The sequence below is a fragment of the Amphiprion ocellaris genome, chromosome 8 (genome assembly GCF_022539595.1).
Source record: "Amphiprion ocellaris isolate individual 3 ecotype Okinawa chromosome 8, ASM2253959v1, whole genome shotgun sequence".
Lineage (NCBI taxonomy): Eukaryota > Metazoa > Chordata > Actinopteri > Pomacentridae > Amphiprion > Amphiprion ocellaris.
Window position 1 is genome coordinate 15,269,929 of NC_072773.1, and position 144,179 is coordinate 15,414,107.

General features: G+C 42.1%; 1 protein-coding gene and 1 long non-coding RNA gene across 2 annotated transcripts; one reads left to right on the forward strand and one right to left on the reverse strand.

Moving 5' to 3' along the window:
• Window positions 1–13,771: 13,771 nt before the first annotated feature.
• On the reverse strand, window positions 13,772–90,856 carry LOC111588494 (plexin-B1-like). The gene is made up of 39 exons (XM_023298913.3): window positions 90,589–90,856; window positions 57,359–57,461; window positions 54,935–55,805; window positions 54,059–54,301; window positions 52,610–52,792; window positions 49,726–49,854; window positions 46,948–47,048; window positions 46,690–46,822; window positions 46,344–46,500; window positions 45,660–45,768; window positions 45,026–45,134; window positions 43,936–44,694; window positions 40,940–41,038; window positions 39,765–39,887; window positions 39,007–39,100; window positions 38,670–38,839; window positions 37,284–37,435; window positions 37,076–37,181; window positions 35,858–35,994; window positions 35,534–35,707; window positions 34,374–34,608; window positions 32,583–32,825; window positions 32,202–32,378; window positions 31,873–32,021; window positions 31,365–31,465; window positions 31,060–31,277; window positions 30,501–30,679; window positions 30,321–30,387; window positions 29,738–29,884; window positions 29,218–29,392; window positions 27,843–27,946; window positions 27,552–27,636; window positions 25,413–25,585; window positions 22,384–22,544; window positions 20,833–20,980; window positions 20,393–20,457; window positions 19,440–19,515; window positions 19,139–19,213; window positions 13,772–18,111 (listed from the first exon to the last, which is right to left on the reverse strand). Exons 3-39 carry the CDS (start codon window positions 55,793–55,795, stop codon window positions 18,007–18,009), a joined length of 6,522 nt encoding a protein of 2,173 aa, XP_023154681.2. The 5' UTR covers window positions 55,796–55,805; window positions 57,359–57,461; window positions 90,589–90,856; the 3' UTR covers window positions 13,772–18,006.
• Window positions 90,857–93,183: 2,327 nt separating this feature from the next.
• LOC129349426 (uncharacterized) lies at window positions 93,184–93,751 on the forward strand. The gene is made up of 2 exons (XR_008602427.1): window positions 93,184–93,408; window positions 93,523–93,751. It is a non-coding gene; the product is annotated as an uncharacterized LOC129349426 (long non-coding RNA).
• Window positions 93,752–144,179: the final 50,428 nt, after the last annotated feature.

The window sequence follows — 144,179 nt, forward strand, 5'->3', positions numbered from 1 at the left end:
AGCTGCAACATTACGGTCTGACAATCCAACACCATCACAGTTTTCATCTGGAAGGATTTACTTCTAAGTTCTAATTCAAGTTTCAGTTGGAGCACATTGCATTCACAAAGAAAAACGGCGATACCTTCATAGCAACATTTAATAAACCTAAAGCTTCCCTGTTGGCACATTGGTAGAGTTTGTTACTGAGCATCTGAACCTTAAATCCAGTGAGAGGATCATCTTCAGTCGAGGCCAGTCAGAGAACTTCAAGACCTTCCATCAGCTGGACCAGATGTGGCATCATCTCCCTCTGAACATCTGGATGACAGGAGAAAAGACAGAAATCAAACACAGATAACAGAAATACAATTAATGCACTTTCATCATTTTATAAAAGCAGCATGAACTTTATTAAAACTTGACATCAGTAATGAAAGTAAATGTTTTTATCTCGTGTTGATGCTAAATTTAAAGTCAATTTTAATGACAGTTTATCCTGAGAGGAGTGAGAATGGAGCTTTTCTTTCCTTTTTACAATATTCCCTCAAAATATTCAGTTTATTATTGGCTTTAGAAGCATTTTTCTTTACTTATTTATTTTTAGATACCTCGGATTGATGCACTTTGCTGGTTTGCAGATAATTTCATGTACAATGACAATAAAGATCTTCTAACATATTTTGCTGAAACAAGAACTGAAACCTTCTCAACCATCTCTCAGGCTGCAAAATTCCAACTGCTACAAAGAATTATCTGATGTACTTATTATTATTATTATAATCTTTACTGAACCCGCCCTGGAATTAATAAAAATCTGTATATGGATTTGATTTTCTCTGATGGGACCACTATGGAAGCTGTAGTAATTATTAACTATCCTTTGAAGGGAAAGATTGGGTCTTCATTCAGGTGGATAAAAAAAAAATGCTCTCCCTTAAAAAAAACTGCGTACAATAAAGTAAATCTCTTCTGCACTGCACACATACTACACTTTTGTATAACTCTGGATGTCAGAGTAAAGGCAGACAGATCCACTGATCAGCCACAACATTCTGACCAGACAGCTGAAGAGAACAACATCCATCATCTTGTTCTAATGCAACGTTCTGCTGGGAAACCTTGACGTTCATGTGGATGTTTGACATGTACCATCACCTAAACACTGCAGGACAAACAACCCCCTAGTCTCCATGGCAACAGCAGTCCTTGATGCCAGCTGCCACCCTCAGCAGGACAAACTAAAACTTCTCAGGAGTGGTCCGAGGAACACGACAGAGCTAAGCTGTTCACCTGGGTTCCACACTCCCCACATCCAGATCTGATTGAGCATCTGTGGGATGGTCCAGGATCAGCCTGGTCTAGGTAGGACCCACCCTGCAACCCACAGGATCCACAGAATCCACAGGACATCCCCAGAGGTTCTGATGAACCACTGGGTCAGAGGAGTTTTAGCAGCATAAAGGGACCAACACAGTATTAGTCAGGTGGTCAGAATGTTATACTGTTATATTGTCATGTTGATTATATGATCAGTAAATGTTATCATCAATTATAACGTCCACAATGATCAGGAAAAAATACAACTATCAGTTCATTCAGAAACTGTGGGGTTAAACCTAAAAACACAGACCTCAACAGCAGTTTGTTTCAAAGCAGAACACCAACTGGTTTTCACTAAAGAAGCTTTCAGAGCAACAATTAAATGACAGTTTTGTTCTCATTAAGTTCACAGAGTCAGAGTCAGCCAAAATAATGTATACACACATCGGGAAAAGAAAAACTTTTATAAATATTTCATTTGTATAAGTACTTCTACACATATAGATACTGCTTTCGTAGTTTGATCAAAGTACGATAACTGTGTGTCCTGTTCTACGATGTTTTCCCAACAGATGGAACTACCCTCATGAATGGAGCATCAACAAGTGACGTCTACAACACAACAGAAATGTCTGGAAGCCAGTGGCCACCACTTTGAGCACCTCTTGTAATTGTAGAGGCCAAAGATAACTTTTATTAATCTCATGATGTCAGAATACATTTGGTATTGAAATATTTACGCAAGTTTTTCTTTTCCTGATGTGTGTAAACATTATTTTGACTGACTCTGTATAATGGGTTTCTGACAGGTCACCAGGCAACATCTTTTTATAATAATGACAAACATACCTGCATTCTACAGGAGTGATTTTCCTCATGTGCAGGTAAAGATGTGTGAGGAGCTTAGAGATGACAGAAGCAGGAGTCATCCTCACTAATTCAGCTTCCACCTAGAAACAGAAAGACCACAAACACACTGATATACTCTCAAACGTTCAACCTCACAGCCTCAAAATATCTGTTTAGGAAGTGTTGTGTTTCTAAATTCTGCTGAAAGCATTGACAGACATTCTCTTACAAGGTTGTGTAAAAAGCAGCCAGTCCTCTGAGCTACTGAGAAATCTTCCTGAAAAAAGTTTCTACGTGTAAATCAGCTCAACAGAAACTAAAGCCTCAGTCAGAGATAACAGGTATCGCAAATTATAAACAACTTTCTTTGTTAACTCAGACTTTCTGCTTCAACCTCACATAAAAAGGGGAGTTTAGCTCATCAGATGACTGAAAATGAACGGCTTGTGCAGTTCTAGATCCAAAAGTAGGATGTTTCAACTCATGTTTTACTACAAATACATGCAATAATAAATAAATACAGTGGCTTGTTGTTAGTTTATTCACTATTAAAGTCACTTTATATACTGGATTGAACTTGAGCAGTGGAAGAGAGAAGGAATTTAATGAAATTATGGAGATTCAGAGAGGTAATGTTGCGGAATGTTAAGCTTAGCGCGGTTTAATTCAAATCAGCTGAATGTTAAACTTCAGTGCAGCTGAACGGGTTCCAGTTAACTTTAAAGAAAAATAACTTTTTTAAAAGCTAAAATACACAGCAGAGAAATACAAGTTGAGAAGTTCATTCTAATAATGAGGAAAGGTGCGACAGCAACTAACACAGGTGTTCAGCGGTAAGTTACCTGTGTTGATTAGTCCGCTAGCTAACTTAGCCGCTTAGCTAGCTAACGCGTCCGGACCAACTGCTCAAACACGACAAAACACAACTCTTCACAAGTCGCTGACTTAACGTACAACAAAACAACGCTACTGGTTAGAATAATTCATCTTCTTACCGTGTTTTACTCCAAAAACAAGGTCAACAGCAGCCAGAGATGCTACCAGACGTTCCGACCATAGACATATATAGAAGACTAGATCCGCTAGCGAGCTGTCTTCTATATTATCTATGGTCTGACCAATTACTGCTTTCTGGCTCTCAGTCAGTCTGACCAATCACTGCTCTCTGGCTCCGCCCTCTGAGAATCTTGTTGTCGTTTGGCTCCACACTTGAGTTAGGTAAAGTTGGCAAGATATTCACAGATTCGGACTTCCGGCATCAATAATTCATGAGTTGTAAAATCATAAAAAATGCCTCTTTCCCATCGTTGTAAGCTAGACAATGTGCTACAAGACCAGTTTTATCAAAACTCGCTGTCTTTCAAGCTACAGAAATAACATTGTTGTCTATGTGCAGCTGGCTGTGCAACGAGTGAACAGGGACCGTCTGCAAATAGCAAAACCGCTGCAACAGCGAAGAGAGGCACTACACAAATATTACATTACTTAACTTTTATAAAATGTAGTGTCACCAAATTTACTGCAGCCTTCATTTGTCTCCTGCTGGTCATACTACAACTCTTGGTTTGACACTAAATAAAAAAATCCAAATTTTAAGGAATTTTTATTATTTTATTATTATTTAATTAGTCATAAAATTCAATAACTTCACTCTTGTTTACTGTAGTGTCACCAAAATCACTGGAGCCATCAGTTGTCTCCTGTTAATCATACTGCAACACTTGGTTTGACATAAAATTTTTAAAAATTAATTTGAAGGAATTTTTTATTAGTAATAAAATTCAATAACTTCACTCTTATGCATTGTAGTGTCACCAAAATCACTGGAGCCATCAGTTGGCTTCTGCTGGTCATACTACAACACTTGGTTTGATATTAAATGAAAAAAATCTGAATTTTAAGGAATTTTTGTAGTAAATAAAATTCAATCACTTTACTCTTAAACACTGCAGAAAAAATAAACTCCATCCAACCATCAAAAGGTCCTACTGATCATACCTTCAGGTTTTTTCTGCCAAGCATTGTCCGTGTAGTCAGACTGAATGGAAAATGTTTAACAGATGTTCGGAATTGGTAATTTATGCAAGATGGCGCCCCTGCTCACACTGCCTGTATGACTCAGCAATGGTGTTCCAAGCATCTAATCTACCTGACATTCAGCATAAGGAGGAATGGCCACCATACTCCCCTGACCTCAACCCAATTGAGAACTGTTGGGGAATAATGAACAGTCGCATTTTTATTAGTTCACCACTGACCACCATGAAAATTCAACTCTATTGCTGTGAGGTAGTGGGGGAAGATAGAATCATCCACACTCAGAAACCTTGCACATTCCACGCCTGAAAGACTGAAAGCCGTGATCAAAGTGAAAGGGGGAAACACTGCTAATGTTACGCGGGGGGAGCTGGGGAACCCAAGCGCAGACTCACAGAAACTGACAGACAAAATGAATAACTGAAAGAGATTTATTTTTACAAAACAACTAATCAATACGGGAACACAGAACTGAACTGGGGGGGGGGAGAACCAAACCAAAACTAATAAACTCTAACAACTAACTCCATGAATAAAAACGGAAATCTACAAACTGAACCGACTTAACAAAACTAAGCGAAAGAGGGATACTCACAAAATGGGGAAACTGATAACCGAGGGGAAAACAGACTAAACCAAACTACGAACAAACACTATGAATTTGAGAACTGAAGATCACTAAACTAGAACAAACAAAACTAAGCAAAGGAGGGGTACTTACAACATGGGGGAACTGAATAGAAGGGGTAGGGAAGCTGGCTCAAGAAATCTGGGGTGAAACGGAGACGAGACTAAAGCTGCTGGCTGGGGATCAAAACAGGGATAGCGGGAATCCTAAAAGAGGAACTGAGTCCAGGGTGAGGGAAATCCAATGGTGGTGAAAACAGAGTCCAAAAGTCGAGTGCAAAAACAGAGTCCAAAAACAGAGGGCATGTGGGTCGATGATCCGGCAGGGAGTGAATGAACGGGCAGAGCTTAAATAGGTGGAGGTGAGGTGGAGAACAGGTGAATGGTGTGAACTGATTGCTGCAGCTGGAACTCATTGAAGCAATCAGCAAGACAGAATGCAGGCAGGTGAAGCAGGTGAAGCAGGAGGGTGAGAGACAGGGAGAGAGAGAGACACATGAGGGAGAAGTGACAGACAGACAGAGGGAGCCAAAGAGAGACAGGTCAACACAGAAACAAATCATGACAGGGGAGAAAGGAGGAAAAAGAGGAAAAAGGGAAAGAAGGGCAGGGGCTAGAGCCGGATCCTAACAGTACCCCCCCCTCTACGTGCGCCTCCTGGCGCACGAAAAACCGAACAAGGAGCTGGTCACTGAAGAGGAGGGGGTCCAGAAACAAAATCCAAGAAGCACAGGGCGGGCGGAGGGGGTCTGGACGGAGGGACAGAAACAAAAATCCAAGAGGAGTCGGGTGGGTGGAGGGGGAACAGGACGGAGGGACAGAGACGGAAGTCCAAGAGGAGTTGGGTGGGCGGAGGGGGTCAGGACGGAGGGACAAAACAAAGTGTCCAGATCAGTCTGGGGCAGCACTGAGGCTGCAAAACAAAGTTCAAAAACAAAAACAGACCAGAGAATAGTTCAAAGGCTGGTCAAACACAAAACAAAAAATTCAAAGGCTGAAGGACGGCCCGGGTGCTGGACGGGCAGACGAGGCCGTTCTGGAGGACGGCCCGGGTGCTGGACGGGCAGACGAGGCCGTTCTGGAGGACGGCCCGGGTGCTGGGCGGGCAGACGAGGCCGTTCCGGAGGACGGCCCGGGTGCCACTCTGGAGGCCGGCGACGAAGGCGGCGAAGCCACTCGGGAGGCCGGCGACGGAGGCGGCGAAGCCACTCGGGAGGCGGCGAAGCCACTCGGGAGGCCGGCGAAGCCACTCGGGAGGCCGGCGACGGAGGAGGCGAAGCCACTCGGGAGGCCAGCGACGGAGCCACTCGGGAGGCCGGCGACAGAGGCGACGGAGCCACTCTGGAGGCCGGCAACGGAGCCACTCTGGAGGCCAGCGACGGAGGCGACGGAGCCACTCTGGAGGCCGGCGACGGAGCCACTCTGGAGGCCGGCGGCGGAGCCACTCTGGAGGCCGGCGGCGGAGCCACTCTGGAGGCCGGCGGCGGAGCCACTCTGGAGGCCGACGGCGGAGCCACTCTGGAGGCCGACGGCGGAGCCACTCTGGAGGCCGACGGCGGAGCCACTCTGGAGGCCGACGGCGGAGCCACTCTGGAGGCCGACGGCGGAGCCACTCTGGAGGCCGACGGCGGAGCCACTCTGGAGGCCGGCGACGGCGCCACTCTGGAGGCCGGCGACGGAGGACATGGAACCAATCTGGAGGCCGGCGACGGAGGACATGGAACCAATCTGGAGGCCGGCGACGGAGGACACGGAACCACTCTGGAGGCCGGCGACGGAGGACACGGAACCACTCTGGAGGCCGGCGACGGAGGACACGGAACCACTCTGGAGGCCGGCGACGGAGGACACGGAACCACTCTGGAGGCCGGCGATGAAACCACTCTGTAATCCGGCGACAGAGGAGGCGAAACCAGTCTGGAGGCCGGCGACGAAGGACACGGAACCACTCTGGAGGCCGGCAACGAAACCACTCTGGAGGCCGACGACGGAGGAGGCGGAACCCCTCGGGAGGCCAGCGGCGGACGAGACGGGGACCCTCGGGAGGCTGGCAGCGGCGGACAAGACGGGGACCCTCGGGAGGCCGGCAGCGGCGGACGAGACGGGGACCCTCGGGAGGCCGGCAGCGGCGGACGAGACGGGGACCCTCGGGAGGCCGGCAGCGGCGGACAAGACGGGGACCCTCGGGAGGCCGGCAGCGGCGGGGACCCTTGGGAGGCCGGCAGCGGCGGACGAGACGGGGACCCTCGGGAGGCCGGCAGCGGCGGACGAGACGGGGACCCTCGGGAGGCCGGCAGCGGCGGACAAGACGGGGACCCTCGGGAGGCCGGCAGCGGCGGGGACCCTTGGGAGGCCGGCAGCGGCGGACGAGACGGGGACCCTCGGGAGGCCGGCAGCGGCGGACGAGACGGGGACCCTCGGGAGGCCGGCAGCGGCGGACAAGACGGGGACCCTCGGGAGGCCGGCAGCGGCGGGGACCCTTGGGAGGCCGGCAGCGGCGGACGAGACGGGGACCCTCGGGAGGCCGGCAGCGGCGGACGAGACCGGGACCCTCGGGAGGCCGGCAGCGGCGGACAAGACGGGAACCCTCGGGAGGCCGGCAGCGGCGGGGACCCTCGGGAGGCCGGCAGCGGCGGACGAGACGAAGGCGGAACCCCTCTGGAGGCCGGGCTGGGGACCGACGAAGGCGGGACCCCTCTGGAGGCCGGGCTGGGGACCGACGAAGGCAGGACCCCTCCGGAGGCTCGGGAGCAGGGGTGGCCACTGCAGACGGAGACTCGGGAGCAGGGGTGGCCACTGCAGACGGAGACTCGGGAGCGGGGGTGGCCACTGCTGACGGAGACTCAGGAACAGGGGTGGCCACTGCAGATGAAGACTCAGAAGCAGGGGGTTTATCAATGGACACTGGCACAGACTTTTGGCCGGAGGGTTGGTCAGCAGACTGAGGCTGAACAGTCTCTTGACTGGAGGATCCGTTGGCTGACATGGGCTCAACAGTCTCTGGGCCGGGGATGCTGTCAGCTGACACGGGCTCAACAGTCTCTCGGCCCGGGGATTGGTCAGCTGACCCTGGCTCAACAGTCTCTCGGCCAGGGGATTGGTCAGCTGACCCGGGCTCTACAGTCTCTCGGCCAGGGGATTGGTCAGCTGACCCGGGCTGTTTTGAGACAGAGTCGACAGCGTCGACCCGCTCGGGAACTGAGGCGGAGTCGACAGCGTCGACCCGCTCGGGAACTGAGGCGGCGTCGACAGCGTCGACCCGCTCGAGAACTGAGGCGGCGTCGACAGCGTCGACCCGCTCGGGAACTGAGGCGGCGTCGACAGCGTCGACCCGCTCGGGAACTGAGGCGGCGTCGACAGCGTCGACCCGCTCGGGAACTGAGGCAGCGTCGACAGCGTCGACCCGCTCGGGAACTTAGGCGGAGGCGGCGTCGACAGCGTCGACCCGCTCGGGAACTGAGGCGGAGGCGGCGTCGACAGCGTCGACCCGCTCGGGAACTGAGGCGGAGGCGGCGTCGACAGCGTCGACCCGCTCGGGAACTGAGGCGGAGGCGGCGTCGACAGCGTCGACCCGCTCGGGAACTGAGGCGGAGGCGGCGTCGACAGCGTCGACCCGCTCGGGAACTGAGGCGGCGTCGACCCGCTCGGGAACTGAGGCGGAGGCGGCGTCGACAGCGTCGACCCGCTCGGAGACGGAGGCGAGTGAGGCGGCGTCGACAGCGTCGACCCCCTCGGAGACGGAGGCGAGTGAGGCGGCGTCGACAGCGTCGACCCCCTCGGAGACGGAGGCGAGTGAGGCGGCGTCGACAGCGTCGACCCCCTCGGAGACGGAGGCGAGTGAGGCGGCGTCGACAGCGTCGACCCCCTCGGAGACGGAGGCGAGTGAGGCGGCGTCGACAGCGTCGACCCCCTCGGAGACGGAGGCGAGTGAGGCGGCGTCGACAGCGTCGACCCCCTCGGAAACTGAGGCGAGTGAGGCGGCGTCGACAGCGTCGACCCCCTCGGAGACGGAGGCGAGTGAGGCGGCGTCGACAGCGTCGACCCCCTCGGAGACGGAGGCGAGTGAGGCGGCGTCGACAGCGTCGACCCCCTCGGAGACGGAGGCGAGTGAGGCGGCGTCGACAGCGTCGACCCCCTCGGAGACGGAGGCGAGTGAGGCGGCATCGACAGCGTCGACCCCCTCGGAGACGGGTGAGGCGGCGTCGTCGACCCCCTCGGAGACGGGTGAGGCGGCGTCGTCGACCCCCTCGGAGACGGGTGAGGCGGCGTCGTCGACCCCCTCGGAGACGGGTGAGGCGGCGTCGTCGACCCCCTCGGAGACGGAAATGGGTGAGGCGGCGTCGTCGACCCCCTCGGAGACGGAGACGGGTGAGGCGGCGTCGTCGACCCCCTCGGAGACGGAGACGGGTGAGGCGGCGTCGTCGACCCCCTCGGAGACGGAGACGGGTGAGGCGGCGTCGTCGACCCCCTCGGAAACGGCCAGAATGAAGCTCGGCGGAGGGACCTCAGCGACGCTCGGCGGCGGGACCTCAGCGACGCTTGGGAGCGGCGAGGTCGGTGCACCGGGGAGCGGCGAGGTCTGGCGTCCTCTAGAGCCACGCTTCCTGCGGCGAGGCTTCCTCACAGGTGGCTCAACTGACGGCTGGGGGGCAGGATCTGGGAGCTTGCTGGGTGGTGAGGAAGATGTGCTAACTGGCGGACTAGCTGACAGACTGGCAGACTGAATGCAGGTAGGGTGTGTGACTAAGGTAGGAAGGGTTACGAAAGGCAAGGGAGTGTTCAGAAACTCAAGAACATAGTCCGGCAGATGGCTCATTAACCATGGCATCTGGCAGGCCGCCCTACGACCCAAAGATACCAATTCCTGCTTGAATTCCTGACATTGAGCCTTCCTCCACTCCCCCCACAACTCGAGCAGGAGGTCGAAATACACACTGTATTCCTTACAAGTAAAGAAAATGTCTAGGGGGGAGCTCAAGCACCAGGACCGAACAGGACTGAGCGACTCACCCTGGCCGGTTACAGCCACCCTGCTCAGCGGGGAGGTAGGTGACGGGTCAGAGCCAGTCTGTGAGTCTGCTGGGTTCATTTCTGGCCGGATCATACTGTTACGCGGGGGGAGCTGGGGAACCCAAGCGCAGACTCACAGAAACTGACAGACAAAATGAATAACTGAAAGAGATTTATTTTTACAAAACAACTAATCAATACGGGAACACAGAACTGAACTGGGGGGGGGGGAGAACCAAACCAAAACTAATAAACTCTAACAACTAACTCCATGAATAAAAACGGAAATCTACAAACTGAACCGACTTAACAAAACTAAGCTAAAGAGGGATACTCACAAAATGGGGAAACTGATAACCGAGGGGAAAACAGACTAAACCAAACTACGAACAAACACTATGAATTTGAGAACTGAAGATCACTAAACTAGAACAAACAAAACTAAGCAAAGGAGGGGTACTTACAACATGGGGGAACTGAATAGAAGGGGTAGGGAAGCTGGCTCAAGAAATCTGGGGTGAAACGGAGACGAGACTAAAGCTGCTGGCTGGGGATCAAAACAGGGATAGCGGGAATCCTAAAAGAGGAACTGAGTCCAGGGTGAGGGAAATCCAATGGTGGTGAAAACAGAGTCCAAAAGTCGAGTGCAAAAACAGAGTCCAAAAACAGAGGGCATGTGGGTCGATGATCCGGCAGGGAGTGAATGAACGGGCAGAGCTTAAATAGGTGGAGGTGAGGTGGAGAACAGGTGAATGGTGTGAACTGATTGCTGCAGCTGGAACTCATTGAAGCAATCAGCAAGACAGAATGCAGGCAGGTGAAGCAGGTGAAGCAGGAGGGTGAGAGACAGGGAGAGAGAGAGACACATGAGGGAGAAGTGACAGACAGACAGAGGGAGCCAAAGAGAGACAGGTCAACACAGAAACAAATCATGACAGGGGAGAAAGGAGGAAAAAGAGGAAAAAGGGAAAGAAGGGCAGGGGCTAGAGCCGGATCCTAACAGCTAATTGAATAAATTGATTATATTGCATATTCAGTCTTCGAGCTTTGCTTTTCTAGGGAGAACGGACTTTTGGGATATGGTATACATTTGCTCAGTGGTGCAAATACATTCACACAATAATTCAATGTAATAGAACAGCCTACACCAAAGAGGCTGCGGCTTCTATTTTTTCTTTCTTTTTTCTTGAATTCATTTAATGTAGGGTGTTGACCCTGACCCTGTTTGAGACAAAATTTCCCTGACATAGTACAAAATCTGACCAAAGTAAAGCTGATACAGGGGCTATAGTTCTGTCCAGTCAGGCTTGGAATATATTTTAAAATGATGCTATAACATTTTTTTAAAAACACACAATGTGGTAGCCCTGCCTGACTTGTTACCTTTTAAACTTGACAGTCTGCTCATGTTCTCTGCAGTCTTCTGGGGGAGTATTCTCTTGGCCGATCACTGGTCTGGGATGAGATCCAAGGGTGTTGGAGCCGGTGTTGTTTCGGCCCTTTACCTGTGGAACAACCTTCCTAAAGCTCCACCACAAAGGTTGTTTTTATTTTTTGGCTTTTGGAACTGCTAGCTGTTCTATTGCATTGCATTGGTGCGAGCGTGTTTTCAGTACATCCTCCAGTGTCCTCCTGTTACTGTGTAATGTTGGTCCAGTCTTAAGCTGAAAAGCCTGTGCTGGCTGTTACTATTTTCCATTTTCACAGAGCTGTAATAAGAGACTTCCCACAGGAGCAGGAAGCATGAGTGTGTGTGTGTGTATGTGTGTGTGTGTGTGTGTGTGTGTGTGTGTGTGTGTGTGTGTGTGCGTGCGTGCGTGCGTGCGTGTGTGTGTGTGTCTGTGTTGAGAGACATCAAAACGGCACCTGCACGGATCTAGATCACTGGGTTAGTAGTGGATAAATACCAGGTGATAAAAGAGGTTCTACATCTCAGCATATTTTTGTGCATATTTTCCCCAGTGTTTAAGGAACAGCCTCTTGCTACATGTTCATGTGTTTACACATTTCTTTATACTGCACATGCAAACACAGTCAACGAGCCTATCTGACCTCTAATTCTGCCCACCATAAAAATGAAACGTGACCTGCATTCACTTGCTGTGAAGCTGCTGCTAATTTAAGACCTACACACAGATCCTGCTTGTCCTCGGTTTAACACATCAACACATGCACATTAAACAAGTTCAAGGGAAGGTTTCATCACCCTCCAGTTACAAGATAAAATAAATCACGTACAAACATTACCTGATACACATGCATTTGAATGTTTAGCTAACATTATTAGGTTTTAGTGATAGTCACTTACGGATTACTGGTATCGCTGGACAAAACGCGGTATGGGAATGGAGCTGTTTGGGATGTCAACACATAACCATAACCTTATTCTGAAGCCCAGACACGTTGCAACATTGCTCTCTGTGTTTGTGACAGGTGCTCACACATCAGATTTACAGGCCACTGAGAACCATGATGTCTACATATGGAGTTTCAAGCACGGCTTGTTGTTGACAAGAAGCAGTCAGTGTGCTAGTTGACACTAAGTAGTGCACAAATTAGTATGCAGAAACAGGGATTACCTTTGCAAACTGTGCTGTGGAGATCCATCTTTTTATAGGTCCTTTTTTATGTAAGCACTTTTAATACAAAACAGACATCAGCAGACCCCTGTGTGACCATGTAAATGTCAAAAATTATGAAAACTGTTATCACCTCTTAATAATTGTAGTATTTACTAGACTTATTGTAATAAAAATACAGGCCCCTACAGTAGAAAGTTAATGCAACAAAGGTTGATGTATTTTTTTTTTAGTTATTTTTTGAAGCTTTTTAGCCTTTATTGTAGTAGAAAGTGGAGCGAGAGAGGAAACATGGGGAGAAGAGTGGATTAAGGACAGACAGCAAATGGCCGTGGGTCAGACTCCAACCCATGACCGCTGCTTCCAGAACTACAGCCTGTTTATAGGTCGCCCACTCAAACAGTTGAGCTGCTACAGTGCCCTGATACATCTTTCATTACTGAGATTCTAATATTTTATTTATTTAATGCTTTGTTTCAGTGAATGTGAGTGTGCTTATTTGTCTCTATAAAGCCCTGTGATAGACTGGTGACCTGTCCAGTGTGTCCCCTTTAATTTAGTGCTCTGATTCTTTATCATGCTGGAATATTCCTCTTCTGCCGAACTTCTGAAGACTGGGAGTCAGCTTGTCAGTCAGTACTTTGGTGTATCTGAAGGCATTCATAGTGCCATCTAAAATGCCACCGCCTTAAAAACCTTTTGCACCTTTGCAGCTCCATATCATCACACTTGCATCTCTGCCCTTCACTGTTAGGACTGTCATAACCAGTTTCACGGCAGACATGCTTATCCTAGTGCTTGTTGTTATACAGAATTGTTCATACTGTCTTCTAACTCTGAAGCAGTTTTTAGAGCCATATTGTGTAAGTAGTGCACAGTCTATGGTATAGTTTTAGGAGGACGATGACTGCGGCTCTGATTAGAGGTACTATAACTCGTTGTGTATCTCCTGTTTACAGCTGTAACTCCATTTTGACAAATTTGTGGTTGTTCAACGAATTTCCTGTTTTCATCTTTGTGAAATTTCACAATGAGATGTAGACATTTGATAATCGCATTGCTTTATTCAGGAGAATCATTAAGAGAGACGAAGAGACACTTATTTGATCAATAGTGCTACAGGAACGGACGAGAGGTAATGAATTCTAAAGTTTGGTCACAGTGCCAAATGGTGTTTGATATGGTGTCAAGAGTACAGCACATGGAATATGTGAGGTCTTAGCAGTTCTTCCAGTTTCAGGGGTATCATTTCTTTTAATCCAAATTTGCTGCTTTCTGATCCGTTACTGAGTACAACTGTTAATGTAAAAAATAAACAAATAAATAAATGTATGCATAGGTAATATTGCAAAGTAACGTGAGACATCTGTTGTCTGGACCACTTTATTGCATCACATTAAGCTGTTGTTAGGTTCATCCTATCAGTTAGTTTAAGAACGCTAAAGTCAGGATTACTTAGGAACAGTATGTATCTACAGTAAAAACATCAGAACTGAGCTTTGCATACACAAATAAGCCACAAGCAACACTTATGTGCATGGCAAAGAATAATAGTGCTTTTTTTTTAAATGTACAAGGTAATTGTTTGCTTGAAGAAACACCATAAGGTACAAGAATGAAAGGATCTTGCTTTTCTTTACAAACAATAATGACTGGGAGGGGTAAAACATTATCATTTTATCTGCCTGAAAGGAATAACCAACAACATATGCAGTAAAATAAATAAACAATAAATTAAAAATTAAAAAAAACAACTAATAAAAGACTTTCACATGTGGCATCGCAAAGCAACAGACAGATTCGTTTGATAATCCTACTTTCTGATTTTATGTCTTGAGAGACAAGGGACAATGTGTAAAAGAAAAAAAAAGCTTTGCTCTACAACAACACTGCTAAAAATTGGCATCTACTTTGACGCCAAAAAAATGCAAATTAAAGCTTAAAATCAGGGCACAGCTGTTTTGTCAGTGTGAAATGTTAGTGTGAAGAAACTGTTCCATCCAACATCGAGTGGAGGCAGCACTGTCCTCTATTTCCCTCTGGTTTAGTAAAGTTACAGACACAAAATTTACAGGTGGAGCTGAATCCACAGAAAAATGTAACAAAGTGTCATCATAGGACCACGGAGAAAACAATTCACTTGTTCCGTGAAAGAATTGCAACTGCAACAAAAGACTGTATAGTAGGCAATGGCCCAAAAACTGCAGATATATGGAAGATGAAACCTGACTAAAAGAAAAACGAATAAAAAAATAAACTGGGCAGAAGAAACTAAAATGCATCTATAGTGCACATATATGAGAAGTGCGTATCTGATTTACAGTGACCTCAGGATTTACAGTCTTTCAACACTTCTGTTTTTCTGCAACCTATGAAGCTTGGACAAATAAACCACACTTAAAGCCATCTGATGGAAGGAAACAGAAACTAACTCCAGAAGTGTCAGCAAATAATAAAATAAATATTGAGCATTTCATTTATTAGATAATCCAAGAAACATTTACCAACCGAATCCTTCTGTACCTTATGTTTTTTTTTTTTTCATTTTTGTGCATTCATTACCAACAGGTCAGGCTTGATCTTTCATGGATTCAGTGTAGTTAAACTTTTGTAGAAGATTTTACTTTCATTCTTTTAACAAGGACGGATAAGTTATCTGTATGTATCGCTGCTAAAATGTCTTGGGTAATACATACAAAATCCACATCAACATTTGCAAAACACTACCAAAGAAATGAACCATCACAATTGCAGTAGACCACAAAACAAAGCGCTGGTCTTCAGTTCAAACAACATTAGGCAGCCACTGTTAAGTGGTGGTGTGACGCTTAAAAAAATGAAAACTAATCCAGGGAAAAGTCTGTGTAAAGCAAATTCAAAGATATGTTTCCAAACCTATAAATGTCAGAAAGTGATTGTTGAAGACTGCAGATGTTGTAGTACTGAAATGTGGAGTCAGACAGTTAAGGAGTTTGTACTCATTTTTGTTTTCATGATCTGTTGGGCGCACCAGAAATCACACTATAATTTCCATTAGCATCAGTGGTCCACTGTAATGCTACCGAATTCTGCAGGAGTGGCAACCCCTAGTGTGATTTATATGTTGTAGAATAGCATCAGTTGAAGGGTTGATCAAAAAGATTGTTTGTGGTGTGTGTGTGCATGAAATGGTCACATGCATGCAACATGTGTAAGCGGTATCGAAACAAGCACTGTTAGGAGTCAGGATCATGTGACACTATGTTATCAACAGCGGGACCTGTGTTACACGTGTTTTTGTGACCACTGGAAGGTGCACATTTGCGATTGCAAACTGTAGTAGAGAAGATAAGTCAAATTCTGTGTCAGTCAGCAGTCGGGGATGAGAGTTAGAGAGATGGGTCTGCTGCTACCACTGAAAGAACAAACCACAGTTCTGTAATAATTTGTCCCCAATGATCGAACTGTCAAGGCAGCATTCTGTTGTGTCTTTCAATGTCTGAGGGAGAACATCTGGAGCAAATGCCCTAAACTGTTGCACTATGTTATGTGGATACTCCAAAGCCATGTACGCCTGTTTACAGCACTGCGATTATGAGTTTTTTGGGCTTTATTTGGCCCCAACAACACAATCTTGGTGTCCTACGAGTTATGTTCCCTAGTTTTGGCTACCTGTGACTTCTTCTTCCTGCCCCAAAATGAAATTCAAGTTGAAGCATCATCGTTTAAGAGATATCGCAGATGGTGCTTGATGTGTTCATATAACGGGACTTCCAGGGAGCGTTTACAAGCATTGCAGAGCTGCTGGAAGTACCGTTGCACAGGGAGATGACAGCCACATTTAAATCATGTTTTATAGGCACGGTCTCTGAACTTTTTGATCAACCCTTGGATGTCAAGGAACTAGATGTAGATCAGAGTTGCACTGAAGGACACAGGAGGGTGCAAATGTAATGTCAGTGTGGACTAAGTTACCAACTGCAATTATAACTCAGGCACACAAGGCAGTTTAAACTCATGGGTGGGCTTGTTCTGCTGACAATGGCACCAGATGTCGGAGGTATGGGAGGATGAAGGGAGATTCGGATCGGCATCGTTCAGCAGTAACGGTCGATTATCTGTGAATCCCTGTTTGTAAAACTATCCGGCCCAAAATGGTCCGACAGAGACAAATTTGGGGGTGATGTTCAGCTCTCCATCAACATGGCTCTTCACAAAAACAACACACCTCTTCGTTATCCTATCATGTTTAGGAATTTTAAATATACAAGAGCTGTTGAGCTGAGCTGTTGTAGATGCATTTACCAGATGAGGACATAATAGCAAGCAAACTGTAAGCTGTGGTAGGTGTCGTCATGATTAAGCAGGAGAGCCTGTCACCCAGGAAATGCGGATGATTTCTTTCCTTTTTTTTTTATTTTTTGGCTTAAGCATTTTAGAATTACCAAACCATTGGTTGATAGTTTTTGATAGGATTCCTAAATAGATTTGACTGCACCGGAGTGACAGCTGCAAAAATATTCTCTGATTCCCAGGTATGTCTGTGTCCTCTGAATGAGTTTCTGGATCTGTGGCTCAAACATGTAAGACTGTTCAAGACCAGTAAAGGTGATAAATGAAGCATCTACTTTCTGGACCATAGTGGTATTTGACATGTGAGAGAGGCTGCACCTTTCCTACAACTGGACATGGTTTCGGTGAATTCAGTGAACACATCTTAAGTGTTTCAGAACATACTGTTTTTTTGTTTTTTTTTTCTGAGCCTTAATTTTATATCATCCTATCTTTATCACAGCTTTACATGTAGTTTGACCAAACATGACAGATCGTCCAATCCCAACTAACTGAACTCAAAAATAGAGTAAGACTTGGATGAATGATTTAAGGAAGCTAAAAGCAAAATGGAAACATCCTTCAGATTCAATAAGCGGTGACTCAAGCCACTGACAGCGTCACCCTGTTTGTTCTTCATGTAAGACTTTGACATAACATGGTTGAAAACTCCACAGCTGTCGATGTGAACGGTCAAGTCTTCCTTTTCCCTTTTACCTCTGTGCACTGTTTTCATCCTCCAGCACAGTTAGATTTTCCATTCCTAACTAACAAGCATACCTTTAAACTTGGGGCGGGAATGTTCTGTGAAGCTCATCGAGAAAAATGTCCATCAAGAAAGAGAAAAAAAAGTTCTCTCTTCATATTGTGTCTCCATTTAGGTGAATTAAACAACGTGAGGCATCCTCAAGAGATGTCAAACTTCAGAGGAAGTTCCTTTGTTTTGATGTGTCTTACTTCACATTTTCTCCATTTTTTCCCCCTCACAGTGCTGTCTTTTTACTCCCAGTGTGAGGACCTGTGGAAACTTTAAGGGAGTCTTACTGTACCCCCTTGATACAGCACAAGAAACAGTGATCCTTTTAACATAATCTCTCCCCTCACTAAAAATCAGTCTGTCAGAATGACACTAATCTCACAGTATGTGTCCCAATATTCCTTTGTCATCCTTTATGTTTTGAAAAAAAAAAAAAGCTTCTTTTTTTCTTTTCTCAAGGAGACGTCAAAGAGAGGTTTTTTCAACAATATCTTCTCTTGAAGTTTAAAAGAAAAGTCCATTCCAGCCTCGGGGTCATAGGTCTGTCACCTTGTTTTCTACAGCAGCAGCGATCTGTTGAAGCCTGTAACCAAGCTGCATCTTCTGAGCTGTGGAGTCTTCTTCCAGGGCTGTGATAATCTGAACAAAAAACAAAACATGGAAACAGTTGGATGAAAATAGTTACATATCAACCTGCTACTATGAGTTATAGGTTATATTAAAAAAAAAGAGCACTATTAGTGATAATAGTACCTTCAGTGTGTGGAAGCCATTGAACAACGCTATCAGACTTGATCCATGTTTACAGCTTTACTGCTTATTGGATGTGGGGACATTTATATTCTAACAGCAGTGTTACCCCAAATTATGTTAGATTTGCAACATTCATTGGTTAGTCTGCCTCCCTAAAAAGGCTTTTTTCATGTAACATTAGAAGTGGAAGCATATTTTTGAACTAACTCATCTGGTGCTCTATTACCCAGACTAGTTAGCTCTACATTATTATTTATATCTATATATTTATACACTACCAATCAAAAGTCTGGGGTCCCCCACGCAATTTCATGTTTTCCATGAAAACTCACACTCTTTTTCATGTGCAAACATATTTGCACAAGGGTTTTCTAACCATCAGTTAGCCTTTCAACATGATTAGCCAACACATTGTACCATTAGAACACAGGAGTGATGGTTGCTGGAAATGTTCCTCTGTACCTCTATGTAGATATTCCATTAAAAATTTGCCATTTCCTGCTAGAATAGTCATTTACCACATTAACAATGTCTAGACTGGATTTCTGATTCGTTTAATATTATCTTCATTGAAAAAAAGCTTCTCTTTTAAAAATAAAGACATTTCTAAGTGACCCCAAACTTTTCAATGGCAGTGTATATATTTGAAATCTAAACCTAACTCATGGGGCAAATGGTAGCTTAGTTAGAAACATAGCTACAGCTACAGACTGCATAAAAAGATGGACAACATGACAATTTCTCAGAAGTGAAGCTCAGTGAATTGGTATAACTCTACTAATTGATATTATGAAGAATCTAAGGGACCAATGATATGTACATGTAGACAGTAATAAAAAAAATCTCAAACACTGACAACATACTTAAAAACCCTAACCCAACAGTCATGTTTGTGTGCTTTAGTGTTACTCACCTGATCATAGTATTTGTTGATGTACTTGTACAGCTCATGCAAAGCCACAAGGCAGTTAACCTCAGCAGCGTAATTCTGTTTGGGAGAGTAAAAATAAAGAGGCGTCGAAACGTCAGTGGGAGGAAGCTGTTAAAAACTGCATTGGCTGCCTTTCATATTTTATTTAAAACTCCACATCCAGCTTGTTATGCACTCATCCAGATGGAAACTTCCTGAAATGATTCACGTGTTCAACGCTTGCCAAAAAAAAAAAAAAAAGAAGTTATTTATGCAAAATGGGAAAACAAGAGCGGTAACGTACACGGGAGAGTTCTGCTAGAGCTGAGTTCATTTCCTGGTCACTGGCAGAGATGGTTTGTCGGATGTCTGCGTAGTACCTGGAGAGAGGGATAGAAAAGAAAGAAAGAAAGAACTGCATGGATTCACTTTCTAATATTTTGCATTATTTTATTGTTTTCTAAAGATCGGAGCTAAAATGTTGTCAAGTTAAAAGTAACAGTTAGCCAAATGTTAAAGCAGTGTCATGTCATAATTACATAATGCTTTCTTATGCGTATGCGTTGGTGTTTTTGCACAGAGACAGTGCAAAAACTACAACTACAACACTAACACAGAGTATTGTCATCTTATAAAGCTGACAAGGTAGACACGCTATCAAACATTTCTACGTCACACCCAGCATCCAACTGAGCAACATTACAGGCTGACAGCTTGTGTCGACTAAAAGAGGCCCAACCGTACAGTTATAGGCCCTAAAACCAAAAAGCAATGAGCTGAAACACACTGGAATGAGTGAGTATACTTCTGAGATATTCATAGATGATAATCTAAAACAGGCTCCGCTGATTCATTTCAGTTTCAATTCACAGGGTGAAAAGCAGTCAGAATCTGGAGCACAACAGTGGGGAAAACATGTATAGGACAAATGTTTTCTGCAGTGTGTATCCATTTAGCTAAGACTAATAATCCTTAAAAAAACACGCATATTTTGGGCCCAGAAAGTCTTATCTAGAGATACTTCAATAGATCACCAGTGTAATCTGCAGGCTTTAATGTGCAGCAGACAGTAGTAAGTGTAGCAGTCTGCTCCCAGACCATCCATGCATGGAAGCCTCGCAGGCTTAGTCTACCCTCTGTCTGGCTCTGACAGATTGTCCTCGGCCTCACTCTCTCCTTCCTCCCCTCCCTCCTCCATCTTCTAGAGTGTGTTTTTATGCCTGGGGTCAGTGGGGCGACTGGCTGCCATATTCTTACCTCTCCACCATCTGTTTGTAGCGCGGGATGTCTCTGGCATACAGCAACTTGTTGATGGGAGAGTCCTAAGTAAGGATGACAAACAAAGAAACATGTTCTGAATATTATATAAAACAGATAATACAAGGATAATATATACTTCTGTTGATTTTATTAGGTACTGGGCATAATCACAGCATGAGGTCCCATTGCAGTCAGTGATATTTAATATTAAATCTTGTAATACTCATTGCTACATGCCATATGTTATTTACTGATGAATTAACATACAATAAGTAAACTCACTTTTCAAAGGTCCCTTAACCTTCCATGTATGGAGTTATGATGTCCATGTGCTGTATATAGTAGTGCTAGCATAGTGTTTTTGGGTTTGTTTATTTTCGTAGTATAGAAGAATAGTGTTGTATAATCTTGGCAGAGCCGTGGTGTGGACAGCTCACCCGTCCCAGTTTGTGGTCAGCGATGGTGCAGGAATCCATAAAGGTCTGGGCAATGACGGAAAGCACAGCGTCTACATGGTCCGAGGTCTGCACATCGAAGATGAACTGTGGGTTCTTTAGGATATTGATCCAGAACCGCAGTGGTAAACTGGTAAGACAAAAATATTGATGCATATGTAAGTAGTGATCCAGTGATTCCAATGTCTATTAAGAGAGCAGAACAAATAACCTTTTTATCAGATTACGAGCACTAGCAGTTATTTAATGGTGATTTTACACCAAACTGCAACATCCAAGACTGAAAAATTAAGCAGCATGGAAAACCTAAAAACTACAATTCAACAAACACTTGTGGCTGGTTCCAAAATTGAGTCAATTGACATGTTAAAATGTCTAACTTTACTGCAAAAACTATGTTTACAAACTGCTACAAAACACAATTTTGATCTCTATAGCTAATTACAATATTCTTAATTTCATTAAAACTGTACAGGGGGTGAATTTTTATAATGTTTAAATTGTATTAAGACTAACATGCTCTATAATTAGGGGCATACCTGCTTTGAGTGACACCTAGTTATTGCCACAGGACAGTTCATGGCCCAGAAGCCTTTACATGGTCCACCTCAGCTCCACTAATACTCCCCATCTTTATATATTGTTGGATTAACCAAGAAGTCAAGCACTACCAAGATAGTGATGGCCGGAGCCACCACTGAGCTTCAAATGTGCTGTTCAGGAAACCTATGGATGACGTAGAAGAGGGTTTGTCCATCTTTGTATATAATCTGCTTCCAACAAACTGCGGTGCATTTGCCCTTTTGGTTCAGTTTATTTGGAAGAGTTGAACTCCAGTGTGAACTGCACAACTGCTTCCAAGTTGGCAGGTAAAGTTTGTTTATGATGTGAAAGCCAGCCACACGATTTTATGACAGTAACATGAACTATTAAATTCATGTGAAACAAATGTCCATGAAGTTGTATGGGCCATGTACAGTTAATTTAATCTTTACATCTATGCATGGTTATTTGGTAACCATGGAAATGCATCCTGTATGGAAGTACACGAGTGAGTCGACTTTCATTGGTACAATAACTCATTGTGAAAGTAACTGGACTGGAACTGAAAGCAATTTAAATGTGTACTTTTATATATTTCTCTGTATCAACTAAATGAATTAGAGTACAATTAAGCGTAGTTAAATGACCACCTCACAAAAGGTCCCTTAAGCTCCATATTTGTGGGAACCATGCTGTTGAAACATTGAAAGTAAAAAAAAAAAAAAACTGGTAAAACCCTGGTATTTCTAAAGGGTCTTTAAATCAAGTTCTGTTAAATAACATGCAGCCAACTGTTGTCCATATGTTCCTGTGTGGACAGCCTCTACTGATGCAAGATGTTCTAAAACCTTTGGATGAAATTCCCCTTGAAGCACGTTTATAACTTTTCTCATATGGCAGCCCACCAGAAATTGGCCCATGACCCATTTCTGGCGTCCAGCCCTGTCTCCTAACATCCAAACCTTTTGTAAGCTTCTGCTGCTCAGTTACCTGTTGGTTTTCCAGATGTGGATGGTCTCGGGATCCGTAATGTTGTGCTGTAGAGCCTGCTCATCCAGCAAGTCAAAAAAGTATTTGACAGCTAGAGGAACGGGACGACTGGTGCTGAGGATTGCAGTGAATAAATCATCTACAAACTTCTGCAGAGTGCCCTGAGAAGGAGCAGAGAATGTGACAGAGATAAATAAACCATGAAACAAAGATCAGATTCTTTTATTAAAGGGCCACTCCACTGATTTAACACATAAAGCTCAGTTTTACATGCCTGGAAAAGAAGTTGCAACTGAAGAGCCTTATAATACAGTCTGTTATTTCAACTCGCTCCATTCATTGTCTCCCTGAGGAGCCGTGTAATGCATTCTGACATGTATACACTGTGTTTGGACAGACAAGCTGAGATCTAGGCTACTTCATGCAAATCAGGTCCATGCAGCTGCCTCTCAATGTCTTTGCAAACTCCTGAAAACTTCCAAACTACCATTTATCCTAAAATGGAGACAAATGTAACATCTGTATGGCTTATTTCTCACCGCCAATGTTTTCAGAAACACACTTTGATTAACTATAAGAAGACATTTCTATCATGTTGGCCCAATATAGGCAACCTATGAGTGAAGAGTTGAACAAATCAGGTGCAGACAGTATTTACAGTTTACACAGTGTAGAATTTTATAGCCTGTGATGGTTTCCTGTTGAGGTTAGCACCTGTCTATCACCTGTTGTGACACTGCTGAGTTTTATGCCCATCAAGCATCCAGTGCTGGGAACAGTGCAAATTCTCACATCCATAAACACCACTGTGGAAGAATAACCCTAGTTTGCAGACAGAGATTTCCTCTCAAATCTTGTCATCTATGACATCATACATTTGTCTTTGATGACACTGCCAAGCAACAGGGGTTCTGATCACAGGCAGCCAAAAATCAGGCTGACCCCAGAAATGGGCACTGTTTAATCCATCTGCTTCAAATTCCACACAGCACTTTCTTGAGTATCCAATAACACACCCACCAAGTTTGAAGTGGACCAGATGTACGGTTGTTGAGAACACACACAAATACATCCATCCATCCATCCATCCATTCATCCATCCATCATCCATACACCGCTTAATCCTCATTAGGGTGGCGGGGGGGCTGGAGCCCATCCCAGCCGACTCGGGCAAAGGCAGGGGACACCCTGGACAGGTCCACACAAATACAGATTCCTTGAATTGTCATAAAAATGAAAACTGAATTATCCATTAATAGACAAGGTCCAATGACAAACACAATGCATTATGGGAGGTGTACCATCCAGTGTTTTTGAAGCTTGGATCACACTAAAGGCTGAAGTCACAATATCTTGCCTTTGCTGTAAACACCAATCTTTATACTTTTTGCTTCCCACAAAGGGAGGAAAGAGCATTAACAAACTATTTTCACCATTCGGCAACAAGACAGTGGAACACGTGAAGAACTGATGTTTTATTCTAAAATTCACTTTACATATTACTTCCCAGCCCACTGTATTATTTCAATGTGTTCATTGTACCTTTAAAAAGTAAAAGATTGCTACATAATATATTAGGTCAACATATATTATGAAGATTAGTATTTGATATGCATTAAATAATGCAGACTCATGCTGGATCACAACTGACAAAGGTTGCTTTTTGAAAGTGTAAGCTCAAAATAGGACACATCTAAGGTCAACAGTGCATGTTTGCAAATGAATGTAAAAGATAAAACGAAAGCTGAACACTGGTCCGGCCTTTTCAAGATGAAAAGATCTGAGGTCAGAAAGACCTTTTCCTTTTTCCTCAAGGACACATAACTAACCAGGTGAAACATGTTTAACTAAATAACCAAATCAGTCTTATCATTGCAAAGGTCATTCCATGCAAGAACTAGAAAAGTACTCAGAAAGTGCAATACTTTGCCAAGGCTGCTCATTCCCCCATATGGCAATGTCAGAAATGCAGCATTTTTATTTAAAAATGCTGCATTTGTTTATTAGTCATTGATGATCAGAAATCACGGCAACATAGAATGTGGCCATTTAATATAGATGTACCCACAAACAAAATGACCTTGTGCTGAGCACAGGCGTGTGTTATGCATGTGAACGTTATGTACAGATACCGAATCACGTGACCTAAATATGTAGCAGGTGGTGGGAATTGATGGGATTCAGAAACACCCCCACAATTTAATCAATTGTTTCTTGTATGATTTCTGATGAATAAGTCCTGATAACTCTGGAGCGGTCGATTTGTAGTAGAATCACAATCATGCGATTGCCAGCAGGCAGCTGATGTAATGTTCACTTGTAGTCATAGTTACAGTGACGCTGTGTCGCTATGTCGGAATGATACAGAAATCCGTGGATCCACACTATAAGCCGTATCACTGCCAAAATCTAATCAGTTGGTCCTTCTGTCATTTATGACCTTCCTGGAAAATTTCATCTAAATCCGTTAGCCCGTTTCTGAGTAATGTTGCAAACAGACAGACAAACAGACGGACAATCCAACGCTGATCTTCACATAACTACATGCGTTCCTTGAGGGAGTAACAATACCATAGTGAATAAAACCTTCAGGGAAACACAGCAGTTAAAGTACTGAGTACTGGTGGTATTTTCTGTGTATGATCTTATCCTGCAAATGTTGGTGACTCAGTGTTTCCCACCGTGACAGTGTCAGGATTCCCCTCATGTGTAATTTATCTTGAATCTGTAATGAATCACCTTGATTCACATTCTCAGTCTTTGCTGCTGGCTCCCCTCATGTTTGTGTATCTACTGTGGAGGATCCACAACAAAACAGCTCAACGCGTTGATCCCAGTTGTTTACTTTGCTGCCTGGAGGCAACACAAAGCTGAGTCCTGATGATGTGTAAAACATTTTTTTGGGATAATTTCCTGAAAAAAGATGCGTGCGTCATCTGATGTGTGCTAAATTTTAGTAAGCAAAACTTTTGGGGCTCTAACTAGGTGAGCAGCACGTTAATGGACATCGGTCAGATCGAGTGTTTTACCTTCATGGAGAGCAGGCGTGTGAGGTAGATCTCAGGGATAGCTTTGGCTCTCTCCCCGCCCCTCTCCCTCACACTGCCTCTCCTGTGCTTGGGCAGCTCCGACTCCTCACTGGCCTTTACCAGATGCCAGAGCCTCACACCTCCTTCCTCCCCATCATCTAGCATCGGGGTCTCTGGTAGGAGACAGTAGGGGGAATGTCAGTGTTTGCAACTGTATGACACTATGGTTGTTTCTTCACTACAACAATAATTACTCTTTTTCCATAATTATCACAAGAGTTTTAACTCAAAATGATCCAAAAACACCCTTACACTGAGAGGTAATGCTTGTTTCTTCTCACAGACTCGCAGCTTCACTCTTACACATGTATAGATAGTCAAACAGTGACCTCCTGTGGCTAGCTAGACTCTGCTCAGCTTCTCACTGACATGCAGGAGCGTCTACACTGATCAACACCAGCATATGCAGTTATTGCATGTGAACATTGTTGTCTATCCGCACATAACAGCAACTTGATATGACAATAGAAGATACTACATCAAAAATGCTAAATAGAAAAAAAAAGTTATCTCACTATTAAATTTTGTCTAACCCTATGATTTAATATCAGGCTTAATATATTGTTGGTTGTGTTAATCTGAAATCAGGCAATACTGCATCATTTTAAAATAGAGATTTTGCACTTTTTGCAGGGAGGAGCAAGTGAATGTAAAGCTGATCTCTTAAAAATAAAAAAAACAAATAAAAATAATTTAAAAAATAAAATAAAGAATAAAATAAAAGAACAAAAAAACAAAAACAACAAACTGAAACACCAACTCTTAAGTGTTTTGCATGGATTTTTAAGACAGCCATTTCTTCAGCTCCTCATATTCATGTTTCCTTGTTAGGTGTTACAAAGTGCACTATGAAAACACAAACAAACAAACAAAACAAAACAAACAAAAAAAAAGATTTGCAGTTTTTAACTGTAGTTAAAAAATAAATATTGAATTTTTACAAATTTCTTCCCATTCTGTTGTGAAATAACAGCTAGTGAATTTAAAAAAAAAAAAAAAAAGTATTTATTCATGTTGAGCCAAATCTGTAAATAATGTTCACAAAAACAAGAAAAGCGCTCAGAGAGTGCTGTACTCCGCCAAGGCTGGTTAGTCCTCAGTTTGAGTATTCACAAATCACAGCAACATGGAATCTGGCCATTTAATATAGATTTACCCACAAACTATATAAATAAATAAAAACTACCTTGCAGTGAGCACAGGTGTGTGTTATGAGGTTATGTACGGATACCAAATTGCATGACCAAAATATGCAGTGGGCGGCAGGAATTGATGCAGGCAGGTGACATAGTGTTCACTTGTTGTCATAGTGACGCCATGTTGCTATCTCATAATGATACAGAAATCTTGAACAAATCCATGAATCCAGACTATAAGCCGCATCACTGCCAAAATCTAATCAGGTGGTCCTTGTGTCTTTTCTGACCTTTCCTGAAAATTTCATTCAAATCCGTCCATTTCTGAATAATGTTGGTAACAGACAAACAGATTCACAGATTTTTACAAACTGGGATTTGTTCTCTTATGTTTAACTGTAAAATTACACAGTTTTAACGTATTTAAAGCAACAACAACAAAAAAAAAGAATTATTTTTCAGATACTGGAAATAAACTGTATTAATAAACTGTAATAATTTTTACGGTTTTTGGATGTTGCATTATTTCAAATTTTTTCAGTATTTAATTGTTTTTTTCTGGTACCATTCCTGACATATTTAACAGTTTTTGTACAATGTTTTTATTTATTTATTATTATTTTTTACAGTGTGCACTCTCCTATATCAGATCATGAGGTAAAAATAACACCCGCACAGTGACAGTTCATCCTGCACTCACCAAAAAATCCACTGACAATTGATAAAAAGTTGATTTGGATAAGCCATGCTGAATGTCTGAGAAACTATGTGGGGTACCCCTTTGTCTTTTAAACTTTTTTGATTGGCAAATCAGGCAAATTTGCATTATGGAAAATCAGGAAACAGAATTTTCTTTTCATATCTTTCTGAATTGGAAGAACATATCTGTCTAAACCCCTTGTGTGGACAAGATCCACTCACTCAAAGTTATTCAAAGACTCACTTTCTCCAGGCATGTAATCGTGGCTGTCATGGAGGTGATGTTTGTTGTTTCTTGGAACCAGAGCCACCGTTGCTCCATCAGGGACCTGCATTAAACAGTCGAATCACAACTTTAGCACTGCAGGAAAAACTGCTTCAAAGACTTTATATATTTTGACTGAAGACAAATTTGGCAGGCAGTTGGTGGTTTACTCTACACAGGTGTGTGTGTGTGTGTGTGTGTGTGTGTGTGTGTGTGTGTGTGTGTGTGTGTGTGTGTGTGTGTTTTGGTATTATTGTGACTTGCACTGACCTTGTAGTGTTGCAGGGTGTTGAGGCGCTTCCATGAACCTTGTACCACTGATGTCAAGTCCTCATCTGACAGGATTAGGTGACCTGCAACACCTGCACGCCACTCTGGAGGGAAAAATGTTCATGTAACTTCATGCTTTTGCTTTTTTTTTTAAGATTTATGACTGAAGACTTTCAATAATACGACAAAACAGACATATATGACACGTGTTATTACTCACTGCTGAGGCTTTATTGAAGAATAAAGCCTACAAGACACAGTTTAAGGTTTTTTTGCTATTTGGGTGAACGTTTTCTACAGCAGGGTTTAAGCAAAAAAACGGTGACAAACTTTAAGATTTCCCTGGTGATACTTCAGAATAACAATGCAAGGGTGTAAGGAGGTGATGATTCAATATAGTGGTACATTTCTGTCATTCAAAGCAAATAAGCAGTGCATAGCACCCAGGCTCCACAGAAACAAAGACAGTTTAGGACAAAAGTTTTCAGAGGGTTCTATAATGACTATCAGGAGGAAAAATTAGTGACACAAGAGTAGGGCTTTACACCATTTATTTTTAGGGGCAATGGTGTCAATATCGGCTCTATGAATTCTTTTTTGAAAAAGAATTTAGGACAATAGCATTTTAACTACCATAAATCCAGTATTGAATCTGCTTATGTAATATGAGTCCTTTAAACAGTAAACCTATTTATATTTATCTGTTTATGCAGTAAAATGCCAGCCTATTGACGGTGGCACAACTTCTGCTGCTGAATTCACTGAATAGATATGAACACAATTTTTTTTCTTAGCTTTTTGTATTTTTGGAGGCACCCAGTTAGCTCAGCTGGCTGAGCGGGCAACCCATAAACAAGGGCTATAGTAACTGACACAGCAGTCATGGGTTCGAATCCAGCCCATGGCCATCTACTGCATGTCATTCCCCATTCTTCTGCCCATGTTTCCTGTCTCTCTTTCTACTGTTCTATAGATAATAAAGGCTAAATATAAAAACATGTATTATGGCCTTTATTATATTGTATAGGGACTCAAACCCATGACTGCTGTGTCGGGATTTTAGCCCTTGTTTATGGGTCGCCCACTCAACCTGTTGAGCTACAGGGGCCTCCATGAATGCACTTTCAGCTGAGAGATTAAACTTGTCCATAACTGGACTGGGACTTCATCCTCTGCCACACCATGAATTGCAAGTTAAAAAAGTATTTATTTTTTTTATTCTTGTAAGCAGAGTCCTGTAACTTTTTGATCCGCCCTTGTATTGTTATGTTTAAAGATCTGCAGTCTGTGATGACCTGCTCCATCTGACTAACTGTTGACTTCTCAGTTCAAATGTGAAGAATAAAAGTGACCCTTTAAAATATATTAGACCTACCAAGATTTAAGGAGTCTATGTGTGGCCTCTGGGAAAAGGACGTTCCTTTCCAGGTTTGTTCCAGAAGTTTCTCCTTCACTTGGGTGATGGTGTCACAGTCCAGCACCTTGGCAGGTACAGTCTGCGTAGTGGTGCCTCCACTTGCAGCAGTAGCCGGCATCACAACATTTAGAGTCTGGACAGATGCAAAGGAAACATAGCTATTGATAGCGATCTTGTACTGTGATACACCACCATGTAGGATTTCAATTTGTGTGGTGGTGTTGAGCTGCATGAGGTTGTCAACATTGGTTGGAGTAAAAGCAGTATCGTTTAGTCAATCAAATTAGGATTTAGGAAGAAAAGAAAACAACAAAAAATTGCAATTATCACTGTAATATATCACAAAGTAGCCATGCATTTGCACTCATTCCAGTTAAATAGCATCCATTTATTTTGATTATATATTCCAAAACCAAATGGTAGACATTGACCTCTGCCCCCAGGACTAACACTGCTAACAACATGTGTGTGTTCTAACCAGTGTGCGGTACTCCACGTCCTCTCTTAACAGCCGGTTGTCATTCAGAGTGTACTTGGCTTTTCCTGTCACAGCGTCCACAGGTCCCTTGTCCACCTGGTGCTTTATGGCTCTGAACAGCATGTAGAAAGACTCCCCCGCTGATTCCTGGACCAACACAAAGAATTCATTAATGGAACAGCCTCCATTATTTTTGACCACCTGCCCCTAATAACAATCAAAATTTCATTCACACTGTCTTGAATGAAGATTTCCTGTGAAACATGCTTTGAATGGAAAGTCTGTCTGACTTAACTAATAGAGTTACACACCCTGGTCTTTGGCTGGTGATGGGTGGGGGCCCTGTTGCTAGGCAAATTTAACAAAGGCAAGCTTATGACAATAAGTATGAAAGTCAAAATTCTGTGCCATATCTGTGTGTAAACATCAGATGCAGACAGTGTTGTGAAAACATACACTAATGACAGTTCAAGAGGAGCGCAGAGGAGCAGGAGTTACACTTTGCATTTGTATGGGTGGTTTGTTGAGTAGCCAGTCAAATCACTCGCTGAGCAGGAGTGAAGTTAAACACTGCACCACATACCCTCAGAAAGGTGAAGAGACAGATGGACATCCAGTTTGTCAGGAGCTTCTCAACCACTGATTCAGTTCTGTTAAAAAAAAAAAAAAAAAAAAGTGAACACAAACAATCTACAGTTAAAAAAAAACAATAAAAACCCCATCTATTTTTCACTTTCAATAACAACTGGGCAAACTCCCTCACCTCCTCAGCATCAGTTTGGGATTCTTTGCCACATATTGTTCCACTAGATCATTGAGCAGCGTCTTCAGGATGTCTGTGAAGTACTCCAGTTTACCATGCAGGGCTACAGTCAGCAGGGAGGCTACATAGGCCCGGTCCCTTGGAGAAAATGTCCGCTGGACTTCAAGAGTGTGGATAAACTGGAGAGGCAACAGTAATAAGTAGTGACACAAGGTTGCTTAGTGCAGTTTCTACGCAACAATAGAAAATGTACCGACAAATTACCCCTTTGATGCACAAGATTGATCAAAAGTGACCCATATTCATCGGAATATGGGTATCTTTTGACCCATATTGTGCATCAAAGGGTTAAATAAATATTCCAGTTTGCTTGAGGATGTGAAACCAGAAGTAAGGCTGGAGAATTGAAAGTGGTGAGAATATTGATTTGCGGTTCTTGATCTTTCACAGTAACAAACTGTTCCCGAGATGGTGTTTACCATCTTTCTAATTCATCCACAGATAACTACACTCTTAACACAAATCCTTTATTCAATCTGCTATCAGAGAGTTGGCTGACCTTTGTGAGAAACAGTTTGCTGTTGAGCAGATTGGACAGCTGAACCAGCCCTTGTTCCACCGTCTGCCTTCGAATCTCCGGAACGTCCAGGTCTCGTCTCAGTGGCGACTCCTGGTGGCCCGGGAAGAAAATGCGCTCGGCATACGCCCGGTAATCCAGGAAAGGAATCCCTGAACCCACCAAATCACTGGACATGTCCATCATCTCTGTCATCAGGTCTAAAAGCAGAAAACAGGTCTTAGTGTGAGTATTTTTCTCATTTTTAAGGTGATGTAGTTCAGTTTGAAACAGAAAGTGGACTGTACCTGTGAACTCCTTCTTACAGCGGTCTCTCACACTAGTCTCCAGGTTCTCCAGCTGGATCTGCACCTTCTTATAGTCCCTCATGGCCTGTTTGCTCTTTCTCCTGACAAACAGCATCAATGCATGGATCATATTTATGTACAGAAATAAAGCAGTACTACATGAATAAAAGTAGAATAGTACAGATATTGACGGGGAGGAATGGCAGGTAGAACTGAAAACCATGCAAATTTGAACTGATTTGATTGAAACAGACAGAGAGGTAGTGCCAGAGGACAGTTTTTCCTCAGAATAGAGGTTTTCAGAGTGGCTTCATTTGCTCAGCACAACTAAGAATGAAATGAATCAATAAAACCCAACCTGAGTAGATACTCCTACACTGCGTAATGACACCAGAAGAAAAAGAACAACTTAACATTGCATGCACACATCATAGGTGTGCCCTGGTACTTAAACACATACCAGTACACATCTGACAATAAAGTAAATGAGTCATCTTGAATTGTTCACCTGTATATGAGCACGATGATGAGCACAATTAGAGCCACTATGGAGGCTCCCACCCCGACTCCCACCTGAGCCTCGAGAGGAAACGTAGACTGAGCCTGGCTGTCGTACTGCACTCTGCCCAGGGAGAAATTCAGATTCCCCATTTTCACCTGGGAAGGGCAATTACATTAAAATGAAGACTTCTGCACAATAAAAAGGGGGTTACAAGTATCACAACTGAATTTAAGATAAAGGTGAACAAATCTTGAATTCCTGTCATCCTAACTGCAGTTGGATCACAAAGACATAGACTGAATTTGAATTCCTGGTTCCCTGTGCCACCTACTCACAGTGAACTCAGGCAGACTGTCCATGCCATCCTGCTTCTTGCTAGCTGGGACTGAGGGCTGCTGGGATGGTGGTTCGCAGTACAAGTGGTTGTGTGTCAGGGTCTTTACCGAGCATAAGCCCTCCCCTATCCGGGCCTCCACCTCCTGCTTGTAGATGGCGAGATCCAGGCTTTCACCCTAGAAGGGAAGACATACAGCATGACTCTTCTCAGTTTTACTGCAACATTTGGATACATATATTATTATAATTTCTATGGTGGTGCAAACAGCACTATTACTATGACTGTAATTTTCTTTCATAAGAGTGGAGCAACTTTAGAAACCATCCTGAGCAGAAAGAGGAAGGTCAGGTTGGATTATTGAAACTGTACTGGTACCCACCTCAACAGAGATGATGCTTCCAGGTTTGTGGTGGTACGGCTTACTGGGGTCGTTCTGGTTCAGTGGGTAGAGCTTTGGGTTGGGCTCATAGCTGAAGGCTTCATTACCCACAGTGCTGAAGTCAAAATGGAGGCTGTCCAGGAGGAAGTGAACTTTCACCCTGGCCCTCCTGGCTTCTGGACCCACGGCTGGGGTCGGACACAAGATGAGGGAGGAGCTGTTCACTGTGCAGCGGGATTCATACTGGAGGAGAGTACAGGGACAGTGAAATTAATGGGGTTGCAGCTTTTTTCAAGAGACCTAAGCTAGCAAGTTACTGTAAGATGAAGTTGCTTTCAAAACATACAGTACTCAGCGAAATTCTAAGGCGCTGTAGATGGTAGGATTCTTATGTATCAGGGGAGCCCCCAAGTTAATACTTCTGCATGACAACAATCCCAAACATCAAGCCAGATTCATGAACAACTACAGTACCTTCAGCTACAAGACACAGAAGGAGTCTTGCAACAGATGGTTTAGGCTTCACAGACCCGAATCTCAACATCATGATCTCAGTCTGACACAACATGAGGAGACAAAAGACCCTGAGACAGACTACATCCACTGAACTTTGGCAAGTTCAGAAACCTACCTGTATGCTTCAAGCATCATAAAAGACTGTGAGCAAGTATACAGCAGTATCAAATAAGTCTGATCTAGTGTACTCTCACTTTACATTTAGTTGCTAAAAAAATACCCGCACAGTGCTGTATGTGTTCACCTGAGGCTCTGCAATTAGAGAGCGAATCCTCTCTTCTTTTGAATCACATTGACAGTAGAAAATACAATAAATATAAATAGCCAGATTTCTAAAAATGCAAATAATGCAAACATTTTGGCAATTTCTACCAACATGATATGATAAATCTTTGATTTTTGATTAATTTAATGTTGTATAGAGTGTTAAGGTATTCCAGTGAAATCCTGTTTAAACATGCATTTCAAACCTGAACAAGATGAACAAATCAGCAGGCTGAGTTTACAGACAATTTTTAGGTGGGTGAAACCTTTGTTCTTTTCAAGACGAGGCCCGATCTTCTGTTGTCGAGATAAATTTTGTGTCTGTTCTCATCTTTTCTCCATAACTGTACTTCCGATCCGATTGATGGATGTATTGCTGGAGACCCGTGGAAGTGTAAACTTTAAAGCTGACTGGATAAACAGTGGCAGTTTTTGAGGAACTTTTAAGACTCCTCAGTGTAACTTTTGGCTACATGTGGGTGGAGCCCCTGTTGCCAGGCAACACCATCAAAGGTGCACACTGTCTATTGGAAAATATTTAAAAGTAAAATGTCTAACCACACAGCTAATGTCAGCATTTTTTTATTATTATATTAAATACAGTAAACATATGCTGACGACATTAACCCTACATAATTCAGCGTGCATTAAAAAGCTGCAGTGTTGTGGGACCGTAAACTGCTACCCTACTTTCCTAACTTCATCTAATTCCTGAATATCACTTCAAATGCAAGATATGAAATAGCTTGTAAATATCTAAAGTATTTTCCACAACAACTCAGTGGTTTTTATGACATTATATATATATATTTTTTAATTTCCAGGAGTTTTTCAGGACTGGAGAATATCCCTAAAAAACTGCCAGGTTTTCCAGGACACATAGGAACCTTGAATTAAGTATATTACAAAGAATTGTAGAAGAAACATATAATCACCATAAATTTTTTGTATTTTTAAAAAAAAAATGCAAACAAAAATATCTATTTTCCAGTAAAATGCCGAAAAACATACCTGTTTGACATGACAGAGTGTCCCTTCAGGGCAGTCCGCCTCTGGAACAATCCTCCTCCATCTCTTTAGAGGACCCTGGTGATCCAGCCCTCTGTTCAGGCTGCCTTTTCTCTTCCTGTTGATGCTCCTTCTCCTCCTGGGAGGGAGTGTGTCAGGAGGACTGAGGGTGACCCTCATTTTTGGCTCTTGGACCACATCCAGGTTCTGACCAGAAACTCGGATGATTCTGCCTCCACTGTAGGGAAAAGCGATGAGAAATGCCATGATCGGTGTCATTTCTAGTTAATTTACTGACTCTGCACAAAACTGTATAAGTCCGCATTTTTAGATGATAGTAGTCTCCTACTATGATTCAAGCATGTTGCAATACAGCCTACAATTCAATGCAATACATACACTACCGTTCAGAAGTGTGGGGTCACCTAGAAATGTCCTCATTTTTGAGAGAAAAGCATTTATTTTTCAATGAAGATAACATTAAATTAATCAGAACTACAGTCTAGACATTGTTAAAGTGGTAAATAACTATTCTAGCTGGAAACAGCTGATTTTTAATGGAATATCTACATAGAGGTACAGAGGAACATTTCCAGCAACCATCACTCCTGTGTTCTAATGCTACATTGTGTTAGCTAATGGTGTTGAAAGGCTAATTGATGATTAGAAAACCATTGTGCAAGTATGTCAGCACATGAATAAAAGTGTGAGTTTTCATGGAAAACATGAAATTGTCTGGGTGACTCCAAACTTTTGAACGGTAGTATATGTGCATTTTGGGTGTCTGTAATCAAGAGAACCACTATGTAAAAATTTTATTCCAGATTTCAGAGCAATAAAAGTCCACATTTAAAATGTTAAGCAAACACAAACAGGCAAATATTTTACTTCCAGTGTAAAAAGTAAAAATATTAATTTCGCTTAAGAGTGGCCCCTGTCAGTGTTCAATGATTACATATCATATCATATTGTATGGAATATTACCTGTGTGTTTCTCTGAGCAGCATGTTCAAATGACTATATTTACTGTTGTGTTGTTTAAACAGGCATATTATTTGTAAGGCCTTTCCATTTTTTTGCTGTACATTCTTTAAATGTAATTTAATATTTAACTTTAGCCCAATACTTGAGTAAATGTATGCAGTTTCGCTACACCAGTGCACCTGAGAAAGCTTTTGGATGGCGCAGCCTTTGTGATGTTGGGGTTGGGGGTGTAATGATACACCAAACCCCGCAGGTGGCGCTCTGCCCCACCAAACCGCACAGTGATGCCGTGATCTCCCGTTCTGTTGCTGCCTCTGGTCAGACAGCTGATCTGATCCTCCTGGATGTTCAGCCTGTACAGAGGACCACATTTGACATCTTAACCCTCTTTCTGGACATTTATCCCACAATCAGTCACAGAAATCAAAAAGCATTGTTGGTGTGCATGAACGAATTTTTTATTTATTTATTTTTTAATTCCACAGTCAGTTAGAGACACTTACACCATGCAAGGTACTCCACCGATTAGGACGCTGACTTCACTTGGATGTCCAGTCCTCAGTCTACGGCCTCTGATGGTGAGAGCTGAGCCTCCTGCCTTCGGTCCTCTTTGGGGGAAGATGCTGCTGAGTATGGGATTCTGCAGATGGAGAGAGATAAAGAATGAGACAAAGAAAAAAAAAACATCAAATCAATAATCTGATACTGAGCTGGTGATTTATTGGGATGATAAAAAAAGAAACACTGGGGCATTCTGGGAATCAGTCGAAGGCTGCCTCACGGGCAGCCGGTGTAACAATTAATCTGCTTGTCACTCGAGCCAATTAATTAAGGCTGTCAACAAACCGTCCGTCCTTTTACTGCTATGTAAACAAGCAGACAAGTTGTTACCTCATTGCATTTTGCAGTGGTTCAATCGCATGTCACAAGTCGTGCTTTCAAGAGAAACGTAATTAACAAAAGCCACGTGGGAGTTGCTTTCTCCAGAAATCTTTTGTGAGAATGTCCTTATTTTTCTTGGATAAACAGCACCATTTGTGGATGATTCTTCCTGATGTTGTGTTTGATCCCTCACAGATCAGACTTGTATCACATTCCTCAAATGAGGCCCTTCAGCATTTGTTTCAAACAGTACCAAGGGATTCCCCTCTCAGCGAGGTCTTGGTCCGTTTGTTCTGGTCCCCACCCAAGAGCGATTACTGTGTTCTCATATATGCAGCGAACTCAGGGGGGGAAACACGCCAGAATTCAAAATAGCTGCTGCCTTTGAACTGGGTGTGAAAATGCCCAGGAGATGCCTTTGTTTTTTAAAATGCTTGTTTAATTGCTTCTGCATCGTTGCACAGTGTTGCAATAGTTTCTGCATATAACCACTGTGTTTATGGGTTACATTTGATTTAATGTCATGTACACAAGTTACCCAGTTTCCCTAAGTGGGGCAGATGATTAGAGACAGATTCGTCCACTGAGAGAGACCGGTTCTAAACTATTTTTTAACATATGTATGATGATGATTTCTGATAGCACAAGTATTTCTGACAGACAGGTGGGAAAGAAGCCTCAGAAAGTCTAAAGAAGTTTAACATTTTACTGAAGCTTGTTTGTGCCGTGGGGTTTAATTGTCCCCTCTGCGTGGCTGAAGTGTAGCAGCATTTCAAGTTACCTGTTAACCTAGTTTCTTCTCGAGTGAATGCAAACATACTGACTCCTGCTGTGTTTACCTGGAAGCTGAAGATCTGAGCTGACAGTCCGAGTCCTCCCCCCCTCACTTTGACTGAGGCCTGGCCGCTCCTCTCCTCTCCACTGCTCGTAGTCTCACACACTATCCTACACGTTACAGTCACCAGATTGCTACAGTTAGAAAAAAACGGGGAAAGAGCATATAGTGCATTTTGCAGCAGTGTATGCTGAGGTGCACCCTTGACTTGCCTTGAGGAGACTTCATATCTGCTGTGGATGACACTGCAGGGGACACCTGCCACCGTGACTGAGCTCTGGATGTCTTCAGCTCTCTGGCCGAGGTTAGAGCCAGAAATAGTCACAACTGTCCCCCCTTCCACGGGACCAGACACTGGGTCCAACTGAAACACAAGAAGAAGAAAAAAAGAGCAAGATGGATATCCTTTGTGATGACAATATACACACAGGCAGTCAGAGAGCACCAAGCCGATATATGCCCCAACAGTGAGACATAAAAAAGGGTGTCCAGTAGGGAGGTGAAGATAGTCTGCTCAGTGGACCATCGTTTAGACTTTGCCTGGATGCCCAGGGTAGAATGTTTATTTGTTATAAACTTCAATTTCAAATCATTTAAGTAATAAAAATATATTTAGCATTCTCAGTACTTTCACTACTGTACTTGAGGACAAATTTAAGGTTCTAGTACCCCTATTTATATCAGATTATACTAAAATCTAGAATTAAATATTGAATTTTACTTTACTTAACTAAATTTATTTAACATCTTAACTTCTTTTGTAGATTAGAATTTTACATACAAGTCATTATGAATCTAATGAGTAATTTAGATGATTATAGCATCCGACAGCACCAAAAAATAATATAAGCTACTTTCCCTTTCTCCCTTGCCACCCCTCTGTCTGTACACTACTAAACGAGAAAATAATGGTTTGATATTTTATATCAGAGGCAGATTAAAGATAAATAATCTCCACTGAAAAATGCACTGATCAGCGGTTATCTCAAAGTGTGAATTTTTGCATTTTGATTGTGCAAGCATGACTTTGCGACGTAACTAGCTTGAAAGTCACTCATGGTGAAGTATGAAACTCATTCAATTTATGTGATATGAAAATTCAAAACCTCAAAGCTCAGTTTTATTTAGTGAGGGGAAGGAAAATATGTGATTTTTGAAGTCATTGTGTCAGGTTTTTTTTGTAAAATGAATCAATAACACAAATAATAATAGTAATAAAACGAGACAAACATTATTATCCAAGTTGAGTATTTTTATGTCATAAAATAAGACTGGCGGGGAATCTTTGGAAATCCATATAGAGCAAATAACTAAGAAAATTAGACAAAACAGTTCCTGATGAGTGTGAAGATCAGTCAGTCTGAGCTGTCACACACAGAGCTGCTGCACACTGTCAGATGGGGATGACAGCAGACCACAAAATCTGTCCCACACAAGAAGAGAATCCACATTGCAGTGCAAACAAACACAATTTGCTTTTGCCAGAATGTGACTTTTCACCAGAAATGGCCACAAAAAAAATAACAACACAGCCCTTTCTGTCCCGTTCTCTTTTGTTTCCGCTCTCGAAGCAAAGAAAGAAGGTAAAGGAATCTTACAAAGTGAATGACCGGGGCAGGGCATGTGTGTTTGATCTCATCAGTGCAGGAGTCTTGATACACACAGCGAGAGCTGGCAGCACCGCCGCACCAAACGCAGCCATACTTGGGGTCGGCAGTACGACACCGGCTGCAGTCTGACCGTCCCACCGAACAATTGAACAGAGTCACTGAAGGGAGAAAGGCAAGACAGTGATGAACGGACAGTATTCTACGGAATACACACACCCACTGCTGTACGTAAACAGATTCTGTAAGACACAAATACTGTAATCTGCAGCACAGACATGCACATAAAGAGTCACATTAGCAACAACAGAGTATTAATCATACCCACCATACAGATCCTCGGCACTGTCAATGAGGAAGTTGTTTTTCCTGCGCACGTTAATCGTGGCTGGGTATTCCTCCACCGAGACAGAATATGCATACTGAAACAAGAGGAGCAGTTAGCAGTCAAAACAGCAGAAGCACTACATGTGTATGAGCCGATGTCATGCAAAGCCATGTGCAAAGCAGTTGCAGTATGTGTCAAATTATCTGGTTATGAGAGCTAATAAAACACATTCATGCAAACACAAAAGGAGACAATCAACAGACAGCAGTTTATTGATTATTGTTCACACAAACCGCTGCTAGTTTATTGGTGCACTGTGGGGATGGATGTGTTTTTCTTGATTAAGACGGATTTGCCGACATTCTTAAATAGCATGATTGAGAAAATCGGAGTAGTTTTAATTAACGTGCTGTGGCACAACAGTGACTCAGATTAGGTATTGGAAGCTTATTAAAGATTTGCTGGCACTGTCGGAGTGACACATTTCCAACCAGTTTTATTGGTGGAATAAGATCTGGGTGGTTAGTGTGGGACTGACAGACACAGAAAGGAGTGCCATCGACAGAAACTTGAGCGATCCATTTAAAGTCAGAGAACAGTGACATACTCATTATCCTTCCTTTTCCTTTTTTAGGCAATTGTACATACCTAGAAAAAAGTAAGCATACCTAGAATGATGGGTAAAACTCACCAATTTGTCTGTGAGTATTTACCATCCTTGACATTATTTCCAGAACTTCAAAGCGATCGTTTCTGACCTTGTGTGGTTGACAGGTGATGAAGAAGACTGATGACTGCGTAGCATCCAGCTCCACGGAGGCATCCACCACCACTGACCGATTCTCAACGTCCAATACACACTCATAGTCCAAATCCTTATCCTGAATGTTCACACAACATACATACACAGACACATACAGCGCATTAAAAAAATACATACACACCTTTTTAGCGATGCCATTTTTTTTCTCCTGATTTTCAGGGGTGATACTGATACCAATTATTAGAAAGGAAATCGCTAAATGATATTTGGAGCTATATACATTTGCAGTAAAACTGAAAATTGTGTATCAGTGTGTACATTAGTGTCAAAATTTAGTACAAAGGTACAATCTCCAACACCATATTCATTTTGTTGATATGCCTTTGTATATTTTCGTTGTATGTATCCAATTGTAATTCAAAGAATGTGTGTGTGTGTGTCTGTCAGTTATTCAAATATCTCGACAACCCTACATTTAATCCACTTCAGACTTGGCGGGTATATTGCTAGCGACCTAAGCAAGTGCAATGTTGAGTTTGAAGTGGATCAGATGGGACCCTCACCATGGATGGTGGAGCTCCTGCTGCTAGGCAACATCATCAAAGGCAAATGTATGATGTCACAGATCAAATGCAAGATTCTAGAAAGAATCTCTGTTTGCAAACTCTGTGTGCGTGTCTGTCTGTACCACATCTGCCTGGAGACATCAGAGTTTAACCGCTGACAGCAGGCACTAGTGATTAACTGAAAGAAAACTTTTCAACATTTATCCTTCGGTGTTGATTGGTTGTGCCTACATATTCAAATGATATTGTGGGCAGGACATTGCTTAAGTGGTGACCACAAACTAACAGAGACAACTGCACCAGAGCCAAAATAACACATTTTAAATTAATTTATCTGACCAGGAATTAGCTTAATAACAATAACAATAATTAGAAAAATGCTGTATATGGTATTCAATATGAATGTCAGTATAAAGGCTTCAACAAATGACTTGCTTCTGGGTAAAAGTCAAACAAATCTCAGCTAATGCTTCGCAACAGTGAAATTACGGATTAACTACACATAAATTCATATTCAACAGTAATATAAATGACCTGTTTCGATAAAGCCAAAATGTATCCCCACTGAGGAAAAAGCTGCTGTCCCTTTGGATGGCTACATTACCTGAAAGAGGTTTAGGTGTTGTCCCACCAGAGTGATCTTCCTCTCCACATTGACAGGGAGGAGAGAAGAGTCCTGAACTTTCTCCACACATGGGCATTCCTGACAACACATTATTGAACAACATGGACAATATCAAGCATACAAAAATGCTAGCATAGACCTACAGCTGCATCCTGTTCTAAATCTAAATCTCCAACACTATGCACATGCTTGCTCTATGAACAATAAATAAATATTCTGACAATTTCACGTGTTTGCTCTATGCTGTTGACACAGACTTCTCTTGTCTGAGATAAACTTCCAGTGAACATTTGACTTCAAAGTTTGCTTCTGCTGTTGCACAATTAAGCCCAGCTCAACCACACAGGTTTAACTACAAAGCAAGTTCAACACAGCCAGGTTTTCGTTGCACTAGTCAGCTTGACATAACCTAAAACCCCAATCAGAGATAATGGATATCATGACAGTAGTTATCAACTTTCTTTGTTAACTAGGCTTCCTTCTTCAGAGTCTGTGTGCATTCCCACAAAAGAGGGCGTGTGTCGATTACTTCAACTGGTCTTGTGCAGAAAGACCGATGGCATATTGCTGTTGTAGTGAGGAGGAACAGGTTGTTTTAATGGAGAGCTACAACGAATTTAAAAGTTTAACACATTATTATAAAGCACTATAACTGCAAATGATAGGAATGCTGGCAGAAAACTGTTAATGGTGTAAGTTAATGTATTTTCCCACTTAGTATTCTCTTAATGTAGCCGCTTATATCTAACGTGACGGCTGCACATTAGAGCTCTTAACCTTTAAACTTCATACATCTAAATATGATCCTCACAAATTGCATTTAAGTCTGACATTGTCTCATAATGCAGAATATGTGGAAATCGCTTTAGTTTTTGCCCATCCCAGACCAAAATTAATGTTGTCAAATGAATTATCTCTGTGATCAATACCAATAAGCTGATCATTTTAGATGGACTTGGCTACAAATCAGGATCAAGTACAAAAAACATATTTTGCATTTTCTATAAATGTCCAGGGCTGATCGAGGCTTATTTAACTGACTGGAAACAACTTTTTTTGAATGCCCCATCCTTTGTTTATGTCCACAAGCTAAAATGGGGCACCAGACAGGACAAGGTTTCTCAAGGTTTTTAATCAGATATGGTTGCTTTTGGTTTTACCAATGACCCCAGTGTCATTGATTAGCCTTGCTGCACGCTGGACTTACTAATGCCCATCGGTTTCACAGGTCTCATACTGCAAAGCATGGACTTGGTATTAGCCAATACTAAATATTAAAAGAGTTGGTTTGAATCAGATGCAAAAACAACTTGCATTTTCTGCATCAAAAGCTGAATATATATGGGTTTTTATGGCAACATGGGACATATAGTTTGCCTCCTGTAACTGCATAGCTTCATTCAGTGGTGTCACTGAAGTACAACTCCATAGGTTTACAGATGAGATTCTGTACCGCTCAGAGAAAATATGGTCACAGAAAGAACTGGTGAAAGGGTTGCACTTCTTATAACCATATTAACAATATCAAGCAGGTTTAAAGAAACCATTTTCATAATGTTGGAAAGTCCAGCTTTAGACTCACTATACCTCGCAGACTCATGAATCTTGCTTCATAATACACTCCTCAGGTCTTACGAAAGATGCCTGAAGGGGTTCAGGTTCTTCCACACTGATTTTGAAAACCAAAATATGACACAAAGTACTATGCAACAGGACAGCATTTTCCTCGCTTCCACTAAACTAAGATTTCCTCATCTGATTGTTGCCACAGAAACTGAGATGTTCCACATACTCTTAATCATAGTGTTTTCTGTGTTTGAGAAATACTTTGTTATACTGAATTCATCTTTTACTTAGATGCTATCAAGGAAAGGGGAATCCTAGTGCAAAAATGCCCAATGCCCAAATATCTCCATCTTATACCTAAAACGCAAACAAAAGGTGAAACGTCAAAAAAATAATAAAAATTAACAGCCAGGACAAGTACAAATTCCAGCAATGAAACCTAAGACATACAAATAAAACACAAAGAAGGAATTGACTACTAAAAGTATGATCAAATATAGCAATGCACCTATTCCTTAGCTCGTAGGACAAGTCCTGGGTTAGAAAAAGATTATTATTATATGTTGCTTGCACTAAATGAGGTGAACAGCAATGATATGGATAGGGTGGACAGGGTGATGAAAAATAGCTCAGTGTTTTTGGAAAATACTTTTTTTTTGTTGGGAGTGAAATGAGAGAAACAACATGTTTTTGCATCTGTCTGCTAAGTGTCAGCTTAGCAGAAACATTGGAAGTAGGGCACACAGCTGAACTGACGCTCTTGAGCATGTTAACCCATCAACATACACTACTGGTCAAAAGTTTGGGGTCACTTAGAAATGTCTTTATTTTTTTGAAAGAAAAGCAGTTTTTTTCAGTGAAGGTAACATTAAATTAATCGGACATATAGTATAAACATTGTTAATGTGGTAAATGACTATTCCAGCTGGAAACAGCTGATTTTCACTGGAATATCTACATAGGGGAACAGAGGCCCATTTCCAGCAACCATCACTCCTGTGTTCTAATGGTACGTTGTGTGTTAGCTAATCGTGTTGAAAGGCTAATTGATGATTAAAAAACCCTTGTGCAATTATGTTAGTACATGAATGAAAGTGTGAGTTTTCATGGAAAACATGAAATTGTCTGGGTGACCCCAAACTTTTGAACAGTAGTGTATGCTGGTAGGTGTGTATTTTGCTATGTTTGCACAGAGCCACAATCGCTGTTTTGTCCTTTAGGCTTTATAGAAAGCAGAGCTAATTGTCTTCTAACTGTAGGCTAGAATGGTATCAACCTTCGGCGTTTTCTCTCAACAAGAAAGAAAAGAAGCACATTTTCCAAAATAGCTCACTATTAATTTGAGCAGTTTCTTGTGGTGACTGGAGCAACATTAGTGCGCTATTTCCACATATGGCTTCTACACTCACCCACAAGTAAGAGTCAGTCGAAGAGTCAGACTGGGAGTTTTTTGCTGATTCAGAGTTGAGTTCAATAACTGTTTCAGGTGACTGTGTGAAGATGAACGACTGAACAGTGGCTGAACTTGTTACTGTTTCCACCTTGCCCTCTGAGTTCTCCCACCTATTCTGCCAGGAAGGTGAGTCTTTCTCCTCAGAGGTGGCCCTGGGAATGGGTTCCTTGTTGTTACTGATTGGAAGGTCTATTAAGAGCGGCAGTTCTTTGGAAGTAGTTGAGCTTATTTCAGAGGAAGAGCCCACTGCTTCACCAGATGGCTCTAAAAACCTCAGAAGAGAGTTTACCTGGCCACTCGTGCTGCTGGGCAATGTAATGTGGGGAGTTCCTTCAGTGATATTTAAGGTGGCCTCATCCTTTGAAAGGCCTCTTGTAGTGCCACCAGTTCCCTTTGTTATTCCCTCCACATCAGAGAGGCCTGTGGTGGTGACATCAGTGTGTATGGTGGTGGCCTGGGTGGAGATCCTGACAAAGGGGTGAGTTGTGGTGAGGGTAATTGGTGTGGTGGGTTCAGCTTTAGGGGTGGTGGGTGGTGTCACTGTGGTGGTAGTTGAGGGGACAGCTGTTGTTGTGGGGGCAGATGTCTCTGTGGGTGGTGGCTGTGTTGTTGTAGTGGTTGCTGTCGTTGTTGTTGTTGTAGCAGTCAGGACAGCAGGAGGTGAAGGGGTCGGTTTTCTGGGGGGTGGTGGGATGGTGGGTGTTTGCGGTTTGAACTTGATGAAGGAGTAGGACAAGTGAACAAATGAGGAAAAGAGAGGACAAGAAAAAAGCATGGGGAAGACAAAATTAGGATAAAACAGAAGGGTATGTAGAAATATGAAGAAATAACTTATGAGTAACATAAAAAAACATGGTAAAAAAACTGTACAAATATGGGAATAAAAGAAAAACACAACAAACAGATTGTACATGCATGACTAATGTGTGCAGCATGTGCACTGCACAAAACAGTATGATAAATGCTCAGCATTACAAATCTAGTCCATTTAACTTTGAATTTCAGCATTTCTCAACACAGTTCAAAACATTCCTTTTCAGACTCACGTTTTGATTGTAGATGGTGACTCCTTGGCTGCAGGTGTGTTTATGTGTGCAGACGTGCTGGTGAATACACCAGTTACACCCCCAGCGACTGCTAACACACCCTTGGCATCTAGCAGAGCGCACAGCAGGACAGGACAAGAAATCACGATGAAAAAATTTGTGACAATGGAAACGTTTAAAAAGCCCTTATCGCAACTCTGACAATAATCCTCAATTCTCACATACAGTACACCGACACTGCATTATCCATACTGTGATATTCATTTCACTCGCACCACAAAGTCACGTTCAGTAGCATCCACTCAATATTCATATATGCTGAACAACAGCAGAAAATAACCAACGTCAGGGACATTTTCCCCATACAGTATTACATGTGTTTGGAATATCTTGTACTTATCAGAACAACTATATGTATGGCACAATATCTAAGCAGTCTGAGTCAGACATCTAATGTGCAAACAGATATTGTGTCAGAAGTTACAAGCTGAAATACAATCTAGTAGATCTGCTAACACATATATATTTCTCTTGATTAGATTTGATAAAGTGATGAGCAACAATGTGTGTGTGTGTGTGTGTGTGTGTGTGTGTGTGTGTGTGTGTGTGTGTGTGTGTGTGTGTGTGTACTCACGGCCTGCGTCCAGACAGCTGTTGGACCAAACTGCAGTTGTAGAAGGTGAATTCTGTCTCTGCTACCGTCACGTTTATGAATCGTAGCGACAGGGTCACCATCACAAACTCTGGATCAGAGCAAACTAGTTGTCAGGATAGGCACTACCGCTCAAACGTTTGGGGTCACCCTAACAATTTCACGTTTTCCATGAAAACTCACACTTTTATTTATGTGTTAACATGATTGCACAAGGGTTTTCTAATCATCAATTAGCCTTTCAACACCATTAGCTAACACAATGTACCATTAGTACACAGGAGTGATGGTTGCTGGAAATGTTCCTCTGTACCCCTATGGAGATATTCCATTAAAAATCAGCTGTTTCCAGCTAGAATAGTCATTTAGCACATTAACAATGTCTAGACTGTATTTCTGATTAATTTTATGTTATCTTCATTGACGAAAACTGATTTTCTTTAAAAAAAAAAGTAAATTTCTAAGTGACCCCAAACTTTTGAACGGCAGTGTATGTCAACTTTAAATTATCTGATCATTATCTGTGTTGTTCTTTTTAGCTGCTTTGGTATTCTTTGAACTCCAGTGGAAGTATAAATTGTGATAGTCACTGTTGCAAGTTTTTTTTTGCATCTTTGAATGTACTGAGAAAATTGGACCTATCAGGTACAATTTCTGAAAACTCACCGTCTCCATGGCCAATGGGGGGCAGATTACTGGCATCAGGGGTGGAGCATATAACACCAGTGGTAGTGAGCAAGGCAGGAGTTTCTGTGTCCTGGAAGAAGCAGGAGTAGGCCTCTCCTTGTTTCAGACTGGGGAGGCCCTCTACTGATACTGCGATCTGAATGGAAAAAAGAGAGGCATGAGACAGAAAAGACAAAGGAGCATACAGTTCGTCAACTCAAGACTTTTGTTGAACTGAAATTGTAATGTGTGAGCTGGATGGAATCATAAAATGCTACTGCTGGCATGCAGCAAAATATTCTAGTGCACTGCTGTTATTCGCTGCCCACTCTCTCCCCTGTATTACATCAGTTTTCTCCCCGCGGCTGATGTTGTAGAGGCTGAGGTGCTGGATGCCGAGGCACTGCTGTGTCTGGTTGAAACTCCACAACCACTGACCCTGCACAGACCCTCGCTGGCACTCCCACCGCTGGCCACAACTGAAACACCAAAAGAAATGTTAGAGGTAAGAAAACCAAGGAAAGAGGGAGCATGGAGCAGTAAAGAAGCCTTTTCTTTTTCTTTTTTTTTTTTTTTTTACAAACAAAAATGCACATTGACTCACCGTCCCTCAAGGACACACCAACCACAGTAAGGGTCTTTGGCAGACAGACATGACTGACAGTCCAAGTGGTCTCCACATTCTGCCACGGGACGCTTCTCTACCTGAAAATGACACATAAGTGAGGATTAGTATCAAAAGATGTGAAATAGTTTGGCGCCCGAAGTACTACTGTCTAATAGTATGTAATGAAGCATAAATTAATGCGATATGAAGTCAAGAAAGGGGCGCTGTATCACTATGTTTTATTCTGGGATCACACGGGCTAAATTCTCTCCTTACAAAATGCAGCTATGTTTGCTCAGTGCACTCAGACAATGTGTTCGTCAATAACTTTGTGGTCGAAGAAATATGACTCCTTCATGAAGGCACTAGGCCTCACAAAAGACTTTTAACTCACCCCAGAGTGCCTTGGATTTCGTTTGATTGCCAACCACAATGTCATAACTTAGACTTACACACTGACTGAGTACACTGAGGGAGCATTGCTTTAACAATACTGTGCAGAACACACTGTCAAGAGCATGTTAAGAGCATTTGAAATCTATCCTACACTTATGTGAGATTTCTATGTGATTTTTTTTCAGCCACTAAAGATGGCATTATGGTCCACTGGATTACATGTCTTGCCTCTTTCTGTATGGGAGCTTAACACCAATTTAGTCCTGCTGTGTAATGATGCTGGTTATCAAGCAGGAAATCAGTCGCTCTTTGACTTTGGCCATGAACTTCAGTATGCACCAGGGTGGTTTGCAGCTAAGAGTAAAGCGGCTGGGATGAGACAGCACCTCAAGTCTGAGGCCGTGGATCTCTGTCAAAGCCCAGCGGATTGCTCTCTGTGGGTTGGAGGTGAGTTTCTGTGTTTAAGTGTCTATTCACAGTATTGTTGCTCACTAGAGACATGAAAATGGAGCGTGAAGTAGACATACAGATTGCTGCAGTGTCAGCAGTAATACAGGCATCGTACTGGCACTTATCCAGGTTGTTATCTCCTGACTAGATCCTCGCTTGTGTTGTGTCTACACTCAGATATACGTCGCTTTAGATAAAAGCATCAACACAATGAAATTGTAGAATTGCAGAGTTGTACTGGACTTCTGGGATGAAGACTGAGCTGAGCCTGAAGGTGAAACTCTTCATTTACCATCCATCCATCCATTATCTATACACAACGGGGGGGGGGGGGGAGCTATCACAGTGCTACATATACAGGCAAACAATCACACTCACATTCACATCTAAGGACAGTTCAGAGTTACCAATTAACCTAAACATGTTTTTGAAATGTGGGAAGAAGCCGGAGTACCAGGAGAAAGCCCCCGCAGTGAACAGGGGATCATCTAGCTGCAAGGCGAAAGTGCTAACCACCAAGCCACTGTACAGCCCCTTTCATTTACGAGTCGATCTATATTCCAACCCTCACCTATGGCCATGACCTCTGGGTAATGATTGAAAAAATGACATGGCAGATATATGTGGCTGAAATAAGTTTCCTTTGTGGTGTGCATGGGCTCAGCCTTTAAGATGGGGTGAGAAGCCTGGACATCTAGAGGGAGCTCGGAGTGAGTCGCTGTTCCTTTATGTAAAAGCTAGTTAGGGCAACTGATTAGGATGCCTTCTCACCACTGTCCTTTCTGCACCAAGTGAGATGCTGTGTAGACCCTGAACTCAGGAGGAATTAATTAATTCTCATGTGGCCTGTGAATGCCATGGGATCCTCGAGAAAGAGCTGGAGTACCTTACTTGAGAGGGACACCTCTAAAGCTCTGTTTAGTCTGGTATCACCACAACACAACACTGGATAAGTGGAAGAAAATGGACGGATGGACTTAAAAATCCAGGAATCTATGCATGTGTGCTCTTTGCATATCTCAACAAACATACATCTGTTACACTTCAAACTTTCAGGTTGTAATTCTGGGGTCCCAGTGGAGTGCAGCGAAGCAAATCAGATAAATGCTGGGCATTTTTTGGGTCTTTTTAGGGTCCTCAGTCTGGTTTTGGCTGCCTGTGGGTGGAGCTCCTGTTGTCAGGCAACATAATCGAAGGCAACTGTATGATGTTACATGATGATGTTACATTGTGAAAGTGGGCTCTACATCAGTATTTCTTACTCAGACAAGCCAAACTTCAATTTGCTTTTGAGACATTACTACTTTTGACCGATGCAGTGCACTTAATTATCTTTAAAGACCGTTAGATATATATGTTAAATGTAACTTGAGACTGCAGCTCTACACTCAGATGTTGGTGTTCAGCAGTCCAGGACTGACAGAAGCTATTCAGTGTCTAGACTCCCAGTTTCCCATATGCATCTATCAGCATCTACAGCTTCCCACACACACACTCTGTAGGGAGTGTGCCAACACAATGGAGGCCACTTTCTCTGATCAATACCATTGTTGTGTCCGACCCACACCTCCTGCTGAGTGTTGTACCTATCACAGTGGGGCTAGTGCCCTTTGACCTTAACAGCCAGCTGGCCTCTCTGTTTTCTTTAAAACTCTTTGCCTCTCATTCTTTTATACTCTTTTTTCGGTGAGAGAGACACAGCTTGAGGAAGTATAAAAGCCTGAAAAACTCTGACAAACGATAAATTGTCTAACAATGAATGACAAGCCATGTTCAGTCTCATGTATGGAGACATCTGTGTGAGTGGTTGAATGGGGAGACTCCCCAAAAAGGCTGCGGCTGTTTATGCATCTGTTGAGTATTTTGAGCATAAAGCACATGAAACCTACAACTTTTCAAAAATGTGCAAGTGGGTTTTTGTATGCTTACAGCAGTTTTGGTCATGATGTAGATGTGGGCTCCATTCTGATCCAGTAAAAGGTCACTGTTAATGGGTGAGTTGGGATGGATCGTTGTGTTCGCATAAACCTCCACCATGCCATCTTGGCCAAGATAGACCTGGACAAAAACACCAGAAAAACAGAAAATACTTCAGCAATTTTGCAATATATGAAAAATATCGCTACCATTTGATTTACATTTCCAGGACAGGATGGATAGGCATGTTTAAAAGTGATATATTTCTTACAGTGCAAATCTAAAATGAAAGGCTGACAAAAAAGAGAATAACGGAAAAGGAGTACCTTCTTCAGCTTACAACTCATGCACAAATCAAATCACACTTGCACAGGATCGCAGCAGAAGTGGCCATGAATCAGATTACTGCACAGTCAAATCTAATATGAAGCGCAGAATGACACCTCTGGCTTAAGTGATTCCCAGGCCTTCAAACTCTCATGTTACCTCATTTTAATGAGATCACTGCAAACAGAATGGAGAATCACTTGTCTGCCCCATTAAGAGGATGCACTCAACACATAATGGCATGGGAAGCTGCTCTGTAATGCTTGGGGATATTTATGCAGTGTGTTGTTTTGCATGTCACGTTTAGTATTTTCTAAAATCTATCTTAACACTTACATGCCTACATGAACACTGAAAGTGTTACTATTATTATTCCTCCTGTTCATGCTGCACTGAAGAGATCCTTTAGTGATTTCATCATGAGAGAAAAAAGCCAAAATCCACAGCCCTGGTTGTTTGTATGATACATTGAAATCTTGTGCTACAGCTAAATTTAAAATAGGATCTCTTAACTGCCAGATAAAAACTGCTCAGTAGGACAAATGGACATCCAAGTGCTGCTTTAAGGCAATCCTAAAAAAAAAATATGGATATACTCCTTTGAAGATGCCTTCTTGCTTGCTTTTATTTAATCCATATAATAATAACCCCTGTTTAATAAGTGTGTGGGAGGTTAAGATAGGACAGATATGCCGTTAATTTGTAGTGCATAGATTAAATCCTTGAAGGTTTATCCTAATCCTAAAGGAGTACTTCCTCATTTTGGGATTCATTCACTTTGTTGCCAAGAGTTAAATAAAACTGTACGACTACTTATATCCATCTAATGGCTGTGTGCGAACTTTGTCGCTCGAGCCAGGAGGTGATTAGCTAAGCCAACATTTTCTTCTTTAAAAGTGAAGATCAGTAAATATCATTTCTGAACTTAAGCAAACAATAGTGTAGTAATAATAAAGGTCAGACTTGGTCAAAGATCACTTTTCAAAGTTCTCTGAATTGACCACATTTTTTTTTCCCTCCATCTTGTCTCAGTCTCAGACAAAGAAGTTTCAGGATTTAATTCATGCCTCCTTTACATGCACTCCAAGTGAATGTGGGAGACAGGAGGAGAGGCTGTGGCTGTCTAGGACCAGATGTCAACACAATCTACTACAATAAAGTTGTGCTACCTAAACCTCAAAGTGCGGTTTAAACTCATGGCAGTATTTAAATTCTGCTGTGCAACACTTAGTGAGACTGCCGGGACCGCATCAAACTTTGATCAGCACTTAAAACTGAAGCATGAAACAAGTTAAGTTGAGCATGATACTAGTAAATAAAGAAGGTGTTCAGAAATCTCTGGCTCCACAGTTAATGTACCAACATGAGAGTGGCATCAATCTTCTCATCCAAGTCTTGGCAACTCTATCGATGCTATAAGGATCTTGCTGACTAAATCTGCAAAGATTAAGTTAGTGACACCAATTTTAGACCAGCTATTCTATACATACTACTACGATATTAAATTTGAAATGGGTCAGCAATTGTCAATTTGCCTGTACCTGAAACACACACACACACACACACACACACACACACACACACACACACACACACACACACACACACACACACACACACACACACACACATAGATTCCTGTATCTGGATGCTGTGGAATTTGTCCTGCTGTGATACAATAATCCCGTTACAATAGCTTACTTCACATGGCTACATGGAGTGCTGCTTTGATCTGCTACCTAATAGTACCAAGTCTGGCTCTATGTCTCACGCTCTCTCTTTCACACAGACACACAGCAAAGCAGAACTACTAGACAAATACCTCACAGCAGAGTTATGTCTACAATCCTCTTATCTTGATCCCTTCATTTAACTATCTCATCTATGCAGATGTTGTTCAAAGGTGGTGCCACGCTTCAGTTTTTTGGACAGCAGTGTAAAAATCAGCTCTCAGACCTTGACAAACAAGGTGATACTCCAATCAAAATCTATTCCGGGCTACACATTCCACCAGTTTTCTAAAGAACTTTGCACCGCTTTAAAGCATTAGCTCAAAAATGCATCAAGTCTCCAACAATCACACTCCACAGTCCGCAGAACAAAAAGCACAAACATTAAGCATGGGATCATAGTGGTATGCTAGTCTGTGTATGCTGGAACATTTTAAGTGTACGAATGAAGAGAATCTTTCAGGCTGTAGTCACATAACGATGTAGAAGAATATGGGAACTGGCATAAACTTGGACAAAAAAACATCCCTGAAAGTGGATTCAAATGCTGTATGCGGTGTAAGATGTGTTTGCTTTGCCGGGATCTGATTCACAGGCAAGCAGACAGTAAAAACCGCAAGGGTAGGGCTGTATGGACACAGTATTAGTTAAGCCTTAACGCTTGTGTGACTGCAGTGAATGGAAAATTACAACACTGGCTTGATAAGTAATTACCTAATGGTCTAAACATTTCCATGGCACTGGTGGGTCAGGGGTGTCTCCCTGCCTTCCACTAGTCCCTGCTGGGAAGGCTGTCCAACAGAAACTGAAAGTGAAAGCATGTAAAAGATGAAGGATACCTTGTGGAGAGTCCCTTTGGAGTCTCCCAGGAAGGCGATGTTGTGTCCATCTCTGACGCTGACGGCCACAGCAGTGAGACGGGCAGCTGAGGTGTGCCATGCTGCTTTAGCTTCCAGCGGTGCCCGGCTTGCCATTGGACTTGGGGTGTGGTCAGAGCCGCAGGGATACGCCTTCAAGGTATTCTACAACATATGGCAGAATAAAAAGCTTAGTATATCCTTAAAAAAACACAGAGATTTATTTTGAGGTACTCATTGGTTTATGTTCATCACATTTCGTATGATTGTTTTTTTTGTTTCTAATTTAACTTGTACCAAAAACTTAAAGCTTCAGACAAACAAGTTCATGTTCTTGCTATTGCCTCAGAGCCTGCTGTGAATCCTCTTAATTCATCGTAAGAGGATTGCACCACAGATTAAAGGAGACTCAGTCAGACACAACCAACTTGCTCTTTTGGTTTTGCAAAGCAACCACTCCAAATCCTGCTTTACAGTTAGTCTCCAAGCTCTGGCTCTAGATAATTGGCCCTAAAGGAGGAGGTAGAATGGAACATCTTTTTTTAGCCCACTCAGAGTTTGTTTATTAAGAAAATAAGATGGCTTATCGCTGTTGGCAGGGAACTGTGATCTAATGCATCTTCCTCTTCCTTCATTCATCTCTTTTCTTTCTGTCTCATTTTCTTCCTCTAGACTCTTTTCTTCTTTCTCCCAGTCGCTCTTGGTGCTACAGTCTTTTTACTCGGATGTTTCTGTATCCTCCCCCTTTCTCTCACTCACTCGCTGTCCTCCTATTTCCGTGGGTTTCAAAAGAACCCCCATCCTTCCTTGTCAGAGCTCATTAAGCAGCAGCACAGATGATTCGGGGTTAGTTTGGTTTATTGATCCCTAACGATGCCATTAAATGGCTGTGAGGGCTGGCGGCAGGGCAGCGGAGGGGATCCTTGGATGGCTGCAGCTGGGCAAAGCTATTCCTTGGGCATCTGGGAGCTCAGGGCTTCTAAACAAGGACCTCATTACTAGACTTCCATCCATCCATTATCTATAGCCAATACCTCTTCCTGTTGCTCAGCTTAATTTTGTCAGTCCGGTCATTCCTTGTTACTGGCTGTACGATCCATCTGCTTTGACTTCCTCAAAACACTCAAGTCAACTGAATCGATATACTTGATGTACAGGTAGACATCAAAGAATAATTCCTAATGATATATAGCTTTAATGTATCTACTCTAAGGCCTGTATCCATGCTATAACGAGCACAAAGCAGTCTAAAGCAGAGAACACAGTGATCTCTGGGAGAAAGAGTAATTTGAAAGGCTCCTATTAGCATGCAATTGTAGGAATCAATTGCTTTTCTTTGTTCCGGAGGAAACATCAGCTTCTACACCAGGTTGATGTTTATGCCCGAGAACATTTACCCCCTCCCTTTGCTTTCATCTCCTGTATCCTTACCAGAGGCAGGTTGGCACAGCTGGACTTGACCTCATATTCTATGTAGGCCACCTCTCCTCTTCCCTCCACCCGCCCATCTTGAGTGTAACAGAGGTCACGGGTGGAGTCGATGTGTCTGTCTAGCTCATCCAGGGGGAAAACGCACAGAGCCGAGGCATCCACGGGGCTATTGTTTGTGGAACTGATGCGGGAGGAGAAGACTCCCAGCAGATCCTCGCCTTGCAGGCCTGCACCTTGTCCCACCTGTTGCAACAAAGGCGTGGGAAAAACACAGGAAGACAAACAGTTACATCAGTGTGGGTTTCATGAAAACTGATTTGCGAAAGATAGACTGAAGACTTAGTCACACTAATGAAACTGTGATGAGAAAGAAACAGAAATATTTTTGAGCTGTTGCTATGCATAACATAATTACTACTGAGTATTACTACTGAGTACCTATAGCATGATGTAATTTGGCAAAATATACCCATGTGAGCCAAAACATTATGACCACTTACAGATGAAGCAAATAATATTAACTATTTTGTAATTACACTGCATGTCCTGGATCTACTAGATGGTGAGTGAACAGTTGGTCAGCGTTTAAATGCAACAGAAATAGCGATGGGGCAAATAGTCCTAGCCACATGGCTGGTTTGGAGCATCTCCAGAATGGCAAGGCTTGTGGGATGCACCTAGTCATTAATAGCCCCCCATAAGTTATAGAGTTAGGATCTACTGCAAATATCTTAGCGCAAGACACCACAGGGCGCCTTCTGAGATCTTGCACAGTCTATACCTTGCCTGGATGGAGCTGTCTGGGAGGCACAAGAAGGATGAACAGAAAATTAGGCAGGAGTGGTCACAATGTTTTGACTCAACACATTAAAGTACCTGGGCCGCCTGGAGCAGATTGTATGTCTTGGAAGGAGAGGACACCGATCGGCAGACCAGAGGAATTTCCACATACGAATAGTAGGAAGTGTCCTCCATGCAGACTCGGGCAGCATAGGTGCGGTACTCCCTTGAGACTGACTTGATATCACGGCGGTAAAACAAAAAGTACACGTATGAGCGTCGTGTGAACGCTGTCACAAAATGATGGTCATATTCCGACAGACGTCCGGCCACGGCTAGCTTCGCAGTCTCCTCATAGGAAAAGATGGGTTCTGATGAAAGGTGGCGGGTAGAGATGGGCGGGTGGCTGGCAGTATACCCCCGACCCACATACATCACCGTTCTTTCCCCACCGCGAAGTCCCACCACCAGCCCCACAGTTGACACTAATGGATCATTGGCTGCAACATACTGTGTATCCACAGGCCTCTCAGTGGAGAAGAGAACCTTTTTGATTGATGCCAAACTGCGTTTCTGGCAGGTGCCCTGGTGTACATTGCCACAGGTGATCAACTCCAGTGCTGTTGGGTCCACCAGCAGTAATTTGTTGTGATTGCTGGTTCTTTTGGCTTGGGGACAGTTGAGCTCATTGACTGGGGGAAGGCAGTCTTTGCTATCGCTCACAGGACCGGTCGTCTCCTCTTGCTCCAGCCGGAGTCCATCTGATCCATCCAACTGAAAGAGGTGGTTCCTGGCCCCCACATACACCGTCCCCACAGAGGGGTCCGGGTGAAGCACCAGGTGCTGGAATTCAGTGTCATTACGTGAAAAACGTGGGTAGGAGCGACCGTGGGCAGTGGCAACAGTGAGGATGAGGAGCAAGACCAGGGTGGAGTTTAGAGCCTTCCCATGTAGCATGGCAAATACTCTGAAGAGAAAAAACAGGGTAAGAGGCCTGCACCAGAGAAGTTGGAAGGGGGAGATTCACCATTTTAAAAATCTGGATTAGACATTTATGGGAAAATTCTGTAATTTTCAACAAAAAGCCAATTGTCTGCTTTATAAAACATCCATCCCATCATGTAGCTGCATTGATGCAAGCGTGGTATCTTGAATCTGAGCGCATGTTTGGTAAAAGTACTAAACATGCTTTTTAAAGCAGTTTTGAATTTTTTTGGCGATTTTGAACGAAAGTTCTGGGTCCCCTCCCATTCATAGAGACAAGGGCTGGCCTAGTGCAAAATATCTGCTCGTGATTGTTACCAAGGCAGCTGCAGAGTGGCAAGCCTTGTCTATAAGGACTTTGCCTGTACGAGCAGATGTTTGAGGTTAAACATCAACATTTAGTAAGGCTAAAAGCCGCTTCCATATAGTTGAGCACAGTCCAACTTTAAGAGTTTTAGAGAGATTAGTTTTGAGCTGAGAATATTATTGAGGAAAGAACCTCTTAAGAATTTAGGCAAGGAAGAAAATGTTCTTTTTTCTTGCAAGCTCTTATTATCCCAAGCATATATACTTCAGTTTGACAGCTTTTTTTTCAACTCAGGTAATTGTTGCTACCTTTCTTCTGAGAGAAATTACATTCAACCCTCTAAACCCCAAGCATTTTATGGGCAATTTCTCCTATTATATTTTTATTCACTGTCAGCTCATTTTTCACTGCAATATAAAGTCCTGTACCTCTGAGAAAACAGCCCATTAGAGAACACTCATAAAGGTCTTTTGTGCCACATAACGAAGTTATAATGCCACAAAATATAAAAAAGTTGCAGTTCAGTTGAAAACTCCATGAATTTTTGTTATGTAGCTGTTGTAGCTGAGACACTAATGGCTTCCCAGTTACAATAGGGAGCACTGACTTTTTATAGAATATATTTAGTGCAAATGCTTCATTTACAACAATTTTTAAAATAATTTTGAATGAAGCATCACAATTTTAAGCTTAGATTTGGTTCATTTTCGGTACAGAAATGAACATCACGGATGTGTAGTTGAGAGATTGCTTGTAGTTTCTGGTAACTGGTGTAATTTTGGCAATTTGCTAAAGACAAACCTTTCAAATCCACCAGCAGATTCTTGGGTTCAGAGGGTAAAAGACCAAAAACAACAATGAATTGATCCTACTGGTAAGTACCATCAGTGTATCCACAGTCTGATATAGCTTATCAGCCACAGGCCTTCATTGTTTATGGGCTCTGTAGTTTATTTTGCATCACTCTTCTTATTTACACTATGGCAGTGTTAATGTTGGTGTAGTATTTATTAAGAACTACAGTGTTCATAAGCCAAAGTTACTAAATTTCAAGATTTTTTTTTATTTTACAGATTCAAGAAGTTGGAAAATAACGAGTGTCAGACTGACGCAATGTTGATTCTTTAATTAAAATTAGCTCAAAATATGGAACATTGTTATTAATGTCAGTGCTATCATTTAAATGCCATTTGTAAGGTTCAAATGCACATCTGGGAATAGAGTCTCACCATTTATGTTCTCTGTTGACCTGAAGACTTCCTTCGTTTTATCACCTGGAATCATATCCCAGTCCTTTCCTCTCTGTCTGTGAGTGGTAGCAACACAAATAATCTGTACAAAGTAAAGACAGAGAAAGAGAAAGAGAGAGAGAGAGAGAAAGAGAGGCTGATTCATGACTCAGAGACAGACGGGCAAGTTTCAAGATGACTCTCTGATTACGCCATTCTTCAAAGTGTCACACCGTCTAGTATATGATTACTCTAACAGTGTTTATAACTTCACCACTATGTAGAATGTGTTCATTGGAACCGAAACAGCAGCAGCCACAGTATCCCTTACAGCTGGAACATTCAAAACATTTCTCATTTCCTATTTCCACAGCCATCACTCAACACCTCTGAGGAAAGTGGTTTGTGGACACTGAGAGCTTTTGCATTAGAGAGAAAACCTCTTAAATTATTGAGCAGGTTCCTCAGACCTTTCACTGACCTCACTGAGAAAGGTCACATAGAAATAAATAAGTAACTCCTGGACACCATTGTGTGTGGCGCAAACCTTAAACTGGGGATATGACGACACTGAAACAGAGCACTGCTGAGTATTATTCATGCCCCAACGCTCTGCATAATACCAGCGAAAGAAAATCTCTTTCTCTGTAAGAGAGTGATATTAAGGGAAAAATGCAATATTGTGCAGCATTACTTTGAAGTGTGAATAGATTGCTAAGACATTAGACATGCAGTGCCATCTCACCTAACTGTCTACCCCCTGAGGCTGCAATCAGGACAAAGACGATGGGGGCTGAAAAGGAGGAGACCAGGAATCTCTGTCAGTGGATGTGTGTGTGTATGTGTGTGTGTGTGTGTGTATGCGTGTGTGCGTGCGCGCATGTGTGTGTGTGTACATAACCAGCGGCCATCCAGGAGCAGGTGCATGTGTCTGGTAAGTGGGTGAGTGTGTCTCAGACCTCCTCTTTACTTATTCATGAGCAGAATAAGAAGTATAATAAGAAATAACCTCCACGCCCACTGTCAGAAGACTTGAGTTTTGTGTGGGTTTTATGTGTGTCAATCAGAAGAGGAGTGGCCGGTAGAGTCTGTTAAACAGGGCTGAAAATTCTTACAGCCCTCTGAGACAGAGGAAGAACACTCTTTATGAAATATATATATAAAACAAACCTCATGTTTTATTGAGACAAATCTGCTACAGCTCTTGCACACAAGTTTATTTTAGTCACATTAGTCACCGAGAAATTTAAGATGACTATTGGATGGATTGCAATAAAAAATAAAAATATGGGCCACACCAACCTCAACAAGAATTGTCTAATTGACCCTGTACCTGCAATGCTAATGACATTTCCATGAGCGTTATTGCAAAATGACACATTAGCTAAACATGCTACACGCCATGCTAATATACTAATTATGACAAAGAAACATCATTTAGCTCAATGGTCCAGTGTCAATGGACTATATGGTCCAAGAGTGCAACTAGCACAGGGGCTAAACAATTATTCAATTTTAAATTGAAATCACAAATCAAAACAACAAGAAAGTTGCAGTGGCAACAGATACCGTTTTCTTGTTTCATATCACTATCAACATGTCTTTAAAAAAAAAAATCTTATCCATTGGGCAACTGTGTCTCAGCTGGAAGAAGAGCAGGTGATCCACTATTCTCAAGGTTGGCAGTTCAATACCTCGCCCCCCTTGACATGTCCAAGTGTCCTTGGATAAGACACTTACCCCAAAGTTGCTCACAATGACAGGCAAGCACCTCGCATGGCAGCTCTGTCACCACTGGTGTGTGAATGGGTGAATGAGAAACACACTGCTAAGCGCTTTGAGTACCACTAAGGTAGAAAGGCGCTATATAATTGCAGACCATTTACCATTCTAATGGCAGTGCTCGCCTCCCTGCATGCAAATATGTCACTAAAACAATTTTCCTGTCACTATCATGAGGGGACACTATTGCTTAGCTCCAGTGAAGTGATAGTGATTGGTTTCTATAGAAATGCAGACCATTCTATCCAGTGCTGTATCAGTGCTTAGAGAATGGTCTGCTTATGGAAGATTATATGTTAACTGATGTCACAGTTATTTCTTATTTATAATTATTTGTTAGTCTTTAAAATGGAAAAAATAAAAACAAAAAATCAGGTTTTCCCACAACCCAAGAAGGTGTTCTCAGATGTCTTGATTTGTCCATAAGCAAAGTATATTCACTTTGCTGTCATAGAGGAAAGAACCCTCCAAAATATACACATTTAACAAGCTAATATCTGAGAATTTAGACTTTTCTTCTTACAAAAAATATTTACACTGGTTAATTGATCATCAAAATAGCCAGCTATTAATTATTAGTAAACAACTAAATGGATAATGTTTGCAGTTGTTTCCAGGGTTTAAACTGTCCCATCAATGATTTTACATTCTCCTTGTTTGACAGGCACACTTTTGATTGCATCTCATGTATTAATGCTCCAGCACGTTTTAAATCTATGATACAATAAATATTGACCTTAAGCCTGACTGTGCAGACTTTGCAGGCTTAAGATCTGCAGTCAGCCCTTAGTGTGTGTGTGTGTGTGTGTGTATATATATATCATAATTCAATTTCCAATATCTATCAAATAAAAACAATGTTCAGGCTTAAACAGTACTTAGTTACATCTGTAGACTCTTAGTCTTCCATTTTTAAACCACAAACATTGAATCTGGACTTGTGTTTTACTGTTTATAAATGACTAACCAATGACTAATGAATGACGAAATGATTGTGAGAGACTGTATTATTTCTTCTTTCAAAATTCTCATTTCAAGATGGCTGAGCAAAAGCATGCCATGAGAGGGACTAGTTTTGTTGTTTAGATTGATGGAATGAGATAGTTTTACACTGTCTAAAGTAAATCAACCTAAATTCAGTAGCTTTAGTTCAGTTACAACTAAATAAAACAGCTACCATGTCAACCTTGGGCTAAAAACTTGTTAGGCCTCATTCAGTCAGTAATACAGCCTGGGAACAATTCAACACAAATTCTCACTGCTCCTCTAAGCAGGCGTCCTCACCTGCTCTTTGACCGGCCAACATGACGCAGTCAACATATTTATAGCCTACAGTGACCCCATCGCCATGGGAACTTCCTCTTACCAACCACCACTGATGGCTTCCTACGAACTACCCTGAGATCAGACTGAATGACTGTGGTGTGGGACAAAGTGGAGATGGAAGGGGAAGAACAGACACATGAGAAATACAGCTGTAGTTGATATAAGACAAGAGGGGAAGTCCAATCTGAGATATTTCTCTTGACACGTCAGACCTTTAAAGGATATACAACATTTTCACTGCATCTGTCAAATAAATGACCACTCTTCGTGGTTTAACTGACATTGCTTTTATCGAACATCATCACTTCCAGCGAGAATAGCATGCTTAGAGTGTGCTTAGAGTTCATATCCTTTCCTTCCTTCCTTTTTACTCACTACATTTGGCCTTTGCTGTGGAAGTGTTTGGTAGTAATACAAACACCAGCGCCACCCTTTAGAGTAGCAGAGGGGCGGTTTCTCTCATGCTGTTCGCCAACAATCTCCAGAGTTCATCAGTTGTGTCTGGTATGCAGCATGTTCGGCCATGAGGCACAGTCCAACGACCTATAAATAACCTCTGGTAGGCCATTAGGCTGTCAGCTGAATTGGGGACGGGAAAACGATGGTCAGATAGAAACTATGGAGTAAATGCAAGCAATACAAAAATATACACAACTGATTTCCTCAGAATTTTAGTTCTGTCAGACAAAGTCCCTCACGTTTTCTAAAATTAACTTTCATCATCACATTAAGGCCATCCCAATCAAGAGAAGGAAAGATGCTGTTATACAGTACATGCACAATGTCTGTGAGCCAACAAGTGTATTTATAGGCCACTAAAAACTTCTCAGAATGTAGTCCCATCTGTGAACTTTTGCCCTAACCATTCCTATCTGTCTCGCTTTCTCTCTCTGTCCATGTTTATTAATCACTAAGAGAGTCTGCTGTGCAAGTTCATTTCTAAAGCTCCTAATGAGCCGTGACAGCCCACTGAACGCCTAAGACCCCATAAAATATGTGAGGTCAGCAGCACAGAGACAGTGGGGGACATTGGGACCGGAGCCACGGAGCCACGGAGCTCTGCCTTGCATTGTTACGTTGTGGTGGGTCGGCTGGCGTCTCGCCCCAGGCTCTGCAACAGTAGCATTGAGGATCCTATCCAGAGAGTGAAGTAAGGGAAGTAGCAAAGGGTCTGTTTGAGATCAGCAAGGCCTTTAGTGACCACATGCAGCGAGGCTACCAGTGAGAATATACAGAACAGGCACATACATTTGCCAGTAAATCTGTGAAATGCATTTAAAAGGAGGTAGGGGATGGATCTGGCATATATGCTTGAGTGACATTTATGGGACAGATTCACTGAAGTGCCTGTAAATGCAGTTGCAGTGTTTGCTGTGTTTCCTCCTTTAAGTTTCTGACACTGAAGGAGATTGTTGGCAGTGAAGACAACCTAAAAGAAGTTGAAGAAAAACTCAGTAATGTGCTGCTCTTCAAAAACACACATTTAGTTAAGACAAATCTCACAACCATCTCTCTCTTTCTCTTACAATGAATTAATCTAAACACAGTACCTCCCAGCAATTACCTAAATGTAACACAATTTTTGTATTTGGATAGGAGGGCACATTACTATGTAATATATCACAAAGTAAAATAAAGAATGTAAAGACACAGTTTATTGATTGCACACGATGCATCTGTCTAGAGCAGTGGCAGTTTCATCAACAGTTGAAATCTAATGCTTCATTACAAATTGAATCCTTTGCCATGGATATCTACTGTATGGCTAGACACCTTGCATCAAGTGTAAACCAAGCTCTAGACCAACCTGTGGATTATGTGTTGGTTGTGCCAAGAATTGTTCACAGCAAAATAAGAGGTTAACTTATGCTCCGTTTCTGCACATGGGCACTGGCCAGAAGTCATTAAACATTTCTTAAATCTTTGTCACATTGGCCCGCTACTAGCTACACCTTCACAGGGTGCTTAGCCACACATACACCAAAAATCAATTCACTCATCTACAACAATCATAGTTAAAACACAACACAGTTGAAACAAGAAAAGCACTCAGAGAGCACAGTACTCTGCCACGGTTGCTCAGTCATTGTATCATTTCCGACGACTGAAGTCTTGAAAAAATTTGTCGCAGAAACCACGGCACTGTAGAATGTGGCCATTTAATATAGATGAATCCACAAACAAAATGACCTTGCATTGAACACAGGCATGTGTTTTTCACGTGTACGTTATGTATGGATACCGAATCGCTTGACCTAAATATGCAGCGGGCGAACTGATCGTACACCAATTGTCACATAACTCCGCTGTTCCTTGGCGGAATAATAACAATCACAAAAGTACTGATTTAACAATCTGGATTTCGACAAAAACATACCCACGGTGAACTGTGGATGCCAAAACAGAACTGCCTCAGATCACTGCAGTAATAAACACAACAAACGAGTCTTCCATCTGATTAAACAACAAGAGGTACTAACAGATACTACAGCTAATCTACAGTACATTCCCTAACATGTTCTTCATCTTCTGCCTTAGCACCTAAGTTTTAATTGTTTAAATTTTAAAAAAAAAAAGGTTGACTGATTGATTAATGATTCATCATTAACATCTCTATCTGTTAGTATTACTTCTCATTACACAGCTAATACCCCAATATACACTTTTCTTCTCTGGTTGCTTAATTGTTAAGTTCATTGCAGTGGGTCCAAGGCATAAATTAACTTGATAATTTTACACAAAATTAACGAGAGAAATCACTGCAACTCTACAACAGCATGTGTCACTGTGCTTCCAATGCAATTAACTGATCACACAATTTGTGGGTGTGACCAAGCCATAAAGGCTGAATCTAATAAGCAGCGGTTCCTCAAGCTTGGACCTCCACACACAACAAAATGACATCTGAGCTGATTCTCACATTTAGTTATTTTCTCATGTGGTATGAGCACCAAAGAAGAAACAGACAAGCCCGTCATGCTCAGCTGCATTTCTAACAACAGGAGTCTGACATACTTGGACCACTTTCTGCCAATGAAACTTCAACCTGACAGGACGACAGGGGAACAGATCTAAATAAACACACTGCTGTGATTGTGAACCTGTCAGTGTGGGCCCAAACACAACATGCATAAGCAACCTGCTTTTGCAAACAATGTGTAGGTGTAATTGTTTCACTGCCAGTCCACATACGTGTCCAGTAAGTCCATCTATTTACAGTGTAGCTGCTGGTAGTGTGTCTCTATTTAGACGGTTAGATCAGCATATTTAGATCACTAATATTATGAGAGGCAGATGAACACATGCTTGGCCTTTCTCCATTTCCGTCGCCTTCTGTAGGGTCAATGGCCATCTCTCTCCCCTCAGTTCACATGCAGACACAGAGGGACTCTCTCTCTGTGGCCCTCCGGTGTGCTGAAGGGGCTCTCTGTCTGCTGCTGGGGGGAATAGTGTCCCTTTCACAGCTCTCTGACCAAGTGGCTGCACTGAACGGACACAGGATAAAAGCCACTTCCCTTAAAAGAGAGTCTACACACACACACACACATCACTCATCATGTGCACACACCCACACACGCACTCACTTAGCCCGTTTTATGACAGGATCCTTTCACCCTGGAGACAGTAGTGCTCTCCCTGGGAAAAGCAGGTGTTAAGCTGAACTGCTTGGTACAACATGTCACGCACGACCTGAGGTCCACTGTAAGATCAATGGGCTTTCATTTGCTATAATCTATTACGAATGAGCTCCCATTATCTCTGGTCTACACATCATCATCATTCACCACACCAGCTTATTAACAACGTGGGCAATGAGTGAAGGCCTAAAAGGCCATTTATGATACTATAGCCACTGCCAATGTGCAAAAATGAAAAGGAAGGAAATAATCTATTAAATTTTTATGGATCGCAAAAGTGTTTAATGTTAAATAATTGAAAAGGCATTCACAGTAGACAGTGTGGCATGCTAATGTGGGAAAATCAGGTATAAATGACAAAAGTGACTTGGACTGGAACACCTGGAGAGAACAGAGTCATTATTCACATGATTCTTAACATCTGTGCTTTCCCACTGTGACATGTCAACATGTGAAACTATTAACACGTAATCAAAGACAAACATAAGTAACTCGTGCTCACTACATTTGAACATTGTGAAATAAGTTTAGAATGACTAAGTCTCTGCTTATCAATTGGAAATATTGCTTAACTCTCTGAACCCCAAGCACTTTTTGGACACTTTCTGCTCTGGTCACATTTTTGGACATTATGGTCTAATTTTTCATGGTAATATAAAGTCCTCTACCTTGATGGAAAAAGGAAAAGACAAAGGTAGAATTTCTTTCATGACTTACTTCACAAAAAATTAGGGCTGTAAAATTGATGCATTAATGTGGATTAATCCATCATAATGATTAATCTGACTAAAAATATTAACTTAATTAATATATCTCCAGCGCAGAATGACTCCAAGTCTCTGAAACGTCTCTGACAACACATTTCGGCCAGTTTGTCTGAGCACATGACAACAAAGCCTTTGACCTCCTGACCTGACGAGGTGGGGAAGAGGGGAGATTCGTGCTGTCATGGAAATATGACAGACTGGAACTGGTGGTGCTGTAATTCTTCAGTTCAACATTCAACAGGCTGAAGGATCAAAGAGCATTGAAGAGGAAGCAGGGGGTAGATGGACTTAATGAGACGGCGAGGGTGAAAGAGAGAGAGAATGATTGACAATAGCAGCTGAGGCCCAATTTAACTTCTTAACCAGGGATGGGCAAACGGCTGTGGGACCCAAGCGGCCCTGGAGGGTAGTAAAATATGGCCACTTAATAAGTATGTCTGTCATAAATCTAAAAGTGCATGTTTGAATATAGTATGATGGGAATATACGGTCCCCAGAGCACAGCCTCCCTCAAATGGTACTTTGTGAACCAAAACTGAAACAGGACCATGTAGTTAAATTAAGATAATAATAGTGAGAAATGTATCTGCCTTTGTAAGCGACTGCAGGTTGTGTGCTTTCAATACCTTGTGTGTGAGTGTGTGTGTGTGTGTGACACACAGAGTGTGTTAAGAGGCCGGTAGTCAGATCCTTAGAAAGAGCTTCTGCTGACAGAGTTGGACCACAACAGCACGGACAGCAGCCAACAAATCCTGCCACAATTACAGACCTCAGCTCTCTGGCCTCCCATAGGAGCGTCAGCCAGTCGGCCACAATGAGAATGACAACGTGAGAAAAGGCAGGGATGGATGACAACGCAAAAACTTGTTGCTCTTGTTCAAAAATATCTGAAAGTACGGTAGCTTATCTTTGCTTAGAGAACAAAAAGTCTCATCGAGCTGAATATGGATTCATACCCAGTACGAAAATACAGAAATGCTGAGTATCTGTAAGCTAAAAGCATGTGTTATATTGAGCAGACACATTCTTTCAAAATAAAAGTAATGTCTTTTCATTACACAATTATACTGTCATTATTTCAACAGGATTATTGCATGTGTATAAAACATACACACCCTGTATATAATAGCATTTGTTGTTTGCTTGTTTGTTTTTTTCGCACAATTTTGAAATCTCTCTGCTAATCTCCCTATTTCTAGCCATGGTTATAATGCTTGAATTGAAGGCCATGACTTCATATTATGGAAAAAAAAATGAGCCCACAGTGAGGAGAAATGTGACAGAAGTTCAGAGGGTTGAACCCACAGCTGGATTGTGTGATTGTCATTATTACTAGGTCTGCCAGTGTTTGAATTGCTGTTAATGGGATGTCATCACATCACCTCATATATTTGCCTTTGATGATGTTGCCTTGCAAAAGGCGTGACAGGCTACAACAGGCAGCCCCAATCCAGGCTTAGTCACTATTCACCTGATGTGCTTCAACACTTCACTCCCTTGGGTCCCTAAGTGACCTACCCGCAAAGTTTGAAGCAGATTGTATGTACAATTGTATACGCACCACTTCTGCCCTGCTCACATGCCTGTTGTGCCACTTTGACTGAATATAACTGAAGCAAAGTGTTGAAACAGCTGCTCCATAAATGGTCTGCATAAGTTGCGTGTTCAGTGTAACCACCCCAAGAGTGTCTTTCAAAATCTTGAACTAGTCCTTGAAATGTAGTCTAATGCAGAACAAGTAAGTGTGATTCTCTTTATAAGAAATGTTGGTGTTTGATGTCTTAAGCCAGCGCTCCATACTACACAGGATCTGCTCTATTCAATCGAAAGCTAGTACCATAGTAAATGCACAAAAAAGGCTTTTGCATTCTGTCTTCAAAAAGACAAAGCAAGCGTAAAAAAAAAACATGTCTATGCCAGTCTCGGGTTTGAATTCAGACTGGCCATATGCTGGGATGAAGCATCACGTCATCGAGGACGCGCTGGTATGGTCATTGTGTGGCAGAATGCTAGGGAGGCAGCAGTGGGCCGTGCATGCGTATTCATTTGTTTGTGGATGGTCTGCATACATTACCACCTACGGCTTGTACAGCCACATCTCCACTCCAAGTCACACACACACACACACACACACACACACACATACACATGCACACACACGGCTGCCTCTTCTTTCACAGCACTCAATAGCCTGAGAAAGTCCTTTGTCGTCCTTCGTTGTCGTGACGACGTGCCTGGGTCCAGTGAATAGAGAGTGGAGGTCTAGCTCTAACAGTCTGTGGGCATTTTAATCAGGCTGTCACACTGTCTGTGGACCAACAACTCTTGAGCTCTCCTCTGTCCCTTTCTAAGGCCAGAGATTTGTCTTCTTTCTCTCTCTTTTTTTTTCTTTTTCGCGTGACACATATTCAGGAAATCATTTCAGCCTCATTTTGTGATTCAGAGGCCTCTGGGCCACATGAAACCTGATTTTCTCCTGGATTATTGAAATACAGAGCTGACAAAGAAAAAAAGTGCCACATCCAGCCACAAGAGCAATCCATGGTGAACCAGTGTATAATTGCTAGAATGCCTGGACTGAGGCTAGAAAATCTGGTCTGCTCTTTGCCCAACCTCCAGTTTAATAAGTTTTACGGTTATGAAACATGCAGTGTGTCTTCTCAAAGGGCCCAGAATAAGCCTAAAGAAACCCTCATCTATTCCCAGAGGAACTTATTGTTGGATGTTTGAGTTTGGAACGGGGATGCGATAACATGATTTGTTTTATTCATGCAGCTCATGACCTCTGGCAAACCCTTGACTCATAACATGCTAAGTGGAGCCAATCCCGCGTCTCCTTCTGTCTCACCCGTCTCAGCATATCTTCTCGCCTGTCTCTCCCTCTCCATCCCCCATGCCTGGTATCTCAGGCGCCTATCTGGATGCCACGCATTTTCTAAATGTTGAGTCAGGGATTCTTTGCTGCTGCTGTCCTCCGGCATTATATCATTACACCATTAATTAGAGAAAATATACTTCAGAGATGAGACTGGGCCATTTTTCTCTTTAAATTCAAACCAAAATGTGAATAGATGTAAAGACAAAAGAATTGAGAGTTGCAACCCCATTGGCGTATGTCAAATATCAGCATGATAGTGGCAACATTTAAGATGTTTGTGTGTCAGCCCTGATGTCAAAAAGCTTTTTTGAAATCAAAACTGCTGTTGATTTCTCTTTCTGGTGGTGGGACATTTCTAAAAACCCATTCAGTCTGTAAGCATTTGTGTCTCTTTCTTTGGTTGTTGGGTGCTACCTGACTACTAAACCACAGGAAAAATAATAAAACAACGCTAAGCCTTGCTAAGAACTAGCTCACCTCGGTGTGTGTGCACGCAAAGACTGCCTACTTTCATCCCAGACGTGTTTCATCTGCAGCCAGGGCACCCATGCTGACATAATCCCCCCGAAGCCCTAAAAAGGGACCAGTGACAGGCGTTCCTAATTCACATTTCATTGAGGATTGCGCTCTAAAGTCCTACAGGTTTTTTGCTCATTGAGTGGCTACTGGTGGGTACTTCCCGGTCCCAGTGTGGTCCTTACACAAGGTAGAAACAGCTGGTTAAACAGCTTTAAAATCCTAACGCTCTCGTGAACACTGACTAAAGACAGCTGAAAACAAGTATCTAAGTAGAAAGAAATCTATAAAATTGATTGAGCTGTGTTGACTGAGGAAGGTGTCATTAAGTATATATGCTTACAAGTGGAGTGAACACCTCATTTAGTGATGTCATGTGACATTGATGGTTTCATCGATCTTAAAAGAAAATTATTTCACATGAATGAACTCCGGGCGCCCAGATAGCTCACAGGGGCTAACTAATGCAGCAGTCATTCAAATTCAGCCCATGGCCATTTATTGCATGTTATTCCCCCACTCTTCTACCTACATTTCCTGTCTCTCTCTCCACTGCCCTAGTTACAGAAACCCTCATCCACCTTCACATTTTGTCTGAAACCGACCATTTAGTAACTTTCTGAAGCTGACTAATACCGTCTTCATGCAGTGATTGGCCATCTTTACATCAGCAGCCTTTCCACCCTGCTTCCAAGTGAGGCTCTCTGGAAAAAAATATGAATGCGTTTCATCACCAATGCTCTCAGTCCACATTCATAGCAGCTCTCATAAGCTGCTGTAATGGCAACTGTGCTTCTAGCTAAAGTGGTTCTCATGCCTTCAGTTACGGGCTGCTAAAGAAGAAAAAACAAAGTCATCAGTTAGTACCATGTCAAGAATTCCAGGAAACTACTGATAAACAAGCGAAGTCGTACCTCACTAATAAATGAAGGGATCTCTGTCTGTGTGTCTGTTCTTCACGTATCTCGACAACCTTAAATCCAATACTTTTCAAACTTTGACAGTGTACTGCCAAGAACCCAAAGAAGTGCGGTGTCAAGTTTGAAGTTGACTGGATGGGCAATGGCCATTTTGGACCTCTTTTTGAGGTCCTAAGACTTATCCTTAGCCACCCATCAGCAGAGCATAAGTAAACCCAACTACTAGGCAACATCATCAAAGGCAAGTGGTTTCTGATGAGAGCCATACAGACACAAACAAAACTGTCATTGTCAGATTAGACAATGCAGGCAGACTGAGTCACAACATTACCTTTCGTGTCGCATTATACTATAGGCCTCTGACCAGGCACAAGCAACAACAAGAAAAGCACTCAGAGAGCGCAGTACTCTGCCAAGGCTGCTCAGGCATTTTATCATTTCCGATGACTGAAATCTTGAAAAAATTCATTGCAGAAATCACAGCACTATAGAATTTGGCCAGTTAATATAGATGTAGCCACAAACAAAATGACCTTGCGCTGAGTACAGGTGTGTGTTATGCATGTGTAATTTATGTACGGATACCAAATCGCGTCACTTTAATATGTAGCGGGAGGCGAAAATTGATGGGACTCGGAAACACCCCCACAATTTCATCAGTTGTTCCATGTATCATTTCCGACAGATAAGTCCCGATAAGTCCACAGCGATCGATTTGTAGTAGGATCGCAATCATCAGCAGGCAGCTGACGTAGTGTTCATGTGTAGTCATGGTTACAGTGACGGCGTGACGTTATCTCGCAATGATAGAAATCTTTAACAAATCCGTGGATCCAGACTATAAGCTGCATCACTGCCAAAATCTAGTCACTTGGTCGTTGTGTCATTTTTGACCTTCCCTAAAAATTTCATCCAAATCCGTTGGTCTGTTTTTGAGTAATGTTGCTAACATACAGACAAACAGACAGACAGATAAACAAACGGACAAACAGACAAACATACGCCAGTTGTCACATAACTCTGCTGTTCCTTGGTGGAGTAATTACATAGCAACACCGAAGAAAGACTTTGTTTTAATGAATTGAAGATGTTAAAAATATTTGTCAATACATTTTCAGTCCCAACATCATTGCTTATTTCGACCAATCATAGCAGCTCTAGCTGGATGCATTGCTGGAGGCCTAAGGAAGTGCAGGAGGTTTCAAGTAGATCGGATGAACAGTGGTTGCTTTGGGGGTCTTTTGGGGTCCTTAACAATCCTTTGGCTAACAAGAAACTTCATCAAAGGGAAATCTCACGTTAATGTCACATTCTAATTAAAGCATCTGTGAGGAAAATCAAAGATGTATGATTCATGTAATGATGTCACATTCTGACTGTGGGCACTGCACTAGTTAATTAATAATGAAGGACAGTCTAGAATAATAAGTTAACCACACATTTGTTAAAATATTACTAGAACACTGGGATTTAGTGCTCCAGTAAACAATGCAAAACTGTCTCTGATGATTCTGTATGAAGGTTGTAGCAGGATTGAGTTGTTCTGTTATGGAAGTAACCTCACTGGTGAATGAGCAGTGAAACAGGACATGTAGTGCCATGGCTATACATCCAATCATAATATTTTGATCGGTTTCCATTCCGTTTTTTCTTTCTGAGATTCAGAAATGACTTCAGCTCATTTAGCTTCCGAACTGGTGGTTGTGGAGTGTGGGCAGGTGGGAGTGATATCCTGGCCTTCTGTCAACAAGCTGGGTGACGGACAGCTTCATTAGAAAGAAAATGGACCCCCTGCACACCCCCGCCTCCCCTCCGGAGACACGCCTTTGTCCCCGCTTAGCTTCCTGGGATTGGGAGAGAGGACAATCTGAGCACGTCTTTTAGAGTGGGAGGTCTTCAATTGTCAAATGCTTAATAGACTGTGCTCTCTCCATCTTGCTCCGGAACATGAACGGGAGAGTCATGCAATGAACACACGCACACACGCACACGCACACACACACACACACACACACACACACACACACACACACACACACACACACACACACACACACACACACACACACACACACACACACACACACACACACACACACACACACACACACACACACACACACACACACACACACACACACACACACACACCGTCTACACTTGCAGACATTATCCCACTATCTGAACCGGAGGCAGAAAATCAAAGATGATTGATGAGTGGAGTCTGGCTGTGTTGAAGGACTGAGGTGTGTGATTGTGATCTGAGGACAAAGGAATCATTGGCAAAGGTTAAGCATACGATAAAACCCTCATGAAGCCATGGAGAGGATTCTAGGTGTCATTAATCATATGGGCAATGCTCTTTTCATTCGGTTGTCATCTTTTTTTCGATCAATGGCCAACAATGTTAGTGGCCTATTGTTCAGAATCAGCTGTAGTGATATTCACTGTGGTAAGGTCCAGACCTTGGGGTCCGTTGTGGTGAAACCCTAATCAGAATGCTTTCTCTGACACACATTAAGGTATAATTTAATATGACGGGAGCCCCATAGACAATGTGCTACATTATAAGACTGCCATGCTGCTACTGCCGCCCACTGTGCCTCCGAGAGGGTGTGTGGCTACAAATCAACAGATCTAGATAAATGCCAACCACACTGCTCCAAGAAGAATTCAGGGGTCTTTGTTCGAGAGGGGGCACGGGCATGGACCCAACACTAATATGGCTAATGGCTTAGGGAACCCCACTGCTTCTTTAATCGAAGCTGGCTCTCCGACGTCCAGTGGGGCGAAGAGAGAGGAGAGAGCGAGATAAGAAAATGGCAAAGGAGAGAGCGATTGGGGAGAGGGTGAGAATAAGGTTTAATTCTAATCTTGAAAAGTGAGGAGGGGATGTGTGAGAGGCCTGCAGGTGTGTGTGTGTCGATGTGTGGTGGGGTGGGGTGTCTACATAGGGACTGCGTAGCCAATCAGGATTTCCCCTGAGGTCTCAGGACACCTGGGATCATCAATGATTGATCAAACTAGAGGCTTTAACCAAGGGAGAGATGGGTAAAAAGGAAAAAAAAAACAGGACTGAAGGGGAAAGAAACACAAAGGAGTGTGTGTGTGTGCGTGTGTGTGTGTGTGTGTGTGTGAGATAATATAAGAAAGAGATAGAAAGGAAGCAAGTTCTAGCAAGAGAAAGGACAGAAATGAACAGACAGAAAAAACAAGCAAAGCTGACTGAAAAGAAACAAAAACCACCCAGAACAAAAAAAGTGCATGAAAAGAAAGAAGCTGTATGTGAATGTAAGAAAGGCCGCCGTGGAAGCAAACATCCCCATCAAAGCCAAACCGCTGCAGCTCTACAGAGATCCTGCTGCCTGCCCACATGGTTTTGGCTGCGCTCAGACCAGCGAAAGACAAACAGAATCTCATACTGATCCGCATGGACTGGAACATAATGCTTAGGTGCACACACACACACCAGTGCCCTCACAGTGACATACTGTTGAACTGTCTTTAAAGGGAAATTTGCCATCAAGCTTGTTGGTTACTGCTTCTTTATTTTCTTTTTTTGGCCTTCACTGTAGAAAATTCAGCATCAGACAGTTTAAAATAATATCTAAAAAAAAACATTAAAAAGTCAGGTCCAGATGTTTGTGTTTTTTCTTTGCATTTCCACCAAAATTTTGTTTTAGTCTTTCAACAGGAATGTGTTTTAGTCAAATTGAATAATTAGACCCTTGTTTATTTTAGTCAACAAAAATTAAAAAACAGCTTTACTTTTAAATCACTATCAATTTAGTCTTATTTTTGCAATTACTGCTGCTGCTACTTTTGTGTACAGTTACATTTGATCACTTAATTGATGATAATGATTTGACTGAATAAAAATGATAATAGATGGGGACATGCATGTCAAAAAAGTGTACAGTAGATTTGCTGAAAGACTGCCACTCTTTTGTTGTGTTTAATACTGCAACAGCCTGAGGAGGCTGTCAGTCAGACCACAGGCACTTCAATGTCGGCAATCACAAAGAACGATGGGAAAGTTAATGGTTAAATTCGGCTTCTTAAAAAAATTCTGTGGTTACTATTTCAGTTAAATTATCTTGAGAATTCAGATTGTTGTGCAAGCATGAAGTGATTTTCGGTGTTTGTGCAGCCAAAGTCATTGTGGGAGTTTAGCTAGCAACGGTGACAGAAACTCCTGTAGCGGTTAATGGCTTTCAGCCAGTAGTTAGGAAGTGGCTGAAGCAGATAGTTCAAGTGTGTAGTGAACATCAAGCATCCATTGTTGAAAATGACTCTACCATCGCATGGAAAACTAGTCACTGCACTTATTTGCGTCTACAATTAATTAATCAAAACTACATGTGAGACTTGAGCTGCTCTGCAATTAGGTGCACATATTTACTCCGCCAAGGAATGCGGCGGAGTAAATATTTGAGTTGGTTTGTCCGTCTGTTTGTCTGTCCATTGTCAACATTACTCAAAAACGGACTAACGGATTTGGATGAAATTTTCAGGGAAGGTCAGAAAAGACACAACGACCAAGTGACTAGATTTTGGCAGTGATGCGGCTTACAGTCTGGACACACGGATCCAGTATCACTGCATGATAGCGGCACAGCATCACTGTAACTACAACAGCAAGTGAACACTACGTCAGCTGCCTGTTGACGATCACATGATTGCGATCCTACTACAAATTGACTGCTGCAGACTTATCCATCGGAAATGATACAAGAAACAATTGATTAAATTGTGGGGGTGTTTCCGAGTCCCATCAATTCCCGCCGCCTGTTACATATTTAGGTGACGCTATTCGGTATCCATACATAACGGACACATGCATAACACAAACCTGGGATCGGTGCAATGTCATTTTGTTTGTGGGTACACCTATATTAAATGGCCACATTTTATAGTGCCATAATTTCTGATCATCAATAACTAACAAATAAATGCTGCATTTCTAAAACAAACCAAAAAAATCCTGCATTTCTGACAATAATAAGGGGAAATGAACAGCCTTGGAGAAGTACTGCGCTCTGAGTGCTTTTCTAGTTTGGTATCAGCAATAAGCTAAAATAAGTCTATCTAAAAAAACAAAACAAACAAACAAAAAAAACAATAAATGCATTTATAATCTTCAACATTATTATTTGATTTTGATTTGTTGATTTGGTTAGAGTCACATGGGGCTTTTTCTGCAGAACTAGTACTTTTGATGCTTTAGCTATTGATTTGCTTCTTCAGCTTAAGCTGTGTTAAGGATCTGAGCACTTCTTCCACCACTAAAAGCCCCTACTCTGCAAAACCTTAACTACTGTCAACTACTCTGTCTGGTACTATATTCAAGCAAAAATGCACTTTGTTGCTGCATGTGGCTGAAATATAGTGTAAAATGCAAACTGTGGTGAACTTGTCAGGGTTGAATGTATATCAATAATATAGTGACATCTGAATCATATTTGGACCCGGAGACAAGGCAAAAATGTTTATTAAGACCAAACTGTAAATCGGTCCTGCAAATGGAACCTTTCACTAGCTCTGCAGTTCATTAGGCGAGTGAGAAACAGAAAAGGAAGTAGAAGGAAAAGGTAGAAGAATAACTTTAGTAGAGCAATAATCTGGTGAAGACTCTGACCCTTTGAGTGCACTTTGTTAGGAAGGTAGATTATGGACTAGCACGGTCTTAGCTCTAAATGCACTTTAATCGCCATTGTTTGGAAACATGGGGCATGGCTGAGCAGTGAAACATGGTTTTCTTCGTGGCTGGCTTTCGAGTAAAGCAGATTGGCTCCGAGGGTTGCCTGGCATTGTTGCCGAATCTCTGAATAAAGGCTTGAATCCACTCCCTGTGTCAGGACTGCTGCTAAGAAATGCATTATTAATGAGAACAGTCTGACTGATGCTTGGGATTAATTACAGTAGCTTTGAAAGCAGCCCCCCTTTTTGCTCAACACACCCCAGCCAGCAATATTTTATTCTTTTCATTCAAGATCAGAATTAAACCACGCGAGTGGTTTGTACTGATAGTAAAAACACTCCGGCATTACTCCGTGACTAAATAATTTATACTCCACACTCAATAAAGTGTGCCGTACGCCTTTTTTTCACATTCGACAGTGCAACAGTTACACTGTGTTGTTGTCACCTGCTTGACCACATAGGGGAAAAATAGCTAAAAGGTTGAGAGCTTCTCCTTTGTGGCCACTTGTAACTTCTTTTGTCAATAGGCTCCCTGACAAAGCAGCTGGCTGATGCATCGCAGCAACACAATCCTTTTAGCAGGAAGAAGTTTCGTTTTATGACTTACACAAGCGTGTATATATAACAAAGAATTGCATGTCATTTGAGGCAGTAAACTCTCCAGAGCAGCTGCCCGATTCAACAAATCGTGTTCATGTGTATTTCAGTTCTTCATTAGACTTTGGCTGTTATTGTAGGTACACAGCTTTTTATTCACTTATCCATATCACATCACAGATCATATCTCATTTGATTCACTCATAAAACATAGACAAAACCAAACAATAAGAATAAATTGCGGCAGGAAACTAAACTGTCTAAAACAAACCTATCCTATAACCATTAGTTGCTCTTCAATTAAACATATCTTCTGTGCAAACAAATGTAGTTACCTTACATCAGTCAGGCTAAATAAAAATAAATTATCAAGTAAAAACACCAAACACTTGCTAATCAGCTTCATGAGAAGTTAAAATCCAACAATGAAATGATAAAGATTTATTCTTCTGTGCTCCATTGTTTATCTGAAAAAAAAAAAACTATAAGAAATGTTCCATTGCTTGCTACGATGAACACGGCCTCTATAGTTTATTTTCAGTCAGTAATATATTAGTGTGCATTGCAGCGGAAAATAATTCCCAACAAATGTTGTACCTGTCCCTGTGTGAGTAAAGTTTGTTAAAAACTACAGAGCCTGGGATTCTTTTTTTAAATGAAACGTATGTTAGGGTTTGCACTGAGGGCTACAGAAAGGTGAATCAGCCAGAAAGCATTAAGACGTGGAATAACACAATGTTGTGTTATGTCTTTTTGTAGGATTTTCTGAGAATAAGAAAAATATAAAATGATATCCCTATTAGCTTTCAAGGGAGATTCTCTTACAAGTCTTTGAATCCCTAAATCTCGATCCACATTATTCTGGCTGTCATACAGCTGACATGACTGGGGTACAATTTTTCTCACTAATCTTACAAAAATGCGGGTCTGGACAATGGCTGATGACTGGCTGATCACCATGTGAATGTGGCAGATCCTCCATTCTCCTCATTCATCATCCCAACACACACACACACACACACACACACACACACACACAAATGCTCATGCTCGCTCACCACGGGTTGTTGTTGGTTTCAATTAGTGGAGCCAACATCTGACACCGGAGCACAGGAGTCTCTATTGATTGGCTGAAGCCATACAAATGCATGTGTCAAGGGCAACTGGGGTCAAACTGTGAACCCCAAAATAAGAAAAGAGGCAAAGAATGACAGGAGGGAGGGACAGAGGGAGGACAGAGTGGCAGGCGGACATGGCCTATCTAGACACGGCTCTGTAGGAAAGAGGGGGAGAGGGTGATCCATTTAGATGGGACACAAAGCCAGAAGGCCACGGTGTTTGTGTGTGTATGTGTGTGTTTTACTGTGTGAAAGAGGTATAGGATACCCAGCTTTGTGAAACGGGATCAGCATTCAATAAACTGACTTTTCTGTAAAGTGGAACACTGAAATCAGCAATAAAGTTGAGTAAGTGAAGAGTTAAAGTTTGTTTTGGACTGAGAGTGACTGTAGCGAGTGAACATGTGTGTGTCGATGTGCTTGTGAGTGAGCCTGGTAGGGGGCGATTCAGCAGCTGGACAAACATACTTGATCCAACTACTGTTCAACTAATGGACACCACCGACAACCCTGAGCGCATGGACACACACTCACACACACACACAATAACAACAACTTCTGGCCTGTTTCTCATATTGCCAGCACCCACTTTCATGTGAAAGCACGATCTTACAATAATAAGCTCAGCGCATAGCTTGTGGGCTGAGCCTGGTGGGAGGTATCATTGGTGTAAACCCAGAACAACAAAGGGGGGAGCACCCCACCTGGAGATGGACGCAGAGTGAGCAGCTACCATCTATCTACAACCGAGGGACCTGAGCAGTCAAGTTCCGCAAATTAAATGTCTCTACAACAATGAACTTGGAAGAAACAGCCAGCCCGGCTCTTTCAAAATGTAACAAAATACCCCTACGAGATCTTTAAATTAAATGTCCAGCATGTTGAATTTAGTAGCTTGTAGCAGTTAAGTTGCAGATTGCCACCAACTTCCTTCAGCCTTCCCTTTTACGTGTTTGTAGGAGAAGCTAAAAATGACTGCCACGCTGATGTAAAAATGCAAAAAGTATTCATTTTTAGAAACATGTGGCCATGTTGCACGTTTCCCTGGTATGTACCCTACTGTTTAAAAGTTTGGGGTCACCCAGGCAATTTCATGCTTTCCATTAAAATTCACACTTTTATTCATGTGCTAACATAATTGCACAAGTGTTTTCTAATCATCAATTAGCCTTTCAACACCATTAGCTAACACAATGTACCATTAGAACGCTGGACGGTTGCTGTCCCTATGTAGATATTCCATTAAAAATCAGCAGTTTCCAGCTAGAATAGTCATTTACCACATAAGCAATGTCTAGACTGTATTTCTTATTAATTAAATGTTATCTTCATTGAAAATAAAATGCTTTTCTTTCAAAAATAAGGACATTTCTAAGTGACCTCAAACTTTTGAACAGTAATATACATAAGAAGGGCTCATTGTAAAAATAACTTGAGCTTAACTTAGGGTAGACTTCATAATATCATGTCAGTGGCTGCATGCAATGTAAAATTTCAAAACTTAATCCTTCTGTTGCATCACAGGCAAGATTCTAAAAGGACTCTCTGTCTGCGAACTTAGACTACATCCTCAATAATATGCTAATAATAAATGAAAATGATCTCCTTTTCACACTTATAGAAATGTTTTTATCCATACTAACCTGCCTCAAAAGCCATATCACATGACAATTGTTGTTGCCAGCCTTGGTTTAGGGTTGAACAAATTGCAAAAGTAATCAGATAGCATTATTTTGACAGACACTACAAATGTGCTATGAGTCATCTTTTAATGAGAATCATATTTTGTTGCATTTCTCTTCCACTGAAACAAATGATTGTGTGATTTTTGTTGGAGTCTGCATCAAACAAGCATGTTTCCTTACACTTGGAGAGTATTATTTGTAGGCCAGAACATCTGCTTTATTTATTATAATAATACTCCAGATATTGTTATCTGGTATTACAATGTGACAGAGATGATTATAGTCTCCTGCTGAATCTGAAACTCATTTTCTGAAAGAAGTGAAAACAGTCTAACAATAGAGTTGATTTGCTTTCAGGTGAATTGTAGAGAAAACAAGATACTGAAATCAGTTTCATTTCCTCCATAACAGCGTAGTGGTTTACAGTATTCTTCTTTTTCTGAGCTGAAATAAAATGGATTTACTTGTCGCTGAAACTTCTGATGTTCACAGTGTAGTAGTTGCTGTCCAGCCAGCGATCTCAGTGTGAACATTTTCACTAATAGTACAGGTGAGCTCAGAGTGTGACAGTCACACGTCAAGCTGTTACACATTCAGGTGTCTATAAAGATCTAGTTACTGTGTTTGGATCGTGTCCTCCTGTTCGCTCACTGTGTGGTCAGCTGTGCTGTAACCACTGTGGAAATCTATACTCCCCCTCTGCTCCCAGACACTCAGATACCCCCCACCCCTTCAGACTGCTGGGCTGCTCCTCCTGCTACATCCACAAAATCTAAACAAAGCCAGAAGCATACATTTAATGATTTTCTTAAACAGGAAAATCATCTTGTTGAAAAAAAAAAAAAAAAAAAAACCTAATGCATGTTTTATTAGATGGTGAAGGCATTGTTGTTGATCAGCACCAATGAATTAACTATTACTCAGCTCCCTGTTGAGATTTGTGGCTTTCAGAAGTGAGTAATGATACCTCATCATAGCCCCAATGATACTGGTCAGATAATGATAGCAACACACAACATAACTGGATTTTTTTCACCACCTGCTACAAGAAGTTGTCCATTTAGTGTGTGGCATACACTTTAAGTGCTTCTAATTAATGTATTTCAATATGAAATGAAGGAATCTATGTGTGTGTATTCTTTACATATCTCAGCAACCTTATTTCCCACCTATTTCTAACTTGGCGGGCATATTGCTGGGGAAACGAGGACATAAAGTGCTAAGTAGATTGGATAAATGGACACATTTTTTTAGTCGTTTTGAGGTCCTCAGTCTACTTTGCGACTGCCCGCGGACAATATCTAAGTCGCACCTGTTGCTAAGCAACATTATCGCAAGGCAAGAATGTTGTCATGGATCAAAGACATCAGAGTTTAACCGCTGACAGCGGGTATTGCACTAGTTCAAAATAATGTATCAAATTTCAGTGTTAAAAAATGTAACAATGTGAAAGAAGTCGCTTGTAGTGATGAACCTGCCGAGAATCTGTTCAGTTCTACATCAATCAGCACGTAGTTCACAGTCGCTGTTCTCATCACTGCTTCCAGAGACTAGCTGGTGAAAATAGTTGACAGTATACCAGATAAAAATGACAAGATTATAACACAAACTACAACTTGATTATTCAATTAGTTGGTTAATAGATCAATAGCTAACACCTGGTTTCATAATTTTTTTTTTTTTTAACAAACAAAACTGCAGAACAATGTCTAGGTTTTTGAATGCAATCATTTGCTGTTTTGCTCTGTTTGGTATCGGTGTGAATTCAAAATCTTTGTGCTGTGGAATTTTGGTCAAACAAAACGATTAAAAAATGCTGTCAGAAGATTCTGACATTTCATGACAAACCCATTACTCAATTAATTGAAAATATAATCAGCACATTAGCTGCAACTGTAATTCACGACATTTCCTGCAAAATTTGTATAAAAATAAACATTTTTGTTTCCAGTGAAAATTCTTAAATGTACAGTACGCCAACCTTTTTCAAATGGCAGTGTCATTTTTCAAAAAATAAACAGAAAAATCATCATGAGAAACAAAGAAATCCCTTCACTAATCAAATCAAGAGACAGTTATGAAGAACAAGTCAAAATGGCTCGTTAAGATATATGATTTGTGCAACTCATATCTGCAGCACTGACCTGGACTTGAACATCTACAAATCCAACAGCGGTTCTGGGCTGCTCATGTCAACAATCTAGGCTTCATGTTAATAAGCAGGCATGTTTTTATTGTGGCCAACGGCCAACTGGATCACAGAAATGAGGCAGACATTTGGGCTGCCATGGTCGAACTGGTCAAACAAACCATCTAAATGATTTCCTCTTCTTTCTGCTGCAGCTGCTGCATTTGGGGCAAACACACTCAAAACCGTGGTTTTCTCTGCTACACTCTGCCCACGGGCCAAGGCCCTTTACTCAATTCTACCATTCTGCTCCTTTACTCATCTAATATAACACTGAGAGAGAAGCCACTCAGTGGCTTGAAATACTTTGGCAGAAAAGTATCTATCTGTCAGTTCCCATGAGCCTGAGAACAGGGTAATTTAAAGCCACTTTTCACGTTCAATACCAACCTTCCGGATAAAACTGAAAGAGATCTGCGTTTCCCACTGAGCTACTGTTTGAGTGTAAGTGGAATGCCAGCATTTATAGCAACAACATGCAAATTCAAATGACAACTGATTACCAAAAAGTCTATGGAGTATATAGTATATAGAATATACAGTCTATGGAGTATTCACAAACTGCAGTAGAAAGTTTTGCTTTGTAATATGGAACACTGAAAGAGAAGCAAAATGTCACAGATTTAAATGTTTTCAGAGTTCTTTTTTTTTTTTGTTTTTTTTTTTGTTTTGTTTTCAGAGTTCTTAAAATGAACCATAGCATCTATTTTAATAAATCTAAATGGCATCATGATTGTTTTTTTCATTTGCTTATTGATTTGCTGTGACTGATCTACCGCCCTCGATTACCATAAAATCACTGATGACATAAACTAACTTCTATATAAACAGCAAAGGCTATCACATTAATGTAGGATGCACTGATGTTTCCACTCATTACTAAGGCAGAAACAGGGTCAGTTACTTTCAATTCACTATTGACAAAACTGTTAAACAATATAACTCCTCATGGTTCAAGTCCTGCACTACAGGGTCTGTGCAGCAATCATTAAAAAATCAAACCTAAATGGTTGTGTATGTTGACAAGAAGTCACAAAGGACTGTGGACATTTTCTGCAAGATGATCTCATAATGATACTACTCTGGATCCCTGTCTTGTCTAAAATTATGGTAAAAGCCTGGTCACATCCAATTAAATTAGCACCATGTTTTTGTATCAAGGTCAGCTTTGGTGATCTGCACTACAGACTCAGGTCTTCACAGTGCTGACCTTTGAGGGAACAAGGGGAGCTACTGCAGCTTTTCCACAATGTTGTACCATCCAGTCCTATTTCCTCTCTCTTGTGGTCACATAAAGCACTACTGAATCATGATTTAGAGGCAGACACGTGAGAGGAGTCCGTGGTTCAAAAATGTGTAAGTTCTGCCACTGTCTATATGGGTTAAGGGTAGGTGACGTAGTTAAACCATGCATCACAATAAAATGTTTCATTCCTGTCAACGTTGATAGTTCCAGGCTTCCAGGAGTGAATTGTTTAGGTAGAGGTGGACACAGCAATTGGGTGTTTTTAAAGCCAGTCTCACATGGGGAAACACTGGTCACTGCCAGACTAGCCTCCACCTGGGGAGGGCATGGACGGGGGTGACTAAAGGCCGAGGAAGCCTGAGAAGACCTGCAAGGAAACCCATGAGCTGAGCGATGGAGGACGAAGGGGTTCCAATATCAAAGTAAGATAGGCTGTCTATGGCCAGGGAGATGGCACACTTGGAATACAACCGAACTTGTGTGCTTTTTTGGCTTTTTACATCTCATGCAGTTAAGTATAACTACGTGTTGAACAATTTTCTTCTTTCTATTGATAAAGTGTCTGTCGCCGATACATGTCACTATCATTTTGTTGCCCATGCATGGTATGCCCTTTATTAGAATCTGATATCAGACATCATATACGTGCCTTTAATAGTGTTGCTTAGCAACACAGGCAGCAAATGTCTGAGAACCCTAAAAAGACCTAAAAAGCAGCCATTGCTCGTCCAATCTGCTTCAGTTTCAACACTTCTCATCCCCAGCAATAAACCTGCCAAATCTGAAGTGGATCGGATGTACAGTTATCAAGATCTGTGAAAAACAGACAGACAGACACACACACACACACACACACACACACACACACACACACACACACACACACACACACACACACACACACACACACACACACACACACACACACACACACACACACACACACACACACACACACACACACACACACACACACACAGAGAGAGAGAGAGAGAGATTCCTTAAAAAATAGTTTTGAGATATTTAGAAGACTAATGACTAAGATAAAAATCGTGCTAATTGATGATTACTTAGCAGTTAGCAGATTCCAGACTATATCCCAATGAAAGGATTTTGACAAAATAAAAACCATCTACACATAGGTTATGACATGTTGTAAATTAACCAGTAACCAGCTTGTTCTGCCTGAGACAGTGAATGGGCTTCATACTGGGTGGCCAGCAGACTGGCCCTGAAGGTATTACGGTTTAATCTTCAACCTTATTATCTTCCCTCAGCTTTTCATTAATCAGCAGGAGAACAGAGAAGTTGATTTTACTTTCACCAATGTCATCACAACATGAAACTCGAAGTACCAAGTGAGCTCAATTTTTACAGTGTAAACACTACAAGTAGCACTTAAAATACAACTGCATGAGCTTCCAAGATGCAAACGAGAAGTGTAATGAATTAATTCAATATACTGAAAGATAAAATGAAAATGTCATGTCCAACGCACAAATGGTCATCAACTCTATCAAACCTGAACAGTCCTGGCTCAAGTATCCTCATTAAAATCAGCGACTGTGTAACACAAAGTAAATGTAAGTATCATGTTTGCAGATACTCAACGGGCTGATCAAGAGCCCTTAACAGATGTGGCCCTGCAGGGAAAGATTCCTTTCATTTCATCTGTCTCTTGAGTAGCCTAAACCGATTTAATGTGTCCACTATCTGTCAGGATCTGAACTGTCACTCTAAAAATCCCCTTCACTGCTGATAAACCTGAGGATCAGATGAACAGCCATATAACAGAGAGCCCCTGCAGACAATGAGGGAAGCAAAGCTGACTGAGCCATTGCCTCTGGACTCTGGACAAACAAGTAATCCCAAATCCATTAGCTCGATTGACAGAAGAGTACAGCAGCTGAGCTGGGTTTGTTTGATCAATCAGTTCCCAGAATGTTATCTTGACAATTGTGCTAATGATATTGATCATTTATTGACCACTGGTGATTCTCTGTTCTTGATAGCAGCAGTAATGAATTCAAACCTGATCTTGAGAGCTAACAATGAAGAAAATCAAATGTGGGTAGGTCACTCTCAGGTTGTGCTGTGATTACATTTCACAGCATTAATGACAGTTGCCCGTTCAACCAAAGACACAGACAAATGCAGATGCTTTTCTTTAAGAAGGGGAATGTTCCACCTGTGAGGCAGTCAGATCGCTAGCATAGCTCCACTGGGTCCAAAGGCAACTGTTTGGGGGCCTGGGGCTGGGTGTCAGGGGCAAGAGCATAGGGGGAAGAGGGCTTATATTTCTGGTTTACCAGCAACTGGGCCCACATATGTAACTGCCCAGTCAAATATAGACAGAAGTGAACTACACAGAATAGGAAGTCTCTTTTCAGAATAACATGGCTGGTAATTACTACAGGCTCAGCAATCAGCCAGACCCCTGACTGTGAACATGTGAAAACTCAGTAGGAAAAATAAAAAGAGATGGGAAGAGTTCTGCAAACATTTCAAGGAAGGACAGAAGTCAAAACTGGTACTTTAATGAGAATGATCACATTGTGTATAACACATGTGCAGTCTTAGCAGGTCATAGTGCACAATTGGTTCAAGTTCCCACAGCATTGGCATCCTTTTTTCCCAAACCTTTTATATGAAATCTTGAAACACAGATGCTTTTAAAATGAACAAATTCAAGATTTTATTCTGGTTATAATGGGTTTTTGCAATGAATTATGACTACACAAAAGGGACATCTATGTATTCTACTTCTACAGTGAGGGGAGGGTTGGGGGCCAGAGGCAGCAATATAGAAATTGGCAGCTGGGGGTTTTGGGTTTTGTCTAGAGGCTGGGCTGTAGGCTGGGCTGAGGCTCTCCTGGGAGCTGGGTAAGGGGACAGGGGCTGAGGCCAAGAGCTGGTGGCATGGCACATACACAACTGTCCCGAGGCTGAGGGCTGTTTCAGAACAATAAAAACCACACCCTCTGGGTTTTATAAGGAATGCCTTCCTCTGACCCAGTGTAAGAAGATTACATTTTCAGAAAAGGATTACATCAGTGAGGATAAATGTTGACCATATTGTTGTATTAGCTACTTATTTTTAGCATCCAAACAGCAATTACATTTGCTGATGTAATTAAAGGGATTCCATGTAATTCCAGATATTTCATTTTTAGATAAAAATATAGATATTGTACAATAGAAAATAAAATTACACACATTAATTGAAGTATAACTAAATATGTAAAAATAAGGAGAGCATGATGCAAACCATTATAAATTTCATTAAATTCCAGATGCCAAAGATCTGCTAAACTACTCCACTGCCAGAACCAGAGAGATAACTCTGTCTGGCAACATAAGTGCCTACAAGGTACATAGCTCGTTCTTCCACATTGGAAAGAAGTGTTCGAATATGAAAGTTACGCTCACAATAACAAAGTAAGGTTACTTTCGTGCCTGCTCTTGCACTTATCATTCTCCACTCAGAGGGAGTGTAACAGGCACAGATTACGAATAGTTGGACATAAAAAGGTGTTCCTTGCCCATTAACTTGAAGTGAAGCAATGGAAATGTCCCTAAAATATTAAAGACCATTCTGTGGCAGGAATCTTCACTATATTTTCTTCTGTACTCTCCGGATGGAATAGCAAATGTAGTACAGTATATTGTAGAAACCTTTACAGGAGATCATAGATGAAGGATTCTGAAGCACCAAGTCGGTCTTTGAAGCTTGTTACAGAATATTGCTCCTGTTCCTTGTAGAGCTCAAAAATTAGAATCCATTCCTCAGCTTGTCATTAAAGACATAAAAGTTGTACTTTTGGAGTATCATGGCTGAACCATATCCAAGAGCTCGAGGGTACGCTTTAATGCAAGTCCATTTTTGCAGCTGAGAATGACATAAAATCTGAATTCTGACATTTATTTCACTTGCTTTTCCTATGATCTACCACACACAAATCACCCTACACTGCAGCCTTTGTTGCTGCTAGAAGTAAGATAACTAACCACAATGAGTCTTTCAAGGAACCCTCATCGGCTTCCCACTCAGGATCACTCCCAAAAGTCTTTGATGAGACTAAACCAGAAACCATAGTCCTAAGGAATGGACCCTAATTTGTGCAGTGGTGGTTTGCTGAGTGCGTCGTCCATCTGCTAAGTAAACTGGCACTAGTAAGAATAGCTCATGCTGATTTTACTGTCAGAAATGTCACAAATCAAAGATGGGCATCAGGGTCCATTATATGACTCATAATACATCTAGGTTTGTACTCGTCTTGACAGATATCCTGTACATTTATTGTAAAGTCTGTATGGTCAATAGGATGAGAGGATGGAGGGGGATTTCCATTTAAGTACAGTGAATCGAAGCTTGCTGCTAATGAAAAGGAGTATTTATTAGGCTGCCAATCTGAGCGTCAGCCAACTCCCTCGAGGGCTTACTGAGGCCTGGGATCCAATCTACCCAGCAGATAGAAGGCACATCTGAAGCAGGGTCAATCAAATGTGAGGTGTTTCAACTAAGCTTGTAAAAATGATAAAAGTCGCAGCTTGGAGAGGGAAATATGGGTTTAGTGTTTGAACAATGCCTTTCAGTCTCCTTTATCTTCCCATGGATGCCTGTGGCCACAGCGGTGCCCCAGCAAGTGTTCTCTGCAAAATCTCCACTCCCACAACCTATTACAGCACAAACACACACACATAGACTGAAGAATGTAGCATGAGGGACCACCAGCTGTTGCAGTGACCGATATGGGTAACGCCCAAAATACTTCTATCATCAAAATCTCTCCTTTCTCATTCACTTATACACCTACAATTGTCAGTCTCTTTACACTCTGCTTTCTTTCCAAATGATTTCCTCCGACTGGTTCCGAGGACTAATCAAACAACTACAATGAAATCATCCAAGTCACCAACATAGTCATTTATTAATGAGACAAGAGCTCATCAAGGCTCAGCAAGGAATCCCGTCCCATCCTTGTCAGTTGTTTCCTGTTTTAATCATCATACAGCTGATGCCTACACTTCTAAAAATGCTGCTAAAAATATATCTCACATGCTACTACAGTATGTGACACCTGAGATGTACAAATGAGAAAGCCTGCTGAGGAGGCCTCTGATTTCAAAAGCATTAGCACTCGTCTCATTTTATTGTTCCCACTCACTTCCAGTTCTCACGCTGTTGAAAGACAAACTACTTAACCTACAGTGCGGCCAACACTTGACACCTATAAATCATAAAACCTCATCCCTGCTGCATACATGCCCAGCAGTCTTACTTTTATGACTCACAGAAAAGACTAGAAAGTGGTCGTTTCAGCTGCGGAGCATCGCTTTTCAATAACCAGCTGCAGCTGAAGTGGCCTTCGACCCATTCTTCTTTATGTGCCTGAGAGGTTCGAGGTCAGGATGCCAACGTAACCACTTCCTGTGTGCCACATATAATGGAATAATCACACCACAATTTGATCTCAAAAGCTCTGCATGCAAAAATGGAAACAGCCCTGAAGTGCTGTTTTGGATTTTGAGGCACAATATCTGCAATCCCAGAACTAACAAAATGCTGCAAAAGGTGATTAGAAAGGGCAAAAATCCATCCAAATGTAACAATAAATAATTACTAGTGACATGCTGCTGCTTACTGAAAAATAAAACCAATTTGATATCATTTTACGCTCCTATTCATCTTTCAATAGGTAATTCTATTTTTCAACTACTCAGTTTTCCTTTCTTCTTTATCTTTTTTCTTTTTTTGAGGGTGGGGAGGGTTCTGACACATACCCACTCAACTATTTCCCATTTCCCTCAAATAACTTTTCTAATTTTTCCAGACACTTATGTGATAGCAAAATGGGGCTGTGTGTGTGTGTGCACGCACACACACACATGTGTAATGTTAATCATATTGTCGCATCACAAACTCTCGGAACAGCAGTTTGAATTTGCAATTGTGGTTTCAAACTTTACTTTTTTTTGTATAAGGAAAATGGCATATCGTAATGAACACATAAATATATATGTATATAAGATTAGGATAATATTACAAAGGCAGGTTAACTGATTAATAATATAATAGCAAACTAGAAAAGCACTCAGTGAGCACAGTACTCCGCCAAGGCTGCTTAGTCATTGCATCATTTCCGACGGATGAATCTTTGCAAAATTTGTGGATCCAGACTAAAGACGGATCACTGCCAAAGTTGAATCACTTGGTGCTCCTGTCACTTCTGACCTTCCCTGAAAATTCCATCCAAATCCATTTATCCGTTTTTGAATAATGTTGCTAACAGAGGGACAGACAGACAAACCAATGCCAATCGTCACATGACTCCACCGAGGCAGAAATATCAGCAAATGTATTGTAGATTAGCTGGAGTACCTATTTGTGACACCACCTTATTGTTTAATACGACCCAAGGAGACGGTCGCGGGGACTACAACCATTTTAGTGGTTTAGCTAGCCTTGGGACACCATGACAGAAGCTTCTGTGGTGATTAATGATCGACCTGTGTTAACACCTTGAAAAGAGCTGTAATTTACTGGAACAGCACTCCTATAGCTAAGTACCTGATGTAACCAAGACAGCTTTACAACAAATGTTAGGTGTTTGTGGTTAAAAATGGCTTTTGAAAATATGTCCACTGTACGTCATATGTTTTATTACTCCACCAAGGAACGCGACAGAGTTATGTCATGATCGCCGTATGTTTGTTTGTTTGTCTGTCTGTTAGCAACATTCCTCAAAAACGGATGAACAGATTTGGATGAAATTTTCAGAGAAGGTCAGAAATGACACAATGACAAACTGATTCGATTTGGGCAGTAATGGGGCTTATAGTCTGGATTCACAGATTTGCTAAAAATTTCTGTATTGAGAGATAGCAGCACAGCGTCACGGTTGCAACCCTACTAAAAATCAACCACTGCTGACTTACTGGGACATTGGAAATCATAGAAGGAACAACTGAATAAATTGTGGGGGTGTTTCTGAGTCCCATCAATTCCCGCCACCCGCTACATATTTAGGTCACGCAATTCGGTATCCGTACATAACGTACACATGCATAACACACGCCTGTGCTCACCGCAAGGTAATTTTATCAGAAAGACCATTCATCGCAACAACTGAGCAGCCTTGGAGGAGTACTGTGCTCTCTGAGTGCTTTTCTTGTTTACTAATTATTGTTTTATGATGGTGGCTGCAGTTCTAATTGGCTTCTTCGATCGGCATAACTTTTAAATATCTTTTGCAGACAGCCTCTGTTGTGTCTGTGGGCTTTTCCTCACTGGTGGCAAAATAATTCCACATTTCGCTTTGTGTGTCTAACTTTTTCACAAGCTAGGAGCAGTTAGCATCAGGATGCGCAGCCATGTCCTGGGGCCGTGGAAGCTGTTGAAGAGGTGGGCACATCCACTGAGCTGCAGGGAGTGGAAGCAAAGTGACATAAACACACAGACTGTGGCATATCGACGTTCATCTGCTGCTCTGATCATCTGTAGGGATGATTTCAGGATTTAATGTTTTTCTCAATGGCAAAGTATCGCAATATTTTTCTAGTTATAGTTCAGTATAGCATGCAACACTAGTTTATACAGTAAAGCTATAGCAGGAAGCACTACAGCACATGAATGATTAATATTAAAAACAATACTATCGATTGACTGGTGAAGAAAAAAATAAGCTTTTTGCTTTATCAGCTGCTTGGGGCTTAAAGAAAAATGTGTTCCTTTCAAAGTTCACTTGCAGGTGACTCCACATACGTAGTAAATAAAAGTTCCAGTCTCTGATAATGCATTAGCGCACACTTAATTCATCCCCCATCATCCAGTGTGGGTAATGCGATACTGTGCTTTCGAACGACGCTCAGCAAGCAGATGGTCAGCTATTGAAAAATGCCTGGATTCTGGGACCCACATGGTTGAGGTTCAAGTCTGGACTATACAGCCACAGGAATCTGTTCCATATGAACCGTGCTATCAAAACACATTTGAGAAGAAAGCTTCCCCTCCGCTGCACTGACTGCTCCTCAATGAGACCTGGAAAACAGTTAGTGTGGAGGCTTTGATTCTGATCACTTTCTAAGCTGTTTCTTGTGTTGCTAGATTAAATCTGACAGCTGTTACAGAACAGGGGGAACCAGCTGCCGAACGAAACTCCATCTTCCTTTTTTAGTCATTTCAACAAATCCAGGAACACGACCCACACTGACGGAAGCATTTCAACTGCTCTCTGCAACATCTAGAGGCTTTATCATTGTTTCACTCCTGCTCCCATTTCACCACATGTGGCATAAACATCATCCACGATCATCATGTGACAGAAATTCCAGAAAGTGGTCACACACCTGAAAGCCACTGTCAAGTTCAGTGAACACGGACAAAGTAGATCATTTCTGTTTTCTAAATGAGGCAATAAACAGGCAGCTGTGTGTATCCAGCAGAATGCTAGCAGGTGAACAAGGCATTTGACATTTGACTCGCACAGCTCACACACATTCCAATATCAGCTGACAAAAGAGTGTGTGCATGGTGGTCCCAATGTGTATCTATCGTGGAGAGCAGTGTGTGTTGGGTATATTAGGTTATGCATTATATGGACAAACTTTGTGTTACAGTCAAAAAGATTGAAATAACTGCTGGTTCAGTGATCTGTTAAAACAATATGAAGGATTTAAATAATTAAACACTTCATGTGAATTGCACTGTTTAATATTAATATAAAGAAAAAAATCCATTGTATCAACATGGTCATTAACCAGGGTTGTGTTTCTAACAAAGCAAAAAGAAAATGTTATCTTTCAGTGAAAAATAAAACAAAGTCTGTCTGCTATATTGTATTCTCCACTTATAATAAGAACTTACCTGATAGATGGAATGGTGGTATTGAGTGAAACAGACACTCGCATCCACGAGATGAAACTATCTGATGATCCAGCTGTACTTCACCAAACCGAGACAAAAAGAAAAAAAACACAAAGAAAGAAAAGCGGCGCAGTTTTTTCTTTTCTTTTTCAAAAAAGTGACTGTTCTAAAAGTAGTAAGAAAGTCCGAGTCCAGAGAGTGTAATGTGTGAGTGGGTGTGGGTGTTTCCCTCAGAACCGGCGGCTGTCTCTGCTCAGGACGGGCAGATCTCCACATCTGAGCGGCTTCACATGCAGCATCGAGCGGCGGAGCTGAGGGTGGAGGGCCGCCTTCACAATAAAAGACCGAAACCTGTCCACTCTGAACAGCACTCAATATAGCCGGAAGTGGGCTACATACAGTGTTATTGTATATGAAGTATATAAACGCCATTAAAGTATTTATTATTATTATTATTATTATTATTATTATTATTATTATTATTATTATTATTTATTTATTTTTATTATTATTATTGTTGTTGTTACTTTACTACATATAGGCAATATGCCCACCTAGTTTGAAGTAGATCAAGTAAACAGTTGCCTAGAAAAGCAAAGAACAGGCAGACATGCATGACAGTTCAAAAGTTTGGGGTCACTTAGAAATGTCCATATTTTTTGAAAGAAAATCATTTTTTCTTTCTTTTTTCCTTTATTATTATTACACAATGTACAACGAGATTTGAGGAGCAGCTCCTTTAAAATGCTATATATATATATATATATATATATATATATATATATATATATATATATATATATATATATATATATATATATATATATACATATACACACACAACAGTACAATATATATATACAACAGTAGGGTTCAAAAGTTTGGAGTCACCCAGGCAATCCCATGTTTTCCATGAAAACTCGCACCTTTATTTATGTGCTAATATAATCGCACAAGAGTTTTGTAATCATCAATTAGCCTTGCAACACCATTTGCTAACGCAATGTACCATTACAACACAGGAGTGATGGTTGCTGGAGATAGGCCTCTGTAACCCTGTGTAGATATTCCATTAAAAATCATCTGTTTCTGGCTAGAATAGTCATTTACCACATTAGCAATGTCTAGACTATATTTCTGATTAATTTAATGTTATCTTCATTGAAAAAAAACTACTTTTCTTTCAAAAATAAGGACATTTCTAAGTGACCCCAAACTTTTGAATGGTATATATTTGCGTCTGTGTGTATAAACTCTTGTAATATCCCATTGTCTGCTATATTTATTTTATTTATTACTTATATTTTTACTGGTCGAAAATTTGCAATTAATATACCTTTTCCCTCCAGCTTCAGTACATTTCTACAGTTGGAATGGTGACTGTTCTGGGGAAGAAAATATCTCTGAATCTATTTATTTAATTGCATCTAACTGTATGGATGCACCTGTAGCGCCTGCCAGAGGGCAATAGTTCAACAAGATAGAAAATCCAGGTGTGAACTGTTTTTTATAGTTTTCTTTTTTTCTGCTGAGCCAGCAGGAGTTGGAGATGTCCATTGGAAAGGGGAGAGGGCAAACAAGGATCTTCTGTGCTGCATTTATTATGACATCCATCTATTAGCTAATCTCTTTATCTGGCAGAGGGTTCCAAGGAGCTAGAGCATATTCCAGCTGACAGTGGGCCAAACCTGGACAGGTTGACAGTCCATCTCTCGGCTAACACAAATAGACAGATGGTTATGCTCATATACAATCACACCTACGGGTGATTTAGAATCACTGGTTAACCTACAGTGCATGTATTTGGACTATGGGAGGAATAGGCGTTCTAACGCTTTATTTTGAAAACGCTCCTCAGACATGCAGCTCTGTCTGCTGTCTTGACACTGAGCTGCAGCTTGATGCCCTATTTCACTTGGAGTTATAGTTTGCTGCAACTCTCATATTCAACTAGAGTTATGAATGTAAATAAAATTTACTGATACATTAAATTTGTTATTTTGTTTAAGCTTCACATTATTGGGTGTTTTTCAGAACATGCAGCACTTGTGGAAGATGTTCTTTTTGTGTGTGTGTGGATGGTATTTTTCTGATCAGTATATATTTTTTTCATCCATGGGCAGTATGAATCTGTGATCATACAAGTTTTGATCAGTAAGTTCAATTGGCCGTGATGATCATGATTTAGTTTTTTAGAATTATACCAAAATATTCACTTATGTGCAGCACATTGTGTATGTTTGAGTAACTACTGTTTCATTTCGGAAACATTTTGTATTTCAATCAGGGTCAACTTTGAAATTCTAACACAAAAATGAATAGTGGCTTCTTGTCTATACAGTCTAATACATAATGCATTTTCATACAGTCTGTGGTCTGTACCAACTAGAATGACATGTGACTGCCCTCTGCTGGTTGAAAATCATCATTGTAATCCAGTTGAGGTGTCTTAAAATCATCCATCAAAAGCCGCGATTCCACAAGCATCTACTCGGCGCGGTACGGCTCTCCACTATTGTATTTGACTCGGCTCATCTCGGTTTAGTTGTTTTTCCATATAGCCTCATCGTGGGTGGAGTCGTCATAGCACGGCGGCCGAAAGTACCTTAACGTCATCTGTGTGCGACACAAACACAACATAACAGAGGCGATGGTACACCTGCTGCTCGGTCTGTGGCTTTCTGTCAGATTCAAAGTAATAGAAGAGTCAGAGAAAGCTGAGAGTGGCGAGTCGAAACACTGAGGAGACACACAGGAGAGTTTGGGAGGCGATACAGCAGTATCAAGCCGAAGAGGATACAAACTAGACGACATATGAGGGTAAGCTAATGCTAGTTCGCTAGCTATCGTGTATCAGTCCCGTGAACGACCCTGTAATGGCTGCAGTTTATCGCTATTAGGTATTAAAATATGTATGCTGTGTATGTGTTTCAGGTGGCTCTCTCATGAGGCTTCATGGGATTTACCTGAAGCAGCAGCACATGAGCCTGCAGTGGCACAAGGTGTAGAGGAGGAGGACAGAGATGTACAGGATGCACTGATGCAGTACGTGTCATGCAAAAGTTAAAAGTTATTCTTCTCGTTATACTTCTGTTTTTCGGTCCCCGGACCACTATTGTTTTCTTTAATGCAATTCTGACAATAAACTTTTGTACCTTTTGCAGATGTGTCTATGCTATTGTTTTATTTGTGAAGGTTAGCAAGATTACATGACAAATTAAATGCCAAAACATTAAAACAGCTGTTTTAAGACTATTCCAGTTTGATAAATCAGTATTGCTTTGGTGTAATTCAGTCAACGGAATTATGAACCATAAAGTAGTTTGTGTTAAAACATGTTAAATCCGTTAAGTCTCGTTCTGATCATGCTTGCAGACATTTACACCTGCAATAATAATAATGCAAAAATCAACCATGGTCTCTGTTTACCGTGTCTTACCAGTGATAAGACGTTGCTGTTACGTGCTGGAGGTTGATGTTGACAGGGTCGGTGTCCGAGTTGGTACTGGTGCTGGAGAGGAGGCAGGGGAGCTGGGGGCTCCATGACGGAGGTGGAGTAGGCTTCGCACGTTGAAAGGGATTCTTGAACAGAAATAAATATTCACCCTAAGTACACGAAAAATACGACATTGTAACTTGTGAAAAAATAAACCTTTAAGACCACTAGCTTAGTTCGTCATGCTGACTGATGTATTAGCTTCTGAGAGCTAAACGTTAGAAACAGCAGCACGAAATACAAGCGGAGCACGGAGCTAGCGCCGATGGCTAACTAGCTAGCTTATTGTCTGCTACAGGAGACAACAACGTTACTTTCTAAATATACTTGTTTGATTAAAGGGAGCTTGCCACCAATGGGATAAATGATGTAAAAGTTTCTTGAAGTCACAAAACACTCACCGTCCTCGAACGTCTCCAACATGCAGCAGCTGAGTCTCCTGTTGCTGGCGGTGCGGTGCCATTAAATAGTGTTCATTAAACCTCTTCCAACACCTCCTGGTTAACCCATGCTGGCCGTTGTGGTCCTTGGTGGACCAATAGTCATTTTTGAGCTTTTTCAGCTTCTCCCTACGCTGCTTCATTGTCCTCTTTATATACAGTCTACGGTATACGTGGGTGGCCATCCGCTCAGAGACCTCCTGATAAACTTTCTCCGTCCAGCTCCCTCTGTATTCTTTGGTCCACCACCAAAGACAGAAAAGTCTCGACCTCTTCATTCACCCACGGTACAGGTCTGGCTGTTATATTAAAATTATGAAGAACAGAGAGTTCCGTGAAGAGCAATGCACACCGTTGCTGTTTAGTTTTTTTTTAAATGCCGGTGTTTCAGTTTGACTGGTGATCAGGTTAACTGGCGATAGTTTCCGTCTCCAGATGTTTCGTTCGCAGATTCGTCACGATCAGACCTGGATTTACGTGAAATAAAGATACCAGATAAAGAAGACGTCGCCGAAAAACGTCGGCATCACTGCTTAATAAAGTCTGTATCCATGTAAATATCATCTACAGACAGTAAAAAGAAATGTGCGGGCCGAAATAAAAAACACGTATTTTTCAAGTACGGTGAGAGGATTCGAAACCACGTAATCCAGCGAAAAAAACTATGAGATCATCGTTTTACTCATCGTACTACCAATCAGCTCGACAAGCATCGACAAGCATTCTGCTTCATCTATATGGATCACTGCCAGCAGAACCTATCAGTTCTGCTGGCAGTGCGTTAGATCACCAATTAGGCAAACGTTCGGGGAATGCGGAATCCCGCAGTCCAAAATATTGGAGAGTTTCTGCGTGATTGTTACCCAGAATTGATAGACGGGTGTACAAAGCCACAGAGCGTGAAAGTAAGTGTCCGTCATGTTTTGGGTGCATTGCGTACATGTGTCTGAGCGCGAGAAGCCCATTTTATACAGTTTATATTGCGTTATATGCGTTCTGTGAAGCACTTTAAATTGGATCAATTGTAAGTTGGTGTTTTTAGTCATTTTAAATGTGTTTTCACAGATCTGGGTCCAAAAATCTGAGTCAAAAGATTTGAATACGTCTTTTTCCCATTTTTGAATTGGTAGGTGTATAGAGTGTGTCTTTGAGAGTAAACTATAAATTTTTGAGAGATTCTTCTTATTTCTTGGAGACAGTTTCACAATGTATTCGACAAATTCAGGTGGCTGTAAATCCATTGGCTGTAAAGTAGTCTGAAGCGATGGAATTCTACTTGTAATCGTCTTCTTTACCTGTAGGTACTGAAGAAAATTTCCATTTCTTATTTCAAATGTTTGGAATAAGTTTATATATGTCCTAAATGTGTTATCATCCAGAAGGTGATGGAGGTGAGTGACTCCTCTCTCTGCCCATGTGCTGAAATAAAGAGCTATTTTGTTGTTTGCAAAATCAGGGTTGTGCCAGATTGGGGAGAGTATACTGGGTTTTAATTGGGAGCCTGTGACTTCCAGTGTTTTCCACCAAGCAGACAAGGTGGAAGCGATCATAGGGTTCTTGAAGCAGGAATGATGTTTAAGGGCAGAAGTGATAAAGGGAAGGTCAGAGATTTTGATCTGGTTACAATCTAACTGTTCTAGTTCCAGCCAGGAGTTATATTCTTCATGTGGATGTATCCATTTGGTGAGATATTGTATTTGGTTGGATAAATAATAATACATGAAGTTGGGAGCCTCCACTCCCCCTTCGGATTTATTCTTCTGGAGGGTAGTCAAACTGATTTTAGCCTTTTTATTCTTTGAGTAGAATTTACCAATAGCGGAGTCTAACGATTGGAACCACTTTGATGTGGGTTTAAATGGAATCATGGAGAAGAGGTAGTTGATTTTAGGGAATATTTTCATTTTGACTGTAGCTATTTGTCCCAAAAGGGAGATGGGGAGGTTGTTCCAACACCTCAGATCATCACAGACTTTGTCCGAAAGTGGAGTGAAGTTCAGGTGAACTAATTCTGAGAGTTTGGAGGAAATATTTATGCCCAGATATCTGATGTTGCCAGTAGGAAAAGAATAATGTGAGTTTTGGACTGCGGGATTCCACGAGTTTTCTGTTAAAGGTAATATAATTGATTTTGACCAGTTGACGGAGTAGTCTGAAAGACACGAGAAGGTTGTGATGAGGTTAAATACTTCCTTTACTGAAGTTTTGGGTTCTTGTAGATAAAGTAAGATGTCATCTACGTATAGGTTAATTTTATGTTCAGACTCCAGAGCACAGATACCTTTGATATCGGTGTTCTGACGTACAGCTGTTGCTAATGGTTCGATAAAGATCGCAAACAATAAGGGAGAGAGTGGGCATCCCTGTCTCGTTCCCCTTTGCAGACTGAAGCTTTGTGAAGTGATCCCATTAGTGGTGACTGTAGCCTTGGGTGAGTTGTACAGAGCTGATACCCACTGGATAAACGATCCTCCGAAGCCAAATTTGTGGAGCACAGCAAAGAGAAAGGACCAATTAACTTTGTCAAAGGATTTTTCTGCGTCCAGTGACGTAACAATAGCATCTTTGTTGTGGCGTTGCGTCAAAGAGATTAGATTTAGATGTCTTCTGATATTGTTGGTGGAGTGTCGGCCATTTATAAATCCTGTTTGATCGCTGTGAATTATTGACAGGATGATTTTCTCCAGCCTAGAGGCGAGAGCTTTTGAGATAATTTTGATGTCGGTGTTGATTAGTGACAGAGGTCGATAGCTAGAGGGAAGCGTAGGATCTTTGTCTGGTTTCAATAATAATTTAATTGCAGCTGTATTCATGTGCGGACTGATATAACCATTACTTTTAATCTCTGTCACTGTCCTGAAGAAAACGGGTGCTAACACTGACCAAAAATATTTAAGAAATTCAGCAGGGAAACCATCAGGGCCAGGTGCCTTGCCTGCTGGCATACTGTCTAATGCCTTCCTGCAGGTTTCAGGGCTCTCAGGGTGAATCTCTACCTGATAAATGTTATAATTCTGATATTTTTCTTATAAATTTAACGTCTTTCTGCAGGTTTCAGGGCTCTTGGGATTAATCTGCCTGATAAATGTGACAATTTTGATGTTTTCCACTAAATTTAGCATCTTTCTGCAGGTTTCAAGGCTCTCAGGGTGAATCTCTACCTGATAAATGTTATAATTCTAATATTTTTCTCATAAATTTAATGTCTTTCTGCAGGTTTCAGGGCTCTCTGGATTAATCTCCCTGATAAATGTTACAATTCTGATGTTTTACTCTAAATTTAGAATCTTCCTGCAGGTTTTGGTGTAATTTCTCAGTTTTTCCTCTGAATTTAGCATCTTCCTGCAGATTTCAGGGCTCTCAGGATGAATCTGCCTGATAAATGTTACAATTCAGATTTTTTTCCTCTAAATTTAGCATCTTTCTGCAGGTTTCAGGGCTCTCAAGGTGAATCTCTACCTGATGAACATCTTCCTGCAGGTTTTGGTCTAATTTTGATGTTTTCTCTCTAAATTTAGCATCTTTCTGCAGGTTTCAGGATGAATCTCTGCCTGATAAATGTTATAATTTTGATGTTTTCGAACCTTCTGAAAGGTGACAATCTTCCTGTTTTTACAGTTTCTTACTAGAGGAGGGCAGGTTTTGTTTTTTTTTTTTTACTTGGGGAGGGCAAATTTGGGAGTAGTTTTAATGAGAGCAGGTTTGGGGCTGGTTTTACTTTGAGGGCAGATTTGGGGGTAGTTTTACTCAGGGACGGCAGGTTTAAGGGCAGTTTTACTTGTTGAGGGCAGGTTTTGGGCTGTCTTTTACTTGGTGAGGATAGATTTGGGGCAGTTTTACTTGATGAGGACAAGCTTTGGGCTATTTTTTACTTGATGGGGGTAGATTTGGGGGCAGTTTTATTGGTTGAGGGCAGGTTTAGGGGCAGTTTTACTTGTTGAGGGCATTTTTTGGGCTTTTTTTACTTGGTGAGGGCAGGTTGGGGGGTAGTTTTACAAGAGGATATGAGGTTTTGGGCTACTTTTCACCCAGGGTGGTAGATTTGGGGACAGTTTTCCTTGGTGAGGAAAGGTTTTGGGCTGTCTTTTGCCCGGGGCAGGTAGATTTGGGGGTAATTTTTCTCATTGAGGGCAGGTTTGGGGGTAGTTTTTCTAGGTAAGTGTCACTTAGGAGTGAAATTTTGGCCCTTTTTTTTTTTTTTTTAAATCCAGGGGAGGGCAGGTTTGAGGCAGTTTTACTTAGTAAGGGTAGATTTGGGGGCAGTTTTACCCAGGTAGAGCAGGTTTCAGGGTACTTTTACTCGAAAAGGGCAGGTTTTGGGGTAGTTTTACTTGGTAAGGCTAGTTTAGGGGGCAGTTTTACCTGGGGAGGACAGGTTTTGGGCTGTTTTTTTTTTTTTACCAGCTCCATTAAGTTATGTGAACTTGTTTGTGTTCTTTATCTCAAATTGTCATGGTAAGTTTTGAATGTTGAACTCAAGTTTATAAGTTTTAGAAAATTAAAGTTAAAGTAATTAATTGTCTTAACTATTTGTAAGTTTTATCAGGACCTTCAGTGTTGATTTAACTTATTTCTGTAAGTTATACCTTGAAAAAAGAAATGGGGTGCTGGGTGGAGGGAGAGGAGGGTCCTGCAGAAGAAATACCATAATTTTGGAATTAGTCAAAAATAAAACTGTAAAGCTATGATATCTAATAATTATCGTGCTCACCAGTTCTCTAAATTGGACAAACCATCGTATTTCAACCACAACTTAATTATTGACAAACAATATAGAAAACAGCATGGACTACTTCCAGCGGCGGAGGGACACCTTTTTCCCGCTAGCTGCAATCAGACGCAGTGACGCAGCAGAGTACAACTGACCAGGGCGGAGGGATACGTCATTCTGCTGGGAGAAGAGACACAGCGAGGAGGTAAGTTATCTTCTGAAAGTGCATGTGAGTTTTTGTCGATAAAATTTAAAACAATGTCATTTTCTTCTGTGATAAAATGGAGTAAAGTCAGCACATTGACAGAGCTTTGCGAATATGACTACATTTTCGTGTTTTTCTCTGTGCTAATCCATCCCGTTTGTCGAAGTTTGAAATGGCGCATTAGTAAATTACACCACTGTTGTCCATGGGGGACGTATTTTAGTTGACGGGCATTCAGTTAGGTTACAAATGCTTCCGACGTGACAGGAGCAATTAAAAAAAAAAACTTTTGAACTCAACATTTGCCTGCAAGGAACTGCTGGCTAACGTTACCCATTTGTTAGTTAGCTAGTTTGGACACAGTCACGGTAAAATAGTGCTGGATATATTCTGGTATGCCCGCGAAAGCTGAGTCACGTCACGCACCCCCTCCCCCCACCTAGAGTCAGGGCTCGCTTTTTAGCCGTCGGCGCCGTAAGTTTTAACTTATGAAATAACACGTTAATGAAGTCTAAAGACTTGGACGCTTATATTTACTGCATATAGTCAACGTATTTGTCGATGGTCCGAGTGTTTGAGGGGAGGCATTTGTGTTTGTACGGCGTATCGTAATGAAACGAGCTGAAATACCGTTAATTTCTTGCATTGACGCGCCGCTTTTTATCCACCGCCGCGCGCGCTCTCTATTCATCCTCTTGCTCGCGCTATCACAACCGAGCTCCCTCTCGAGACCGCAGCTGCTCTGTGAATGAACATCGTTGTCAGGTTGCAGCACTGTCTGAATTGTGTGTGACTTGTGGAGTTTATTCTGCTTTTCCTAATGACCCTACAATCTACAGTTAATTTTATTTTTCATTCAATCTGGTGGTTATTAAATTGATTATTCCATAAAAGGTCAGAAAATAGTTGGTGAGTTTGTGCTGCTCCCGTCAGGCCGCAGATACATCCTGCCAAGATGCAGGACAAATAGACTCAAGCATTCTTTTGTCCCTGCTGCGATTGTCCTGCTAAACAAGTGACTGACTAATCTGTTCGTCCTATTTATTGTTGTCGTCTGTGCTTTATGTAACTGGTACTCCGCGATTGTTGTGACTCTCGTTCTGCTGACTGTAGAGTGATTTGCCCCACGGGGACAATAAAAGATTCCTTGATCCTTGAATAATATTGATAAAATTCTTAATCACAGCTTCATTAAGTGCATGGTGACATCCTCAAATTTGTCCCAAATAGATTATTTTCACTCACATTAAACAAAACATTGGAGCACTTTTTTTTTTCTTTTTTTTTAAAATTTGGAAGCTTGTAAAAAGGAAATTTGGGGAAATTAATTTTCTTTATTTTTATTGATTGAAATACTGGAATTTGTTTTCTATACGACTTATCTAATAATGTCAAATATTTGTTAGATCCAATCCCTGCATCTTTTAAAAAATGTACTAGATTTTTTGGTTCTTTGTAGAAATACTTAATAACGTAAATGCAGTTTCACGTAGAAGGACCCAAAATATCTATTTCTCTCACTCTTAGTCACTCGTGATATAAGATGATGCAGATAGGTTAAAAATTGATTCACATTATCCTTTTCAAAACATGCAGCTCATTTTAGTTTTTTTTTCTCTTGCAGTTGTATAAAGCAGTCATTTCATCAAGCAGGAGGTTGACCCTTCAAAGTGTTATGCAGTACCTTGATAAAGAGGTATGTATAGTGTGAATTTGTCAATGTGAACTTCCATAAGAACTGTAGTATTGCATGAGCTCACTTTTGTCTAACTTTATGTAGGACACAAGTCAGAATAGGAGGACAGCTGCCCTTCTTGGTCTTCCACGTTTCTTCTCGGAGGATACTTCAGAGATCATCAGGATGTGTAATGTAAGAAAATATATTAACATGTTTATATAATAGTAATGATTGACGAGATTTATTGGTATTCATTTTAAACAGAAGCACACATTCCTTTTTTCCACAACATTGCAGAACCTTTTTCATTCAACGTTTACTACATCATTCAAAACTTACTGGCAATTCAAATATTTCAAAATTAACTGATAGACAGTTTTAAAAAGAGAATGTGTGATATGATGATATAGACTGCTGAACTTCATAAGTCAATCACAATAAATGCATAGCTGACTATGAGGTGTATTTTAATGCAACCACAATTTTTTTACCACTTTCAGACAGTTTTTATTAGGTCACCTGAGATGAAGTCAAAGACCTTAATTAATTACAAATTTCAAAGATCTTCGTAACATCCAGATATGGAAGAATCAAATACACTTTGTGGATGGAAGAGTCCAGGCCCCAGGGTTTCACATTTCCCCGCAGGGAGTGGGCAAAGTTTATCTAAAGATAGTAATCTTAACCTCGATGCCGTAGAAATTAAGGTCTCGATAAGTTTGTGAAGTTTACATTCAATCCTCAAGTAATGAAGCCGCTTTTAAGTGGTGGCAAAACCTCTCTAAAAATTGAAAGAGCTCTGAATTAAAAACATTGGCTTAATCTATGATGGAGCTGAAAAAATCCGACCTACAAGCATTGGGTGTTTGCTTCTGATATGACTGTAGCTGTATGAAAATCCCAAAGTCACAAACTTTGTTGAATCTAAATTGATTTAGTTAAGTGGTATACCATTCAAAACATGGATTCATATTTTTTTCCATAAACAGCAAAACTGACTCCATCAAAAATTCAGGTGACCGTCAAGGCCCATGTCCTCTTGTTTTTGTTTTGTTTAAGCTTTGCTCTCCATGCTTGTAGCCGGCTCCTCGGTACCTTTAAGGTAGGTAGTCCAGCGCTGCAACTCAATGATAGGAACTAAAACTAAGTCTGAACGGGGTTGTGTGGGGATCTTTCTTGCATCAAAAGTATGTCAATAAAAGTGTTTATTTTGTGACTAACCAGCTCAGATTGCTATGATAAGTATCTGACAACATTATGGAGACAAATGCTTCCTTTTTATTTAAGTGACGTCGCTTCTTGCCCTCGTTTACATCCTGTTATGTAGTCTGTCATTTGAAGCAGGGGAGTGTGTGTGGAGCTACAGACACAGAAACCTGTAATTTGTTTCTGACAAAACTTACTGGCAATTCAAATGTTTTAAAATTAACTGATAGGCAGTTTTAAAAAGAGAATGTGTGATATGATGATATAGACTGCTGAACTTCATAAGTCAATCACAATAAATGCATAGCTGACTATGAGGTGTATTTTAATGCAACCACAATTTTTTACCACTTTCAGACAGTTTTTATTAGGTCACCTGAGACGAAGTCAAAGACCTTAATTAATTACAAATTTCAAAGATCTTCGTAACATCCAGATATGGAAGAATCAAATACACTTTGTGGATGGAAGAGTCCAGGCCCCAGGGTTTCACATTTCCCCGTAGGGAGTGGGCAAAGTTTATCTAAAAATAGTAATCTTAACCTTGATGCCGTATGTTATAATTCTGATGTTTTTCCTCTAAATTTAGCATCTTCCTGCAGGTTTTGGTGTAATTTCTCAGTTTTTCCTCTAAATTTAACGTCTTCCTGCAGATTTCAGGGCTCTCGGGATGAATCTGCCTGATAAATGTTACAATTCAGATATTTTTCTTATAAATTTAGCATCTTTCTGCAGGTTTCAAGGCTCTCAGTGTGAATCTCTACCCAATAAATGTTATAATTCTGATGTTTTTCTTCTAAATTTAGCATCTTCCTGCAGGTTTCAGGGCTCTCAGAATGAATCTCTACCTTATAAATATTATGATTTTGATGTTTTCCTCTAAATTGAACATCTTCCTGCAGGTTTCAGGGCTCTCGGGGTGAATCTCTACCTTATAAATGTTATAATTCTGATATTTTTCTTATAAATTTATCGTCTTTCTGCAGGTTTCAGGGCTCTCAGGATGAATCTCTGCCTGATAAATGTTATAATTCTGATGTTTTTCCTCTGAAGTTGATGTCTTCCTGCAGGTTTTGGTGTAATTTCTCAGTTTTTCCTCTAAATTTAACATCTTCCTGCAGGTTTCAGGGCTCTCAGGATGAATCTCTTCCCGATAAATGTTATAATTCTGATATTTTCCTCTAAATTTAGCATCTTCCTGCAGGTTTTGGTGTAATTTCTCAGTTTTTCCTCTAAATTTAGCAACTTACTGCAGGTTTCAGGGCTCTCAGGATGAATCTCTACCTGATAAATGTTATAATTCTGATGTTTTTTCCTCTAAATTTAGCATCTTCCTTCGGGTTTTGGTGTAATTTCTCTGTTTTTCCCCTAAATTTAGCATCTTCCTGCAGGTTTCAGGGCTCTCAGGTTGAATCTCTACCTGATAAATGTTATAATTCTGATATTTTTCTTATAAATTTAACATCTTTCTGCAGGTTTCAAGGCTCTCAGGATGAATCTGCCTGATAAATGTTATAATTCTGATATTTTTCTTATAAATTTAGCATCTTTCTGCAGGTTTCAAGGCTCTCAGGATGAATCTCTACCTGATAAATGTTATAATTCTGATATTTATCTTATAAATTTAACATCTTCCTGCAGGTTTTGTTCTAATTTTTAATGTTTTCTCTCTAAAGTTATCGCCTTTCTGCAGGTTTCAGGGCTCTCGGGATGAATCTCTACCTGATAAAAGTTATTTTCATGTTTTCCTTTGAATTTGATGTCTTCCTGCAGGTTTCAGGGCTCTCAGGGTGAATCTCTACCTGATAGACGTTATAATTCTGATGTTTTTCCTCGAAATTTAACGTTTTCCTGCAGCTTTCAGGCCTTTTGGGATGAATCTCTGCCTGATAAATGTTATAATTCTGATGTTTTTCCTCTAAACTTGATGTCTTCCTGCAGGTTTTGGTGTAATTTCTCAGTTTTTCCTCTAAATTTAACATCTTCCTGCAGGTTTCAGGGCTCTCGGGATGAATCTACTTGATAAATGTTATAATTCTGATGTTTTTCCTCTAAATTTAGCATCTTCCTGCAGGTTTTGGTGTAATTTCTCAGTTTTCCTCTAAATACAACGTCTTTCTTCAGGTTTCAGGGCTCTCATGGTGAATCTCTACCTGATAAATGTTATAATTGTGAAGTTTTTCCTTTAAACTTGATGTCTTCCTGCAGGTTTTGGTGTAATTTCTCAATTTTTCCTCTAAATTTAGCATCTTCCTGCAGGTTTCAGGGCTCTCGGGATGAATCTCTACCTGATAAATGTTATAATTTTGATGTTTTCTTCTAAATTTAGCATCTTCCTGCAGGTTTCAGGGGTCTCAGGATGAATCTCTACCTGATAAATGTTATAATTCTGATGTTTTTTCCTCTAAATTTAGCATCTTCCTGCAGGTTTCAGGGCTGTCAGGATGAATCTCTGCCCGATAAATGTTATAATTCTGATGTTTTCCTCTAAGTTTACCATCTTCCTGCAGGTTTTGGTGCAATTTCTCAGTTTTTCCTCTAAATTTAGCATCTTCCTGCAGGTTTCAGGGCTCTCAGGATGAATCTCTACCTGATAAATGTTATAATTTTGATGTTTTCTTCTAAATTTAGCATCTTCCTGCAGGTTTCAGGGGTCTCAGGATGAATCTCTACCTGATAAATGTTATAATTCTGATGTTTTTTCCTCTAAATTTTTCATCTTCCTTCAGGTTTTGGTGTAATTTCTCTGTTTTCCCCCTAAATTTAACGTTTTTCTTCAGGTTTCAGGGCTCTCAGGGTGAATCTCTACCTGATAAAAGTTATTTTGATGTTTTCCTCTAAATTGAACATCTTCCTGCAGGTTTCAGGGCTCTCTGGGTGAATCTCTGCCTGATAAATATTATAATTCTGATATTTTTCTTATAAATTTAGCATCTTCCTGCAGGTTTCAGGGCTGTCAGGATGAATCTCTGCCCGATAAAAGTTATTTTCATGTTTTTCCTTTAAATTTGATGTCTTCCTGCAGGTTTCAGGGCTCTCAGGGTGAATCTCTACCTGATAAAAGTTATTTTGATGTTTTCCTCTAAATTTAGCATCTTTCTGCAGGTTTCAGGATGAATCTCTACCTGATAAATGTTATAATTCTGATGTTTTTTCCTCTAAATTTAGCATCTTTCTGCAGGTTTCAGGATGAATCTCTGTCTGATAAATGTTATAATTCTGATGTTTTCCTCTAAATTTAACGTCTTCCTGCAGGTTTCAGGATGAGTCTCTACCTGATAAATGATGTTATTTTGATGTTTTTCCTCTAAATTTTGCATTTTCCTGCAGGTTTCAGGGCTCTCAGGGTGAATCTCTACCTGATAAATGTTATAATTCTGATGTTTTTCCTCTAAATTTAGCATCTTTCTGCAGGTTTCAGGATGAATCTCTACCAGATAAATGTCATAATTCTGATTTCCTCTAATTCCTCTAATTTCCTCTAAACTTGATGTCTTCCTGCAGGTTTTGGTTTAATTTCTCAGTTTTTCCTCTAAATTTAGCATCTTTCTGCAGGTTTCAGGATGAATCTCTGCCTGATAAATGTTAAAATTTTGATGTTTTCGAACCTTCTGAAAGGTGACAATCTTCCTGTTTTTACAGTTTCTTACTAGAGGAGGGCAGGTTTTGGTTTTGTTTTTTACTTGGGGAGGGCAACTTTGGGAGTAGTTTTAATGAGAGCAGGTTTGGGGCTGGTTTTAGTTTGAGGGCAGATTTGGGGGTAGTTTTACTCAGGGACGGCAGGTTTAAGGGCAGTTTTACTTGTTGAGGGCAGGTTTTGGGCTATTTTTTACTTGATGGGGGTAGATTTGGGGGCAGTTTTATTCGTTGAGGGCAGGTTTAGGGGCAGTTTCACTTGTTGAGGGCATTTTTTGGGCTTTTTTTACTTGGTGAGGGCAGGTTTGGGGGTAGTTTTACAAGAGGATATGAGGTTTTGGGCTACTTTTCACCCAGGGTGGTAGATTTGGGGACAGTTTTCCTTGGTGAGGAAAGGTTTTGGGCTGTCTTTTGCCCGGGGCCGGTAGATTTGGGGGTAATTTTTCTCATTGAGGGCAGGTTTGGGGGTAGTTTTTCTAGGTAAGTGTCAATTAGGAGTGAAATTTTGGCCCTTTTTTTTTTTTTTTTTTTTTTAAATCCAGGGGAGGGCAGGTTTGAGGCAGTTTTACTTGGTAAGGGTAGATTTGGGGGCAGTTTTACCCAGGGAGAGCAGGTTTAAGGGTACTTTTACTCAAAAAGGGCAGGTTTTGGGTTAGTTTTACTTGGTAAGGCTAGTTTAGGGGGCAGTTTTACCTGGGGAGGACAGGTTTTGGGCTGTTTTTTTTTTACCAGCTCCATTAAGTTATGTGAACTTGTTTGTGTTCTTTATCTCAAATTGTCATGGTAAGTTTTGAATGTTGAACTCAAGTTTATAAGTTTTAGAAAATTAAAGTTAAAGTAATTAATTGTCTTGACTATTTGTAAGTTTTATCTGGACCTTCAGTGTTGATTTAACTTATTTCTGTAAGTTATACCTTGAAAAAAGAAATGGGGTGCTGGGTGGAGGGAGAGGAGGGTCCTGCAGAAGAAATACCATAATTTTGGGATTAGTCCAAAATAAAACTGTAAAGCTATGATATCTAATAATTATCGTGCTCACCAGTTCTCTAAATTGGACAAACCATCGTATTTCAACCACAACTTAATTATTGACAAACAATATAGAAAACAGCGTGGACTACTTCCAGCGGCGGAGGGACACCTTTTTCCCGCTAGCTGCAATCAGACGCAGTGACGCAGCAGAGTACAACTGACCATTCAATCTGGTGGTTATTAAATTGATTATTCCATAAAAGGTCAGAAAATAGTTGGTGAGTTTGTGCTGCTCCCGTCAGGCCGCAGGTACATCCTGCCAAGATGCAGGACAAATAGACTCAAGCATTCTTTTGTCCCTGCTGCGATTGTCCTGCTAAACAAGTGACTGACTAATCTGTTTGTCCTATTTATTGTTGTCGTCTGTGCTTTATGTAACTGGTACTCCGCGATTGTTGTGACTCTTGTTCTGCTGACTGTAGAGTGATTTGCCCCACGGGGACAATAAAAGATTCCTTGATCTTTGAATAATATTGATAAAATTCTTAATCACAGCTTCATTAAGTGCATGGTGACATCCTCAAATTTGTCCCAAATAGATTATTTTCACTCACATTAAACAAAACATTGGAGCACTTTTTTTTTTCTTTTTTTTTTAAATTTGGAAGCTTGTAAAAAGGAAATTTGGGGAAATTAATTTTCTTTATTTTTATTGATTGAAATACTGGAATTTGTTTTCTATACGACTTATCTAATAATGTCAAATATTTGTTAGATCCAATCCCTGCATCTTTTAAAAAATGTACTAGATTTTTTGGTTCTTTGTAGAAATACTTAATAACGTAAATGCAGTTTCACGTAGAAGGACCCAAAATATCTATTTCTCTCACTCTTAGTCACTCGTGATATAAGATGATGCAGATAGGTTAAAAATTGATTCACATTATCCTTTTCAAAACATGCAGCTCATTTTAGTTTTTTTTTCTCTTGCAGTTGTATAAAGCAGTCATTTCATCAAGCAGGAGGTTGACCCTTCAAAGTGTTATGCAGTACCTTGATAAAGAGGTATGTATAGTGTGAATTTGTCAATGTGAACTTCCATAAGAACTGTAGTATTGCATGAGCTCACTTTTGTCTAACTTTATGTAGGACACAAGTCAGAATAGGAGGACAGCTGCCCTTCTTGGTCTTCCACGTTTCTTCTCGGAGGATACTTCAGAGATCATCAGGATGTGTGATGTAAGAAAATATATTAACATGTTTATATAATAGTAATGATTGACGAGATTTATTGGTATTCATTTTAAACAGAAGCACACATTCCTTTTTTCCACAACATTGCAGAACCTTTTTCATTCAACGTTTACTACATCATTCAAAACTTACTGGCAATTCAAATGTTTTAAAATTAACTGATAGGCAGTTTTAAAAAGAGAATGTGTGATATGATGATATAGACTGCTGAACTTCATAAGTCAATCACAATAAATGCATAGCTGACTATGAGGTGTATTTTAATGCAACCACAATTTTTTTACCACTTTCAGACAGTTTTTATTAGGTCACCTGAGATGAAGTCAAAGACCTTAATTAATTACAAATTTCAAAGATCTTCGTAACATCCAGATATGGAAGAATCAAATACACTTTGTGGATGGAAGAGTCCAGGCCCCAGGGTTTCACATTTCCCCGTAGGGAGTGGGCAGAGTTTATCTAAAAATAGTAATCTTAACCTTGATGCCGTAGAAATTAAGGTCTCGATAAGTTTGTGAAGTTTGCATTCAATCCTCAAGTAATGAAGCCGCTTAAGTGGTGGCAAAACCTCTCTAAAAATTGAAAGAGCTCTGAATTAAAAACATTGGCTTAATCTATGATGGAGCTGAAAAAATCCGACCTACAAGCATTGGGTGTTTGCTTCTGATATGACTGTAGCTGTATGAAAATCCCAAAGTCACAAACTTTGTTGAATCTAGGGCTGCAACTAACGATTATTTCAATAATCGATTAATCGGCCAATAATTTTTTTTCGATTAATCGATGAATCAGATTAAAAAAACAACACATTTTTAATTTCCGCCGCTTTATTCAGAAAGAAGATTTGGACTGACAGAGCAAATAAGATCATTGTAGCGAAGCCTTCGTCTTCAACCATCGACAGAGGCCTCGTGTCAGTGACCATCATGTTGAGGAGTCAGAACAGCTGCTTGCTGTGGTGGACATGATGTCTTTCTCATCATGAAGCCTGTCATTTTTTGCTGTTGATGAAATGAGAAAGATAGTATAGTTTGAGTATGTATTATAGCACAATTTACAACAACTCAGTAATTATCTTGTTTTATTTGCAGTATTAGGTTAAGGCATGTAAGTAGTCCAAAGAGCAAAACACAAAGTACGCATGCACACGCACGCGCACACACACACACACACACACACACACACACACACACACACACACAGACAGACAGACAAACAGACAGCCAGATAGGACAAGCACCATAAAAAAATACTTCATTACATAAATTGAGTAGATGTAATAAGTTACTTTAACCCCTGTTTGGTCTAAATGCAGTTCATCCTGCCTCACTCCAAAACAGACCAGTGTCTTCACTCAGACTTTGTCAGAAAATTGAGAATTGAAAACTTGAGGCTTAATCTTTAAATTATTATCACCGTTGTGGGCAAGTTACGTTTATTTATAAAGCATATTCAAACCCTGCTTAAGCTGATTAAAGTGAAATAAAAAGGTTCGCGCGCACACACACACACACACACACACACACACACACACACACACACACACACACACACACACACACACACACACACACACGTGCCCTATCACTGTCATTAATCAGCTAACAAACGCTAGCATCAGGAGAGCTACCAGAGAGACTAACGTTACGTTTCCTCACTGTAAAACAGAACAAACGTAGGATAATGTAGTGACTTACCTGCTGTTGAGCTCCTTCATCCTCATCGGAGACTCCAACGTGTTTCCGTTTCAGGTGCTGCATCATCATCGTGGTGCTACCGTACATCATATCACTTTTGTAAAGCTTGCATGCTACGCGTGTTTTTTGTTTTGTGAAGCGTGAAATGCTGCCACACTTTTGAGGACTTCGGTCTAACTGTTTTCTCCGTGTCGGTCATGTTTCGTTGAAATTACTCTGAATTTAGTTTCGCTTTGCCGCCACCTCGTTCTATTCAACTCGCTCTACAGGTGGAGTTATTTAAAAAAAACAAACTTTATTTCCGTCAGCCAGCATTGACAAAGCTCTGCAGGTGAAGTAGACGCTCCGCGACATGGCGAGTGACGCATAAATCGCGCGACACAACGAATCGATAATGAAATTCGTTGCCAACGCTTTTAATAATCGATTATTATCGATTTTATCGATTCGTTGTTGCAGCCCTAGTTGAATCTAAATTGATTTAGTTAAGTGGTATACCATTCAAAACATGGATTCATATTTTTTTTCCATAAACAGCAAAACTGACTCCATCAAAAATTCAGGTGACCGTCAAGGCCCATGTCCTCTTGTTTTTGTTTTGTTTAAGCTTTGCTCTCCATGCTTGTAGCCGGCTCCTCGGTACCTTTAAGGTAGGTAGTCCAGCGCTGCAACTCAATGATAGGAACTAAAACTAAGTCTGAACGAGGTTGTGTGGGGATCTTTCTTGCATCAAAAGTATGTCACTAAAAGTGTTTATTTTGTGACTAACCAGCTCAGATTGCTATGATAAGTATCTGACAACATTATGGAGACAAATGCTTCCTTTTTATTTAAGTGACGTCGCTTCTTGCCCTTGTTTACATCCTGATATGTAGTCTGTCATTTGAAGCAGGGGAGTGTGTGTGGATCTACAGACACAGAAACCTGTAATTTGTTTCTGAAGTGATGGCTGAATATTTAGAAGATTTTGAACAGTTGGATGAGGTATTTGAACTTGGTGGCCTATATTATGTATTTGAACTGATGAGAAGCTGCAACAGAAGAAGAGAGGGACAGGGAGAGGGGCAACAGGCTGCAGAGTTTCAGCCAGCCATGCTGTTGTGATACTCAGGAGTTTGTTTTGTTACTCATAGTGTTTTAAGTATTTGACAACATTATGGAGAGAATCCACAAATCAAATTCAAATACTACATCGAAGTATTCAGAATCGTCTAAATATTCAGCCATGTCTTCAGAAATAAACTATGAATTCCCCGTTCAAACTTACTTATGGTTTCAGGCAAAAATGAAACTCAGTGAATACAGCATGGATCTGCCTGATTTTGGTTCCAATCATTCAGTTTCACCCCAGGACAGCCCTAAATACAGCCAAGGTTCAAAAATCCCAAAGTCTTCCTTGAAGGACAGACAGAAGTTCCATGGGTTCGACAGTTGTCACAATCAAGATGAGAATGTCAAGATCAAGATGAAGACGAGGGTCCTGCAGGAAGATCTGAAGTTCTGAACACCAGAACCCTCATCTTCATCTGAACACCAGAACCCTCGTCTTCATCTTCATTTACTTTGTACAAGTACCTTGTTTGATTCTATTTTTTACTTTTTTTTTGTGTTTTTATCTATATTTACTCCTATTTGCACTGCTGCTAATTGTCGTGTTCTTTCAAACAAATTTCATTGTACTTCTGCACAATTACAACAAAGTCTCTTTATCTCTTTATCTTATCTGAACACCAGGACCCTCATCTTCATCTTGATCTGAACACCAGGACCCTCATCTTCATCTGAATACCAGGACCCTCATCTTCATCTGAACACCAGGACCCTCGTCTTCATCTGAATACCATGACCCTCATCTTTATCTTCATCTGAACACCAGGACCCTCATCTTGATCTTTATCTTCATCTGAACACCAGGATCCTCATCTTCATCTGAGCACCAGGACCCTCATCTTCATCTGAGCACCAGGACCCTCATCTCCATCTGAACACCATGACCCTCGTCTTCATCTTCATTTACTTTGCATATCTTACCTTGTTTGATTCTTTTAATTTTTATTTTAATTCTTTTTGAGTATTTTTATTTCTTTTCACTCTTATTTGCACTGCTGCTAATTGTCGTGTTCTTCCAAACAAATTTTGTTGTTTTTCTGCACAATGACAACAAAGTCTCTTTATCTTTATCTTATCTGAACACCAGGACCCTCATCTTCATCTGAACACCAGGACCCTCATCTTCATCTGAATCCCAGGACCCTCATCTTCATCTGAACACCAGGACCCTCATCTTCATCTGAGCACCAGGACCCTCATCTTCATCTGAGCACCAGGACCCTCATCTCCATCTGAACACCATGACCCTCGTCTTCATCTTCATTTACTTTGCATATCTTACCTTGTTTGATTCTTTTAATTTTTATTTTAATTCTTTTTGAGTATTTTTATTTCTTTCTACTCTTATTTGCACTGCTGCTAATTGTCGTGTTCTTCCAAGCAAATTTCGTTGTTTTTCTGCACAATGACAACAAAGTCTCTTTATCTTTATCGCTTTATCTTATCTGAACACCAGGACCCTCATCTTCATCTGAACACCAGGACCCTCATCTTCATCTTTATCTGAACACCAGGACCCTCATCTTCATCTTTATCTGAATAACAGGACCCTCACCTTCATCTTCATCGTTATCTGAATGGCAGGACCCTCATTTTCATCTTGATCTGAACACCAGGACCCTCGTCTTCATCTTCATCTGAAGACCAGGACCCTCATCTTCATCTGAACACCAGGACCCACATCTTCATCTTCATCTCATTACCAGGACCCTCGTCTTCATCTGAATACCATGACCCTCCATCTTCATCTTATTACCAGGACGCTCGTCTTCATCTGAACACCAGGACTTTCATCTTTATCTGAATCCCAGGACCCTCAACTTCATCTGAATACCAGTACCCTCATCTTCGTCTTAAACTGAATACCAGGACCCTCATCTTCATCTTTATCTGAACACCAGGACCCTCATCTTCATCTTTGTCTGAACACCAGGACCCTCATCTTCATCTTTATCTTCATCTGAATCCCAGGACCCTCAACTTCATCTGAATACCAGGACCCTCATCTTCATCTTTATCTGAATACCAGGATCCTCATCTTTATCTGAATAACAGGACCCTCATCTTCATCTTCATCATTATCTGAATGCCAGGACCCTCATTTTCATCTTTATCTGAACACCAGGACCCTCGTCTTCATCTGAATACCAGGACCTTCTTCTTCACTTGAACACCAAGACTCTTGTCTTCATCTTCATCTGAACACCAGGACCCTCGTCTTCATCTGAAGACCAGGACTCTCGTCTTCATCTTCACCTGAACACCAGGACTCTCGTCTTCCTGTTCATCTTCATCTGAAGACCAGGATCCTCATCTTCATCTGAAGACCAGGACTCTCATCTTCATCTGAATACCAGGACCTTCATCTTCACCTGAACACCAAGACTCTTGTCTTCATATTCATCTTCATCTGAAGACCAGGATCTTCATCTTCATCCAAAGACCAGGACTCTCATCTTCATCTGAAGACCAGGACCCTTGTCTTCATCTGAATACCAGGACCTTCATCTTCACTTGAACACCAAGACTCTTGTCTTTATCTTCATCTGAACACCAGGACTCTTGTCTTCATCTGAAGACCAGGACTCTCGTTTTCATCTGAACACCAGGACCCTCATCTTCATCTGAATACCAGGACCTTCATCTTCACTTGAACACCAAGACTCTTGTCTTCATCTTCATCTGAACACCAGGACTCTCGTCTTCATCTGAAGACCAGGACTCTCGTCTTCATCTTCATCTGAACACCAGGACCCTCGTCTTCATGTTCATCTTCATCTGAAGACCAGGATCTTCCTTTTCATCTGAAGACCAGGACTCTCATCTTCATCTGAAGACCAGGACTTTCATCTTCATCTGAAGACCATGACTCTCATGTTCATCTTCATCTGAAGACCAGGACTCTCATCTTCATCTGAAGACCAGGATTCTCATCTTCATCTGAATACCAGGACCTTCATCTTCACTTGAACACCAAGACTCTTGTCTTCATCTTCATCTGAACACCAGGACCCTCGTCTTCATCTGAAGACCAGGACTCTCGTCTTCATCTTCACCTGAACACCAGGACTCGCGTCTTCCTGTTCATCTTCATCTGAAGACCAGGATCCTCATCTTCATCTGAAGACCAGGACTCTCATCTTCATCTGAATACCAGGACCTTCATCTTCACTTGAACACCAAGACTCTTGTCTTCATCTGAACACCAGGACCTTCATCTTCACTTGAACACCAAGAATCTTGTCTTCATCTTCATCTTCATCTGAACAGCAGGACTCTCGTCTTCATACGAAGACCAGGACTCTCGTCTTCATCTTCATCTGAACACCAGGACCCTCGTCTTCATGTTCATCTTCTTCTGAAGACCAGGATCTTCATTTTCATCTGAAGACCAGGACTCTCATCTTCATCTGAAGACCACGACTCTCATGTTCATCTTCATCTGAAGACCAGGACTCTAATCTTTATCTTCATCTGAAGACCAGGATTCTCATCTTCATCTGAATACCAGGACCTTCATCTTCACTTGAACACCAAGACTCTTGTCTTCATCTTCATCTGAACACCAGGACTCTCGTCTTCATCTGAACACCAGGACCCTCGTCTTCATCTTCATCTTAATACCAGGACCTTCATCTTCACCTGAACACCAAGACTCTCGTCTTCATGTTCATCTTCATATGAAGACCAGGATCTTCATCTGAAGACCAGGACCCTCGTCTTCATCTGAATACCAGGACCTTCATCTTCACTTGAACACCAAGACTCTTGTCTTCATCTTCATCTGAACACCAGGACCTTCATCTTCACTTGAACACCAAGACTCTTGTCTTCATCTTCATCTTCATCTTGATCTGAACACCAGGACTCTCGTCTTCATCTGAAGACCAGGACTCTCGTCTTCATCTTCATCTGAACACCAGGACCCTCGTCTTCATGTTCATCTTCTTCTGAAGACCAGGATCTTCATTTTCATCTGAAGACCAGGACTCTCATCTTCATCTGAAGACCACGACTCTCATGTTCATCTTCATCTGAAGACCAGGATTCTCATCTTCATCTGAATACCAGGACCTTCATCTTCACTTGAACACCAAGACTCTTGTCTTCATCTGAACACCAGGACTCTCGTCTTCATCTGAACACCAGGACCCTCGTCTTCATCTTCATCTGAATACCAGGACCTTCATCTTCACCTGAACACCAAGACTCTCGTCTTCATGTTCATCTTCATCTGAAGACCAGGATCTTCATCTGAAGACCAGGACCCTCGTCTTCATCTGAATACCAGGACCTTCATCTTCACTTGAACACCAAGACTCTTGTCTTCATCTTCATCTGAACACCAGGGCCCTCGTCTTCATCTGAAGACCAGGACTCTCGTCTTCATCTTCACCTGAACACCAGGACTCGCGTGTTCCTGTTCATCTTCATCTGAAGACCAGGATCCTCATCTTCGTCTGAAGACCAGGACTCTCATCTTCATCTGAATACCAGGACCTTCATCTTCACTTGAACACCAAGACTCTTGTCTTCATCTTCATCTTCATCTGAAGACCAGGACTCTCGTCTTCATCTGAAGACCAGGACTCTCATCTTCATCTTCATCTGAAGACCAGGACCCTCGTCTTCATCTGAATACCAGGGCCTTCATCTTCACTTGAACACCAAGACTCTTGTCTTCATCTGAACACCAGGACTCTCGTCTTCCTGTTCATCTTCATCTGAAGACCGGGACTCTCATCTTCATCTGAATACCAGGACCTTCATCTTAACTTGAACACCAAGACTCTTGTCTTCATCTTCATCTGAAGACCAGGACTCTCATCTTCATCTGAAGACCAGGACTCTCGTCTTCATCTTCATCTGAACACCAGGACCCTCGTCTTCATCTTCATCTGAATACCAGGACCTTCATCTTCACCTGAACACCAAGACTCTCGTCTTCATGTTCATCTTCATCTGAAGACCAGGATCTTCATCTTCATCCAAAGACCAGGACTCTCATCTTCATCTGAAGACCAGGACTCTCATCTTCATGTGAAGACCAGGACCCTCGTCTTCATCTGAATACTAAGACCTTCATCTTCACTTGAACAGCAAGACTCTTGACTTCATCTTCATCTGAACACCAGGAACCTCATCTTCATCTGAAGACCAGGACTCTCGTCTTCATCTTCACCTGAACACCAGGACTCTCGTCTTCCTGTTCATCTTCATCTGAAGACCAGGACCTTCATCTTCACTTGAACACCTAGAGTCTTGTCTTCATCTTCATCTGAACACCAGGACCCTCGTCTTCATCTGAAGACCAGAACTCTCGTTTTCATCCTGACCTGAACACCAGGACTCTCGTCTTCCTGTTCATCTTCATCTGAAGACCAGGATCCTCATCTTCATCTTAAGACCAGGACTCTCATCTTCATCTGAATACCAGGACCTTCATCTTCACTTGAACACTAAGACTCTTGTCTTCATCTTTATCTGAACACCAGGACTCTCGTCTTCCTGTTCATCTTCATCTGAAGACCAGGACTCTCATCTTCATCTGAAGACCAGGACCCTCATCTTCATCTCAATACCAGGACCTTCATCTTCACCTGAACACCAAGACTCTGGTCTTCATGTTCATATGAACACCAGGACCCTCGTCTTCATCTGAAAACCAGGACTCTCGTCTTCATCTTCACCTGAACACCAGGACTCTCGTCTTCCTGTTCATCTTCATCTGAAGACCAGGACTCTCATCTTCATCTGAATACCAGGACCTTCATCTTCACTTGAACAACAAGACTCTTGTCTTCATTTTCATCTGAACACCAGGACTCTCGTCTTCATCTGAAGACCAGGACTCTCGTCTTCATCTTCATCTGAACACCAGGACCCTCGTCTTCATCTTCATCTGAATACCATGACCTTCATCTTCACTTGAACACCAAGACTCTTGTCTTCATCTGAACACCAGGACTGTCGTCTTCATCTGAAGACCAGGACTCTCATCTTCACCTGAACACCAGGACTCTCGTCTTCCTGTTCATCTTCATCTGAAGACCAGGATTCTCATCTTCATCTGAAGACCAGGACTCTCATCTTCATCTGAATACCAGGACCTTCATCTTCACTTGAACACCAAGACTCTTGTCTTCATCTTCATCTGAACACCAGGAGTCTCGTCTTCATCTGAAGACCAGGACTCTCGTCTTCATCTTCATCTGAAGACCAGGACTCTCATCTTCATCTAAAGACCAGAACCCTCGTCTTCATCTGAATACCAGGACCTTCATCTTCACTTGAACACCAAGACTCTTGTCTTCATCTTCATCTGAACACCAGGACTCTCGTCTTCATCTGAACACCAGGACCCTCGTCTTCATCTTCATCTGAATACCAGGACCTTCATCTTCACCTGAACACCAAGACTCTCGTCTTCATGTTCATCTTCATCTGAAGACCAGGATCTTCATCTGAAGACCAGGACCCTCGTCTTCATCTGAATACCAGGACCTTCATCTTCACTTGAACACCAAGACTCTTGTCTTCATCTTCATCTGAACACCAGGAGTCTCGTCTTCATCTGAAGACCAGGACTCTCGTCTTCATCTTCACCTGAACACCAGGACTCGCGTCTTCCTGTTCATCTTCATCTGAAGACCAGGATCCTCATCTTCGTCTGAAGACCAGGACTCTCATCTTCATCTGAATACCAGGACCTTCATCTTCACTTGAACACCAAGACTCTTGTCTTCATCTTCATCTTCATCTGAAGACCAGGACTCTCGTCTTCATCTGAAGACCAGGACTCACGTCTTCATCTGAAGACCAGGACTCTCATCTTCATCTTCATCTGAAGACCAGGACCCTCGTCTTCATCTGAATACCAGGGCCTTCATCTTCACTTGAACACCAAGACTCTTGTCTTCATCTGAACACCAGGACTCTCGTCTTCCTGTTCATCTTCATCTGAAGACCGGGACTCTCATCTTCATCTGAATACCAGGACCTTCATCTTAACTTGAACACCAAGACTCTTGTCTTCATCTTCATCTGAAGACCAGGACTCTCATCTTCATCTGAAGACCAGGACTCTCGTCTTCATCTTCATCTGAACACCAGGACCCTCGTCTTCATCTTCATCTGAATACCAGGACCTTCATCTTCACCTGAACACCAAGACTCTCGTCTTCATGTTCATCTTCATCTGAAGACCAGGATCTTCATCTTCATCCAAAGACCAGGACTCTCATCTTCATCTGAAGACCAGGACTCTCATCTTCATGTGAAGACCAGGACCCTCGTCTTCATCTGAATACTAAGACCTTCATCTTCACTTGAACACCAAGACTCTTGTCTTCATCTGAACACCAGGAACCTCATCTTCATCTGAAGACCAGGACTCTCGTCTTCATCTTCACCTGAACACCAGGACTCTCGTCTTCCTGTTCATCTTCATCTGAAGACCAGGACCTTCATCTTCACTTGAACACCCAGACTCTTGTCTTCATCTTCATCTGAAGACCAGGACTCTCATCTTCATCTGAAGACCAGGACTCTCGTCTTCATCTTCACCTGAACACCAGGACTCTCGTCTTCCTGTTCATCTTCATCTGAAGACCAGGACTCTCATCTTCATCTGAATACCAGGACCTTCATCTTCACTTGAACACCAAGACTCTTGTCTTCATCTTCATCTGAACACCAGGACTCTCGTCTTCATCTGAAGACCAGGACTCTCGTCTTCATCTTCATCTGAACACCAGGACCCTCGTCTTCATCTTCATCTGAATACCATGACCTCCATCTTCACTTGAACACCAAGACTCTTGTCTTCATCTTCATCTGAACACCAGGACTCTCGTCTTCATCTGAAGACCAGGACTCTCATCTTCACCTGAACACCAGGACTCTCGTCTTCCTGTTCATCTTCATCTGAAGACCAGGATCCTCATCTTCATCTGAAGACCAGGACTCTCATCTTCATCTGAATACCAGGACCTTCATCTTCATTTGAACACCAAGACTCTTGTCTTCATCTGAACACCAGGACTCTCGTCTTCATCTGAAGACCAGGACTCTCATCTTCATCTGAAGACCAGGACCCTCGTCTTCATCTGAAAACCAGGACCTTCATCTTCACTTGAACACCAAGACTCTTGTCTTCATCTTCATCTGAACACCAGGAGTCTCGTCTTCCTGTTCATCTTCATCTGAAGACCAGGATCCTCATCTTCATCTGAATACCAGGACCTTCATCTTCACTTGAACACCAAGACTCTTGTCTTCATCTTCATCTGAAGACCAGGATTCTCGTCTTCATCTGAAGACCAGGACTCTTGTCTTCATCTGAACCCCAGGATCCTCGTCTTCATCTGAATACCAGGACCTTCATCTTCACCTGATCACCAGGGCTCTCGTCTTCCTGTTCATCTTCATCTGAAGACCAGGATCCTCATCTTCATCTGAAGACCAGGATTCTCATCTTCATCTGAATACCAGGACCTTCATCTTCACTTGAACACCAAGACTCTTGTCTTCAGCTTCATCTGAACACCAGGACTCTCGTCTTCCGGTTCATCTTCATCTGAAGACCAGGATCCTCATTTTCATCTGAAGACCAGGACTCTCATCTTCATCTGAATACCAGGACCTTCATCTTCACTTGAACACCAAGACTCTTGTCTTCATCTTCATCTGAAGACCAGGATTCTCGTCTTCATCTGAAGACCAGGACTCTTGTCTTCATCTGAAGACCAGGACTCTCGTCTTCATCTTCACCTGAACACCAGGACTCTCGTCTTCCTGTTCATCTTCATCTGAAGACCAGGACTCTCATCTTCATCTGAAGACCAGGACTCTCATCTTCATCTGAATACCAGGACCTTCATCTTCACTTGAACACCAAGACTCTTGTCTTCATCTTCATCTGAAGACCAGGACTGTCATCTTCATCTGAAGACCAGGACTCTTGTCTTCATCTTCATCTGAACACCAGGACCCTCGTCTTCATTTTCATCTGAATACCAGGACCTTCATCATCACCTGAACACCAAGACTCTCGTCTTCATGTTCATCTTCATCTGAAGACCAGCATCTTCATCTTCATCCAAAGACCAGGACTCTCATCTTCATCTGAAGACCAGGACTCTCATCTTCATCTGAAGACCAGGACCCTCGTCTTCATCTGAATCCCAGGACCTTCATCTTCACCTGAACACCAAGACTCTCGTCTTCATGTTCATCTGAAGACCAGGATCTTCATCTTCATCCAAAGACCAGGACTCTCATCTTCATCTGAAGACCAGGACTCTCATCTTCATCTGAATACCAGGACCTTCATCTTCACTTGATCACCAAGACTCTTGTCTTCATCTTCATCTGAAGACCAGGACTCTCATCTTCACCATAACACCAGGACTCTCGTCTTCCTTTTCATCTTCATCTGAAGACCAGGATCCTCATCTTCATCTGAAGACCAGGACTCTCATCTTCATCTGAATACCAGGACCTTCATCTTCATTTGAACACCAAGACTCTTGTCTTCATCTTCATCTGAACACCAGGACTCTCGTCTTCATCTGAAGACCAGGACTCTCATCTTCATCTGAAGACCAGGACCCTCGTCTTCATCTGAATACCAGGACCTTCATCTTCACTTGAACACCAAGACTCTTGTCTTCATCTTCATCTGAACACCAGGAGTCTCATCTTCCTGTTCATCTTCATCTGAAGACCAGGACTCTCATCTTCATCTGAATACCAGGACCTTCATCTTCACTTGAACACCAAGACTCTTGTCTTCATGTTCATCTTCATCTGAAGACCAGCATCTTCATCTTCATCCAAAGACCAGGACTCTCATCTTCATCTGAAGACCAGGACTCTCACCTTCATCTGAAGACCAGGACCCTCTTCTTCATCTGAATACCAGGACCTTCATCTTCACTTGAACACCAAGACTCTTGTCTTCATCTTCATCTGAACACCAGGAGTCTCGTCTTCCTGTTCATCTTCATCTGAAGACCAGGATCCTCATCTTCATCTGAATACCAGGACCTTCATCTTCACTTGAACACCAAGACTCTTGTCTTCATCTTCATCTGAAGACCAGGATTCTCGTCTTCATCTGAAGACCAGGACTCTTGTCTTCATCTGAACACCAGGATCCTCGTCTTCGTCTTCATCTGAATACCAGGACCTTCATCTTCACCTGAACACCAGGGCTCTCGTCTTCCTGTTCTTCATCTGAAGACCAGGACTCTCATCTTCATCTGAAGACCAGGATTCTAATCTTCATCTGAATACCAGGACCTTCATCTTCACTTGATCACCAAGAATCTTGTCTTCATCTTCATCTGAACACCAGGACTCTCGTCTTCATCTGAAGACCAGGACTCTCATCTTCATCTTCATCTGAAGACCAGGACCCTCGTCTTCATCTGAATACCAGGACCTTCATCTTCACTTGAACACCAAGACTCTTGTCTTCATCTTCATCTGAACACCAGGACTCTCGTCTTCCTGTTCATCTTCATCTGAAGACCAGGACTCTCATCTTCATCTGAATACCAGGACCTTCATCTTCACTTGATCACCAAGACTCTTGTCTTCATCTTCATCTGAAGACCAGGACTCTCATCTTCATCTTCACCATAACACCAGGACTCTCGTCTTCCTTTTCATCTTCATCTGAAGACCAGGATCCTCATCTTCATCTGAAGACCAGGACTCTCATCTTCATCTGAATACCAGGACCTTCATCTTCATTTGAACACCAAGACTCTTGTCTTCATCTTCATCTGAACACCAGGACTCTCGTCTTCATCTGAAGACCAGGACTCTCATCTTCATCTGAAGACCAGGACCCTCGTCTTCATCTGAATACCAGGACCTTCATCTTCACTTGAACACCAAGACTCTTGTCTTCATCTTCATCTGAACACCAGGAGTCTCGTCTTCCTTTTCATCTTCATCTGAAGACCAGGATCCTCATCTTCATCTGAATACCAGGACCTTCATCTTCACTTGAACACCAAGACTCTTGTCTTCATCTTCATCTGAAGACCAGGATTCTCGTCTTCATCTGAAGACCAGGACTTGTCTTCATCTGAACACCAGGATCCTCGTCTTCGTCTTCATCTGAATACCAGGACCTTCATCTTCACCTGAACACCAGGGCTCTCGTCTTCCTGTTCTTCATCTGAAGACCAGGACTCTCATCTTCATCTGAAGACCAGGATTCTCATCTTCATCAGAATACCAGGACCTTCATCTTCACTTGATCACCAAGACTCTTGTCTTCATCTTCATCTGAACACCAGGACTCTCGTCTTCATCTGAAGACCAGGACTCTCATCTTCATCTTCATCTGAAGACCAGGTCCCTCGTCTTCATCTGAATACCAGGACCTTCATCTTCACTTGAACACCAAGACTCTTGTCTTCATCTTCATCTGAACACCAGGACTCTCGTCTTCCTGTTCATCTTCATCTGAAGACCAGGATCCTCATCTTCATCTGAAGACCAGGACTCTCATCTTCATCTGAATACCAGGACCTTCATCTTCACTTGAACACCAAGACTCTTGTCTTCATCTTCATGTGAAGACCAGGATTCTCGTCTTCATCTGAAGACCAGGACTCTTGTCTTCATCTGAACACCAGGACTCTCGTCTTCATTTTCATCTGAATACCAGGACCTTCATCTTCACCTGAACACCAAGACTCTTGTCTTCATCTGAACACCAGGACCCTCGTCTTCATTTTCATCTGAATACCAGGACCTTCATCTTCACCTGAACACCAAGACTCTCGTCTTCATGTTCATCTTCATCTGAAGACCAGCATCTTCATCTTCATCCAAAGACCACGACTCTCATCTTCATCTGAAGACCAGGACTCTCATCTTCATCTGAAGACCAGGACCCTTGTCTTCATCTGAATCCCAGGACCTTCATCTTCACCTGAACACCAAGACTCTCGTCTTCATGTTCATCTTCATCTGAAGACCAGGATCTTCATCTTCATCCAAAGACCAGGACTCTCATCTTCATCTGAAGACCAGGACTCTCATCTTCATCTTCATCTGAATACCAGGACCTTCATCTTCACTTGAACACCAAGACTCTTGTCTTCATCTTCATCTGAAGACCAGGATTCTCATCTTCATCTGAACACTAAGACTCTTGTCTTCATCCTTATTTGAAGACCAGGACTGTCATCTTCATCTGAAGACCAGGACTCTTGTCTTCATCTGAACACCAGGACCCTCGTCTTCATTTTCATCTGAATACCAGGACCTTCATCTTCACCTGAACACCAAGACTCTCGTCTTCATGTTCATCTTCATCTGAAGACCAGCATCTTCATCTTCATCCAAAGACCAGGACTCTCATCTTCATCTGAAGACCAGGACTCTCATCTTCATTTTAGACCAGGACCCTTGCCTTCATCTGAATCCCAGGACCTTCATCTTCACCTGAACACCAAGACTCTCGTCTTCATGTTCATCTTCATCTGAAGACCAGGATCTTCATCTTCATCCAAAGACCAGGACTCTCATCTTCATCTGAAGACCAGGACTCTCATCTTCATCTGAATACCAGGACCTTCATCTTCACTTGATCACCAAGACTCTTGTCTTCATCTTCATCTGAAGACCAGGACTCTCATCTTCATCTTCACCATAACACCAGGACTCTCGTCTTCCTGTTCATCTTCATCTGAAGACCAGGATCTTCATCTTCATCCAAAGACCCGGACTCTCATCTTCATCTGAAGACCAGGACTCTCATCTTCACTTGAACACCAAGACTCTTGTCTTCATCTTCATCTGAACACCAGGACTCTCGTCTTCATCTGAAGACCAGGACTCTCATCTTCATCTGAAGACCAGGACCCTCGTCTTCATCTGAATACCAGGACCTTGATCTTCACTTGAACACCAAGACTCTTGTCTTCATCTTCATCTGAACACCAGTACTCTCGTCTTCCTGTTCATCTCCATCTGAAGACCAGGATCCTCATCTTCATCTGAATACCAGAACCTTCATCTTCACTTGAACACCAAGACTCTTGTCTTCATCTTCATCTGAAGACCAGGATTCTCGTCTTCATCTGAAGACCAGGACTCTTGTCTTCATCTGAACACCAGGATCCTCGTCTTCATCTTCATCTGAATACCAGGACCTTCATCTTCACCTGAACACCAGGGCTCTCGTCTTCCTGTTCTTCATCTGAAGACCAGGACTCTAATCTTCATCTGAAGACCAGGATTCTCATCTTCATCTGAATACCAGGACCTTCATCTTCACTTGATCACCAAGACTCTTGTCTTCATCTTCATCTGAACACCAGGACTCTCATCTTCATCTTCCCCATAACACCAGGACTCTCGTCTTCCTGTTCATCTTCATCTGAAGACCAGGATCCTCATCTTCATCTGAAGACCAGGACTCTCATCTTCATCTGAATACCAGGACCTTCATCTTCACTTGAACACCAAGACTCTTGTCTTCATCTTCATCTGAACACCAGGACTCTCGTCTTCATCTGAAGACCAGGACTCTCATCTTCATCTGAAGACCAGGACCCTCGTCTTCATCTGAATACCAGGACCTTCATCTTCACTTGAACACCAAGACTCTTGTCTTCATGTTCATCTGAACACCAGGACCCTCGTCTTCATCTGAAGACCAGGACTCTCGTCTTCATCTTCACCTGAACACCAGGACTCGCGTCTTCCTGTTCATCTTCATCTGAAGACCAGGATCCTCATCTTCATCTGAAGACCAGGACTCTCATCTTCATCTGAATACCAGGACCTTCATCTTCACTTGAACACCAAGACTCTTGTCTTCATCTTCATCTGAACACCAGGACTCTCGTCTTCATCTGAATACCAGGATCCTCATCTTCATCTGAATACCAGAACCTTCATCTTCACTTGAACACCAAGACTCTTGTCTTCATCTTCATCTGAAGACCAGGATTCTCGTCTTCATCTGAAGACCAGGACTCTTGTCTTCATCTGAACACCAGGATCCTCGTCTTCATCTTCATCTGAATACCAGGACCTTCATCTTCACCTGAACACCAGGGCTCTCGTCTTCCTGTTCTTCATCTGAAGACCAGGACTCTAATCTTCATCTGAAGACCAGGATTCTCATCTTCATCTGAATACCAGGACCTTCATCTTCACTTGATCACCAAGACTCTTGTCTTCATCTTCATCTGAACACCAGGACTCTCATCTTCATCTTCCCCATAACACCAGGACTCTCGTCTTCCTGTTCATCTTCATCTGAAGACCAGGATCCTCATCTTCATCTGAAGACCAGTACTCTCATCTTCATCTGAATACCAGGACTCTCATCTTCACTTGAACACCAAGACTCTTGTCTTCATCTTCATCTGAACACCAGTACTCTCGTCTTCCTGTTCATCTTCATCTGAAGACCAGGATCCTCATCTTCATCTGAATACCAGAACCTTCATCTTCACTTGAACACCAAGACTCTTGTCTTCATCTTCATCTGAAGACCAGGATTCTCGTCTTCATCTGAAGACCAGGACTCTTGTCTTCATCTGAACACCAGGATCCTCGTCTTCATCTTCATCTGAATACCAGGACCTTCATCTTCACCTGAACACCAGGGCTCTCGTCTTCCTGTTCTTCATCTGAAGACCAGGACTCTCATCTTCATCTGAAGACCAGGATTCTCATCTTCATCTGAATACCAGGACCTTCATCTTCACTTGATCACCAAGACTCTTGTCTTCATCTTCATCTGAACACCAGGACTCTCATCTTCATCTTCCCCATAACACCAGGACTCTCGTCTTCCTGTTCATCTTCATCTGAAGACCAGGATCCTCATCTTCATCTGAAGACCAGGACTCTCATCTTCATCTGAATACCAGGACCTTCATCTTCACTTGAACACCAAGACTCTTGTCTTCATCTTCATCTGAACACCAGGACTCTCGTCTTCATCTGAAGACCAGGACTCTCATCTTCATCTGAAGACCAGGACCCTCGTCTTCATCTGAATACCAGGACCTTCATCTTCACTTGAACACCAAGACTCTTGTCTTCATGTTCATCTGAACACCAGGACCCTCGTCTTCATCTGAAGACCAGGACTCTCGTCTTCATCTTCACCTGAACACCAGGACTCGCGTCTTCCTGTTCATCTTCATCTGAAGACCAGGATCCTCATCTTCATCTGAAGACCAGGACTCTCATCTTCATCTGAATACCAGGACCTTCATCTTCACTTGAACACCAAGACTCTTGTCTTCTCTGAACACCAGGACTCTCGTCTTCATCTGAATACCAGGATCCTCATCTTCATCTGAATACCAGAACCTTCATCTTCACTTGAAACACCAAGACTCTTGTCTTCATCTTCATCTGAAGACCAGGATTCTCGTCTTCATCTGAAGACCAGGACTCTTGTCTTCATCTGAACACCAGGATCCTCATCTTCATCTTCATCTGAATACCAGGACCTTCATCTTCACCTGAACACCAGGGCTCTCGTCTTCCTGTTCTTCATCTGAAGACCAGGACTCTAATCTTCATCTGAAGACCAGGATTCTCATCTTCATCTGAATACCAGGACCTTCATCTTCACTTGCTCACCAAGACTCTTGTCTTCATCTTCATCGGAAACACCAGGACTCTCATCTTCATCTTCCCCATAACACCAGGACTCTCGTCTTCCTGTTCTCTTCATCTGAAGACCAGGATCCTCATCTTCATCTGAAGACCAGTACTCTCATCTTCATCTGAATACCAGGACCTTCATCTTCACTTGAACACCAAGACTCTTGTCTTCATCTTCATCTGAACACCAGGACTCTCGTCTTCATCTGAAGACCAGGACTCTCATCTTCATCTGAAGACCAGGACCCTCGTCTTCATCTGAATACCAGGACCTTCATCTTCACTTGAACACCAAGACTCTTGTCTTCATGTTCATCTGAACACCAGGACCCTCGTCTTCATCTGAAGACCAGGACTCTCGTCTTCATCTTCACCTGAACACCAGGACTCGCGTCTTCCTGTTCATCTTCATCTGAAGACCAGGATCCTCATCTTCATCTGAAGACAGGACTCTCATCTTCATCTGAATACCAGGACCTTCATCTTCACTTGAACACTAAGACTCTTGTCTTCATCTTCATCTTCATCTGAACACCAGGACTCTCGTCTTCATCTGAAGACCAGGATCCTCATCTTCATCTGAATACCAGAACCTTCATCTTCACTTGAACACCAAGACTCTCGTCTTCATGTTCATCTTCATCTGAAGACCAGGATCTTCATCTTCATCCAAAGGACCAGGACTCTCATCTTCATCTGAAGACCAGGACTCTCATCTTCATCTGAATACCAGGACCTTCATCTTCACTTGATCACCAAGACTCTTGTCTTCATCTTCATCTGAAGACCAGGACTCTCATCTTCACCATACACCAGGACTCTCGTCTTCCTGTTCATCTTCATCTGAAGACCAGGATCTTCATCTTCATCCAAAGACCCGGACTCTCATCTTCATCTGAAGACAGGACTTCTCATCTTCACTTGAACACCAAGACTCTTGTCTTCATCTTCATCTGAACACCAGGACTCTCGTCTTCATCTGAAGACCAGGACTCTCATCTTCATCTGAAGACCAGGACCCTCGTCTTCATCTGAATACCAGGGACCTTGATCTTCACTTGAACACCAAGACTCTTGTCTTCATCTTCATCTGAACACCAGTACTCTCGTCTTCCTGTTCATCTCCATCTGAAGACCAGGATCCTCATCTTCATCTGAATACCAGAACCTTCATCTTCACTTGAACACCAAGACTCTTGTCTTCATTCATCTGAAGACCAGGATTCTCGTCTTCATCTGAAGACCAGGAATCTTGTCTTCATCTGAACACCAGGATCCTCGTCTTCATCTTCATCTGAATCCAGGACCTTCATCTTCACCTGAACACCAGGGCTCTCGTCTTCCTGTTCTTCATCTGAAGACCAGGACTCTAATCTTCATCTGAAGACCAGGATTCTCATCTTCATCTGAATTACCAGGACCTTCATCTTCACTTGATCACCAAGACTCTTGTCTTCATCTTCATCTGAACACCAGGACTCTCGTCTTCATCTGAAGACCAGGACTCTCATCTTCATCTTCATCTGAAGACCAGGACCCTCGTCTTCATCTGAAGACCAGGACTCTTGTCTTCATCTGAACACCAGGATCCTCGTCTTCATCTTCATCTGAATACCAGGACCTTCATCTTCACCTGAACACCAGGGCTCTCGTCTTCCTGTTCTTCATCTGAAGACCAGGACTCTAATCTTCATCTGAAGACCAGGATTCTCATCTTCATCTGAATACCAGGACCTTCATCTTCACTTGATCACCAAGACTCTTGTCTTCATCTTCATCTGAACACCAGGACTCTCATCTTCATCTTCCCCATAACACCAGGACTCTCGTCTTCCTGTTCATCTTCATCTGAAGACCAGGATCCTCATCTTCATCTGAAGACCAGTACTCTCATCTTCATCTGAATACCAGGACTCTCATCTTCACTTGAACACCAAGACTCTTGTCTTCATCTTCATCTGAACACCAGTACTCTCGTCTTCCTGTTCATCTTCATCTGAAGACCAGGATCCTCATCTTCATCTGAATACCAGAACCTTCATCTTCACTTGAACACCAAGACTCTTGTCTTCATCTTCATCTGAAGACCAGGATTCTCGTCTTCATCTGAAGACCAGGACTCTTGTCTTCATCTGAACACCAGGATCCTCGTCTTCATCTTCATCTGAATACCAGGACCTTCATCTTCACCTGAACACCAGGGCTCTCGTCTTCCTGTTCTTCATCTGAAGACCAGGACTCTCATCTTCATCTGAAGACCAGGATTCTCATCTTCATCTGAATACCAGGACCTTCATCTTCACTTGATCACCAAGACTCTTGTCTTCATCTTCATCTGAACACCAGGACTCTCATCTTCATCTTCCCCATAACACCAGGACTCTCGTCTTCCTGTTCATCTTCATCTGAAGACCAGGATCCTCATCTTCATCTGAAGACCAGGACTCTCATCTTCATCTGAATACCAGGACCTTCATCTTCACTTGAACACCAAGACTCTTGTCTTCATCTTCATCTGAACACCAGGACTCTCGTCTTCATCTGAAGACCAGGACTCTCATCTTCATCTGAAGACCAGGACCCTCGTCTTCATCTGAATACCAGGACCTTCATCTTCACTTGAACACCAAGACTCTTGTCTTCATGTTCATCTGAACACCAGGACCCTCGTCTTCATCTGAAGACCAGGACTCTCGTCTTCATCTTCACCTGAACACCAGGACTCGCGTCTTCCTGTTCATCTTCATCTGAAGACCAGGATCCTCATCTTCATCTGAAGACCAGGACTCTCATCTTCATCTGAATACCAGGACCTTCATCTTCACTTGAACACCAAGACTCTTGTCTTCATCTGAACACCAGGACTCTCGTCTTCATCTGAATACCAGGATCCTCATCTTCATCTGAATACCAGAACCTTCATCTTCACTTGAACACCAAGACTCTTGTCTTCATCTTCATCTGAAGACCAGGATTCTCGTCTTCATCTGAAGACCAGGACTCTTGTCTTCATCTGAACACCAGGATCCTCATCTTCATCTTCATCTGAATACCAGGACCTTCATCTTCACCTGAACACCAGGGCTCTCGTCTTCCTGTTCTTCATCTGAAGACCAGGACTCTAATCTTCATCTGAAGACCAGGATTCTCATCTTCATCTGAATACCAGGACCTTCATCTTCACTTGCTCACCAAGACTCTTGTCTTCATCTTCATCGGAACACCAGGACTCTCATCTTCATCTTCCCCATAACACCAGGACTCTCGTCTTCCTGTTCATCTTCATCTGAAGACCAGGATCCTCATCTTCATCTGAAGACCAGTACTCTCATCTTCATCTGAATACCAGGACCTTCATCTTCACTTGAACACCAAGACTCTTGTCTTCATCTTCATCTGAACACCAGGACTCTCGTCTTCATCTGAAGACCAGGACTCTCATCTTCATCTGAAGACCAGGACCCTCGTCTTCATCTGAATACCAGGACCTTCATCTTCACTTGAACACCAAGACTCTTGTCTTCATGTTCATCTGAACACCAGGACCCTCGTCTTCATCTGAAGACCAGGACTCTCGTCTTCATCTTCACCTGAACACCAGGACTCGCGTCTTCCTGTTCATCTTCATCTGAAGACCAGGATCCTCATCTTCATCTGAAGACCAGGACTCTCATCTTCATCTGAATACCAGGACCTTCATCTTCACTTGAACACTAAGACTCTTGTCTTCATCTTCATCTTCATCTGAACACCAGGACTCTCGTCTTCATCTGAAGACCAGGATCCTCATCTTCATCTGAATACCAGAACCTTCATCTTCACTTGAACACCAAGACTCTCGTCTTCATGTTCATCTTCATCTGAAGACCAGGATCTTCATCTTCATCCAAAGACCAGGACTCTCATCTTCATCTGAAGACCAGGACTCTCATCTTCATCTGAATACCAGGACCTTCATCTTCACTTGATCACCAAGACTCTTGTCTTCATCTTCATCTGAAGACCAGGACTCTCATCTTCACCATAACACCAGGACTCTCGTCTTCCTGTTCATCTTCATCTGAAGACCAGGATCTTCATCTTCATCCAAAGACCCGGACTCTCATCTTCATCTGAAGACCAGGACTCTCATCTTCACTTGAACACCAAGACTCTTGTCTTCATCTTCATCTGAACACCAGGACTCTCGTCTTCATCTGAAGACCAGGACTCTCATCTTCATCTGAAGACCAGGACCCTCGTCTTCATCTGAATACCAGGACCTTGATCTTCACTTGAACACCAAGACTCTTGTCTTCATCTTCATCTGAACACCAGTACTCTCGTCTTCCTGTTCATCTCCATCTGAAGACCAGGATCCTCATCTTCATCTGAATACCAGAACCTTCATCTTCACTTGAACACCAAGACTCTTGTCTTCATCTTCATCTGAAGACCAGGATTCTCGTCTTCATCTGAAGACCAGGAATCTTGTCTTCATCTGAACACCAGGATCCTCGTCTTCATCTTCATCTGAATACCAGGACCTTCATCTTCACCTGAACACCAGGGCTCTCGTCTTCCTGTTCTTCATCTGAAGACCAGGACTCTAATCTTCATCTGAAGACCAGGATTCTCATCTTCATCTGAATACCAGGACCTTCATCTTCACTTGATCACCAAGACTCTTGTCTTCATCTTCATCTGAACACCAGGACTCTCGTCTTCATCTGAAGACCAGGACTCTCATCTTCATCTTCATCTGAAGACCAGGACCCTCGTCTTCATCTGAAGACCAGGACTCTTGTCTTCATCTGAACACCAGGATCCTCGTCTTCATCTTCATCTGAATACCAGGACCTTCATCTTCACCTGAACACCAGGGCTCTCGTCTTCCTGTTCTTCATCTGAAGACCAGGACTCTAATCTTCATCTGAAGACCAGGATTCTCATCTTCATCTGAATACCAGGACCTTCATCTTCACTTGATCACCAAGACTCTTGTCTTCATCTTCATCTGAACACCAGGACTCTCATCTTCATCTTCCCCATAACACCAGGACTCTCGTCTTCCTGTTCATCTTCATCTGAAGACCAGGATCCTCATCTTCATCTGAAGACCAGGACTCTCATCTTCATCTGAATACCAGGACCTTCATCTTCACTTGAACACCAAGACTCTTGTCTTCATCTTCATCTGAACACCAGGACTCTCGTCTTCATCTGAAGACCAGGACTCTCATCTTCATCTGAAGACCAGGACCCTCGTCTTCATCTGAATACCAGGACCTTCATCTTCACTTGAACACCAAGACTCTTGTCTTCATGTTCATCTGAACACCAGGACCCTCGTCTTCATCTGAAGACCAGGACTCTCGTCTTCATCTTCACCTGAACACCAGGACTCGCGTCTTCCTGTTCATCTTCATCTGAAGACCAGGATCCTCATCTTCATCTGAAGACCAGGACTCTCATCTTCATCTGAATACCAGGACCTTCATCTTCACTTGAACACCAAGACTCTTGTCTTCATCTTCATCTGAACACCAGGACTCTCGTCTTCATCTGAATACCAGGATCCTCATCTTCATCTGAATACCAGAACCTTCATCTTCACTTGAACACCAAGACTCTTGTCTTCATCTTCATCTGAAGACCAGGATTCTCGTCTTCATCTGAAGACCAGGACTCTTGTCTTCATCTGAACACCAGGATCCTCGTCTTCATCTTCATCTGAATACCAGGACCTTCATCTTCACCTGAACACCAGGGCTCTCGTCTTCCTGTTCTTCATCTGAAGACCAGGACTCTCATCTTCATCTGAAGACCAGGATTCTCATCTTCATCTGAATACCAGGACCTTCATCTTCACTTGATCACCAAGACTCTTGTCTTCATCTTCATCTGAACACCAGGACTCTCATCTTCATCTTCCCCATAACACCAGGACTCTCGTCTTCCTGTTCATCTTCATCTGAAGACCAGGATCCTCATCTTCATCTGAAGACCAGTACTCTCATCTTCATCTGAATACCAGGACTCTCATCTTCACTTGAACACCAAGACTCTTGTCTTCATCTTCATCTGAACACCAGTACTCTCGTCTTCCTGTTCATCTTCATCTGAAGACCAGGATCCTCATCTTCATCTGAATACCAGAACCTTCATCTTCACTTGAACACCAAGACTCTTGTCTTCATCTTCATCTGAAGACCAGGATTCTCGTCTTCATCTGAAGACCAGGACTCTTGTCTTCATCTGAACACCAGGATCCTCGTCTTCATCTTCATCTGAATACCAGGACCTTCATCTTCACCTGAACACCAGGGCTCTCGTCTTCCTGTTCTTCATCTGAAGACCAGGACTCTCATCTTCATCTGAAGACCAGGATTCTCATCTTCATCTGAATACCAGGACCTTCATCTTCACTTGATCACCAAGACTCTTGTCTTCATCTTCATCTGAACACCAGGACTCTCATCTTCATCTTCCCCATAACACCAGGACTCTCGTCTTCCTGTTCATCTTCATCTGAAGACCAGGATCCTCATCTTCATCTGAAGACCAGGACTCTCATCTTCATCTGAATACCAGGACCTTCATCTTCACTTGAACACCAAGACTCTTGTCTTCATCTTCATCTGAACACCAGGACTCTCGTCTTCATCTGAAGACCAGGACTCTCATCTTCATCTGAAGACCAGGACCCTCGTCTTCATCTGAATACCAGGACCTTCATCTTCACTTGAACACCAAGACTCTTGTCTTCATGTTCATCTGAACACCAGGACCCTCGTCTTCATCTGAAGACCAGGACTCTCGTCTTCATCTTCACCTGAACACCAGGACTCGCGTCTTCCTGTTCATCTTCATCTGAAGACCAGGATCCTCATCTTCATCTGAAGACCAGGACTCTCATCTTCATCTGAATACCAGGACCTTCATCTTCACTTGAACACCAAGACTCTTGTCTTCATCTGAACACCAGGACTCTCGTCTTCATCTGAATACCAGGATCCTCATCTTCATCTGAATACCAGAACCTTCATCTTCACTTGAACACCAAGACTCTTGTCTTCATCTTCATCTGAAGACCAGGATTCTCGTCTTCATCTGAAGACCAGGACTCTTGTCTTCATCTGAACACCAGGATCCTCATCTTCATCTTCATCTGAATACCAGGACCTTCATCTTCACCTGAACACCAGGGCTCTCGTCTTCCTGTTCTTCATCTGAAGACCAGGACTCTAATCTTCATCTGAAGACCAGGATTCTCATCTTCATCTGAATACCAGGACCTTCATCTTCACTTGCTCACCAAGACTCTTGTCTTCATCTTCATCGGAACACCAGGACTCTCATCTTCATCTTCCCCATAACACCAGGACTCTCGTCTTCCTGTTCATCTTCATCTGAAGACCAGGATCCTCATCTTCATCTGAAGACCAGTACTCTCATCTTCATCTGAATACCAGGACCTTCATCTTCACTTGAACACCAAGACTCTTGTCTTCATCTTCATCTGAACACCAGGACTCTCGTCTTCATCTGAAGACCAGGACTCTCATCTTCATCTGAAGACCAGGACCCTCGTCTTCATCTGAATACCAGGACCTTCATCTTCACTTGAACACCAAGACTCTTGTCTTCATGTTCATCTGAACACCAGGACCCTCGTCTTCATCTGAAGACCAGGACTCTCGTCTTCATCTTCACCTGAACACCAGGACTCGCGTCTTCCTGTTCATCTTCATCTGAAGACCAGGATCCTCATCTTCATCTGAAGACCAGGACTCTCATCTTCATCTGAATACCAGGACCTGCATCTTCACTTGAACACTAAGACTCTTGTCTTCATCTTCATCTTCATCTGAACACCAGGACTCTCGTCTTCATCTGAAGACCAGGATCCTCATCTTCATCTGAATACCAGAACCTTCATCTTCACTTGAACACCAAGACTCTCGTCTTCATGTTCATCTTCATCTGAAGACCAGGATCTTCATCTTCATCCAAAGACCAGGACTCTCATCTTCATCTGAAGACCAGGACTCTCATCTTCATCTGAATACCAGGACCTTCATCTTCACTTGATCACCAAGACTCTTGTCTTCATCTTCATCTGAAGACCAGGACTCTCATCTTCATCTTCACCATAACACCAGGACTCTCGTCTTCCTGTTCATCTTCATCTGAAGACCAGGATCTTCATCTTCATCCAAAGACCCGGACTCTCATCTTCATCTGAAGACCAGGACTCTCATCTTCACTTGAACACCAAGACTCTTGTCTTCATCTTCATCTGAACACCAGGACTCTCGTCTTCATCTGAAGACCAGGACTCTCATCTTCATCTGAAGACCAGGACCCTCGTCTTCATCTGAATACCAGGACCTTGATCTTCACTTGAACACCAAGACTCTTGTCTTCATCTTCATCTGAACACCAGTACTCTCGTCTTCCTGTTCATCTCCATCTGAAGACCAGGATCCTCATCTTCATCTGAATACCAGAACCTTCATCTTCACTTGAACACCAAGACTCTTGTCTTCATCTTCATCTGAAGACCAGGATTCTCGTCTTCATCTGAAGACCAGGACTCTTGTCTTCATCTGAACACCAGGATCCTCGTCTTCATCTTCATCTGAATACCAGGACCTTCATCTTCACCTGAACACCAGGGCTCTCGTCTTCCTGTTCTTCATCTGAAGACCAGGACTCTAATCTTCATCTGAAGACCAGGATTCTCATCTTCATCTGAATACCAGGACCTTCATCTTCACTTGATCACCAAGACTCTTGTCTTCATCTTCATCTGAACACCAGGACTCTCATCTTCATCTTCCCCATAACACCAGGACTCTCGTCTTCCTGTTCATCTTCATCTGAAGACCAGGATCCTCATCTTCATCTGAAGACCAGGACTCTCATCTTCATCTGAATACCAGGACCTTCATCTTCACTTGAACACCAAGACTCTTGTCTTCATCTTCATCTGAACACCAGGACTCTCGTCTTCATCTGAAGACCAGGACTCTCATCTTCATCTGAAGACCAGGACCCTCGTCTTCATCTGAATACCAGGACCTTCATCTTCACTTGAACACCAAGACTCTTGTCTTCATGTTCATCTGAACACCAGGACCCTCGTCTTCATCTGAAGACCAGGACTCTCGTCTTCATCTTCACCTGAACACCAGGACTCGCGTCTTCCTGTTCATCTTCATCTGAAGACCAGGATCCTCATCTTCATCTGAAGACCAGGACTCTCATCTTCATCTGAATACCAGGACCTTCATCTTCACTTGAACACCAAGACTCTTGTCTTCATCTTCATCTGAACACCAGGACTCTCGTCTTCATCTGAATACCAGGATCCTCATCTTCATCTGAATACCAGAACCTTCATCTTCACTTGAACACCAAGACTCTTGTCTTCATCTTCATCTGAAGACCAGGATTCTCGTCTTCATCTGAAGACCAGGACTCTTGTCTTCATCTGAACACCAGGATCCTCGTCTTCATCTTCATCTGAATACCAGGACCTTCATCTTCACCTGAACACCAGGGCTCTCGTCTTCCTGTTCTTCATCTGAAGACCAGGACTCTAATCTTCATCTGAAGACCAGGATTCTCATCTTCATCTGAATACCAGGACCTTCATCTTCACTTGATCACCAAGACTCTTGTCTTCATCTTCATCTGAACACCAGGACTCTCATCTTCATCTTCCCCATAACACCAGGACTCTCGTCTTCCTGTTCATCTTCATCTGAAGACCAGGATCCTCATCTTCATCTGAAGACCAGTACTCTCATCTTCATCTGAATACCAGGACTCTCATCTTCACTTGAACACCAAGACTCTTGTCTTCATCTTCATCTGAACACCAGTACTCTCGTCTTCCTGTTCATCTTCATCTGAAGACCAGGATCCTCATCTTCATCTGAATACCAGAACCTTCATCTTCACTTGAACACCAAGACTCTTGTCTTCATCTTCATCTGAAGACCAGGATTCTCGTCTTCATCTGAAGACCAGGACTCTTGTCTTCATCTGAACACCAGGATCCTCGTCTTCATCTTCATCTGAATACCAGGACCTTCATCTTCACCTGAACACCAGGGCTCTCGTCTTCCTGTTCTTCATCTGAAGACCAGGACTCTCATCTTCATCTGAAGACCAGGATTCTCATCTTCATCTGAATACCAGGACCTTCATCTTCACTTGATCACCAAGACTCTTGTCTTCATCTTCATCTGAACACCAGGACTCTCATCTTCATCTTCCCCATAACACCAGGACTCTCGTCTTCCTGTTCATCTTCATCTGAAGACCAGGATCCTCATCTTCATCTGAAGACCAGGACTCTCATCTTCATCTGAATACCAGGACCTTCATCTTCACTTGAACACCAAGACTCTTGTCTTCATCTTCATCTGAACACCAGGACTCTCGTCTTCATCTGAAGACCAGGACTCTCATCTTCATCTGAAGACCAGGACCCTCGTCTTCATCTGAATACCAGGACCTTCATCTTCACTTGAACACCAAGACTCTTGTCTTCATGTTCATCTGAACACCAGGACCCTCGTCTTCATCTGAAGACCAGGACTCTCGTCTTCATCTTCACCTGAACACCAGGACTCGCGTCTTCCTGTTCATCTTCATCTGAAGACCAGGATCCTCATCTTCATCTGAAGACCAGGACTCTCATCTTCATCTGAATACCAGGACCTTCATCTTCACTTGAACACCAAGACTCTTGTCTTCATCTGAACACCAGGACTCTCGTCTTCATCTGAATACCAGGATCCTCATCTTCATCTGAATACCAGAACCTTCATCTTCACTTGAACACCAAGACTCTTGTCTTCATCTTCATCTGAAGACCAGGATTCTCGTCTTCATCTGAAGACCAGGACTCTTGTCTTCATCTGAACACCAGGATCCTCATCTTCATCTTCATCTGAATACCAGGACCTTCATCTTCACCTGAACACCAGGGCTCTCGTCTTCCTGTTCTTCATCTGAAGACCAGGACTCTAATCTTCATCTGAAGACCAGGATTCTCATCTTCATCTGAATACCAGGACCTTCATCTTCACTTGATCACCAAGACTCTTGTCTTCATCTTCATCTGAACACCAGGACTCTCATCTTCATCTTCCCCATAACACCAGGACTCTCGTCTTCCTGTTCATCTTCATCTGAAGACCAGGATCCTCATCTTCATCTGAAGACCAGGACTCTCATCTTCATCTGAATACCAGGACCTTCATCTTCACTTGAACACCAAGACTCTTGTCTTCATCTTCATCTGAACACCAGGACTCTCGTCTTCATCTGAAGACCAGGACTCTCATCTTCATCTGAAGACCAGGACCCTCGTCTTCATCTGAATACCAGGACCTTCATCTTCACTTGAACACCAAGACTCTTGTCTTCATGTTCATCTGAACACCAGGACCCTCGTCTTCATCTGAAGACCAGGACTCTCGTCTTCATCTTCACCTGAACACCAGGACTCGCGTCTTCCTGTTCATCTTCATCTGAAGACCAGGATCCTCATCTTCATCTGAAGACCAGGACTCTCATCTTCATCTGAATACCAGGACCTTCATCTTCACTTGAACACCAAGACTCTTGTCTTCATCTTCATCTGAACACCAGGACTCTCGTCTTCATCTGAATACCAGGATCCTCATCTTCATCTGAATACCAGAACCTTCATCTTCACTTGAACACCAAGACTCTTGTCTTCATCTTCATCTGAAGACCAGGATTCTCGTCTTCATCTGAAGACCAGGACTCTTGTCTTCATCTGAACACCAGGATCCTCGTCTTCATCTTCATCTGAATACCAGGACCTTCATCTTCACCTGAACACCAGGGCTCTCGTCTTCCTGTTCTTCATCTGAAGACCAGGACTCTAATCTTCATCTGAAGACCAGGATTCTCATCTTCATCTGAATACCAGGACCTTCATCTTCACTTGATCACCAAGACTCTTGTCTTCATCTTCATCTGAACACCAGGACTCTCATCTTCATCTTCCCCATAACACCAGGACTCTCGTCTTCCTGTTCATCTTCATCTGAAGACCAGGATCCTCATCTTCATCTGAAGACCAGTACTCTCATCTTCATCTGAATACCAGGACTCTCATCTTCACTTGAACACCAAGACTCTTGTCTTCATCTTCATCTGAACACCAGTACTCTCGTCTTCCTGTTCATCTTCATCTGAAGACCAGGATCCTCATCTTCATCTGAATACCAGAACCTTCATCTTCACTTGAACACCAAGACTCTTGTCTTCATCTTCATCTGAAGACCAGGATTCTCGTCTTCATCTGAAGACCATGACTCTTGTCTTCATCTGAACACCAGGATCCTCGTCTTCATCTTCATCTGAATACCAGGACCTTCATCTTCACCTGAACACCAGGGCTCTCGTCTTCCTGTTCTTCATCTGAAGACCAGGACTCTCATCTTCATCTGAAGACCAGGATTCTCATCTTCATCTGAATACCAGGACCTTCATCTTCACTTGATCACCAAGACTCTTGTCTTCATCTTCATCTGAACACCAGGACTCTCATCTTCATCTTCCCCATAACACCAGGACTCTCGTCTTCCTGTTCATCTTCATCTGAAGACCAGGATCCTCATCTTCATCTGAAGACCAGGACTCTCATCTTCATCTGAATACCAGGACCTTCATCTTCACTTGAACACCAAGACTCTTGTCTTCATCTTCATCTGAACACCAGGACTCTCGTCTTCATCTGAAGACCAGGACTCTCATCTTCATCTGAAGACCAGGACCCTCGTCTTCATCTGAATACCAGGACCTTCATCTTCACTTGAACACCAAGACTCTTGTCTTCATGTTCATCTGAACACCAGGACCCTCGTCTTCATCTGAAGACCAGGACTCTCGTCTTCATCTTCACCTGAACACCAGGACTCGCGTCTTCCTGTTCATCTTCATCTGAAGACCAGGATCCTCATCTTCATCTGAAGACCAGGACTCTCATCTTCATCTGAATACCAGGACCTTCATCTTCACTTGAACACCAAGACTCTTGTCTTCATCTGAACACCAGGACTCTCGTCTTCATCTGAATACCAGGATCCTCATCTTCATCTGAATACCAGAACCTTCATCTTCACTTGAACACCAAGACTCTTGTCTTCATCTTCATCTGAAGACCAGGATTCTCGTCTTCATCTGAAGACCAGGACTCTTGTCTTCATCTGAACACCAGGATCCTCATCTTCATCTTCATCTGAATACCAGGACCTTCATCTTCACCTGAACACCAGGGCTCTCGTCTTCCTGTTCTTCATCTGAAGACCAGGACTCTAATCTTCATCTGAAGACCAGGATTCTCATCTTCATCTGAATACCAGGACCTTCATCTTCACTTGCTCACCAAGACTCTTGTCTTCATCTTCATCGGAACACCAGGACTCTCATCTTCATCTTCCCCATAACACCAGGACTCTCGTCTTCCTGTTCATCTTCATCTGAAGACCAGGATCCTCATCTTCATCTGAAGACCAGTACTCTCATCTTCATCTGAATACCAGGACCTTCATCTTCACTTGAACACCAAGACTCTTGTCTTCATCTTCATCTGAACACCAGGACTCTCGTCTTCATCTGAAGACCAGGACTCTCATCTTCATCTGAAGACCAGGACCCTCGTCTTCATCTGAATACCAGGACCTTCATCTTCACTTGAACACCAAGACTCTTGTCTTCATGTTCATCTGAACACCAGGACCCTCGTCTTCATCTGAAGACCAGGACTCTCGTCTTCATCTTCACCTGAACACCAGGACTCGCGTCTTCCTGTTCATCTTCATCTGAAGACCAGGATCCTCATCTTCATCTGAAGACCAGGACTCTCATCTTCATCTGAATACCAGGACCTTCATCTTCACTTGAACACTAAGACTCTTGTCTTCATCTTCATCTTCATCTGAACACCAGGACTCTCGTCTTCATCTGAAGACCAGGATCCTCATCTTCATCTGAATACCAGAACCTTCATCTTCACTTGAACACCAAGACTCTTGTCTTCATCTTCATCTGAAGACCAGGATTCTCGTCTTCATCTGAAGACCAGGACTCTTGTCTTCATCTGAACACCAGGATCCTCGTCTTCATCTTCATCTGAATACCAGGACCTTCATCTTCACCTGAACACCAGGGCTTTCGTCTTCCTGTTCTTCATCTGAAGACCAGGACTCTAATCTTCATCTGAAGACCAGGATTCTCATCTTCATCTGAATACCAGGACCTTCATCTTCACTTGATCACCAAGACTCTTGTCTTCATCTTCATCTGAACACCAGGACTCTCATCTTCATCTTCCCCATAACACCAGGACTCTCGTCTTCCTGTTCATCTTCATCTGAATACCAGGATCCTCATCTTCATCTGAAGACCAGGACTCTCATCTTCATCTGAATACCAGGACCTTCATCTTCACTTGAACACCAAGACTCTTGTCTTCATCTTCATCTGAACACCAGGACTCTCGTCTTCATCTGAAGACCAGGACTCTCATCTTCATCTGAAGACCAGGACCCTCGTCTTCATCTGAATACCAGGACCTTCATCTTCACTTGAACACCAAGACTCTTGTCTTCATGTTCATCTGAACACCAGGACCCTCGTCTTCATCTGAAGACCAGGACTCTCGTCTTCATCTTCACCTGAACACCAGGACTCGCGTCTTCCTGTTCATCTTCATCTGAAGACCAGGATCCTCATCTTCATCTGAAGACCAGGACTCTCATCTTCATCTGAATAGCAGGACCTTCATCTTCACTTGAACACCAAGACTCTTGTCTTCATCTTCATCTGAACACCAGGACTCTCGTCTTCATCTGAAGACCAGGACTCTCGTCTTCATCTTCATCTGAACACCAGGACCCTCGTCTTCATGTTCATCTTCATCTGAAGACCAGGATCTTCATTTTCATCTGAAGACCAGGACTCTCATCTTCATCTGAAGACCACGACTCTCATCTTCATCTTCATCTGAAGACCAGGACTCTCATCTTTATCTTCATCTGAAGACCAGGATTCTCATCTTCATCTTAATACCAGGACCTTCATCTTCACTTGAACACCAAGACTCTTGTCTTCATCTGAACACCAGGACTCTCGTCTTCATCTGAACACCAGGACCCTCGTCTTCATCTTCATCTGAATACCAGGACCTTCATCTTCACCTGAACACCAAGACTCTCGTCTTCATGTTCATCTTCATCTGAAGACCAGGATCTTCATCTGAAGACCAGGACCCTCGTCTTCATCTGAATACCAGGACCTTCATCTTCACTTGAACACCAAGACTCTTGTCTTCATCTTCATCTGAACACCAGGGCCCTCGTCTTCATCTGAAGACCAGGACTCTCGTCTTCATCTTCACCTGAACACCAGGACTCGCGTCTTCCTGTTCATCTTCATCTGAAGACCAGGATCCTCATCTTCATCTGAAGAACAGGACTCTCATCTTCATCTGAATACCAGGACCTTCATCTTCACTTGAACACCAAGACTCTTGTCTTCATCTTCATCTGAACACCAGGACTCTCGTCTTCATCTTCATCTGAAGACCAGGACCCTCGTCTTCATCTGAATACCAGGGCCTTCATCTTCACTTGAACACCAAGACTCTTGTCTTCATCTTAACACCAGGACTCTCGTCTTCATCTGAACACCAGGACCCTCGTCTTCATCTGAATACCAGGACCTTCATCTTCACCTGAACACCAAGACTCTCGTCGTCATGTTCATTTTCATCTGAAGACCAGGACCCTCGTCTTCATCTGAATACCAGGACCTTCATCTTCACCTGAACACCAAGACTCTCGTCTTCATGTTCATCTGAAGACCAGCATCTTCATCTTCATCCAAAGACCAGGACTCTCATCTTCATCTGAAGACCAGGACTCTCATCTTCATCTGAAGACCAGGACCCTCGTCTTCATCTGAATACCAGGACCTTCATCTTCACCTGAACACCAAGACTCTCGTCTTCATGTTCATCTTCATCTGAAGACCAGGATCTTCATCTTCATCCAAAGACCAGGACTCTCATCTTCATCTGAAGACCAGGACTCTCATCTTCATCTGAATACCAGGACCTTCATCTTCACTTGATCACCAAGACTCTTGTCTTCATCTTCCTCTGAAGACCAGGACCTTCATCTTCACTTGAACACCAAGACTCTTGTCTTCATCTTCATCTTCATCTGAACACCAGGACCTTCATCTTCACTTGAACACCAAGACTCTTGTCCTCATCTTCATCTTCATGTGAACACCAGGACTCTCGTCTTCATCTGAAGACCAGGACTCTCGTCTTCATCTGAACACCAGGACCCTCGTCTTCATGTTCATCTTCATCTGAAGACCAGGATCTTCATTTTCATCTGAAGACCAGGACTCTCATCTTCATCTGAAGACCACGACTCTCATCTTCATCTTCATCTGAAGACCAGGACTCTCATCTTTATCTTCATCTGAAGACCAGGATTCTCATCTTCATCTTAATACCAGGACCTTCATCTTCACTTGAACACCAAGACTCTTGTCTTCATCTGAACACCAGGACCCTCGTCTTCATCTTCATCTGAATACCAGGACCTTCATCTTCACCTGAACACCAAGACTCTCGTCTTCATGTTCATCTTCATCTGAATACCAGGATCTTCATCTGAAGACCAGGACCCTCGTCTTCATCTGAATACCAGGACCTTCATCTTCACTTGAACACCAAGACTCTTGTCTTCATCTTCATCTGAACACCAGGACCCTCGTCTTCATCTGAATACCAGGACCTTCATCTTCACCTGAACACCAAGACTCTTGTCTTCATCTTCATCTGAACACCAGGACCCTCCTCTTCATCTGAAGACCAGGACTCTCATCTTCATCTTCACCTGAACACCAGGACTCGCGTCTTCCTGTTCATCTTCATCTGAAGGCCAGGATCCTCATCTTCATCTGAAGACCAGGACTCTCATCTTCATCTGAATACCAGGACCTTCATCTTCACTTGAACACCAAGACTCTTGTCTTCATCTTCATCTGAACACCAGGACCTTCATCTTCACTTGAACACCAAGACTCTTGTCCTCATCTTCATCTTCATGTGAACACCAGGACTCTCGTCGTCATCTGAAGACCAGGACTCTCGTCTTCATCTTCATCTGAACACCAGGACCCTCGTCTTCATGTTCATCTTCATCTGAAGACCGGGATCTTCATTTTCATCTGAAGACCAGGACTCTCATCTTCATCTGAAGACCACGATTCTCATCTTCATCTTCATCTGAAGACCAGGACTCTCATCTTTATCTTCATCTGAAGACCAGGATTCTCATCTTCATCTTAATACCAGGACCTTCATCTTCACTTGAACACCAAGACTCATGTCTTCATCTGAACACCAGGACTCTCGTCTTCATCTGAACACCAGGACCCTCGTCTTCATCTTCATCTGAATACCAGGAC

Excerpts from the sequence above, each read along its gene's own strand:
- LOC111588494 (XM_023298913.3), bottom strand. The coding sequence starts at position 55,795 with ATGCTACATGGGAAGGCTCTAAACTCCACCCTGGTCTTGCTCCTCATC. Across the intron at positions 39,888-40,939 it reads AACACCTAAACCTCTTTCAG|GATAAGGATTTGGACTATGA; the intron begins GTAATGTAGCCA and ends GTGAACATTCAG. Across the intron at positions 31,278-31,364 it reads CTGTAAGAAGGAGTTCACAG|ACCTGATGACAGAGATGATG; the intron begins GTACAGTCCACT and ends TTCTGCTTTTAG.